This window comes from Miniopterus natalensis, chromosome 3 (genome assembly GCF_054644295.1).
Source record: "Miniopterus natalensis isolate mMinNat1 chromosome 3, mMinNat1.hap1, whole genome shotgun sequence".
NCBI lineage: Eukaryota > Metazoa > Chordata > Mammalia > Chiroptera > Miniopteridae > Miniopterus > Miniopterus natalensis.
In genome coordinates, this window is record NC_142083.1 from 59912038 (window position 1) to 60056216 (window position 144179).

The window sequence follows — 144179 nt, forward strand, 5'->3', positions numbered from 1 at the left end:
CACTGATTACCGTATTGAATAACTTGCTAATATGTTGTCATCATTGTCAGGATGGAGGAAAGGAAAGAAATTAATAACTATGGGTACCATGACAAGTATAGAAGTTTCAATTCCTTTTCCTTCAAACTCAGAATTAATGAAAGTAAAGTAGACACAAGACCATCATAGACCTAGACAACAGTCTGACTCTTGCTCTAGGCTTAGGACTTGAGTGCAACCCCCTTCAGTCTTCTGGTTGCTCAACTCCCCATAGGGAGAGGAGTGCCTTGAGGACCAAGAGAACCTGCCCACTTAAAACCCACTCTCCTCTTGTAGACCATATCCTAGGTACCTACAGCCTGGAAATTTCCTTTCAATTGGCCCCTTATCCACTTGAAGTGATTTTGTGTGCCTTTGCCTCAGACTTCTCTAAGTCTGAGGACAAAGGACAGTTGTGTTGGGTGTGAGGGGGGAGCTTGAATTTCTAGTTTGTATGTCCTAGGTATGCTTGGGAAGTCACTCTCCATGTGATTATGGGTGGGAGCATGATTAGGGAGTGTGTATCCTGTGAACAGGGTGCCTCTATTTGTACTCTTGCCCTGTATCCTGCAAATATTATGTGTCCGTCTGTATAGACACAAGCCAAACAATCTCAGTTTCAGTCATCACCCCCATACTTACCAATATAACCCCATAGTGAATTTTAGGTCTCTGGCTGCAGCAATAAACTTTTATTTTTTTTCTTGAATTACTACAAAGCACTGGCCTTCTTCCTTTCTGTTAAAACCCAACGACCAACCATCAGCTTACATCCTACTTTTTCAATCTTTTCAAATCTTTGTAGGAACAAAGAATGCCAAAGGCAGCACACATACACTCAATCAAGAAAGTAATTTTTGAAACTATGGTCTGCAAAAATGGATAAGGCAATTAGGTAAGATGCCAGTAGGTATGGTTTTAATGCTCAGGGTGAAATTATGTTGAGGGAATTATTATTTTTTTTGTAACTGATTGCCCTCTGGCTTGCTTTATTCCATGCTTCTTGGAAATGATTTTCATATCCCCTATTTTTCATCAATGATTTTTTTTCATTGTATATGGCAAGTGTGAGCCTGGGCCAATATCAGCAGGACTTTGAGATGAATAGACAGGGGAGCTGTTGGAGGATTAGAGTGCTGTGCATAATTTCAGGGAAGCTAGCCACATCTGTTCTCTTCCCAATCAAACACCTCTCCTAGTCTATAGTTTATGCCTTTAGGAAGGAGAGGGGGCAGCAGAGGAAAAAGAAATGAAAGACACTGGGACCTTGAGAGAAGGGAATGGAAGTCAGTGAAGTGGTGAAAGGCACAGAAGGGAGATTATAAACAAATTTGGCCTTTTATAAAATTTTAATTTAGGAGAGGCCTTGGAAAAATGAATACTTGCTTACAAACTGTATCATAAGCATTTAGAATAATTTCTTAGGGTAGATTTCCCAAAGTAAGCTTAGGATATCAATATCAAGGTCAGAGGATATCAATATTTTAACACTCGATATCTCTGTTGAATTATAATCTTCACTCCAACCATAATGTCTGATGGTTCTTGTTTTATTGTATTTTTACCAGTGTTAGCAATTACTTCTGTTTTAATATTTAAGAATTAATTGCTTAATAGCCAACGTATTACATTACTATTTTAATTTTAGTTTCAATTATTATATAGACAAATACAAAGCAGTGTATCTGTTGCCATGTATTTGCTCTTTAAAAATTACTTATATAGGTATTTTGCCCATATATGTATGTTGGAATCTTAGGGAGTTAGTTAGGGAAGCCTTCTATTAATATATTAAATGGCACCTGTAGTATGTATGTAAAAAGCAACCAGTGCAATGGATTTTCAACTCAACGAACTTTTCTTGTATATACTCTCAGGCATGATCTTTCCATTTTATTTCATTTTTTAAAGTCCCCCCCCCCCCAGATTTTATAGCAGTTGAGTGATTTAGGATGAGATTTAAGCTGATTTTGTCCCATTAGAAGACTATTTTTTAAAGTCTGATCATTTAAAATCCAAACAGAAGATACTGTGGGTCATGAATTGAAACATAACTGCAGCTAATTCTAGCTTGTTTTCAAGTCAGCTAACAGCTATTTTTCACATAAGCACTGATATGAGACACATATAAGGTGATTTTCTCAGCAGAGGAGAAAAAAACTAAAATGCTTTTTGCTCCTTTGAGAAATACTATAAAGAGATTTGGTAAGAGAAAAGGAAGCTTGTGCCAAGAATTTCTCCTTGGTCCCCAGAGACAATAAAGTGAAATGGCCACTTTAGTCAGAGTCCCCATCTGCACAGGAGTCCAGACTAAAGCCTTTCTCACTTGATTTTCTGGACTGGATTATTTCTAAGTCATGCTCTCACATTAAAGGAATAGCATATACACTATGAGTGAAGAATGGGGTGACAGTAAAACGTCCTTGCGTCTCCAACTAAATCAAACTTAATCTTTTTTGGATGGTCCAAGAGGTTGCCTTTTCATTCATTTATTCATTTGTTCAATTTGTATTTATTGAGCTCTGTGCTTAAGGCATTAAGCTGGGTGCAAGGAAGGTATAAAAACAAATTACTCCAGATCCTGCCTCATAAGCATGCGTGGTTGAGCAGGAATGATGTGACACATTTTTAAATTGAAATAATCCAAGGTAGAAGTGATAAATGGCACACAGGAGGTTCAGCTGATGTGCCACGGGTGTTTTGGGTGGGGAGAACATCCAAACAGTCCCATCTTGACAGACTTCAGAACCGCTGCTCAGTGTTTTATTTCCATTTGCTTGTGCAGTTGGAGCAGCTGCACTGTACACAGCAGAACTTCCTGGGAGTGCAGCTCAGGACTCTTGTCTACCAGGGAATCCCTCTGGGGTCCAAGCAGATGATTGTTGTTCTGTGGCTGTCCAGCACACTCTTCTCCTGCTTTCCACTTGGGATATTAGTTCTTTCCCAATTAGTATAATCTGATGGTACTGAATCTGAGGTTCTGTTCTTAACTAAACCTGGCATATGAAGCAAGCTATATTAAGCCTCTAGTCCCACTCTAGAATTTGAATCCAGAGCAAAGCAATGGAGTTTATCCTCACTGGATTGTTCCTGTAGTTCCTATTTCTAGCCTTGGTTCCTGATCATTTATGACTCTAGTTCTCTAACTTCCCTGAGGTTATTGTTCAAACTCCTCACCTTATGTAGATTACTTAGAGTCGGGTTTTGTCATTATGTAGAATATCTGTTGTTTCCTGTTCCAGATCTATTTTTCTACCCGTCTGTACCTTGCTCTCCGTACAAGAGACTGATCTGAATGGACTATATCAGCAGACTTCTCTCCCCCTCTAGTTTCTGTTTGGGTTTTGACAAAGGAGAGCTCTTACAGGGATGAAGAATTGCTAATTAAACACACAACATTGCCAAGTTTCTTATGCTAAATACGGGGATTGGTGGAGGGGTAAGAACATAAGAAGTTGAATAGCATCAGACATGAACAAGGCTGAGAACTTTTTAAATTTGAATTCCCCTGTCTTGAATGAAAATGGAGGCTGTTCCTGTTCACTCTTGTCCAAGGGAAATAGCCCTCCTCTGTTTAAAGCTTCTTAAATGATTGGAATTGAGAAGGTGCCTCAGTTGCCTCAGAATTTGATGTCTGTCTCCCTCAGCATCCACCCCCAGCACATTTCCTAGTGGTCCACGAAGAGAGTCAAAGCCTGACATTGCCAATGACTGCTAAAGAAAAAAAGCCTATATACTGCAAGAGTGAATGACCTTATAAAATGAATTTAGAAGTGCTGTCTTTGCTCAGAAATGTTTAGAAAAACTTAAGAAGTGTTGGTATCAATTCATTTTTAAATGTTTTATAGAATTTACTAGTGAAGCCCTCCGGTTCTGGGTTTTTCTTTGTTGGGAGGTTTTCAATTATTGATTCAACCTCATTTGTTATTGGTCTGTTCAGGTTTTCTATTTCTTCATAATTAAGCCTTGGTAGGCTGTATGTTTCTAGGAATTAATCCATTTCTTCTAGTTTATCCAATTTGTTGGTATATAATTGTTCATCCTAGTGTTAGTATTACCTTAATATCAAAGACAGACAAAGATACTACAAGAAAAGAAAACTACAGGCCAAAATATCCCTGATGAACAGACTCAAAAATCATAGCATCTCAAATTCAAGAGTACTTTAAAGGATCATATACCAAGAGCAAGTGAGATTTAATCCTGGAATGCAAGTATAGTTCAAGATATACACATTAATTAATGTAATTCACCATATTAATGGAATGAAGGAAAATATAGAATGAAGGATTAAAATTGAATGATTATCTAAATATATTTAGAAAAAAATTTTATAAAATTCAACACTTTTTTATGTTAAAAACTCACAAATGAGGTGTAGAAGGAATTTTCCTTGACATAATAAAGTTCATATATGAATATCCCACAATTAACATCATATTCAATGGTGAAAAATTGAAAAAGTTTTCCTCTAAAATCAGGAAGGAAGAAAAGATGCTTACTCCAGCCACTTTTATTAAACATAGTACTGGAAGTCCTAGCCAGAAATATCAGGTAAGAAGAAGAAATAAAAGTCATTCATACCAAAAAGAAAGAAGTAAAATTATATCTGTTTGCAGATGAGATGATTTTATATGTAAAAAACCTTAAAGACTCCACAAAAATAAAAACTATTAGAATTCAGTAAATTTGCAAGATACAAAATCAACATGCAAAAATTACTTGTGTTTTAAACTCTAACATGAACTATCCAAAAGGAAAGTTAAGAAGACAATCCCATTTACAATAGCACCAAAATGAATAAAATACTTATGAATAAACTTACCCAAGGAGGTGAAAAACTTGTACATTGAAAACGATAAAATGTTGATGAAAAAATTAAAGAGAACACAAACAAGTGGAAAGATATTCTATGTTCATGGATTTAAAGATTTAATGTTAAAATGTCCATATTATCCAAAGTGATCTACAGATTCAATACACTCAATCAAAACTTCAATGGCATGTTTAGACAAATAGACAAACAATCATAAAATTTAAATGAAAATACAAGAGATCCTGAATATCCAAAGCAATCTTGAGAAAGAAGAACAAAGCTGGATGCATAAAAACAGACATACAGACCAATGAAACAGAACAGAGAGCCTAGAAATAAACCCATGCATATATAATCAACTGATTTAACAAGGTTACCCCCCCCCAAAAAAAAAACCCATAATGGAGAAAGGATTGTCTCTTCCACATGCAAGAGAATGAAATTTACCCTTCTCTTACACCATGCACAAAAATCAGTTAAAAATGGATTAAAGACTTAAACAAGAAAAGTGAAACTGTAAAATTCTTAGAAGAAAACATAGGGGAAAAAGTTTCATGACATTGGTCTAGGAAATTGTTTCTTGGGTATGACACCAAAAGCATAAACACAAAAGTTAAAATGAACAACTGGGATTACATCAAACTAAATTGTTTCTGCACAGGAAAGGAAATAACCAACAGAGTGAAAATTGGAATGGAAGAAAATGTTTGAAACATACCTGACAAAGGGTTAATATAAAAAGCATATAAGGAACTCCTACAACTCAATAGATACCAAAAAAGTAATCTGATTAAAAGATGGGCAAAGCCCTTGACTAGACATTTCTCCAAAGAAGTCATACAATTGGCCAACAGGTATATGAAAAGATGCTCAACATCAATAATCATCAGGAAAATGCAAATCAAAACTTCAATGAGATACCACCTTACACTTAGGATGTTAGCATGTTAAAACAACTATTTTTTTTTTTTTTTTTAAAAAGATAAGTGCTGGCTAGGACATAGAGAAATTGGAACCCTTGTACACTGTTGGCAGGAATGTAAAATCATGTAGCCACTATGAAAAACAGTATGGAGTTTCCTCAAAAAATTAAAAATAGAACTACCATATGACCCAACAATCTCATTTTTAAATATATATTAAAATGAGTATCTCAAAGAGGTATCTACACTCCCATGTTCTTTGCAAACTTATCCTTAATAGCCAAGATATAGAAACAAATGTCCATTGATGGATAAATGAGTAAAGAAAATGTGTTATATACATAGAATGCAATATTACTCAGCCTTGGAAAAGAAGGAATCCTGCCATATGTGACAGCATGGACGAACATGGAAGACATTACGCTAAGTGAAATAAGCTAGTCACAGAAGGACAGATACTGCATGATTCCACTTATATGAAGTATCTAAAATAGTCCAAGTCATAGAAACTGAGAGTAGAATGGTGGTTGCCAGAGGCTGAGAGAAGGAGGAAATGGAGAGTAGCTATGATTCAATAGATATAAAGTTTCAATTATACAAAATGAGTAAGTTCTAGAGATCTGCTGTAGAACATTGTGCCTAACATTATTGTATTGTGCATTTCAAAATGTGTCAAGAGGGTAGTTCATAAGTGTTCTTATCACAATAATAAAGAAGAGTAGTTTATTTACAAACAATTAAATATATTTTATTATCTGGGAAAAATAGCTGTAGATAACATTATTGGGACAAGAGGCAAATTTCAAATACAGATAGTGAATTATATAATAGCATTGTATCCCAATTTGATTTCTCAATTTTGATAATTGCATGATGCCTATATAACAGAATGTCCTTGGAAAATACATATTACTGTGTTTTGGAGTAACAGCACATGATGTTTATAATTTCCTCTCAATGGCTAATGATTCAGAAAAAATGTGTATGAGAATATGTTCATATAGAGAAAGAGAAACATAAAATGATAAATGAGACAAAAAGTTAACACTTGTTGAACCTGGGTAAAGGTTATATTGGAGTTCTTTATACTATTCATGCAACCTTACTATATTTTTAAAGTTATATCAAAATAAAAAGCTAAATAAAAACAAAATATACTCCTAAAAAAAGAGTAAATGGCTTTGCCATTCTCTATCATTAGGAGACTGGAAAGCAAGCATGGTAAGTAAGTAAGGAGTGGATTCTTGGGTGTTTGAGCAAGACTGATTAAATATAATCAGAGAAGGCTGAATTCATTGAACCGAGTGTATTCATTTGGGGTTCAGAATATAATATTTTGGTTTAAACACTTGGTAAAGGCATAAACAGTTTTCTGAGTTGGCTGATCTAAACCCGTACTCAAAGTTGACTTATAGTTAATAAGGTTAATATGCTAGCACTTCCCACTCCTGCATTCTGAACAGGTAGAAGTCTGACACGGGAGGAAATGAGGATGTTGGAATGGATTTATTATGTGCAGCCTGCCCAGCAACTCCCAGTCACACTCTCTTGTAGAACATAAAGGGCACTCTCTTTAGTAAAGCATTCGAAAATCATTGGTAAGGACACACCAACATCCTTGAAGACCTCTTAATTGCCAGCTCTCTGTAGGCCGTATATAATAAAGGGACATTTCCATAGAATTGGATTTTTTATCTCAATGGGAATAATGTCATATGGAGTTGTAGAGAACAGGTGGTAATGCAATTACTACAGTAAAATCATACTGAAAATGATAATTAGAGGATTTTTGACCTATAGGAATTTCTGGCAATGGCTCCTTAGAAATGAAATAGACGGGCAGCCTGGTAAAATGCTTCTTAAAATACATAGGCAAAAAAAGTTTAGATTGGCCTGGAAGAAAACAAATTTGAATTACCCCAGAGGGATTTCTCCATTTCCTAAGTTAGAGCACAGACCCAGTGTTCCTTGAGTTAAGTGGAGGTAAGTTTCCTTTTAGGAACAACTGTGTAACAAACACATAAGCCTTCTCCAAATGTTCATGGAGCCATTTATCAGGGTGACTGTGCATGGAGGGGAATGGAATTTGGTTCTTCTGGGGCTTATTGGGTATGGGGTCTGAACTTAAGATGGTCCTCAGAGACCCAAAATGACACAGTAGTTCACAAATTATAGTAGGAGCTTACGGAGCTCAGGTTATATGGAGTCCTGGACAATGTCTCTCTAAAGGTGTGTCCAATGGGAACATAAACCTATACTCAGGTTATTTTTCTAGTTATAAAACATATGGTATTCTTCGTAATTGAAAAACCATTCATATTGGTTTCCTGACTTGTGGCTTGAGGAGAAAGAATCACAAGCCCAGCTTACAGAAATTATCTGTAAGAAGAGTTTGACTGTTGCACTACAGTCCCACTCATTGGTGAACAGAAAGACACTGGTGAACAGAAATTTTTCAAGTGAGCTAACATTTTTATAGAACATTAGGTTGTATATTTTGTGTGGAAAGGAAGACAGCCTAAGGTATGGACCTATAGTGACTCATGGACAGTAGGTAAAGGACTGGCTGACTGGTCAGGGTCTTGGAAATAACAAAGTTTAAAAATCAGTGATAAGGATGTCTGAGAGAGAAGTGTATGAATGGATTTCTCAGAATGGGTAGAGCATGTGAAGATACTCATATTCCACAAAATGCGCACCAGAGGACATCCACTGCAGAGTTCTTACCCCTGGATATTAGTTCCTTTTCCCCAGCCACCTACTTCTATTCAGATGAGTCCAAATACAAAGTACCTAGGATGGCAGGAATAAAAGCTGTGCATGGGTTCAAACTTGTAGTCTTTCCCTCAATTGACTACTGCCATTCAGACCACCCACTCACATCAGAGACCAACACTGTACTCCTGGTAGGGCACCATTTGCCAGGGAGGACCATATCTGATGTCATGCTAGTTGTATTTGACCACTCTCTATTTAGGGAGGGCATAGCTTTGACCTTACATGGGTAGATTCATATTTCAGGAATGCTCAACTCACCATTCATATATCTGAGAAATGCTTTCTTCATTGCCATGGTATACCACGTGATATCACCTCTGGTCAGGGGGCACATTTTTCATCAGAGTAAGTGCAGAAACAGGCACACAAACCCGCATCTCAGTATGTGTGCCATTGCTGGGAAGCACTGGGTTTACTAAAATGGGGAGATAGCCTGCTGAAAGTGAGTTATGTTTCTAGCAAGGGAATACCTCGTGAGATTGTGGTACTGTATGGTAAGATGTGGTATATACCACCAACAACCATCTCTCTCAGCTAGTTTCTCATACATTAGTTTCTCTGTTAGCCAGAATATGTGGCTTCTGCAACAAAAGAGTGAAGATGAGAATGGGTGGACCATGTTAGATATCTTCTGATTGCACTCCAGATTGTTCCATCATTCTCTGTCCCAGTCTCTGCCTCAGAAGGCTATGGATTCCAGTTTGGTTTGGCCATTGGGAATCTTGTAGGATTGCTTCAGAGTGTTTATGTCCCTTGACTGGGAATGGCCTCTTTTACACAGCTCTGTTCTTTGGGTTCTGGTAACCCTTCCCTTTTCTTGTTATTGCACTATCCCTTGTGGCTCTTCTACACTGACCCACAGCTTTGTAAATAGTATTTTGACCTTCTTTGGCATAATCTAATGTGAAGTGTTATCTGCTTCTTGTTGGAACCCTGACCAATACAGCTGCTTAATACCACAATATAGTGACTAAGAAAATGAACCCAAATCCTGTGTGCATTCCCATTCGTCTATATATTGACATTATATGATAACTAATCTTCTGAATCATCAAAATGAATAAATTATGTATGGTAAAAGTTTGAGATGTAAAACATTTTATGATATCTCATATTTAATACAGATATTATTTTGGTACTATGATAAACTTTAGAAATATTTTATAACATTTTAAGGAATGAAGAAACAGAGCCAGAAATATTCAAAGGCTTGGCCAAATGTTAACGTAGTACCAGAAATATGATTAGAATCTAGTACTTTTCTTGGAATATTCTCTATTTTTTTGACTTGTGTGATATGAGAATACTGATGTATTCATTTATCTTCATTATCAAGGCTTTTGCATTAATCATTTAGCTCAGTATGTCCTATCTGTATGGATGTAGTACAATTTCAGTTATTGGAGATGACTTCACAAAATCTTCGACAAATTTGGTGAATATTAGATTGTAATTTTGTATTTATTCATTTGTCTTTCAAAGTCTACACAGAATTTCTTGAGTTCTGGACTTTGACTGTTATTTTTACATGTCAGTGCTTTGTACAGTGCCTGTCACTTAGTATTCTTTCAGTATAACAGATTTTTAAAAATAAATAGATGTCCAATACTAGTTTCATGAGAAGTTAGAGAAGTCATTTCTGAGTGGCCTGCTTTCTCTGAATATCTCTGAATGGTTTAATACATTTTAAATTTGTTTCTCTGAACATGTACAATATGAAAACAGGAACCCATGGTTTTATAAGGTGCCCTTTTTTAATCTTCAAAGTTTAGATCGCACAGCTGCAGTCAGCATTGTTTTATAACCAGGAGCATATTTTCTTATTTAAGTTTCTCTTGCTCCCCAGGAGTCTTCTCTGACTTTACCATCAGCTCTGTAATTATAGAATCAGAAAGTTCATCTCTGAAATTCAGAACTTGCTCTTCAGGTGATCTGTTGGGACATCCTCAGGTATTATGTGTGAAGAGATTTATTGTAGGAATCCCTTCTATATTCATAGACTGAGATCCTGGCCAGGTTTATACAGCCAGTGTTCTAGGTCAAGGATACTAATGAATAAGAGCTGATGACTATGAGGGAGCCCCCTTGAGGATATATGTTCTAGAGGCTGACTGGAGCCAAGGTTATTGGCAGCCTGTCCCTGCTGGCTGGTGGTGACAGCTAAGCCCAAACTTTCCTTGTTGCAATAGAGATGTGACATCTAATATAGTTCAGATCACTTAATTATTGAACTTTAAGTAAGATTTTCCTTCTGTTTTCAAATGAAAGGGAATAAAATTAACCCTTTAGACCCTCTGAATTGGGCTACCAGATATAATTCCACTTGCGATATCATGTATTAAACTGACGAAAAAATGTGCATGTAAACATAAGAAAAGAAGGGCATATTACCACATTAAAATTATAATAACCCAAGAGGTTGAAGGGACACACATATTTTGTTATCCCCCCCCCCGGCACGGTCTCTGTTCTGCCCCTTACAATAAATAAGCTTGCTGTGTCTCCTCTAGGCAGCTGCCTAGTGTTGTTACATTCTACAGAGTCCTGAAGGAAGGAATTACTATTCTTCTCACTATTCACTCTCAGCTGTTAAATTGCATCTTCAATGAAAGGGAAAATGACAATTGCTAAGAAATGGCATAATCCTTTGACTTCTTTATTTTCTTAGCCTGGTGCCATTTGGAAGTTAGGCAACCGAGAATGATGGTAGAAATTGAAGGGCGTAGAGAGAGGAAAAAAGAAACATTTCCAGTCCTATTGGATTTTAAACACCATCAGCTGGGTAGGTATTAATGCCTAGAAAAAACTAAATTAAAAAATATTTGCAAAGGGGAAAAAAGGGTATAAAGAATCAATAAGAGTGAGAAGTTGTTTCTGCTTTTAAGGTTTGATCACAGAAGTTGTCAGCTTATGGTTTATAGCTACTGGACTTCTGGATACCATGCTCATGGTGCTTTGTGGGGTTTGAAAGGAATATTGCTACTCTTCATATATACATCTCAATAATCAGCACAAATTGCCTTTTTATTTACATCTACTGGTGTTTGCTTGGTTTGTCATAGTAATTTCTAGTAGCCAAAGGAATTGTCAGTTAGAAATAGGATGTGTTTTTGTGTTGGAAGTGAGGGGAATGGTAAAAAATGGAGCAGAAATCTCCATGGTGGCCAGTCTCTGGGGAAACTTTACTTTCTCTTCTACTTTCCAGAGATGTCGTTGTGTTGTATTTTCTCCTCACGTTTACAGCTGTGCACAGTAGAAATCTGTAAACAAGAGCCTGTCTACGTCTTCTCTGGGGATTTGGGGTTTCCTTGGAATACTAATGGTGTCGGGGGAATAGGTAGTGTTGACACAGGTTCCTGGGCTGGTTGCTATTAACAAACAAGTAGGTCGTAATTTCAACAGCCTATGTAGTTAAAATATCCTCTCAGAAAATGTCCCTTCCTAAAAAGAGAGGATGGTGAATTAGCAAGTCACTTTTTCTGCACATGTACCAGGGGTGGTCAGACAGTTCTAGTGGGCAGAAAGAAAGTTCAGTCCTCTGTGGTTTGCAGAAAATGGTTGTCTTGTCATTGCCCAGCAAACAAGAATGTCACCGGCGAATGAGTTAAGAATCGACACATCACTCAGCTCAACCAAGTACAACCTGTGATCTCGGGAGAAATACATCCCAGGCACAATTTCTTTCTTTGCTGTAAATCAGTCACTATGTGAGATTGTGTTAACTCTTCCCGGCCCCCAGAGAAAGGGGGCAGTGCTAAAAGTGTCAGCAGAGCTTTGCAGAATGCCTTTCGTGCAGGGAGAAAGTATTTTTTTTCAGGGAGAATTTGGTTATTCCTTTCTTCATAGAACAGAGAATCTGGGATCCTCTACTGTCCTCAACCTATTTTTTTATACTTAATTTTTTACTCATGCTTGTATTGATCCAACATTTACTGAAGCCTATCTTGTCGGGCCACTGAGCTAGTCCCAAGGTGTACAAAGATGAATGTGGTATAGATAGACTCACCATTTATCCTTCAAGAACCCCAAACACATACCTGCTTCTTCAGGATAAAAATGCTTAACCTCACCTATGTGGATGGCTAATTTCTGAGGCACTCTGAAAGTTGTGCGTGCATGTGAATGTACAAGTACACATAGAAGACCCATTGCTTCCATCACATTTTCAGGTGGGCCTAGGGAGGAAGGTTTTTATAATTATTATTATTGCTCTTGGTAACTTGAGTAGATATAGGGATGTGTTTGATTAAGTTGGCAGATTTTATTTTTTTAGTTTATCTTTATTGTTGAAAGTATTACACATGTCCCTTTTTTAGACATCAAGTTATATGTATGAACCAAAAGTTGACAAATATCGGGACCAAGGGAACAAACTGAATGGTTCCGCAAGGGTCTCTAACTTCTGTAGAGCAGGGAAAATCTTGTTTGCACATTTTATTGGGCATCTGGGCCTTTGTATAAGAAGTGATTACTCAACACATCACACATAAATACTGTAAAACAAAAGAATTTGACTCACCATCAGCCACCGATCTACCTTTTACAAATCTAGCTATTTTTGTTCATTGCATAACTTTACTTTGACTTTTTAGAAACTAGAATGTTCTCTGGAGTATGGAAAAGTGTTTTGCTACATTTTGCCATTTTAGGAATATTTATTGTTGTGATCTATTTTAACTTTTTAAAATATCATGCCTTTAAAATTTTTCAGTATAAATGATCAATGTAATTTAGGACAAGTAGCAAATTTTTGGTATTATAAAGAAAAACCATAGTAAAAGAGCTCACAATTTATAAAATGTCTTAAATTTTATTTAGCATTTTATTAACATTATCTTATTTAAGTTTTGTGACAACTCTATTAGATAAGAACTATTATTCCTATATCATAGAGCTGAAAGTTAATGCTTAATTACAATCTACTTTCTTTGAAATATTTAACTGTGTTTGAATATCAGATACGCAAAGGAGAAGTCTTCTCATTAGTGAAATCTAAATGTAACATTTGCCGAATTTTAATGTACAATATTAAATATAGATGACTTGAGTTCATGCAGCAATTATGAGTTTTCAGTAGCTGTGAGAACACAATCTCTGATTAATAAATTTGTAGTCAATGTTCCTTGTTTCAAACATGTACCTTTTCATGCCTTTGTTCTGTGAGATGAGAACGTTTCTAGATTCAGCAGTTATCTAACACAGGGTCATAGAGCACATGGGAATGCTAATAGCATTTTATAGGAAATAAACTGTTTACAAGTGGCTGCCATTTGCCATAGGTGCTTTATACACATGAACATGAACTTTAAGAACAAGCCTTTGGGGTAGAAAATATTTCCGCTGAGGAATTGGTGTTCAGAAAGTTGTATAAGTTGTCTGAAGTTACTCAGTCCGTGACCTGTCCACCTGGTATTCCAGTTGAAGTCTTTTTGATTTGAAAACTCATGCCATTACCCATGGCACTCTTCTAGGAGCAAATTTGGAGTAAATACTGAAAAAGGAAGTTAACTGCTGTGACTCGCAAATTAGTTATATGCCCGCTGGGTCACATGTTCTCTCAGAGACCAATAATGAAAAGGCAGTGCCAGTGGAAACTGATAGAAACTGACAAAAGAAACTCCTGTTGTTGGTTTGTTTTCCCATTTGTTCTCAGAGTGTCGATTTAATGGCTGTGCAAGCAATATTCAAACGTGAAGAAGGGTTTAGGGTCACTCAAAATGAATAACACTGTTAGTTCTGACTAGAGATAAGCAGAATAAAGTTGGCAAGTACCTCTGCTCCTGTTCTTTGTTTCTTAAAGTCATCACCCAAAGTCATCGAAGCCTCAGTGAATTTCACCACCACCTTCTGAGAGGACTGCTGATTGTAGAAGGCAGTGACATTGCAGCATCTCTGGAATGACCTTGAATAATTTTCTGAGGTTAGGCAGAGTTAGTAATTCCACACTTGAGTCTCTGAGTATGTCCTTTAGGTGATTTAATGTGTGTGTGTGTGTGTGTGTGTGTGTGTGTGTGTGTGTCTAGGTAGTATTAACAAACACAGATACATGTCCTAAAACAAAAGCTAACATTCACTAAATACTGAATGCCTCTGGATGTTACATTTATGATCTCTAATCTTGATTTTCCATATGTAGGACATTATCATCCCAATTTTACAAATGGGCAAACTGAGTCTCATGAAAAGTAAACAACATTTCTTAGACCTAGTACAGAATTTTAGTTACTGTGCTGCCTCAAACACAGTGGTTACCAAACACTAAATGCACTGTCTGATGCAGACATAGACACATACATGTAAATACTCATGGGTAATGCCAGGGGCAGAACATCTGAATTTATGTTTCAGCCTTTCATTAGAGTTGCTTGTAGAATAATTAGCAGTACTGTATAATAAAGTAATTTTTATTTCTTCAATTAATTTTGATTCAGCTAGTTTGTGTGAATTCATAGTAGATTGGCCAAAAATGCCTTTGATAAGTTACAGTGATTCATTTGACAGGAAAAGTTAAAAAAAAGAGATGAATTATTTTAATAAAAATATAACCTCTCTGCAAACAAGTCATTTTTTTTAAAAGGGCTAGAAGAATAAGGGACATTTTTGCCCTGTCATCTCTGTGTCCACCACTGAAATATAAAGGTGCTTATTATACAGTTAGAGTGAGCTAATGTTTTCCTGCATATGCTATGACAGAACCTGCAATTACATTTTCCCCTTTGATTTCTTTAGAAAGACAAATGTAGACAACTTTTGTGTGTGAAATCAAGAGTGAAACTTTGTGCTAAAGAGAGGAAGAGAGGAAATATTTAATATTGAGTGTTGGAAAGGTTTTTACTTTTCACTTACTACTTGGGGCAAGGCTGAGGGACAAATATATTGAACAAGCTAGGAAGGAAAAAGGTACAATTTAGTCGACAGCGGACAAGAGGAACATTTTGTCAATTAATTCATTAAAGTTACCAAAGAGACAGACAGCCTGATTACATGAGCACATATGATTTATTTCCTTTACTCATTTGGTTAGTGGTGGAGAGATGTCTGTATCCAGTGCACGCCATGGGTTCCCTAGGCTCATATGAATGGCAGTTGGAGTGACAAACCCAAGAGCATGAAGAGGTAAGATGAGAAGTAGTGTGAGGATAACTCAGGGGGAGGCCAGGAATTAATTCCTTGAGCAGCCAAGTGGGCCTTCTCCACCTTGGTCTTCAGACTCCTGTGTTCTTTCTGAATAGAGAAGCCAGTACCCAACCAAAGGGTGGTACAGTAGTTAGCTAGTGGCCCTACTAGTTAACCGACCTTTAATGGGTGACTAATATCTATAGAAGAATTAACTTGACTATTATTTCTTGTTGTGAATTTTAAAACCAAACAACACAACAATAAAAACATCCTGCCCAAGTGGCAACTGAGTCTGTTGCACGTATCTCTGTTTTTGCAAAATAATCAATGTTTGATTTCTACAGATTAGTGCCGGGCGTATAAAAAAAGATAAGAGGAAAACATAGACTTGGTTTGGGGAATAAATTATAATTACTACTACCACATATAAAATGCCAGACACAGTACCTACAATATTTTACTCAACCTTCAGAACATTCTTGTAAGATAGGCATTATCATATCATGTCACCTGGTGGTTAAGTATGGGCTTTGGAGTCCACTGTGTAGTGTCCTCTGGCATGTGACATCACTTTTCTAAGCCTCAGTTTCCTCAACTGTAAAACAGAGTAACGGTAGCTACCTTTTAGAGATAGCTTGTGAAATGCTTAGCACAAAACCTGGCACATTAGAAGCTGTTGCTTGTTAACTTTTATTAGAAGTTCAGAAAGGTTAAGCAATTTAGTAAAGGTCCTAAAGTTAGTGTTTGGCTCCACATCTCCTTTTTCTGCTGCACCACAAATCACATTCATTTCTTTGTCTTTAAAACTAAGGCTGTTTATTCTGAAAACCAAATCCCACATGCACAATCATGTTGGAGAAGGACGGGTGCTTTAAATGGTCCAAAAATCTAGAGCTGTATTAGATATCTGATGCCATACTTGGCCCCAGTGCCAATCAGGAGAGGAAGGAAGGAAGGAAGGAAGGAAGGAAGGAAGGAAGGAAGGAAGGAAGGAAGGAAGGAAGGAAGGAAGGAAGGAAGGAAGGAAGGAAGGGAGGAAAGGAGGGAGGGAGGGAGGGAGGGAGGGAGGGAGGGAGGGAGGGAGGGAGGGAGGGAGGGAGGGAGGGGAGGAAGGAGAAAGAAAAGGAGGGAGGAAGCCCCTGGTTTATAGATCAAATCTGACAAATCCTATTCTAGAGCACAAGGACTCATTAGAAATGACTTAAAAAGAACAATCCAGAGCAGAGTTCTTTTAACCAGGCAGAATCCTTAGTTAGGAGTATTAGTCTCAACTCTTATAGTTGCAACTGACAGAAATCCACTTCTAACTACCTTGTGCAAACAAGGGCGTTTGTTGGAAGCTTCTTGGGGGTAAATAATGTGCTCCTGTGGAGAGCTGAAAGGCAGCAGAGATACTTCTGTGCTCCAGGAACAACAGGAACCAGATAATCAAATGGCACCAGAACTCTATTCCATCTCAGCTTCAATCTGTATTTCAGCTTTGCTATTATTTTAAAATACAGACTTGCAGAAAACATGACTGTTGACAGTTTCCAGTATCATGCCTTGCAGCGATCATCACCACAGAGCCTAAATCTCTTCCTCAGTTACCATTTCAAATCCCAGGGGAGAGCTCTGGTTGACCTGACAAGCCCAGGGGGGGAAGGGCTGTGGGAACGTTGCAGAACCCTTAATTCAAGGAGCAACTCTCAAAAGGGAGAATTTATGTATACCTTGGTATCCAGCCACATCAGCTTGAAAACAGGACATTTATTTTCAAAACAGGTTCATGAAAGCGTAAACTTATGATTTGTGAGGCTTAAATATGGACATACATGTTTAAAATATGTGTGTAGGAAACTGCTTTCTAGGAAAACTTAAAACACCATGCTATTCATGAGCAGATTTTCCTAAAATGCAAGACAATCAGATCATCCAAGCTCATCTCATTTTGCCATCTCCTATTCTTCTAAATGAATAGTGGAATTCTACAGGGAACTAGGATGTTTGGGGAGATGGGGCCTTAACTTTTAAGGGTAATGGTAAAAAGCACAGTTAAGTGGGGTTTTTTTAAATATGGCACTGAGATTTCAAATCCCAAACCAGTTTGATTCGGTAACAATTCTTGAAGATTTCCTATTTACTTAAAAGCACATGCAAATGACCCCTGCTTTTCTCTTTTCTTTTTCTGTTTTTGTTTAATTCCCACCCCTAATTACCATTATGGAGGTACAAACTGGTGTATTCCACAGCCTCAATTTACTCCAAATCCATTATATTTTTTAAAATGAGCTTCTTCCTAATGAAAGAAATTCTCAACAATCTCTGATACTTCCTCAGCCTTTCCTTGTCTTTTATGACCTTGACGCTTTTGAAAAGTATATGCCAATCATTTTGTAGAATACCCCTTTATTTGGGTTTGTCTAATTTTTTTTCATGATTAGATTAAAGGTACGCTTTATTTTTTTGGCCTGTACTTTTGCAGTCACCTTTTAAGTGTTTTCTTTGCTTCTAGTTTCCTTTCAGTTTCTCTATACTAAGTTATCTTTTAGACGTACAGATTTATCCATGTTCCTACTCCTGTGTACGTGCGCGTGTGCGCGCGCGCGCGCGCACACACACACACACACACACACACACAACTAGGGACATCCTGTTGCCTATGAGGAAAAGTGCACACTTCCTAGTCCATCATCAAGGCCATGCCCAGTCCTGTGACCACAGCTCTAGGCTATTTTTGACTCATACTGGACTGGTGAACCTGAAGGCAGACTTAATTGACCTTTCCGTTTTCTATGCTGGACTCTGTGGCTCTGAGTCCCTTCCTCATCCTGCCTACCCTATGTGATATATATTATTATTATTACTGTTATTCTCATTTTACAGATAAGGAAGCCAGAGCTCAGAGAGATAAAGTAAACTTGCCCAAGTTTAATAAGAAGACCTAATATTTAAAGCCAGATTGTTTTCCCTCCAGAAGTCAAGGGCGTTGGCTTCTAGGATGCATTGTAAACTTCTTTAGTAAAAAGTTTGTGTCTTATTCATCTAGAATTTTCTCACAGAGTTTAGCACAGTGCCTTGTACATAGTATAGGACCAATCTATATATTAGCTGAATAGATGTATGAGTAAATATTGAATTTCAAGACAGGAACATGCTCAGTTGTGATTGTGAAGGGTAGAAGAGAATCGGAAGTTGTTATATCAGCATTATACTCTGATAACCATTTATTATAATGCGCATTACACAACAGTCATGTTTCTTTATTACCAGGGTGCATTCCAAAGATATCTATGCTTGGTTCCCTCTCTAGTCAGCTTTGGAATTTAAATTATTTATGGAAGGCTGTGTGTTTTCTTAACCTAGCTTTGCACTGAATCACACTCCCAACACAGTCTTTGGTATGACTAACAGCCTGGTAACTAACACAGAGGCCAGGTTCAACAAAGCTGCCATGTTAGAGAGCATGAGAGGGAAGGAAGAGATTTGAGCTTTCTCAGAGCTCTAATGGAAAGATCCCTAAACCTCTCCGCTCAGGCAGGGAGCCAGGGAGCTGCTAAATCAAGAGGGCTTGAATGGTGGGGATTTTGATACCCCTTCATGGAGGTAACCCTCTGCCCTTTCCCTTGTAGGCTGGCTTTGTTGAAATGTAGATTCTGAGTTACTGGTCTCAGGCCTGCAGGGGCTGTGAACACAGCATGTATGTGCAACTCCTCGGCTGCCGGAGGGCACTAATGTTTCCCTCAACAATTTTGATTTGTGTTTTAATTTTCCTTCAGAGAGAACATATTATATTTTCGGAGCTGGTTCATTCTCAAAACCTCTGGGTGCTATTGAAAACGTGGCATTTAAGTACTTTGCCTCTGCTTTTAAAAGTGCAGTGCATTCTCATTTTCAAATTCCTTTAGGTATCAAAGTCTAGTGAGGGCATTGCAAATGTCACTCTCACTATGGCACCTTTGAAGACTAATCTGACCCCCAAATCAACAGTGTGTTCACCTTGGGTAAAATAAAGGAATATAAAATGCACTTTACATATCTATTCAGTAAATCACTTATTTTTTTGTTTTATTGTTTTCCCAAAGAGAAACTCATGTAGGCATCTTTTGGCAGTGACATTTTTAATCAACCAAGATCAAATTTTTGTGAGTTAAACTCCTTTCCAGTGGGGGAAAAAAAGGTCATAAATCCCTATTTAAGTGAGATTTGGTTTTATGCTTGAGGGATAATGGTGCCTTCCTTTTTTACCACATCATCTTGGATTTTATAAACCTGAAATATTTTTATTCACAAAATGGGCAAGGTATATTCATATTCAGTCTAAATATTATCAAGCTGTTTGCTTAGAAAGGTTAACTGCGACTGATGACTCATTGGCTGGGGTGCCTTACGAGAATTACAAAACAGGGATGAATGCTCTTCAAGTTATGTCTTGTGGCAATTTTGCATTAAACTAGATCAAACACCATTTAATAACCCTTCACTTGTTCTTCCTCACAAATACCTGTTAACCTCAGCCTCTGTACCCCAGGGCTGCCTTGGTGACCCATCTTCCTATCCCCTCTCCACTGCTGCTGTCATAGCCACCCAGCTGACCTCCCGCTTCTACCCTTGCTTGTTCTCAAAGTCTTTTCCATAGCCCAGCCTCATGACCCTAACAAATGCAGTTCTGATCCATGTCGCACCACTGACCGAAATGCTCCAAGGGGTTCCATTGTTCTAGGGATAAATACCACAGTTCTTTTATTTTTCTCCAGCTTTATTAAGATAACATTGACAAACATATATTTAAGGTTTACAACGTGAGGTTTTGATATATATACACATTGTGAATATATATCACATCAAGCTGATTAACCTATCCATCACCTATTTGCCTTTTGTGTGTGTGTGTGTGTGTGTGTGTGTGGTGAGAACATCTAAGATCTACTGTTTTAGCAAATTTCAAGTATACATTTTAACTATAATCTCCATGCTATACATTAGATCTCCAGAATTTATTTATCTTATGACTGAAAATTTGTACCCTTTGACCAACACTCTCCTATTCCCTCCATTCCCAGCCCTGGGCAACCATTGTTCTATTCTGTTTCTTATGAGTTTGGTTTTTTTAGTTTCTACATGCAAGTGGGATCATGGAGTGTTTTTCTTTCTTTGCTTGACTTATTTCACTTAAAAATGTCCTCTTGGTTCATTCATGTTGTTGCAAATGGCAGGATTTTCTTTTCATGGCTGAATGATATTCCACTACATATGTATACTGCGTTTTCTTTATGCATTCATCTGCTGACAGACACTTAGGTTGACCCTTCTCTTGGCTATTGTGAGTAATGCTGCAAGTCATGGGAGTGCAGAGATCTCTTTGATATCCTGTTTTCATTTCCTCTTGTTATATACCCAGAAGGGGTATTGCTGGATCATATGGTAGTTCTATTTCTAATTTCTTGAGGACCCTCCATACTGTTTTTCCATAGTGACTGTACTAACTTACAGTCCCATGAACAGTTTTCCACTTTCTTCACATGCTTAATTTTTTTACTTTTTTATAATAGTCATCCTAACAGGTGGAAGGAGATATCTCATTGTGGTTTTAATTTGCATTTCCCTGATGTTTATTGAAGTTGAGCATATTTTCATGTACTTGTTGGCCATTTGTATGTTTTCTTTAGAAAAACGTTTATTCAGGTTCTTTGCCCATTTTATTTTATTTATTTTATTTAATTTATTTTATTTTATTATATCTTTATTGATTTCAGAGAAAGGAAAGGAGAGGGAGAGAGAGAGATAGAAACATCAATGATGAGAGTGTCATTGATCGAGCCCACAACCCGGGCATGTGCCCTGACGGGGAATTGAACCCCGATCACCTGGATCCCAGGTCGACGCTCAACCACTGAGCCACGCCCGGCCGGGCCTTTAGCCATTTTAAAATCAGGTTATTTGATTTTTTTTTCTATTTAGTTTCTTATATATTTTTATATTAACCCTCTATTAGATATATGATTTGAAAATATATTCTCTCATTTCATAAGTTGCCTTTTCATTATGGTGATGGTATCTTTCACCGTACAAAAATTTTTATTTTGATATATAGTCTCACTTGCTTATTGTTACTTTTGTTGCCTCTACTTTTAGTGTCATAGCCAAAAGTAGGAAATGCCAAGAAGTGTTTTCCTCTATGTTTTCTTCTAGGGATTTTATTTTTGTCTTTAACACATTTTGAAATGATTTTTGTGTATGGTGTAAGATAAGGATACAATTTCATTTTTCCCAGCATAATTTACTAAAGAGACTGTCCTTTTCGCATTGACACAACAAAGTGGAAAGATAACCCATGTTCATGGATGGGAAGAATTAATATTATTAAAATATCTGTAATACCCAAAGCCATTTACAAATTCAGTGCAATCCCTATCAAAATTCCAATGACATTTTTTAAATAAATAGAAAAACAATTCTAAAATTTGAGTAGGGATGGCACACTCTAGATAGTGGGGAATGATATGAACAAATGGGTGGGGCACAAAAATTTCATGTAGTTGTGGAGCAGAGGTTCTCAAACTCAGCTGCATTTGGGATAACGTCAATAATTTTTTGAAAATACTGCTTCTAGTGTCCCACCCCTGGAGATTCTGATTAAATTTTCCTCAGGGATGGCCTGGACATCATTATTTTTGAAACTTCCCCAGATAAATCTAATGTACAACCAAAGTTAAAAAACAACAACAGAAAAACCATCACCGTTCTAGAATGTATAAAAACTAAGGGAAAACTTTTAGAATTGTAAGTTGGGGTAATATGCTAGAGGAAATTACATAGAAGACTGAAGATTAGGCTTTGTTTTATAGACAAGAGAATTCATTAAATACTTTTTTTGTCAAGTCAGCAGTAGAGCATCATAGTTTTAAGTGCTAGCTATGGAGTCAGACTGCTTCTTGGATTTCAGTCCTGGCACTGCCACTAGCTAATATGTGCCCTTGGACTTACGATTCTGCCTCAATTTCTTTACATGTAAAGTAATGATACTAATATTTTCTACTGTGGAGGGTTGTTTTGATGGTTACCTTAAAATCCCTTTGAAGATAATCCATTTGAAGATTCTTTACTGAATACTTATTCTGAGCATAGCACTTAAAGTCAACTGTTTTTTGGTTTTTGTAAGAACTGAACTTTAGGAAGATTGACCTGATTTTTTTTTTTTTTTTTGATTTTTTTTTTTTTGAGTGTGTATATTTTTGTTTAAAATATTACAGATGTCCCTTTTTCTCCCCAATGACCCACTCCACCCCTTCTTACCCCTCTCTCCAATCCCTCTCCACACTATTGTCCATGTCCTTGGGTTGTGCATATATGCATATGAATTCTTTGGTTAATCTCTCCCCTTCCACCCACCCACCCTCCTCTGACCTGATTTTGAAGTGTAAGATGAAACATGTTTTCATTTGCTTATTTGTTCATTCAACACATATTTAATGCATACCTACCATATGCCAGGTACTATCATCGGTGCCAGAAGCAATAGCAAAAATAAAAATAATGTTCATACAGTACTTAAACATTTTTGAATTGCTTCCACATAATGAATGAATTTTGATTCTTACCAGAACCCAGTGAAGGGGAAGCAGAAACTTTTGGCACTACAATGAGCTGAGTATTAAAATACGTTAGCTTTCAAGATTAAGCTGAAGAGGGATGCATGATAAAGCCAAAAACAGACTGATGACCTGGTCACTTAAGAGAGACATGGTGAGGGCAATGAGTAAAGAGGTAAAAGAGACACAGAAGTGGATGGTAGTGTTCAGAGAAGAGAATTTATCAATTTCAGTTTTCCCCAAAGACCATAGAGTCTAGAAGCTGTTGATTTCCACGGCTCAGACTGCTCATAAGCAAATGGTATTTCCATGGTGATGGGGTTACTTGCAGTCTTCTGGAAGCCTAAGAGTCACACTGGGACTCTGGTGTCCTGGGGAGATGTGTGGCCTGCTTCATAGTCTACTTCTTAGCCTAGTCTGTTTATAAACATTAGGAATTTAGACACAGTACTAATAAGGTAATGGATTTTTATTGGTGTTTCTCAAAAAACTGGAAATTAAAGGGTTAAAATTGAAAGAAGTAACTAATCTATTAACTCAATTTCATTTTAAGTTCACATAACCTCCTTTTCTTGACTGATAAGAACTTATTTCATTTTAAATCTCTCCAGAGAGGCTCTTGTGAGTTTTGGGGGAAAGTCTTGAAATAGGTAAGTTTGCTCCTATGACTCTGTGTGTAAGAAAACCAAATAATATTCTGATGTCAACATTTAAGTAAATGACAAGACACTGTATTCAATAATATGTTGCCAATTTATTTTCATTATTTAGTGGAACTCCCAGATTGATACTGGTAACAACCTTGAGTTGACTTCAGCTTATCTGTTTGCTCAACCCATGGCTGCATAATTCAGGCCACATTTCCCCAGCTTATTGATGAGTATGCCACAGAGGGTGGCATCAAAGTCTTAGTAACATCAGGATATATTATCCCTATTGGTTTTCAGGATGTGTTATTCTGTCAAAAGAAAATTAGCCTCACCAAACATATTCTAAATATCGCCCTGGATCTTATTTTCCATAGGTTGTCCAAACATGGCTGTTATATGATGATTTTCCCCAGTATCTTTTCAGCTGGGGTCATTGTATGAATGCTTAAAATTAACTTTGTCTTTTAAACACCTGATCCTTCATGTAACCCAGGGACCCACAAGTAAATTACCAACTTAGAAAATACGGGATTTAGCAAAGCCCTTCCTGGGATTTTTCACACTGCCCTCAACAAACTTAATGGGAGAGATTTCCTCAGTGCCTCAATCAAAAGTTAAAAATAAATGTTGCCATTCATGTACAAAGATGACCCGTCTGAATCTTTATCTATGGAGCCTGAACTCTGAGTTTGTTTTCACAGGACTATAGTTTCTAAATTTGCTCTGATCTAGCCTACTTCACCTGTCCAGCATTTCTGTGACTATCATGCGTTAGTATGAGATGGTTTACTGGGCTTCAGGGTATTGTAGGTGATTGTCATGGTACAGGTGTCTAGGCCGCATAGAGGAGCCTGTGACCTAGCCTGTGCAGGCACAGCTAAATTGATGCATTTACCACCTAAGCTAATCACACCTTGCTATATTACCCTGAGTTAAGAAAGGACAGTGGCAGTGTTTGCCCAATAAATCATGAACATATCCATTACTCAATATATATAAAGAACCGAGATTATTATACTACTCTAGGAATAAATGTTTAAACTAAAATGCTTAGAATCAAGTAAAATAGACCAGAATAATATAAGTGAAACAAAGGAGAACTTGGGATGCATATACTAGGATGGCGTGCAGAGAGATTCTAATAATATTGGCCACAGTTGTTAAAGAAATTAGAAAAGACTGGGGTTGGTGCAGTAAAGGAAGCTTCATAAAGTCAGTAGGACCTGAATGTAGAAATTGAGGACAGAACTTATTCCAATGTAAGGGGTACGTTTTTTCTGTGGAAACAACTGCTTTGTTTTTCTTATTATTTGCTTCCTTGGAAGGATCCAACCCATTCTAGGGGAATGCACTTCACTTCGCATATCCCACCAACAGGGACAGAATGCAAATATTTTCCCTCACCTCAGGGGAGTGTTTGAGAACACTAGCTTGGAAAGGAAACTAATTTATTTAGTTGCTAATTATTTGGGCTCTGATTTTAATGAGCCATCACTGTAAAAGATAAAGAAGATAATGCCTTTTCTTTATTTCTTTTTGGTAAAGTGATAAAGGGTTTGGACAAATATCGTGTAGTAATTAAGATCATGGACTCTGGTGCCAGACTTTGTGTGTTTGTATCCCTGATTATTAGGTGTGTGACCTTGGGCAAATTGCTTGTCCTCTGTAGGCCTTAGAGTCCTCATTCATAAAATGAGAATAATAATAGTGCTTATCCCAAAGGGTTGTAATGAAGATTTAAATAGTGGTTATTATTATTATTATTTATTGTTATAATGGCCTGGAAACCTGGAAAGATGTGGGGAGTAAATGGCATGGACACACGGGAGCACAGAGACTTGAAAATGATTCCAGAGAAATTGTCTAGAAGTGTGTGTGTGTGTGCGTGTGTGTGTTGGGGAAGGAGAGATTGGGGATGTGGCAGAGTGCTGCCTGGACAGTGCTTGCTGAATACACTAGAGAAAGACTCCATGAAGGAAGTTGTTTTAGTACCCGAACAATCAGATTTCTCCCCATACCTACTGCTGTGCCTAATGAAAAATTTGGTTTTGCCTGAACCCAGCACCCAGCCAGTTGATTCTGCAATGTCTGGGGGAAGGGATAACATCAAGTCTGCTGTTTTTATCAGTGCTTTCTTTATCAGTTGATGGTCTAACAGAAGCAAGGACCATTAATGCTACAGGAATTTGGTTTGTCTCCATCAAATTAACCTAGTGTGGAGAACTATAAACCCTGCAAAACAAACAGGTGAACAAGCAATGAAACCCATAACACCTGTGTCAAAAGGGGGTCCCTGGGCACAAAAGTGTTGGTGTTGGAGGAGTTCCTCTAACCCTGTATCTAGGGTGCCTGAATCAAATAAGTTTGAGACCCTTATCTGAATAGTGTTTAGTGGCACCTCCTGTTACAAATCTCAGAACCTTGAAATCTCTAAAGGGCCCCCTTTTAAAGAGCTACTTGTTCCATCGATGAAGCTCCTCAGACAAGTACTCTGGGTAGTGCTATACAGTGTGGTCCACGGGCCAGCAGCATCAGTATCACCTGGGAGCTTATAAGGCATGTGGCATCTCATATTCCATTCCAGACTTACTAAATCAGAACCTCCCTTTCCAAGGTTGCAGGAGACTCCTGAGCACATTAAAGTGTGAAAGCTCCGCTCCACGGACTCATGTTGGTCACCTGTCTTCTCAGGGTGCCTAACTCACCACCCTAGAGTCACAAAGCATTTGTGAGAGACTCTGGCTGATCATTTCCCCAAATTCAAGAAGAGCAGAGATAATGATAATAAGCATAGCAGTTACAAATAAAATCTCTTCTTTGAGTTAGCAATTAAAGAACTATTCAGAGAAATGTAAGCAATTCTTCATTTTGAGACCTTTGAATCCTCAGAGGTCTTGAAGTGAAAGATGCCTCTGAAATGCAGCATAACATAGATCCCTTAGAAATTTAGATCAAAGGTGAGAGTCATCAAAGTGTTTGTGGGCTCAAAGGCAAATAGACTTCAGTTCTGAAAGACAAGAGCTGTGTTGAGACGGTTTCTGCCCCTCTGTGTGCCTGGAAGAGGAAGAGCACTGCTTGAGTCCTTGAACCTCAGGAACTTGCCCATTGGAGTGGAAGGGGTGACATTTCCCTTTAAGCTACAGGTTGTATTCTGAGCAGATCCTCAAGCATCAAGGTCAGGCCCTGTTCAGAATAACTGAATGCTAATTGACTTGCTGGGAATTAATGTGCATTATCTTGTTTACACCAATGTTCTGCTGGCAGTTTGTAAATCATTCTCTCCGGCCGGCAGGCTCTGACATGGATATGAAGTTTGTTTCCGTTTTATATGAATTGGGTTAATCTCTAGCTATGCTAGAGGGTGAGAGAAATTAGAGGGAGAGAGGGGGGACCTCTCCTAGGCACACTTCTGTACCATGAACAATCATCACGATTCACAGGGATCGTGGAGCCTGCGTTTACCTCCAGGTAAGGAACAGACTGGCTATATAATTATACTAACACTTTCTAGGGAGATTTTTGTTGTTGTTCTTTAGCTTTGCCAAATGTGTACAGATTCCTTTTTGCCTGAACATTCCCTTTGGCAACTAACCAGCACACACACACACACACACACACACACACACACACACACACGATGCAGACTGGCTGGCACACTTGTAAAGACCAGGCAAGGTGACCTCAGTGATTTGTGTGGCTACCCCTTGCCATGTTCCATTTCTCAATGCAGCGGGCAGTCTTCCAAACACACAGCAACTCTCTGTGCAGTAATCGCTTCGGCTTCCACTGAAACGCCAGGCAGGAGATGTATGGTTTCCCTGCTTCTTGCTCCACTTCTGGTCCATAATAACTAGAATCCTACTGTTATTTTGCTTGCCGCTATCTGGCTGTGTAACCTTGGGCAAGTCACTGTGCTTCAAATTCCTTATCTATAAAATTAAGGGGTTGCATTTTTTAGCTATAGACTGGATTTCATGCTTTTTCCTTTGGTTCTGGAAGCAAAATGGTTGCCAGCACCAAGGCTGCTCGTCTTGGATCTGAAGGCTGGAGGAAGCTGTGGTACTGTAGCGAGGACTGGAGCAGCCTTAGAGGCTTTGTCTGGTGTGCGTCTGACCTTCGGAATCTCTCTTGAATCTTCAGTGTCTTCATCTGTAAAATGGAGATGAATGTTCCTGACTTGCCTACCCTGCGGGTCTGTGATGAAAGTGTGCACTGCACTCGGGAAAGTGCTGTACGGTGCAGAGGGTGAGAAATTACCAGGTTTGTCTGATAAGTCTTTTTAACCAGGGAGATGACATCAAGCTGGTCCCAACCCAGAGTGTCCTCAGGGAGCCACAGCTGCAGTGCTCAGCTCGGGCTACACAGCAGGACCCTAGGAGATGCGATTCTCCTGGCCGCCCTCAACACCACCCAATCAGAATTTGGGGGGAAAGTGTCAGGCTCATGAGATAGATGTGCTGCCAGATTTGAGAACCACTGATCTGAGGACAAGGAAATCTTACCTCTGTTTTGATCTCAAATCCTGGCATTCATTGTGTATGACAGGATGTCCCTTCTCACATCTAATGCCTGAGGAGCAGTGTGGACAAGATAGAGCCTGCGGGGAACTGTCCTCCTATAGCCTTATTAAGCTTGACAAATACACCTTCCAGCCTCGGTGCATGATTTCCTTCACCATCTATTAAATGGGAGAAATCTCTGACACTGCTATTGGAAATGAGCTTCCTGAGCACTGTACATCTTTTGGAAACTAGGGAAGGTTCAACATGAACTATATTTAGCTCTCTAAGCCCTCGTTTAAGCATTAGCCTGGGCACAATCGAACTTGATCTTTTGCCCTTTGGAGCACAGCCGTTGTGGAGGGTGAGAGAAAAAAGGAGGAGCAGTAGAGAGGAGCCTCGCAAAGCAGTTTCTGCTCAGGTGATTTCATTACCAGTTAACGTCTGTTTGGAACCGACACCAGTTAAGTTCTGTGCTTAAGGAACAGCTGTGGGGCGAGTGCCTGGAGTTCATGCAGATTGTTTCACAAGCGACCGCAGTTTAGCCTGAATCTTTCCCTTCACTGTTCATCTGAGCAATTTCCACCATGCGTGGGACTAAACTCAAGCTGGATATTTCAGAGGCACAGTCCAAGGCAGGTGCCATTAAGAGCCTCAGAGGAGGGGGCCAGGGTGGAGGGATGGGGGGAGAAATAACCTCGTTCAAATATACGATTCAAAATTAAAGAAGCAAAGCAAATTCTCAGGGGGAGGACCTTTTATTTATTTCATTTTAGTTTGTGAGTGGAATGAGATAAGAACATCTGTCTCCTGCTAAATAGGAGGCACATTCTTTCAGGTAAGAATGATAATGCTGGGGTAACGCATTTCTGCAAACTTGCCTTAATCTATTTCTGGGGTAATGGACTTTCACAGTGGCCTCCAGTGCCGCTGCTAATAGCTTCTCGCTTCTTCCAGCAGAAATACACTAGCGCTGTTTTCAGATGTATGTTCACTTTGAGAAAAAGAACAACAGAACCTTCTCTGAGAGAAAGAGAAAAAAGATTAAACCCTTTCTTTAATCTAGCAGAAAAGAAGAAATTACCCCAGTGCTTGCTTCTACTGGTATAAACAACAGCATTAGGAGAAAAGCTGGTTTCTTCATGACTGAAAAATATTTAGGACACAGAACTTGGTCTCCAACTCCTCTGTATATTTCCCTGGTTACTTTAACACTGTGAGCTTTGGACTCCAGGGAGAACGTCTAAAAATACTAGAGCCTATTTGTTCCAAAGCAAGTAACAAAGACGGACAGGGCCTGCTTTTGCCTTAGAGGAAAAAAGGAATATAAAATCTTAATGTTTTCATTTTTAAGCTCTAAATCAGAGTCAGACCACGGACTAATGTTCTTTATTTTTATTTTTAATAGGCAATGCGGAGAGATGGTAACACAAATTCAAATGGGACAAAAGAAAATATATCAAAAAGTTAAGCCCCCTTTCAACACTTTCCTCCAGCACTCCAGTTTGCCCCGAGGCCACCTCTGATGTCAGCTTCTTCTGGTTCCTTCCAGAAATATTCTCTGCATACTGAAGTGTGTGTGTGTGTGTGTGTGTGTGTGTGTGTGTGTGTGTGAGACCCCCGTACATTCAGAGGACTCTCTCCCCCTTCGTGTAAAAGACACAGTTCATTGAAAACACAATCTCCTCCCCCTTGCTTTTTTCACTTAAGATACCCTATAGGTAATTTCACATCAGGACTCAGAGACCATTGTTCTTTATTTTAATAGCTGTCCACTGAGGCCCGTATCATAATTTACTTAACCAGCTGTCCACTGATGGGAGTTTAAGGTCTTTTTTATTCATTTACCACTATAATGTTGAAATGAATATTCTTAAATATACATCTAAAAGTGTAAAATATTTTGGAATCTTAAGCTGCCATAATGTAATTTGATTTCACATCTCCTCTGTAGTTGTGAGTTTCTCCCAGGCCCAGCAGAAAACTTCAGCAGACTTAATTCTACTTTATTTTTGCAATATTAACTGTAGGTCAGAGTGCAGTGCTGATTTCCAGTTTTGGGATTTCCCTCTGGTTTAGTTTAGTTGTTATTATCCAAGCCAGGGAAGACAGAAGTTGGAGCTGTGTTTCCACTCACACACTAGATCAGTTACTGAGCAAATTTGACCCTTCTGCTGTCATCAAGGCCACAAAAGTCACCTTAACAGCTTGAGGAAATAAATTTCAACCATGGTCTAGGAACCACCTCAGACTCAGGGCTTTCTGAATGTATAGAATTTCTGCCTCTGCATTGATAAGGCCATACATGTATCCACCAGAACTCAGGGTTCCTTAGGGCTCTGGTTTTCAAAACTCTCAATAAATAGAAACTGCAATACATTTGGAATGAGATTAAAGTCTCTGGGAATATTGGCCCTTTATACTTTTATATTTTCAATAGCAAGTATGTTTGGGGGATGGGTAAATAGGCATCTAGCCATGTAGGGATGGGTAGGTAATCTTTCCATTCATCAGATGCAGGTCCATTCAAACACAACAAGGTTGTCTTTACAAGCTGGAAAACTCAGGGTAGAATAGCTAGAGAAAATTCATCCTTTGATAAAGGAAAAGGAAACAATGTTGGGGAGAGTGGCATGTAGGACCAAGGGAGTGAAAAGAACACAGGTTGAAAGTTAGAAGATGCATACTTTCATTCAAGAACTGCATGAATCTAGTTAGGACCAAGTCAGTAAGCCCAAGTCGAACCTAAATGAAAAAGGAAATGTATTTGTTATGTGGGTTTGTCTTGATTCAGAGGTTTAAGAAGCATCGCTGTACCAAGTCCCTCTTCACCTTTCAAGCTTTCGTCTCCTCGTTGTTGGCTCCAAATGGTGGTAGGCATAGTGCCTGCCAGCAGCTTCTGTCCTGAATCCTCCCAGGCTCAAGACTGGCAGACAGACAAGCTCTTCTTTCTCTAAGAGCTCAAACAAAAGTTCTTAATGGGCAAGGGTCTAAACTCAGAGCACTCTTACCGAATGAATGGGGGAATGGCTACTTGGTGGCCCAAATTCATAAATGTCCAAAGCAGCCTCTCACTAGGTATATGGCTTTGGCTCACTTAATTTCTTATTGTCTTACTTTCCTTGTTTGTGAAGTGTGGTTACTTTAGATCCTCTGTGGCCTCCTGCAGTTCTAAACTAATTTCCTTTCTCCCTCTCATCCTTTGCTTTTCACATTTATTGAACATTTGTCCTAGAAAGGTATTTTGTTCCTGTTTCTGATTGTTTATATTTTAATAGGTATAAGAAACAGATATGTGCTTTAAAATGAAAATACACACAATCAAATAGAGATAAGAGGAAGAACAACAGGAACACAGGAGAGGGAGCAAATAATTCACTACCGTGATCACAACTTTGAATACAGTTTGAAATTTAACCAACCTGACAAGCCTCTGGTGCTAACATTAGTAGGTTGGATACATGGGATAGAAATGTGAGGTTGGAATTACTGACAGGGAGAAAAGTGCAGTGGCAAATACACCCATGTTTACATATTAACGTACTAGAATCATCTACGCTAGTCTGGTCATACCCAAAGAAGGTTAAAGACAATATGGAGACAGATAAAGCATTAGCCAAGTATTTAAAGAGAGGACAAGAATGATTTCTGAGCAAGTGTCAAGGAACTGAGTTAGGAAATAAATGCTAAAGGATAATTAGATAATTATTTTAATAAGATATTGTCAAGGAACCCAAAAAGGCCTAATTTAACTAAACCAAACTAAACCACACCACCACCTTCACCACCAGAAAACACATGGTGGATTTGTAGTATATAACCCAATGAAGTTAGAGATCAGTCGACCAAGATATTGGATTGTTTTTCTAAAATCTTGAAACATAGGAGAGTCTCCCTTGTGATGGGTTGTATGCTTACACTTGAAGTCAGAGGAAAGAACTAGAAGATCTCTTAATACCCTCGGGTCCTCACATTTTAATATTTTGTGTTACCACAATGGCTGTTCTGTGAAGGACTTTACCCCTAATGAAAATTTGCTACCGAGTAATATTTGACGCTGATTAGGAGACAAATGTGTTGGTCAAGGGAACTGTTTTAAAGAATGTGAGGAGAATTCCATGCTCTCTAAATTCCAGGGGGAAATAACAACCAGAATTGTTAGAAAAATATCATTTATATTCTCTTTGATTATATTCTCCTTGGAGACACCAGAAGACATCACAGAGATGATCACTGCAAGGACAGCGACTGCTGGAACAGGAGAGAGTTTACCAGGGAAGAAAGACTGGGGCCCCTATGCACCTTCTCTTTCTAACCCAGTTGTTTTCTAAAGTAAATTTTTAAGAGTATATGCATATGTTCACTTTTCTAGGAAGAGTTAATTACAGTCTTATTTAAAAGTAAGAGAGTGGCTTACTTCACCCTTTAAAGTACCTTCTAGGACTGCTGTGATTCTATAACAATGCCTTTGGCATTAAATAGTCTCAGGAAACTAAATATGTGTTTTTGGTTCTAACACAAAAAGGGAAAACAATGTTTCAAAGAAGAAAAAGAGAGAGGGGCTAGGGAGAGAAACGAAGTGTTTCCCATTCAATGTTTACTGTTCACAGGAATACAAATATTTAGCATTGTTGTGATTTTTATACTGACGATGAATGCCAGTTTACTGCAAGATGCAAATTAATTCTTGAGCTAAAGTCTAAAACTCAAGTAAAACTTCAACACATATTAGGAAGAACAAGCTGTGCTGGGTACTATGGAGAATATGAAGACACAGTCACTGCCTCAGGGGGCTTCCAGACTAATGGGAGCTAAGATTTAGACTGATGATGGCATAACACGCTAAGAGACTTCCAAAGAAAGAAAAATCAGTCAGGGAAATCTCTGAAGATGAGGTGAAATTTGATACACACCCCGAATCAAGGCAAGGATAGGTTTTTCTGGCAAGAAAGGAGGCTAGTAGAGAGAAATAGCATGAGCAAAGGGACAAGGTAGGAGAGCACAAGGGGACAAGAATATCATCAGTTTGGCTGGAAGGGTAATTCACATAGGAAGCGGGTGTGACTCACCAGGGACTTAACTAGCAGGTGCAGTGTAACAAAAACCTATGCAGAGATTTCTGGCTTATGGGGAAGACACGGGGCTGACCCACCAGGAAGCATGGACGGGCCTTTGTGCTGAGCCCTTCCCGCAGGGCCGTTATTCTGCGCAGCAGCAGGAGGGGAGTGGGCTGGAAGGACTGTGAGGAGATAAGGGGGGAAGGCAGAAAGAAGAAAACGTTCTGGCCCCGTCAGCGTTCTTATGTTTGTGGCCCATTCTAATAATTGTTTGAGTTTGGTCTTTTAAATTGTTTTCTCCTCCAGAGAAACCCTAGTCGCGGTCCCAGCATCAGCCCCCATTCCTCTCCTATTTGGTAAGAACAGTGATCTTCTGTTGAGCAGAATCCTTGGCAGGTACTTTGACTTGTTATCACTGATTCTGCAATCAACCCTACAAAGTGAATAGTATTATCTCCATTTTATAGCCAAGCCAGCTGGAGCTCACAGAATTTAAGCAACTGTCCGAAAATAATATGTACACTAAGGGTCAGCGCCACGTTGGTGTGTTTTATTCTAACATTGTGCATTTAAAAAAAAAAAAATTCCAGGGCCTTAATTTAAAAATGTACTTGCAATCTTCATAAGACTGAACTTGTAGTTGTGCAGTAATTTTCTAAAAGGGAAGTTGTTATAGGTGAACTTCACTTAATAAATATCAAATATAAACATTTTTATTTACACCAGAAATATCAGAAATATACTGGTCAGTCATTATAAAACTTACCATGTGATTCTACTAAGTAGCTAACCAATAGAACATATATTAACTTAGGTAGATGGGTGAATAGATAGATAGATGATGAGGATTATAGATAGATGATAGATAGATAGATGATAGATAGATAGATAGATAGATAGATAGATAGATAGATAGATAGATAGATAGATAGATATAGATAGATAGATATAGCTAGCTAGCTTTTGGATGATAGAGGCATGCTCATATTATGAAAAAAATCATTACTAATAAAGATAAATAGTACATGTTCATAACAAAAGTTACCATTTTCAAATATGTATTTTTTAAAAAGGTGATGAGCCACCTTTGAATTGGACCCTATAGACCCACAAGCTGACATATATCTGAAACTACATGAGAAACCCCCAATAAGAAGCCAAGTCCTTACTTGATTTCTGACAAAAAGAAGCAGAGATAATAAGGTGACTTTTTTATTTAGAGCCATGTGATCTTTCCTAAGGCTACCAGTCAGTCCTCTTTCCTCAACCTCCCCCGTCCTTGCTAAATGGGCTCACAAAGTGCCTATAGCGCTAGGGTTAGAGGTCACCCTTAGACTCAGCAACCCAGGTTCCCACTCACCAAGGCTGATCTGGCTACAGCAACTGCTGAGTGTCCAGCCTGCCGACAGCAGCCGGCGCTGAGCCCCAGTGAAGCACTGTTCCCGGGAGGAAGCAGTCTGCTGATTACATAGAAGCATTCCTATCAGAGAAAAGACAGTTTGTTCTCATTGGACTCTCACTAGACACTCACTCTGGGTACTGATTTGTTTTCCCTGCCAGAACCACCATTCATAGCCTTAGGGCATGTCTTATTCTCTGTTGTGGTGTATTAGTTTTGAATGTTGCATAACACATTACTACAAACTTATTGACTTAAAACAATACACATTTATTAATCTCAGTTTCCATGGGTCAAGATTGCAAGCATTGCTTATCTTGGTTCTATGCTGTCTCACCCAGGCTGCAAAGAGCTGGTAGGCTGTGTTCTCATTTGGGTTATTATTGGCTGTCATCTGGAGAATGATCTCAAGTCCCTGAGGTCACATACAGTTCTTTGCCATGTGACCCACTCCACAGACAGCTCAAAGAGTGGCTATTTTCTTTTCAAGGCCAGCAGTAGAACCTTTCTTTCCAGCTGTTAAGATGAAATCTTATATAATATGGAATATGATTCTGAGAGTAACATCCCATGGCCTTTGTCATATCTGCAAAGTATCTTTTGCCATGTCAGGTAACACAGTTATAGGTCCTGGGGTTTAGGATGTAGACATGTTTGGACAGCTATTATTCAATCTACCACAGGACATTCTATTGGGCAGGAGCCCTGGATGAGCTAACAACCTTACCACAAAGAGAACAGACTCCACAACAAAGAATTGACTGGCTCAAATGTCAGTAATGCTGAAGTTAAGAAACCCTGGTTTAGGGTGGTTTGTTTTACAGCATTATTGATGCATTAGCTGAATAACACACTGAAAATAATGATTCCCTAAAATTCTCAAAGTCTTAATTAGGGTTGAAGGAAAAGCAAAGAACTAAGAGTCATTAGATTTGTTTTTAAATCTGAGACTCATATATTAAATATTTGGAGTGTGGAAAAGCTGCCCCTAAATCTCAGTTTAGTCATTTATAAAATGGAAACAATTACACACTAGCTTATAGAGTTGCTCCAAAACTTAAGAGAACTTATATACATAAGAGATATTTGTAAAGAAGTATACAAAACTAAAACATTTGTTACTATTAGAATAACTGGAATTCTATTTTGGTAAAAATTACATTAAAGTAATACATTGTAGGACTTATAAAACAGGTCTAAACATTAGCCACCAGATTCTATGGATTTCTTTAACTGGTTTGTAACAGCTTGACACAGAAATGTATACAATATTGTAAAAAAAAAAAAAAAAAGTCACTGATTTTTTTAATGAGAAGAAAAATACTATATATATATATACACACACACACAGACTACATATATAACATAGTTATATATAGGCAATAATTATCTACACATTATTTAGCATTTCTTTCATTACACATAATTAAAAATCAGTGATGTTTTTACTAAAAAAGGGTGGCTTATCTCAAATTTTTTAACCTGTATTTTCTTTCACTTGGTAATATTAGTTTTGATCAGAATGATGATGTAATGTAATGGGGAAAATATGATTAGGAGAAATTGAACATAATAAGCTGGCAAATTCAAAAGAACACACATAGGTTCCAAGACAGCGTGTAAAAGAGTAGAGCAGTTAAGGAAGGTGAGACTGTAGGCTGCAGAATATGTGCTTCTGTGACCAGAGGTAGAGTTTCATCAAAGGTACACAGGACTCACTGGAATTGAGCACTGGCTTCACTCCAGGTGGCTTTCATTAGGGGCCCTTCCCTGTGTTACCGATGCTAGGATGACCCAAGACTCACGCAAAGTAAATACTAATCATGACCAAACCCACTTGTACGATAGAAGTTTCATCTTGGAGAGTGTGGCTTAAAGAGAAGTTTAGGAAAGGTTGTACAGCTTAAAAGGATGTGATTTTAAAAGGGAAGCAATTTAGATTTTATTCTAACCAAGGCTCTTCTCAGCCTCCATGCTTAGGAACTTCTTGTGTACCTGTAAATTTCATTGTGTCTCCCACTGACTTGATTGTCTCTTTACTGAAGCAACCTACCCTCCCTAACACAAGCACCCCATTTCTGGAACCTGGTGCTTCATGGAGAGTGCCTGTGAGCTGGCATTTTCCATTCTGTGCTACAGCTTGTGCAGACCTTGGGCCACGTTGCAAATTTCTAAAATTTGTAGAAGGCAAGTATATGTCACAGTCACTCCTTTGGAGATGAGGCAATATATACAGATGCCCACCTCTCCCCCAGATAATAGAAAATGCACAGTGACAATATTAACCTCTCGATACAAGATTTTTCTCAAAAAACCATCCTTCTCTACCTACCCTTCTTTATTTGTATAGCTTTGTGTCTTTGTGTGGTCTGGCAGACTATGTGCTGTTTTGAGCACATGATCTTGCCTGGAATATGCAGGGCAATAAGCAATTGTAGTGTGGCGCTGAGAATGGCTCTGATGGAGACTGAGCAGAATGAAAACTAGGAGGAGGCTCTTTGGACTTTAGGCTTTTAACTCTCAAGAGCAAAGAAATTTGATTTTGAAGTTCAATCACTTTGGACTTGAGTGTTTTTGGACTTAAACTTGTAAGGAAATTTAATCTCTGAACTTTTCTCTCTGGGAATTTGATAATAGGAAGGGATTTATATTCAATTTTGGTACATCTCTAGTATGGCATTTTATTACTGGGGTATCTTCATGTTGTCATTTAATCTCATCACAGGATTTATGATGTGCTATTTTGGGTCATGTTGCTGGATGTTCTGGAGAACCAATATGAAGAAGAGAATGAGTTTTATTTTCAGCCTTGAGTACAGAGTGCAATTGATTTAATTAGTGCCCCTCTCTGACCAGTTTCAGAATATACTGGCTTCAGTCCTGAACTGTCCGCCAGTTGTCCCAGCGTAATACACCACAGAGCAGGGTGGTCTTAGAAGAGCGGCCTTGTGAAGGGGGAGCAGGGCTCGGCCTGATGGCTTGCTCTTCTCCCCTGAAAGGGCAAGTCTCGGCCCTGGTGGACCACAGGCTTAATGGTTAACCTCAATGGTTAAGACAAAAAACATACAAACAAGCAAACAAAGTGAATGTTGATAGCAAACTCGCCTTCTCCACTCCTGATGTTTTCTTCCATGAGCAGGGAGTCCAAATAGTGCTCTCCTTGTTCTTTCCCTGTCTTTATCCCTTCTACCCCAAGACAGGGAGGGAGAGAGAATTCTTTACATATTTTAGGCTTAAGTCCTTTGTCTTATACATGATTTGATATGCTTCTTTCAGTCTGTGGCTTGTCTTTTCATTTTCTTAACAGGGCCTACCACAGAGAAAAAAAATTTAATTTTAATGGAGTCTAATTTTAAAATTTTTTTTTCCTCAATGGATTTGTCTTTAGTATAATGTCTATGGCCACTTCACCAAACTCTAGGTCGTGAACATGTTTCCTCCTAAAAGTTTTATAATTTTATGTTTAAATTTAGATCTGTGATCTATTTTGAATTAGTTTTTGTATAAGATGAGAATTTTAGGTCAAAGTTTATATATTTTTCCTGTACATTGATTTACAATTGCTCTAACATCATTTGTTGGAACACTGTATCTTTATGTTTGAGATATCTCTTATAATAGCATAGGTTGTAATTTTCTTTATCTAGTCTGATCATATTTTTTTTATAACCAAGGTACTTAGTCCATTTATATGTGATATATTGCTGATACACTTGAATTGAATTGAAGTGCATTCCATTTGCCTTGCTTGTTCTATATTCCTGTTTCATTTATTCTCCACTTTATTGAGCTTTAATTGACTCATAGCATTGTGTAAAATTAATTTGTATTGCGTAACGACTTGATATATGAATATACATATTGAGAAATGATTACCACCATACGCTGAGTTAACACACTGCTGCAAAACATGTATCTGATAAGGGTTAATATTCAAAATATAAAGCAACTTATACAACTCAATAGAAAAAAAAAAGTGATTAAAATTGGGCAAAGAACTTAAGAGAAGATGTACTCATGGCCAATAGGTACATGAAAAGGCTCTCAACATCACTCATCCTCAGGGAAATACAAATCAAAACCACAGTGAGATGTTAACTTAAACGTGTTGAATCGCTGTTATAAAAAATACCAAATAACAAATGCCAGAGAGGATGTGGGGAAAAGAAACTCTTCTATACTGTTGGTGGGAATGTAAAGTTGTGCAGCCACTATGGGAAAAGGTATGGAGTTCCCTCAAAAAATTAAAAGTAGGATGACCAGTTTAGTAGAATTCCACTCCTGAGTATCTACCTGAAGGAAATGAGAACATTAACTCAGAGACACACCCATCTCCATGCTCATTGCAGCATTACTTACAATAGCCAAGGACTGGAAGCCACCTAAGTGCCCATGTGTGGGTGAATGAATAAAGAAAATGTGGTATGTATGTACAATGAAATGCCACTTAGCCAGAGAAAAGAATGACATCTTTCCATTTGTGACAACATAGATGAACCTGGAGGGTATTACAGTGCGTGAAATAAGTCAGACAGAGAAAGACAGATGCTGTATGATCTCACTTATATGTGAATCTAAAAAACAAACAAACAAAGAAAAATGACACTTGAACTTACAGATACAGAGACTGGATTGCTGGTTGCCACAAGTAGAATGGGGGGTGGGGGGGCTGTACATATTATAAAAAGGTAGTTAAAAGGTACAAACTTCTAGTTATAACATAAACGAGCCCTGCAAATGTAACAAAAAGCATGGTGACTATTGTATTGCATATTTGAAAGTCTCTAAGAGAATACTTCTTAAAAGTTCTTATCACAAGAAAAAAAATGCTGTAACTATATATCGTGACAGAAGTTAACTAGACTTATTATGGTGATCATGTGGCAGTATATACAAATACCTGACACTATACCTCAATTAAAAAAAAAAAGTAGGAGATTAGGACACAGTTACACACAGAGAGAAGAGCATGTAAAGACACGGGGAGAAGATGGCCATCTATAAGCCAAGGAGAGAGGCCATAGAAGGACCATCCCTGTGGACACCTTGATCTTGAACTTCTATCCTGTGTAACTGTGAGAAAATAAATGTCTGTTGTTTAAGCACCCCTCTCACCCCCGCAAAAAATAAAAATAAAAAATAGCATCACTGCTTTTTCCTTAGTTGGTATCAATCTACTGGAAGAATTTAAGGATATACCACAATTCACACATTATTAGTGTTAATTGCCAGCCACCTAACAAGAAAAAAAAAAAAAAATAGCACTTAATGTTAGCACAATTGAAATTCTGATCCTGGAGTCGTGAGCTTGTTGAGAGACTGTGTGAGAGGCAATAAATTTAGTTCAGGGACATTTTCTGCATTTAAATTGACCTTCAGTGTTGACCCTGAAATGAAATCAAGATGAAAATTGATTGGGGAAAATCAGTTAGGATAGTTATAACCTAATTTATTCATGATTTTATAGTTACTAAGAAATTAGAGGCTGTTTTTCTCATCATTATATCTTTAAAATGACAAATCCCCATAAATGTTCTAGGACTAAGTAGAGAGGCACTAAAATAGGACTCAGGTGGTGTGAGAGTCATCCTGTGTCAACTGTAGTTGTCTGTGTCTTGCATCTTGCCCCCAGCCTTCACCCGTGGAAGGCAACGGTCAGAGAATCTTAGCACAAAAATTGCTGTGGGAATTCTGGGAGGAAGCATGGCTTTTTTTCAATAGTAAGGGATCCTTAGTAAAATCACCTTACAAACCTGGCCGTGGAAGTCCATGGGCGCCATGGATGAGAAGAGGGTCAAGGAGACATTGTGGGCGAGAAAGGAGATAAGGGAGGAATGCGCACTCACTTTTTGTTTCGGTTGTAGTCTCTAAGAATAGACAAAGATCTGTTGCAAATCTGGGTTTTTAGAGAAACTTAGATGCTCATCAGGAACTGAAATCAATCAGGTCCCAGGATGCTAACGAAACTCAAGTGGTTCAAAATTGGTAGATTGGTGACAATTTTATAGTGGTACAGGTCACAGGGTGCTGATTTGTCTTTGTATCACTCATATCTGAAATATGAGAAGCACTTCATGTTTGTGGGAACGAGAGAGGGAAGGAAGGGAAAGAAGGGTGCTCTTTGCAAAGTTCCTTAAAAGTTCCTCTAGCTAATTAAAGAAAGGGAATTTAAAATGAAGACCAGATTGAAACAAGGTGTATTTGTTACCTGTGGGATAAATACGAAAATGTATCTTTTCTGAGCAAAGGGGAAAAGTGTGTCAGTGAATATGTGTGTAACTGGAAATGTTAGTGCTTCTTTCTGAACAAATAAGGACAATTTATAGCCTTAATAGTCTGGTTACTCTTTTGTGCTAATGTTATTTATAATATAAGTGGGAGTCTTCACTGAGGCTATCCTGGAAAGTGTTAGGCTCAAAAGTATATTTACAATTCCCTGTGGGTGTTGACATATCAAATGTTATCCAAATCTATATTCCAACAAATCTAAATTTAAAGTGTCTTCAATTGTCAGGTTTGCTGGGAATGGGGTTGAATCTCACAACAGTAATAGTGTATCATTTTTATGAGTTTTATCCCAAAAGTTGATATAAATATAGCTATGTGTGTTATTCCTAAAAGCTGAAATCATTGTTAATGGGCTGTATTATCACCTAAAATTATTAAACTCAGTGAGCAAGTTTTTAATTAATGAAGCTTGTAAATTCACAGAGAAAGGTTACAAGCTCCTTTTTTTAAAAAAAGTCCTAAAAACATGACTCCAAGAGTCTGCATTCCGCTTATGTGAGCTCCCTAATTCATGGGAATGAGATGAAAAAGTATTTTAAAACCACTAGAAGTTTAGGTTGTGATGGTTCCCAAACAAGAAGCAGCAAATTTCAAGCAGACAATATAGAAGCATATATCTGGTTCTGGTTCTAATTCTTTTTTTAAAAAAGGAAAATTTCATTAACATATACCAGAATCATGTAATGAACTCATTTAATTCATGTGGTTGGCTTCTTGCCTTTTTCAAAATAGATTTGACTGAATGATTTGGTCACCAGGACAGCCATGGTCCACTGGCATCTTTGTGGCTACCTGTCATGAGCTGTGGTGGACAGAGGCAACTTGCCACATCATGATGGTTTATTGATATCAGATGGGTTAGTTTGGGTGGGGGGGTCATGATCTCACACTATGAAGCTAAAGGAATGAAGTGAGGCAGAGGGAGGTTTTTATGGGCTATGAATTTATTTGCTAATGTCTTTATAGTTAAGCATCATGTCTAACATTATGAAATAATGAGAGAATAATTTAATAAGAAAATGCATGAGTGAATGAAAAGAGGAAAGATGGAGGTAGACTGAGCTGACAGACATTTAGCTGGGAAAACAAGACATGGTCTCCATAAAATTTGATATTTTTAGTAATAATATAGGCAAGCAGACGATATCTCGATTCTAGCTGCTGATTTGAGTTTGGAGAGGAGCAATACTTACAAGTTCGGGAACGGTAGCAAGCCTCATTCCAGAGGATTTGCCCATTAGTTTTTCCATGACTGCAGAAGCAAAAGGTGGTAAGGCCTGGGATGGCGGAAAAGATGTTGGTAAGAGCAAGGCAGAGTTCCAGTTTTTAAAGACTCAATTATTTTATCATTTCTGAGTGTACTTTTAAAATTCAAATATTGTAACGTTATAAAGCAACATTAAGAAAAATGTACATCACAGAAGCTTATATTGTATAGTTCCATGAATGTTCACAAAGAGCACAAATCCATGTAAAAAAGACCTATCTCCACAAACAGAATATGACCAGCACTCTCGGAAGCCCTCTTGGTGCCCCCCAGTCATTACCTATTTCTCCCCATCAGAGAACTACTGTCACGACTTCCAACACCATACAGCACTTTTGCCTGTATTTATAAAATTGAAATCATATGCTATGCTGCCTTTCGTATGTGCTTATTTTATTTGTGGGGTTCATCCATGTTATTTCTTGCTCTCGTCTGTTCGTCCTGACTGCTGTATAGTAATCCCTTATGTGTATCTAACACCTTTTATATATCCATTGCATTTGACTTGTTTCCACCTTTTGGCTAATACAAATAGTGTTCCTAGGAAGATTATTATGAAGGTCTTTTGGTGAACATAGGTGCACATTTCTTTTGGGTGTGTAGCTGGGAGTGGAATTATTGGATCATAGGTTGTGTTTACACTCCTTTTTAATAGATACGGTCAAACATCTTCTATAAGAAGTCCCTAGCTTTTGAAAGGGAATCTTCTGTAGTTATTATGTAAGCAAATGGGGACCTGAATCGAGGCTGAGCTCTGACACTAGTTGAACACCTTTGTGGCACTGAGGATCAGAAAGTCAGGCATTAAAGCCAGTTATCAGATTGGGAAGTGTTGTGGGGGGATAGGGCTCAACTTGAGAAACACTATGGAAACCCAACAGCAGACAGGAGGAAACTGCATCCTAAAGCTCAAGGCAGTGATACTGACACAGGCTACCAAAAGGGTTTCCAGTGGCCAGCGCCTTGGCCTCCTTCACCGTGCTGTATACTAACTGAAGTCCCCAGTCACACACAACCTAAAACTCAGAAGTAATATTTGCCCATTGGTATCCACGTTACATATATTTTCTTTAAAAATTCTGCAATATAAATGTTATCAGTTATATAGATGAGGATATGGGCTCAGAGAGGTTAAAAATTTACACAAGATTATAAATGGTAGAGATGTAATTTTTTTCTTTTGTTCTTTTTTTTTTTCAAAGTACATATCGTTGAAGTATAATTCATATACAATAAAAACACCCCTTTTGAGTGTTCAGTTTGATAACGATTTTTGACAAATATATAAAGTTGTATAAAGATGACTGCAATCACTATATAAAACATTTCTGTTATTCCAGAAAGTACCCTCTTGCCCCTTTTTAGTAAATCTCTCCCCCCCACCCCCAGTTCTTGTGACCACTAAACTGTTTTTTGTCCCAAAAGTTTTGCCTTTTTTTGAAGGTCATATAAATGGAATCATACAGCCTGTCTTTTGTATCAGGTTTCCTTCACCTAGCATAATGCTTTTGAGATTCATTCATGTATCAATAATTCATTCCTTTTTGTTGTAGAGTAGTATTCTCTTCAATGGATTTTGATTATGCATTTACCAGTTGATGGATATTTAAATTATTTTCAGTTTTTGGCTATTATGGATGAAACAGAAACTGCATGATTTGCATCCATATCTTTCTACAGACATAAATTTGTACTTATCTAGGGTAAGTACCTATGAGCGGGATTACTAGGACATTTGATAAACTTAGCTATACATTTTTAAGGAATTGACAAACTGTTTCCAAATGGCTGTATTATTTTTGCATTCCCACTAGAAATTTATGAGATTTTTTCAAATCCTTGTTAGCCCTTGCTAGTGTCAGTCTTTTTAGTTTCAGCCTTTCCAGTAGGATCTCACTGTGGTTTTGTTTTGCATTTCCCTAATGCTTAATGGTGCTAATCTTCTTTTCATGATTTTGTTTTCAATTTATGGATGAAAGATCTGTTCAAATATTTTCTCTGTATTTTAATTGGGTTGTTTCCTTATTGTAACTTTCAGGCTTCTTTGTGTATTCTAGATACAAGTCTTCAAGTAGTTGTATATTTTGTTTTTGTTTGTTTGTTTTCTTGGCTTTTTGTTTTTTTTTACCTGTGTATTATCAAAGATTTATTTGAATATGTTCCAGGGAGTTAATGCATGAATTAGTTTATGACATAACATGAATTCAATACATTTGTACATGCTAATAGCAAAGACTGTGTAGAAGAGTGTAGTTTAGTGTTTCAGTTTGCCTTGAATTGTTTAAAACTGGAGTGAAGTTTCTGAACACACCTAGAAAGATGTAAACAATACAGAGGTGAAACACTGTTTTCAGCACAATCATGATTACTAAACGAGACACCTACTATGTAAACAATGCAGTAACATGCACCTTCTGTAAATATCATTACATTATAATACTTCATAGAAGATAAGAGCACTCTACACAGGACTTCTCTTGTGTATTTCTTCAAAGATTGAAATATATTCCAAATAATGGGTGTACTTTTTCAAGACATAACATAAAAGCAATATATTTGTAAATGGTAATAGCAAACCAATATTGGAACAGTGTAGTTTTAAAGTTTCAATTAGCAGCTCATTGTGTAAAACTTGATTGCCCATTGTAAATTAATTCATACAAAGCGAGATTTTGGCAAAGTTTTAAGTAAACACCAAAATTTAAAAAATGAGATATTAACTATATATAATGAATGTTCGAAGTCGGGAGAGTTCACTGCTCTCCCAGTAAATGTCATTATATTAAAATACTTTGCAGAAGATATCAGCATTCTACACAGTAATTCACCTGTGTATCACTTCAAAGGTTGAAACATACTCCAAGAGAAGTAATGCATGTACTTACTCTATGGAATAACCTAAAATCAATGCATTTGTACATGCTATATTTTCTCCCACATTATAGCTTATATCTTCATTTTCTTAACAGTATCATCTGAAGAGCAGACTTTTAATTTTGATAATGTTTAATTTCTCAAATTTTTTATGATTCATGCTAAGAAATTTTAACTGATGGTCAAAAGGTTTTTCTTCTGTTTTCTTCTAGAAATTTTATAGTTTTTGTTTTGATATATGGGCCTATAATCCTTTTGGAGTTAATTTTTGTATATTGTAAAGGTAATAAATAGTCAAGGTTTATTCTTTTCATATGAAAGTCCATTTATTCCAACACTATTTGTTGAATAAATAATCTTTTTCTCATTAAATCCCCCTGGCATCTTTATCAAAAAGCAATTGATCATTTATGTCTAGATCAGAGCTAAGTTTGAGTTTAGAACTATTTGATCTTATAACCCATGGTCTTCCACTGTGTAGTATTACATTCTCTTTACTCTGTAGATAGCGAGGGTTCTTTGTAATTTTGTTTTTTTTACCAAAGGATAAAAAGATAAGGAGACTGAAGAGAATAGAGATACTTAATCATCCCTCCAACTAGAACCAATAGTCAGGATAAGGTCTTTTGTGACAGAAAATTTTAAATTAAATCCTTTGTCCATTAAAATATTACAGCTACAATGGTGTGAATCCCTTTATAGCTGTCAATTAACACCTTCTTACATCGCCCAGATATTTCCGAAAGTACCGAGGTTACTTTGCTCAGAGTAGAGCTCTCATCTTCTTCCAGTCCAGCGTTTTTGTCACACTGCCTCTGACATCGCATCCATCTCATAAAATCAGGGCTCCGTCGGGCAAACTGCCCTCTCTCTACTCATGTCTCTGCTCCTGTAAGTTTGGCCTCAGGAGAGGGAACCCTGCTTCTCTCTGTAGCTTTATTCTAAGGATGAAGTTGGCATTTACTAATTTTCTATAATGTAGCAGAGACCAGCCTGTAACTTAAAAGGAAATTGAAACAGAATAATACTTAAACTACTGCACAGACCTAGGCCCAACCTGTGCTAGGGACCTCAGAGAGCTAATTCCTTACCTTAGTCCTGCACGGCTCCATGTGCCTGGGGCTGCTCGCTAACCATTACCACAAGTGTACCCACCGCGTACTTCCACATCCAGGAATCCAAATTAAGTTAATCCCATCCCCTGAGAAAGAAGCAGGTTTCCCCTTACCTCTGTCTGAGGCTTCGTTCCTCATATCCTTCCCAGCACGTTGGCTGTGGGGACATCCATTCCCTTCTGGGTAAGCCACCCACTTGTAAGTGGTCTGTTAGCTTATAGCCTACAAAGCCATTATACAGTCTTTGTAATTACATTTATCAAAACCTGGGTTATTTAATCTCACCCTTGTGGTACTATAAAAATGTTTTAGTGAATTTAATTTTGAAATCAATGGACAAGAAGGGAAGTAGACAATCCTCTGTACACTTTTATCTTGTCTATGTCCCCCACTAAGTCCTGTTGACTTGAAGAGAGAGTAAACTGAGTCTGAGATATTTAGGTGATGAGGGGTCTACATCTTCAAATTAAGGGCAGATGAACTGTTCGTGTAGAGTAGCAGGACTGATGACATGCCCAGTATTCATACAGACTCTCCTGTCTCTGCTCTGTCCTTGGCAGAGGAGGACAGGCCAATGTCCTTCTCGGCACCAGACTTATGGCTCTTTTTTCCCCCCACCATGATTCCTATGGTATAAGGAAAACTTCCCTCATCACAAATAAAGTTGAGGTAAAAGTGTCATTCCTGTTAGCCTGAGTACTCCTATACTGGGAATGAGGCACTCACGAAGGAGGTGATAGTTGGGAGGCTCATTCCTCATTTCAACAGCATAACTAGTGGTTAATATATGGGCTTTGGCATTAAGAAGCTCTTGGTTTTAATTGGTGTTAATTCTGGCTCTGCCAGTTACTAGTTGAAGAAGCTGAGTATCTTTAACTGGTTGGGTAACCTTGTAAGAAAAGTTGCTTCTCCTCTGAGTTTCCTTCCTTAAGTTGAGAGAATTCAATATGATGATATGAGTCAAGTACATTCACCAAGTGATATATCACACTGCAGGTGGTGAAATGGCCTGCTCCGGATGTATTTACAGAGGGTGCATTGTCTGAGGGGAATTAAAAATAATATTACCTACTAAGAGTTGCGTTATAATGTATTTTCATTGTATGCCATCAATTCTAAACAATTTCAGCCATAGAGTTCTCCACGCGCCAGATAACCCACTTCCATAATCTCTACTTTGGTATACCACTGAGTAGTTAGAAAATACAAGTTTCTCCAACAAGAGATATTAGCATGTGCATTTGTTTTGGTGGAAGGCTGACTGAGATTGGATGATAAATCTCAGCCCTAGCCTCTCAGCTGTCTGTGTGGGTGTGTGGAAGTAAGGTTCCAGAAAAAACTCTTTTCTTTCTTTGTGAAGATACAGACCACAGCTGAGGATTAATTCCTGAGCTTTTAGTCTCTTCAGAAACTCCATAAAATAATTCAATGGTCAAAATAAATTCAATTTAAAATTATATTTTGACCAAAACCATCTGATGTCAATAATCACAACAGTCCAAAGCTTTCTTCCAAAGGAATAACATTGTTCGTCTTCACCATTCTACTGAGGACAGAGGGATTTGTGTGCCTCCCAGAAAAATAACCCAATTAGCTCAAAAAGAAGTGTTCGCTATTAAGCAATTAAAATAAGTATTTGCTGAAGGTTACTTTGTGCCTTCCTTTCTGAATGTGATTCAGAGGAGGCGTAATTAACTCTGAGAGGAAGCAATGTGGTTATTACTTAGAGGTGCTCTCACATTAATCTCTTATTAGAGGAAATATTCTCTCTATCCTTGCTTTTCACTCTGCAGATAAAATAGATTCAAATAGACCTTAAATTCTAACTTTCCTCTCCTTTCATTTCCATGGATCTGGATTGGGATTGAATAGGGACTGGTGTTATGATTTGTCTTCTCTTGAGGAGAAAGTTTAATTTTTTGCTCCTTAATTTATTGGCAAGTCTATTGTACAGCCGTGGATTCTGCAACACAGCTAAAAAACCCATTTAGTTGATGTTTTTCTCCCCGTTGGTTCCATGTGCGATCAATTGGGTAGAGTAAAAATCCCAATTCCAAATGAAAAATCAAAAGTAATTTACATTATTTTTTGCTGCAGTGCTCTTTTCCCTCTGAGCGCCGAAGCACTGGTATTACTCACGCACTGTGCTGATGTAACAGGTTTTCTAAACGTAGGTAGCTGTCTAGGGGTTCAGTTGAAGACACAGGTGTTAGACTTTATTCTTCTTGGTAACAGCAAAATGAAAATGATTTAAAATCTCCTATGGACACTTGATTGCGAGAAATGAGACATGCAAGTATGTTGCAAGCATAGCTATTTTGATGATCCCTACTCATGTTATCAGAGATTACTTTTACTTTCCAACACTCTGCCATTGGGCCGTTAAGCCAAAGCTTATCCGTTTCTCCAGCCTAATCCCCTTGAAAAAAAAATCCCCTAATTTGACACTAACTTCAAGTCTTCAATGATAATGTTAGTGGTTTCAATGCATTCTCACAAATGCAGGCATTAGGGGCTACAGGCCCTATTTTCCTGCCCTGTCACTAGCTAAATGCCTATTAGATTTTGTGTTTAAATCTACCACTAGAGGAGTGAGAATCTGAATGGGCTTTCCTGGTGTCAGCTAGTCGAACACATTTATTTCAGAGTGAAGACTTGTTGTTACTTTCCCATTTAATTCATTTTTTAATTTCATTCTCTGTTTCTAGAGCTAAAATTTATTTTCATCTTTGGAGTATTATAGCATGGAAGAAATATAACATTTTGAATCAAGAGTTTTTACTGTAGCTCTCAAATGTTACTTAATGGAACAAAATACGTAGTGAGTATACAATCAGACCAAGCCTTATTATTATATTTGAAACAAATCTAAGGTTTCCTGTGATTTGCTCCCTTCTAAAGCTTTTTTACTAATATAGAAAGGATATAAACGACAAGAATAAATAACTTTGCTTTTCTATTTTTTTCAATATTATTTAAAAAATAAAATGGGCCTGGCTAGAGTGGCTTATTTGGTTGAGTGTCATCCTATGCACCGAAAGATTGCCAGTCCAATTCCAGGTCAGGGCACATACCTGGCTTGTGGGTTCGATTCCCGGTTGGAGTGCATGTGAAGGGCAGCCAATCAATGTTTCTCTCTCACATCGAAGCCTCTCTTTTTCTCTCTCTTTCCCGTCCTCTCTCTAAGCATGTCCTTGGGTGAGGGTTAAAAAAAAAAAATAATAATAATAAAGAAAAAATGGAAGAGGTGGAGCCAGTCATCCAATACATGACAGTTTTTCAGAGGGAGAGCTGAGTGTTTGTGTTCCGAGATATTGTCTGGATGAAGGGAAAATATAGCGCTGTTCTTGTTCTGATGGTACCACATTCAGCATCCACAAAGACTATCCAAAAGAGTAACAACAAGATAGCTTACTCTTATCCTTTCCCTACAAAATCTGAAAGTAAAACTGGAAAACAGTGTTCATAGGGATCAGATTATATTTTAGCATATCAGGCATCCAAGAAAGCAGCACACTTCTTTAGTTTTCTATTCTCCTATTTGGAAAAAACACACACACAGAGTTTCTTTAGTTTCTTTTTGCTCTACCCAGATCAGGGTGTATCAGTTATCTGTTTCTGTGTAACAAATTAGCACAACCTCAGCAGCTTAAAATGCCATACATGTTTTCTGTCACAGGTTTTCTGTGTGAGGAACCCAGGCAAGACTTCACTGAGCTCCCTGCTCAGCCTCTCACAAGGCTGTATTCAAAGTGCTGTCCAGGGCTGAGGTCTCATCTGAAGGCTTGAGTAAGGAAGGATCCACTTTCAAGCTCATGTGTCCGAATTCAGTTTCTCATGGGTTGCTGGACTGAAGGCTACAGTTTTCAGCTAGCTGTTGGCTAGAAGCTGCCCACAGTTACTTGGTATAAGGCATCTTGCCTCATCAAAATGCAAACCAAGAAAGGCAACAGAAAGAGTTTGCTAGCAATAGGGACGTCATAGTCTCATATAACCAAATCATAAATCATAGAAGAGATATTCCTTCAATGTTGTTGCATCTACTGATTAAAAGCAAGGTGCTCGGGGGGGGGAGGGGGGGACCATACAAGGCTATGAATAACAGGAGGCAGGAATTATTGGGGGTCTTTTTGGAGGTAGCATATAGCAAAGAAATTTCCTATTTATCCCTCTGTCCATCGATTCATACTTATTATACAAATTAATATTTATTAATTTCAGGCACTACTGAAGTTAGCCATGATTCAGCAGTAAAAGAAAAAAATGGAGCTGACATTGTAGTAGGAGGTATAGATAGTAAGGTAATAATCAAAAAAATAATTGACATAGTTACAGTAGTTAGAAGAGCTGTGAAGACAAGACAGGAACATGGATAGATATGAAAATGCTGTAATTGATGGGATGGGAGTGAGAATTCTTTCATAAATTGAAATTTGAACAGACATGAATATCTGAGAGCAGGACATTTCAGGCAGAGGGAAAAGCAAACATGAAATTCCTGAGACAGGAATTAGTTTGGTGTGTTTTAGAAATAGCAAGAAGCTAGTGTGGACAGAGGGAAACGAATGAGGAGGAGATGAAATGAATTGTGCAAGGCCCGGGTTGTTAGAGCCTCGAAAGGCGTGGAGAGAAGTTTAAATTTATCCTAACTGTAATGGGAAGCCACTGGAGAATTTTGTAGTAGAGAATGTACTAATTAATTAGGGTAATTCTGGCTACTGTCGCAAACAAATCCAAATTTATACCGCGGCACAAAACTATGTAAGATGATTTCCCATTTATATAAATGATAGAACGTGTACTCCTGATCAGTGGGTAAGTCTGCTTCAGAGGATTGACTCAGAGACCCGGCTTTACTCCACCTGGGGGCAGCTGCACGCTTGCTTCATCCAGCCAGCAGGAGGGGAAGGAACAAGGGAATCACATGGAAGCACTGCGGGGTTGGCCTTGGAAGGAGCAAACATCACTTCCCCATGCTTTGCTGGTTAGGAGAAGTTGTATGATAAAATTTAACTGCAAGGGAAACTAAAATGTATTCTAGTTTTGAAAACAAGAAGACAAAAGGCTAGATTTTTGAGCAGCTATCTATTCTCTGCTCTGGGGCATGAGGTAATTTTGAAAAGCTCATGTAAGCCTCCATGTGGACGACAAACTGTGGTAGGAAAGAGTAGAAGCTGGATGTTAGATGCCTATTAAAGTAGCGCAGCCCGAAAATGATGGCTCCTGGACTAGAGAGAGAAAAGGGGAGGTGGTGAGAAATTGTTGGACTCAGGATATATTTTGAAGATATGGTCAAGAGGAGTTGCTGATGGATTAGATTTTGGATGATAACAAAAAAGAAAAATCCAAGATTACTCTCAAGCCTTAGCAATAGCCAGTGGATAAAGGATAGTGCTGAAATGAGGAAGATGCGGGGAAGGGCAGATTTGTGGTTCAGGTGTGAGAAACCAAGAGCTCTCTTTTTAAACTTCCTACCAGATATTTAAATATCAAGTAGGTAGTTATAGAAATGAGTCTGGAACTTAGAGAGCAGGTAAGTGATCATTATATGTATGTGGGAATCATCAGTATATACTGAATATTTAAAGTCATTGAATTGCATGAGATTATTTAGTTAGGGATTAAGCATTTTAGGATATTCCAGGATTAAGAGTAGGGAGCATTAGTCAGTAAATTGGAAAGCTTCCTAATGAGATTGACATTCTTGAAGCCAAGTGAAGGAAGTGTTTTAGGAAGTAAAATGCATTCACGATGTATTACATTGGGACAACCAGAAAAATAAAGGGGGAAGCGATCATTGGATTCGTAAAGATACGGTAATTGTGAATATGACAAAAGGAATTTCAGTGGAGTGGTGGGGTCAAAATGTGAAAGAGAAAATTGGAGGGAAGGAAGTGAGGAAAGTATCGACAGCTCCTTCAGGAATTCTTGCTATAAAAAGGAGCAGCTAACAAAAGTATGATGGCATCAAGAGAGCTTTTAAAATAGAAAGTAGAAAATATTATGCTATGTTTTATCTTATTAGAAATGGTCTCGTAAAGAGGGAAGGAACGATAATATGGGAGGGAGAGGAGCTACCTTCTATGAGCAGTTGAGAGAGTGGGACCCAATGTAGATTTTGAAGAATTGGCCATAGAAAAGAAGCATGAAACTAGGTCAAAAATTGAATTAGTAGGTAAATCGAGCCCATGGATAAAGATTCCTATTGGTCCATGGATGTGATGCTGGGAAAGAAAGTATTTCTTCTGATTGTGTCATTTTTATTTTATTTTATTTTCAGTTCAATAAGAAGGGAACTCAGCAGCAAAGAGTAAGGAGGTATTGTTACATATTTGAAGAGAGGAAAAGTTCCCTGATAGGAAAGAGACTTATAGACTATGCAAAAATGCTCTAAGCACTGAGTTCTTTATGGCATCAATAGTTATTGCTAAAAATCTGCACACTCCCTTTTAGTATCATGCGTTTATTACTGGAGATTTGGAACAGAGAAATCCACTGTGTGGACTTTTGAAGGCCCTTTCAGACTGAAGATTTTATTACTATTATTATTATTTTTATTATTATTTAAAATTTTTACACCAACTCTTGGGTTCTGCAACAATTTAACAAGGATTTATTAAGTTCAAATTGTCCAAACATACATAGTTGCTGACCTCAAAGAGCTTACAATCCTGATTTATTCCATTCATGGAGGTGAGATTATCTGAATTTTAAAAACTACTGAAAACCAGTTGGTACCTGCAATGATCTGAATGTGTACCCCCATATTTCATTTTAAAATCCAAATGCTCAATGTGATGGTATGAGAGCTGTAGCCTTTGGGGGGGGGGGGGGGCTCTCATAAATAGGATTAGTGCCCTTATAAAGGAGATCCTAGAAAGATCCCTTCCCCATTCTGCTATAGGAGGACACAGTGAGAAGGTGACATCTCTGATCCAGAATGCAACCCCCACTAGGCCCTCACACCACAGCTGCTGGCACCTTGATCTTGGAATTCTAGCCTCCAGCACTGTCAGAAATAAATTCCTGTTGCTTATAAGCCACCCAGTCTGTGGTATTTTTTTCATAGCAGCCCAAATGGACTAAGACAGTATACATTTGAGGAAATGAAAATTTAAAATATTTGCCTTTTTCAGATTTGCCAGTCACCATCCACTCATAGAAACTTGCCTTTCTGGAGTAAATCAGTTGCTGGAGAAAGATTTCTGTAATCAGGGTGAATATTCTCAAATAAAATATTTAGCTTAAATCAGTAAGTAAACTATAATCTACCTAATCGTTCCCTCTCCCTCTCCCTCTCTCTCTCTCTTTCTCTCCCATCACAAATTAGACAGGCAGATTTTTGAAAGAGTTGTCTATACCCACCACCTTCATTTCCCTACTTCCAACTCATTGTGTAAACCCACTTTCATCCAGAAGCATGTTCAGGTTCTCTAGAACCTGGTGGCCCTCAGGTCCCCCTGCCTCTCCTTTTGTGCAGTCTTATAGCAGAAGGTCCTCACTGAGACACCTCCTCGTAAACAGCTTTCTCTAGAGAATAAGTTTTCAGTACGTAGCCAATGGTGGATTTTCAGCAGCTTTCACCAGTGGTGAACCACAGCAACTTTGCCATCCAGTGAGCCATGAGTATATCTTCTCTAATGAGGCCTGGGTCTCAGTCGTGTGGTGGCTGCTTCCTTGGGTGCCCAATTTCAGCCCAAAGGCTGTTTCTTATGACTGTGTTCTTTAGAGTCCTTCTTATTAGCCAATTTTTCTTCAATCCCCCCACTATAGTCAATTCTTTATTTAAAATTTTCCCCATTCAAATTATTATGTAATTTCACTCTCCTGATTGGACACTAACTGATAGGATTGCCTTCCTTTAAAAAAATGAAACTTATGCCAAGAACTAGTTTAAATTTGTGCAAGCTCAGACAGGTAGCAAGCAAAGAACTGGTATTTGAATCCAAGCAGTGTGAATTTAGAGCCTATGTAATAACTATGCAAAACTGCTTCTTACATGTAGATATAATGAATATATTGTGTTCCATGAAGTAGCCGATTATGTGATATGAAGCACGTTTATGATTTGTTCTAAACTTGGAAATGGCATATAAACCAAGACTAGAACTCTATGATTCTATAGCATTTTATCACATATTATATTCTGTACTGCTCACTCACTTTGGTTCTATGATACTTTATCTTTTAATGGAAAGGTACTTAAATCATTTAAAAATTTTTTCTTTAATTATTAGGTCCCCAGCCATGTTAATTTCTTCAAGTCCTCTCTAATTTTATTATGTAGATATGTTTTATGGGGAAGATTTCTATGCATGTATTAATTACATTGATTACCCAGCTACACAGGTTGCATATATCTTTTTTAAGCATTTCCTCAAACCATATTTTGAAATAACCCTATGACCAGGTCACCAATGGTAAAATATTGAAACATACACCATATGTCGAGTTGTGACTTTTTGATACCTTATTACCATTCTGCATCTAGTATAATGTAAAAATAATAAATATTTAAAGAAATCAGAAGTAAAGTGTCGACACTCTGATTAATTAGAGCTGATGGTTATGGAGAGAGAGAGAGAATGATTCCTCCATGTTAAAAATGGATAGTCTTGATTTCCTCCTCAGCATGTCTGGATTTGTTTATTTGAAAAGGTAAAAACTCCAGAATTTGTGCTTCCTCTATTTCCTAATTTATGCTGCACATATTTGGTTTCTCCAAAACACTTATGAAAAATTAAGCAAAAAAAAATAAAATTTTTTGAATCATTTTAGTCCTGTGACTTGGAGCTCTGCATACCTCTTCAAGAAACTTAAAACCACAGCAATTTACTGCTCTAAGAGAAATAATCAAGTTCTAAAGTTTACCACAGACGAGTATAAATGAGTAAGCAGTGTTCCTACCTGATAGCCAAGCAAACAGCACCTTCTAGTATGTAATTTGGCTCCACAGTTCATTATCGTTACCATTATTATATCTCCAATGTGACAGCTTTAGTTTTCTGAAAAGGATTCAATTGGTTAAAAAAAAGTCCCCTGTCCATTTCCAAGGAGCAAGCTGCCTGTTTTGTTCTTTCTCTCAGAGTGGGAGGCTGAAAGTCAAAGTGGCTATGGTCCTGGAGATGTTCTGAGAGCCCTGTAGAGTGGAGATGCCCCTTTTGACCTTTTCATCAGTCTTTTCATTCCCCACAGAAAGTCGAGAAAGACAACCTGGGAAGCTTCCAAGGCGCAGAACTGAGTTCCTGCGGTTAGTGATATGCGATATCCAAACAGAATGCATGGTAAGCAGATCGTCTTTCATTTGTGATACTCTTGAATATAATTTTAAAGATCTCTTGGTGGTTGCATTTATTTTTTACTGTGTGTGTCTTCCAAACATATGTTTATAAAGTGTGCGTGTTATGCGTTAGTTTATGCTCCTGTAAACACAAAATGACTGTCGGAGGTGCTGCTTCAATCATAGGTCCCTATATACTGGTTATTTTGATTTTTTTCTTAAGTATGCCCAAAGGATATTGCTTTTATCTATTTTTCTGTGAATAAACCCATGCTAGTGATGTGAGGGATTTTTCCCCATTTTGTCTTCTTTCAGTTAATTTTAACTTCATTATTAAGATGAATTGTAATGATGTTTAAAATCCCAGAGGCAAACCAGCTTCATTTGATTTTTTTTCTGGTAGATGAAAAAAAACTGTTAACAATTTCAATCTTCTGTGAAATGTGCCCTGTGCTTTGTGCTTACATTTTTAATGTGCCTTTCAAAATAGAATTGATTTGGCTCGTTTTTAAAAAATATATAAAACAATAAATATTTTATAAGGGGAAGGATTGCTTTTTTTTCTTTTTTGGGGTGTGAGCAACTGAATCGGTAAAAATAATCTCACCATATTAACCAATTGAAAGCAAAACCATATTTTAAAAATTACTTTGAGTTTCTAAAAATTATTTACCTCAAGATATAGCATGTTTGGCATGAGCTGTCTAGGAAAAGAACTTTGCCTGGACCCTCTACAAAGTCTGGCCCTTGCTTGGGCCTTCTGGTTTCCCAAACCAAAAGAATGGATGCAAGTAACAAATACTATCTGGAAGTCACTCGGAGGAAAACGGGTTATAGATATATCAGGTGTCAATATCTGGTGGAATTACAGGCATCTTTATAATAAAAAGACACATTTTCATGAATTATGTAGCTTTTTTATAATATAAACTTTATTTCATAAAAGAAGGTGGCCATTTTTTGCCAAGCTCCCTCTTTAGGCCTTGGGACCAGAATCACCTGGATATTAGTCTGTGTCACATAGAATCTGCTCTCTTTCATTTATTTATGTAACAAACTTATTAAACACCTTCTCTGTGCCTTGTGCTTGATGTAGGAGATAAAAACCTAAATTAAACACAGACTCTGCCCTCAAGGAACTTCAAGTCTAATGGGAGGGATGAACAAGTGCATATTATTTATACTCATGAAAGACCCCAAAGAAGGAGGAGGGGGAGGGGGAGGGGGAGGGGGAGAAGTAATGACCATGTGAAAGGACTATAGGAGTAGCTTGGGTTCTCTTGTGGGGGGAACTTGACTTAAAGACTGCTTCTTCTTTGCATCAAGTACAGAATGAGGTGATGTTTTCTCTGGAAGTTGTTTTTCTGTGACAGAGTTTAATCTCACCTAGATTTTAGGGCACAGAGTCATTTCAGTTACTGCTCCTTCATCTTTTCTTTCTCATTAGGGCAGTGGCTTCTGAGAACTAAAGGGGCCCCTCACCCATCCCTTTGGTAACAATCCTAAGCCTGCCTTGGCAGCCTAATTATTCGCAAATTGCTCTTGCTGGATCAATGGACAAGTTTTCAAGTCTAATAAGAATGAAAAAAAGTATTCAAAGCTGAGATATTTTTAGTTCTATGGAGAGATTGATTTTCTATGAGGTTCTGAATTACTTAAAAAACTGGTTTTAAATCTGCTAACATTTTAAGTTTGAGACTCACGGTGATGAAGGAATGGTTTCTTGGATGTCTTTTCTTCTTCAGTTCATTTCTCATCATTTCTCTGGGCTGGGAACTCATTCATGCTTTCTCAGTGACTGTAACATCCTGATGGTATCAGCTATTGCTGTATTAAAGGAAAAGTGCAACTCAGATGCTTAAAACAATAAATATTTATAATTTAACATGATTCTGTAGGCTAGCTAGATGTTCTGGGCTGTGATAGATGAGCTGGGGCTAGGATAGCCTCACTCACATTTTGGGGAACTCAGCTGGGATCTCTCCATGCAGATCCTCATTATTTGGAGGTAGTCGGGGTCCCAGTAGTAAGCAAGGGCACACCCTAGTGCACACTTTTGAAGTTTCTGCTTCTGGCATGTTGGCTCATGTCCCATTAGTGAAAGTAAGACATAAGACCAAGCTCAAGACCACAAGTTGGAGGACAAGACTCCTATTTCTTGATAGGAAAGGTGGCAAAGTCACACTGCGTAAGGCCATACCTACAAGGAGGTGAAAACAAATATGAGGCCGTTACTGGTTCACTTTGCTAAGCCATTTTGCCTGTGAGGTCTGCAGGAGGTAGAGTCAGGAGAGGAAGTAATTTGGGGATAGGTAGATATTCTGTAGCTGACTTTAGAAGGCTCTAAGTGTAAATGGACTTACCTGAATCTCACCTATGTTGCAAGTTTCATCATCCACCAGATTCATTACCTTTCAGAGGTTTTGGAAATTGCACTAGACTAGAGGGAGGCTCCAAAATGAGAGTGGAGCTTGTTAAAGATAAAAATGGCATCAGACAAGATGAGCAGACAGAGTTGATTTTATTTCGATATTATTGCCAGCAGTAGGGCAGAGAGCCCAGAGGAAGTCTGGATTCTTAACTTCACTGAAACAAAGGTGATGGTTTTAAACCCTGGGGGTGAGCTGGTGGAAAAGTACCGGAGGATATTAGAGAGAAGGTTGATTAATGGGATTTGATGAGCACATTTGGTTATTCCTGAGTCTGCAATTTATTTTTTCTGTGATTAAGCGACCTGTGTTTGCTGATTGGCATCCATGGAAGTTAGACTCCTACCCTCCAAAGAGAATGGAAGATAGGGATGCTATCTCCTCTAATGTTTTTCTTTTCTTTTTTTTTAAAATTTATCTTTATTGTTGAAAGTATTACAGAGTTCCCCTTTTTCCCCTCCATTGACCCCCTCCCCCCCACATCCCCCCCCCCCCAAGGCCTTCTGGTATATTTCCTGGGTTGTGAAACTGGCAAGAGGCTGGAAAGAGATTTACATACATTTTAAAGGGCCAGAGAAAGGATTTACAAGGAAAAGCTTTTTAAAATAAGTGCTCTAAGGAAAGGGACATCAGGGGCCTAGAGTTAGAAAGATGCTTGCCTGAAGCTTAGTTCAGCTGAGGAGATTGTGAATTCCATCTTTGTCAAACTGCCCATGAGCAAAACAAAGTACGTTATCCCTCTGCACAGGACCCTGGGCTAAACATACCTTGGCATAATACTATCTAAGAGAATAGAACATTTTAGCTAATTTAACATTTTAATAACTGTTCAAATTGTTTTAAAGGAATTTTAGGGAAAATCTCTCTTTCTATGTATGATTTTTTTGTTTTCAATGTTATTTCTAATGAATAGTCAACATCATCGCTCTCTGTCAATGTCTCTCACCTGAGTATTTCTCTGGGTTCCTACCTTGGGGCTCTGACACAGTTATGTGGGTATCATTTCCTGAAATACCCATTAAAGGCCAGCTAGCTGACATGGATTCTATAGAAGAGGAAAATGAGATTAGAAACATTAGATTATTTGCCCAAAATTTTATAGATCAGGTCAAGAAAGATGGGATCTGGACCAAGGTGTATCTCATTGTAATTCCTAGGCTCTAAGCACTTCTCCAACAAGGCAGCCTCAGAGTGAAAGCTGGACCTGGGCTACTTCCTGGGGTGCCCAAACTCTATCTTAAATATTCTTTCACTGACTGTTTATTTCTCATTTTCCCATACCATCTTTTCAAAACAGTTATCCTTGTGCCAGCTGGCCCTCTGGCTTATTAAAACCAGTTCTCAGGTAAGGTCTTGACACCTATCTTGCAAAGGTATTGGATTAGATATAATTTTTATTGGAAAATGAGATGTTTATGGGCTATGAAGGAAAGTTTAATTAACAGTCAAGTGGGTGAAGAAAGCATTGTTTTTGTTTGTTTCCTTTCTTTTTTATTTTAAACTAGTGAGGCGAGGAAGAGATGGTAGAAGGTGTTCTATCCAAGGTACCTGAAGACAGCTCAGCATGTCCAGTGGTGTGTAAAGGTAGAGCCTTGATACGCTCAGACAGAAGCTCTATTGTAAACATCCGCATCCTCTGACAAGTGGTATTTCTATCCGTAGGAGAACAGCAGTTTTGTAAACTTGCTTGAACTGAAGAGATTTCTTAATTTTTCTCAAGAGTAGGTTTTAAGAGTACTGTTTTCTTCTAGCAGAAGTTGATATTCCATTTAGTTCTAATTTTGTTACTAGAAGGAATATTCTTAAAATCACCCCTGAAAAATAATTAGTCACCTCACCAAGAACTCTGATAGAATGGTCCCTCACCCTCTAAGAAATTCTGCTTCTTCATGTCATACCTGTTTCAGAGCATGCTATGAAATTAACAGTTTCTAGTTTCTGTGAGTGGTGGAAGAATGGACAGTGAACAGTGGATGTATGTATGTATGAACAGTGAGATGACATTTGTATGTTTCAGGAATGGTGAATTTAAGACTTACTTTGGTAGTTGGGACAGGGAAGAAAATAAGGTCCTTTTTCCCCCCTTTTGATGCCCCCATATTTTATTTCTGAAAATGACCCAGAAATAGGATATTATAATGGTTGAGTTTTCTAGACGGTGACATGTAGGAAGCCCTAGAGAACTGGTGACTTCCTTCTAGTTTTTGGTGAAACCATTGGAGGCACTGCTGCCCAGGGGGCAGTGATGTTGTCTCTGCCCTAATTATCTCAATTGAAAAGTCTGTCTGGCTTCCAAGGAGGTGGCCAGATACTGAATGTGGACATCACTCTTCTCAGCTCAGTTTGAGAAATGTGCTTTCCAATGCCTTGTGGAAGGTAGAGGTCAACCTCTCTCTTACCATGGGTGTAATCCCCAGTCAAAGACCCCAGCCTTAAACGCTGTCAATGGGGCATTAAATCTTCCAGGATATAAAAAAAAAAAAAAAAAAAGGTCCCCCCATTTGTGAAGATTCTGGTTGTAATGAGCTACAAATCATTTAATAGCCTTCCTTGGGGAACCTCACAAGACCGAGAAGTAGCTGGGATGATGCTACTTCTAGAGTTCCAGGTTGGGGTTATCTTACTCAGCATGGAGGCTACAGTAACAAAATTGTGATTAGAAATGCTCCCGGAAAGAAAAAAGTGGCATTCGCTCATCTGTGGTCCTTTTAGAACTCAAATTCTGTGCCTTGCAAGCAACTGGATGAATCCATTCTAGATGGCCTTTATGGGAGTTCATCGGGCAAAGGGAAATGAGGCAGGCGCTCGGAGTCATTATTTCTGCAAAGTGTCTGTTCCTGGTCAGGGTGCCTTGTCTCAGATTCACAGCCCCCGGCAGGCAGGGCAGTAGGGCATTCGTTAGCTCCCAGACAGGGGACTTGCTTCATACCTGGTTACTTCAGAATAGTGAGTTATAGGAAGCTGTTGCTGTGTCTGCTATGAATTAATTCCCATTCTAGGGTGTGTGGAGGTTCAGAAAATGGTATGAAATTGTTTTCTAGGAAACCTCAAGCGTATAGGGAGGGACTAAGTGTGTGACTGGAACAGCATGTATTATTCTTATTAAGTTAGGAGAACTTCCCCAAATCCCCAACTAAATTGTCGATTGCTATGGAGTATCATAACAACAGGACAGAGTTTCACTGGAGAACCAAATATTTAACTTGCCAACACATTTGTTTTACGTTAGCCGCTAACACTGTTTCCCTTTATACACAATCCTTCTGGGTGAAGAAAATAACAGTATAATTGATGGGCTCAAAATTGTAATCAGGTCAGTGAACTGCCTGATTTATTGACACTACATGTCAAGCAGTCACTCTAGGTAAAGGGGTTGGGGGTGGGGAAACTTGTATTTTTACAAACTAAAAATGCTACTTGCCAATACAAAGAAATGACCATTGTAACCTGTTTTGCATTGCCCTTTACTGCATATAGTTTAATATACAGGGTGGGACAAAAGTAGGTTTGTAGTTGTGAGTAAATGAAACAGAGTTTATTCTTATATTATTGTTTATTAATTATTGCATTATTTTCCATATGAACAACTGTAAACCTACTTTTGCCCCACCCTGTATATGTCTTCTGCATTAATAGACGGAGATATTTAACTGCAGGCAAATAAGGAAATCTCTCTTTTCTAGAAACTCAAGTGTCTCTCATTTTTAAACTACTCTACCTTGACACCATCTAAATGCCAATTCCAGTGAACATTTCCCAATTTGCAGCTTACGGCTTCTCTTGTGCACCCTCACCTGCTCTATGTACTTGGTGTTGGTAACACCATCTTCTCTCAGCTGCCCTCCTTTGTCTGTGACCATTTATGCTCCTCTGCATTCTTTGAGTGTTGGTGAACCCCAGGCTTCTGACTTTTGCCCGCTGTTCTTTTTGTTTACTTTTTCTGTTAGCACGAGACCTTTCTTCCATGACTCCCAATGCACATGTTTAGTCTACACTTTTCTTCAAGTTTCTCTAGATGAGCTAGCTGGACATTTGGGACATTTAGATGTAGTAAACACTCCTCAAACACAATATGTTCCAAATTAAACTTATTAGTTCCCCCCACTAGAATTTAGACTCATCTACCAGTATGTTCTTTGAAATTCAAAAGAAAAAAACCTCCAAAATTATAAAGAATAATTTAGCAATTGTTATATATATGGGTGGCAGAAAGATACTGTTTAGGTCCAGTTTCAGGGACAGGACAGTGTTATTTCTGTTCCCAGCTTAATATAAGAAAGACCAGATCTGGTTTCCTACTTTAACCAGAGAGGCCCTACAACTCCTGACCCTGGATGGATATTACAACCCCATCCTTTAATTAAGTAATATTCTATCCAGTTCCTCCTCTGTCCTAACCTTTTCTTATTTCCTTCCTCAAACCTCACCCCAAACTTCATGAACAACTTTCTGGCTCCTGGAGTTTTTACAAATTAAAATATAGTTCCCAGAATTTTTATGTATTTTAAGTGCATGTGTATGAACAACTCATGGAGGATGGAGGAAGGTATCCTTGTATCTGCTTGGCCTATAATTGCCAATTTACATGGAAATGCCAGTAAGTACCCAGTGAACCACTGAGTTAGGTAGTAGTCACCCTACATTCTTATGGTGATCAGAGTTAATTTGCAGTTAGTAATGAGAGTAATAACTGGCAAGGGTGGTCTGTAGGCATGAAAAACCAAAAATGACTAGCAGTAGCTATGACTTTGAAATATTGACTAATCCATTGATTTTACTGTTAAAACCAGCTTTATTGAGGAACAATTTATACTCAGCAAAATGACTCCATTTTAACTATAGAGTTCAATGAATTTTGAACTCATTGTATCATCTAATAAAAATAAGGAATATTTTATCACACCCCGAATTTCCCGCATGCTCTGTATTCGTTTGCTAGACTACCATAACAAAGCACTATAAACTGGGTGGCTTAAACAATAGAAATTTATTGTCTCACAGTTCTGGAGGCTGGAAGTCTGAGGCAAGGCATTGGAAGAGTTGGTCTCTTCTTAAGGTTGTAAGGAAGAATTGGTGGTTGCATGTCTCTCTCCTAGATTCTGTTGGTTTGCTGACAATTTCGGTGTTCATTGGTCTGTAGATGCATCACCTGATTTCTGTCTTCATCTTCATATGGTGTTCCCTCTGTTTGCCTGTTTCTGTGTCCTAGTTTCCCTGTTTTATAAGGACATAGGTTGTATTGGATTAGAGTCTACCCCAATGGGCTCATCTTTACTGCATTTGCAAAGACCGTATTAATAATTAAGCATATCTTCCACTGTCATTCTCCTTTTCCTGAGCTCATTCTTCAAAATACCACATGAAAAAAATCTTTGTTCAGTCTCTTTTCCTAGGAACCTGTCTACTGGATTTCATGGCCCAACAAATTCAATGGTGCTAGAGGTAATGTTAGGGGAGTGAATGCTGTGCAAAGTCTCTGAAAAGCCCCCATAGGAGAGTCACAGTGCAGACCTCTAAGATTCTGAGAAAAGTAATGTGTTCTGGGGTAGAAGCTACTTGAAAAGCACCTCATGGTGTGCTACTGTGCCTTGATAGAGATTGAAAGTCTAATGAAAGGACTTTATGTGAATATGCCACCAGAGGTGTCTGTCATGTTCATGGTGTTAACAGATCTTCTGAGGTCACAACGTCAGGCAGGTGCAGCAGGAATCTGTTTATGATAGAAATGTTTGAGCAGATTCAGAAGGCACACGTAAATTGCATGAACATGTGGTTCAAATTCCCAGGTCACCTGTCTCAGAAAACATTTATAGTTTCTGTGTGGTTTCCTTCAACAACCAACAGAGCTCTCAGTATGTCACTGCTAGGCAAGAGTGAATCATCACTGCATTACACCCTTCCCAGAGGTGGTCATGAAGAAAGGTCACGAAGAGAAATATTCCCAGCAGTCAGAGCTGCAAGCATGCACCCGTATACTCAGGCTGTATGAATTTAAATTGATCTTAAGTGTGGCTATATATAAGATTGTAAGCCTTAATTTGGTTATTCAGGGATGCTGGTTATTCAGGGATGTTGAAAGAGCAAGACTAGATGACTAGAAACAAAGACATTTGAAGAAGAGACAGGTGGATAGACTTACGTGAATGGGCACAAAGATTGAGCACTTTTGTGTCTATGTCCTACCACCATCCACCCCAGAGGAATCACTCAATATCAGCTTCATAGGGTGACTCATCTTGTGGATATTGGCCAGTCTCTCTCCTTGGTTATCCTAGTAGTTACACAATGGGCCTGTGAACAGAGCAGTGATCATGGCAGGTGTAGAGGCTACTTATCACTACGACTGATCATCTCTGACTGCCCTCCAGCCAGCCCTTGATGTGATATCATTCCTTAGAGAGAGGTCAGGAAGCCACTTAAGGGCAGGTTGATTATATCAGAATCATTCAACCCTGAAACTGTCAAACCATATCTCATATTTCATTTATGTGTTTGCTCTTTTTATCTGTAATGCCTCTACCAACACTATCTTTTGAGGGCTTTGAATGCCTGATTTATCAACATCATATCTGTGTGACATTGCCTCAGACCACAGGAAATTTTTTTCTTATAAAGAAGGTATGCCTATGGATACATGACCACCCATATGGACCCACTGCTACTGACTTATCCACATGGTGTGGAAAAAACCTTGCCTAATAGGTGATAGCGTGTAAAAGCTTGAGTATCACACTCCACACGTTCTGAAAGATGCAGTTTGTACACTGAACAAATGACCAATATTTTGAGCTCTGTGTGCAGCAGCTAAACTACAGGGATTTGGGAAGTGTGGCAGTAGAATCAGCTCTCTCGCCATTTTTTCCAGTGACCCACTTATAGAATTTGTGTTTCTCATCTATGCAATCTTAGTATCTGCTTGATTAAAAATCCTCATTCTCAAGGCTGGTGAAGTGATGCTTGAACCAGGGGACATAGTAACAAATCCATTAAGCCTGAAATTATGACTCCACTTGGATATTTTGAGCTCTTTGTGTATTGAACCAGTAAAGAAAGGAATTCCTATACTGGTGGGAGGTCTTAATTTCAATGAGCTTTATCATTGTATCTCAGTAAGGATCCTGTGTTATTGCTACACAAACTAAGGCAGAAAAAAAAGTCTAAAATCATGGAACTTAGTGAGACATGTTCTGATACCTTTAAACTAGTGATAATCATACATTAAAAATTAAAACAACAACAACCCAACAAGGGTGGAACATGAGAGGAGTCTAATCCTCAGGGTTGAAGGTCTAAGTTACCCTATCATACAAGCAAATTAGAGCAACTCAAGTGCTGATTAAGGGTAAAACAATCCAGAATGAGTAATAAAATAGTTAAATAAAATAATTGTGCATATGCTCTTGTTTTGTGCTCCAATCTTTGGGTAAGCATAGGCTAAGAATCTTAGAATTGATGAAACCTATAGAGGCTCAGGCTAATGAAATTCACTTTCCCTTCATTCTTATCTTTTTTTTTTTACCCCCATTATTCCTGTTTTGTTCCTTTTGGTGAACTTCTCCTGTGGGTTCTATGCTATTCTGCATCCATTGCCAGCTCCTTATATCAGTGTTGGCATATGATTTGGAAAGTACTCTGAATCTTTATAAATTTTTTAATGTATGAAATATATAAAGCATATGGAAAAGTATAGAGGAGACTATTGCAAACATCCATTATGCCCACAAATGAAATGACACAGATTCAGTTGAAGCCATTTCTTAATATTTTGCAGTATCACTCTGCTCTTCCTTCAGAGATAACCACCATGCTGAAGCTGGTAATATGTATTTCCATGTGCATGTATTCATAAATATTATATGGATAGCTTTATGTGTTTTTAAAAATCAGTAATTATATCACATGGTACATCTTTTTCTCTGTCATTTATTTTTTATTCAACATGTTTTTGAGATATATTTTTGTTGATTAGCTTAAATTTTTTTTTAAGTCCAGAGGTGGGTTTGTGTTTGTTTGTTTTAATTTTTACCACCATTTTAATTGTCCCTGTTCCAAGATCATCAGCTCTTTCTATAACTCTAGGATGTTCCATTCTCATTAGCAGAGCTCCTTGTAATTCTGGAACAAAAGACTCTCACTCTCTTTCAATCTAAGATGTGCATCGAAGAATGAATGACTGCACAGAAAAATGATCTGTTTTCTCTTTTCTGCAGTATTGTGGTGCTGAGTTTCAGGAAAATTCTTCTGGATTTCAGCTTTGCAAGAGAATACATGGTAAATTGTCCCCCAAACCCACTGTTGGGATCCAGAAAATTTAACAGAAATTATTGACTCTGTTACACAATTGCTTACCAGTAATTATTGAAGATACATTAGTTCCACTTGTTCTTGTCATCTTTTCTCCAACAGAACCTCATTCTCATTGCTAGAGAATATATTGTGTTTGAAATAATTTTTAAAAAACAAAGGATGAACAAGCATTCACTGAGTAACTAGGAAATAATTCTAAAATTCTTATAGAGAGCTACCATAGTAACTGAAAAGAACTGATACAGCCACACTTAGCATCAAACAATGGCATCTCCATTAAACATAACTAAACCATGGAACTATTGTGCTATATCCTTTCTTTCCTCTTAAATACATAATATTTGTGTTAAAACAGGGTTTTGGAAGTTTAACAAAATTCTTATAAATACAACTACTCTCTAAAAATTTAGATCCATGTCAATTTTTGAAGTTTTTACTTTTCCTCCCTAGCTTAGTGCCAAGAGCATCCTCTATACTGGCCTTCATGGTCTTTAGCAATCCTCCAGGCAAGTGCTTGTTTCGGAGGCCTCAGAGCAAGTGGTAGCTGGGGAATCAGCTACCTCTCTAGTTTATAGCCCATTGCCATTCTAATAGAAATGGCCAGGCATTATTAAATACTCTTAGTTCTATTAATCACATCGCAGTGAACAATATAGCCAGGAGTAATTTGGATATAAACAAAAGTAGTATGGAGCTCTGTTTGCTTATTTCATTTTGCTACTATTACATAAATGATGATAAGAAGAACACTCTGGACTTTGAATGAATTGGACTCTGGGTGTTGGAACATTGTTAATACCATATAAAGGCTGTGTTTACTTTGTACTTTGCGTGTGTAGAGGTCAGATATCCCATATTTTTTTAGTTAATAGATCTCCCGATTAAGAGTAGTTACATTCAAATACCTGCATTTGGACTTGATGTAAATCATGAGATATTTTCCATATTGGCTTCTTTCACTTAGTAAGATGAATTTAAGCTTCTTTCATGTCTTTTCATGGCTGGATAGCTCATTTCTTTATAGTGCTGAACAAAATCCCATTGTCTGGGTACAAACAGTTTATCCCTCCATCTACTGAAAAACATCTTGATTGCTTCCAACTTCTGGAAATGATGAATAAAATTTCTATAAATATCTGTGTTCATAGCAGGTGTTTGTGTGGATATACATTTTCATTCCTTTGGAAACACCCTACCCCCATCCCTACCTTAGCAAATAGGAGAATTGCAGTTCTCAGTTCTCTTCAGACTGGATGTGGCCATGTGACTTACACTGACTGATGCAATATGAGTGGGAGTGATATGTGTAACTTTAAGACCCACTTTCCCTTCCCTCTGGAGTGGTTTTGGTGAAAGCATATGTTGAGGTGAAAGCTCCATCAGCTTGAGTCCCTGAGTGAGTACAAGGAGCAGAGTTTCTCTAGCAACCTGCATTGGACACAGCATGATTAAGAAGCTGACTTCTGTCGTGTCAAGCAACTGAGATTTGGGAGACTGTATGTGTGTGCGCGTGTGTACGAGTATGTGTTTAGTCTCAGCAGGCCTTAGCAATAGAGTCCTAATGTTGCTGCCAAAAGTCTAGCTCAGATTCTAAGGTCAGATTTTCTGATTTTGAATCCTGTCTCTGCCACTGACTAGCTATGTCTTCTTGGGCAAGTTATTTACCTTTCTGTGACTCAGTTTCCTCATATGTAAAATGGAAATAACAGTAATACTTTGTGCGGTGTTGTAAATAAGTAAATAAGTTAATATTTATAATATTTGGGGCAAATATAAATGCTAGGTTTTCTCTCTCTTTTAACTCTCCCTCCTTCTCATGTCAAGCTTTCCTTAAGAGATAATCCATGACAAAGAAATGAGCAAAAATATTATCTTTGAAGGATTTAATAATAGCTTAATTCATTTGTAGTTTTAATAAAATATCAAATGGAAGTCTTAATGAGAATAATAGAATGTTTCCTTTCATCATCAACTGCTTAACTGCATTTATTGCAGTTATGTCTGTGCTCCTGTGAGGCAACTAGACATTTAACATTACCCGGCTTCCAAATAACTAGTTTTATGCAAGCATTTCCCTCCCCCTCTTATGCTCTTTCTTTCCCCTGTTCCCCAGGGAAGGGGCCACCAAACATCTTGGAAGAGAGCTAACTAACTTTTAAACTGGGTTTCATCTTCTTAACCCCAGCGAATCTAGAAACCTCCCTAAGGTATCTGGGAGGGTGCTGCATGTTTGAAAGCAACCTTTGAATATATTCACTTGATTTTAAAGACAAAAACCTCCCTGGAACATTTAGCCGAGGGCACCAGTTTTGCTCTCCTTAGTAGCTGCTCCCTGGACTTCTCTGAAGCTGCTGTTAGAGATGGTTGGAATAAATTTCCAAAGATTCAAGTTCTGTATTGGACCATTAAGCCTTTGAGGCACAAGAAAAACCACAAAGGATTGCCGGTGTCAGGACTGCAGGGGAAACAAGCTTTGAAATATAGGAGAAGATAAAAGCAAAGCCTCCGTAGGTCTGTTGTTCCCAGTCGGATGAAAATACAAACCGAGTGAGTGGACCATAAAGGCGAGCTTTGCAAAGCTGCCGCTGTGGCGTGGAGAAGCTGGGATGGGGAGAGGAGAGGAGGGTCAGAAAAAGGGGAATAAAAACCCTTCCTGGTACATTCAAACCTAAAACCTGCTGTTTAGTGACAGTATTACCACCAAAATTCTTTCGAGCCTGTGGAGGTGACCAAAAAGGAACAGAGAGACAAGAGCATATAGGTAGGCATTTTGTAGGATCCTGGACACCAGAAGGCCTGTTCCCAGTTCAGAATGTCTCTCAAAACTCTTGGTTTAGAATCACAGGTTTCATCTGCATGGCTCGTCAAAAGATCACAGATTTCAATTTTTCCTCCAGGATGCTGACGAGAACGTTTGAGCAGAAATGAGGTCATTGGTAAAGTGATTCAGGGTTTATTGGATTCCAAAGGTTGTTTTCCAGGGATATTTATAAGAGAAATGTAATTTTGGAAGGAGAATATGTTGGCAATTCTTTCTGACCCCAGATCTTTATTAAGGCAAAAACGTTGCAGCTCCACAAAAGAATCTGAGTCTCAGCTTTAACTTCTCTTCACATAAAAATGCACCAACTGGAGAATGCTCTAGAAAGACCTGGAGATTTTAATGCCTTTAGTTTTGTGGTTCCTGAATTACATGGGGGCACTGTGCATAAAAATGCAGTGCCTCGCTTCCTAAATGAAAATATGTTTTCTTATTTTATGAGCTTGCAGACATTATACTGAATTTCTCTATAAGGGGACAAAATTTATGTTGAAAGTTGGTCCAAGGAAAATTTTCTTGAAAGGATTTCTCCAAAAAGTAGCAGAAGTGCCCACTTTAATCATAGTTTCTGGTAGTTGAGCTGAGTAGATAATAATATAATAATATGATAATTATTAATGATAATAATAGGAAAGTTTTAATAAAAATCAATCAGTTTAGGAAATTATAGGTCACAGAGAATGCTATCAATTTATCATGACTTTTTATAGAGAATCTTCTATTTACCTCCATTCAATGGTGCACAATGTCTTCAAAATCATACTTTAGGTGCCTATCTACCATATTTTTACAGTCTCAGTCTTGTTTTCTAAGTATGGGTGTGTTAAACCAGATCTTTATTAGTAAAGTCTAGTTGAGATCACATATGACTCCGTTTTGCCCTAATGCTTGGTTTGTCTCAGCTCTTACTGTAGTTCCTCTGTTTAAGATGTTGTTTAAGCCCTCAGCAGAAGTTTCATATCATACTCCCCGTTTTCACCCCCCTTCCTTCCTTGCCCTTTTCCTGCTCCTGTTTCTCACCCACTTCCTTCTACTTTAATGCTGTTATTGAATAGCCTCTAACAGTACAATTCTAGGGTAAGAAATTCCCATCATTTCAAGTCTCATTGCAGACCTGTGATATAGCAGCAGTAATATGGAGGTTATTAGAATAGATTTATTCATCAAACAAGAGCTGGAGGCAAGTGTCTGAGGTCAGCAGCACTGGGAAACATAAAGCACACCATCTGCATCCAAAGGATTTACAGACCAGTGGGTTGTTAAGACAAGACAGAGAGAAGGAGAGTAAGGTAAATTGTTGAAAATCCTTTATGACTTTCTCCCTTTTAAAGAGGTTCCTTGCTCCACCTACACTCAAAAGGGAGGTGAGTTTAATGATTTCATTTTTTGGGGGTCCATTTGAAATGTCTTTGTTTCTAAAAAGAAATTATCTTTCAACAAGTGGGAATTTATATAAAAATCGTTCTGTTCATAATGCATTAGAGATATAAAATATAATTTCCCTAAATCACTTAGGAAGAAATGTTGGAAATCAGATATATGATGATATGAAAGTAGAATTTGAGTGAAAATATCATGGGGAAGGACTAGTGTATGAATGTGACATTTCTCATTTGACCAGACTTGACTGTCGAAGCTGTAAGTTGGGTCTATGTGGTGTAACCAGAACAACAGTTTAAAAACCAGTTGGATTTCATGCTTCTTTTATTGAACTGATTGAGTACATTGACTTGTTAGAAGGGTCCAGGTGGCTATGTGGTTCAAGTAAAGCAGCTCCAGACCCCTAGTGAGATGTGTACACAGGGCCCTTAACTCTGATCCCAACCAATTTTGACTGCATTTCTGATTTCCCTTTGGCTCATTGAGGCTGTTGGTGTTTTGCATGGTACCCTGTTCTGGCGAAGCAGCTCAGAGTACACTTGCCACAGTAGGTAAGTTTTCTTAACCAACTCACTTTTCCATCATAGTATTTTTTTCATTTGGTTAAGGAACCCTATTCTTTTTTAAGGTTAAATTCTTCACCCAGGCTTTCAAAGCTTTATTGTAACTGCCTGTGGTGACTATCTGGGGAGGGAGGGAGGTGCTCAGCATTCATGCTTATGTTCTTCTCTGCTTTATCCTGCATGGCAGAGGCTCCAAGCCTGGGAACCACAGTTTCTGGACAACTTTGTCTCTAATGTGTTGAATAGATGCACCTTGAGCCTAGTAGACACATAAGATTTGGAAAGAAGAAAAGAGGCAAAAGCCATTTTATTCTTTTTCTGACAGTAGACTACAGGCTTCACAGAGCTGAGTTTGGTAGTGGCCTCCGTTTCCATTTGCTCGTCACCTGCCTTAGGTACTTGGAGGAGCTATGAAGGGCTATGGGCTTTCTGCAGTTTCTTCACCTCTGGATAGGAGTTTCTGACTCGGTCCAGACCTTTCTATATAAGCTCCTAGTTTCCTATATTATATCTTCTTCTGTCTAAGTAAATAAATAGAAACATCTCTGTTTTTCTAACTGAACACCTACTATGTAATATGAATCCTCCTCTACCCCAAACAAACAGCAAAACATGCCGGTCCCCGCGCTTGTCTATTCTGTCGTCCCTCCCTTTGTCCCCCTCTTCAGATCCATCCATGTCCGCCTCAGGCGGTATCTCCGGCTTCCGAGTCCTCACGACACTTCCTTCCCTTAGCTCTTAATAGCGACGGCCTGTGACAGACACACAGTCTCATTTCTCATCCTCTCCTGTATTGCTGCTTTTAAGTCTGACTTGTCTCTTCAGTCTCCCTGTTATACTCTGCGTCCCCCTGTTACACTCTGCGTCCCCTGTTACACTCTGCGTCCCCTATTACACTGTGCATCCCCTGGTGTAATACTATGAGCTCCATGAGTGTCAGGAACCAGCCTGAAAAACAAACAAACCTGAGTTGGAGCGGTGGGAATGAAAGAGACAAAGTTATGGGATCAGGAGGGCTGCTCTCCAATGAGGAACAGCCCCAAATGGCTTCAATGCCTTTATTATACAGTAAGTGACAAACAGTTGGTACTGAGATGAGGGCGAAACAAACTAGTTCCTTCAAGGCTGCATGAACACTCTTTCAGAGTAAATATCCTGCCTCCTGCTGAGCCCAGACCTTGGTAATTTCTTTATCTCTGTTCCTCATGGGAAGTTGTGGGGAGGGTCGAGTCCTTGACTCCAGACCCTCAGGCTACGTGGACCATGTCCAGAGACATCACCTGCTCCCAACACATGAGGACCAGTCTATGATTTTATTTTTCTTCTGATTCTTTTACAGTGCAACACTGTATGATGTTCATGATGGGCTTGCTAGAATGGAAGGAAGGAAGGAAGGAAGGAAGGAAGGAAGGAAGGAAGGAAGGAAGGAAGGAAGGAAGGAAGGAAGGAAGGAAGGAAGGAAGGAAGGAGGGAGGGAGGGAGGGAGGGAGGGAGGGAGGGAGGGAGGGAGGGAGGGAGGGAGGGAGGGAGAGAAAGAAGAAAGAAAGAAAGAAAGAAAGAAAGAAAGAAAGAAAGAAAGAAAGAAAGAAAGAAAGAAAGAAAGAAAGAAAGAAAGAAAGAAAGAGAAAGATTCCAAATACCTCTGTGGTTTTGTTTTATGATTACAAAAGTTATGTGTGTTTATTATACAGACATATAAAAAGAAAGCAAAAGATAATATTCTTCATTTTCTATTTCAGAAATGATCACTATTAACATATCAACACATTTTAATCATGAATATTTAAATATAATTGGAATTTTATTAGGAATAGGAATAAAGTTTTGTATATCATTTTTTCTATTAACATTATAAAACAAATATTTTGCCATCATTAGCAATTCCCCACAAGCACTGAGATGGCTTTACAGTAACTGATTGTGCACATGTGCCATCATTTACTTAACCATTTCTCCATTGTTGAATAATTAGGTTGTTTTACACTTTTTACTATAAATAATGTTGCAGTACAAATAATTGCACATAAATCTTCTTAGCTTCATAAAACGATTGTGAGCATACTATTTTCTTAAGATCAATGATATTTAGGGTTTACCTAGTCAACATAAATAGTATTATAAGTGACTTGCAAAGAACTATGAGAATACAGAGAAGCAAAGAATTCATTGATGAGTGGTTTTCCTCAGATATTGACTTGGTAAATAAATAAATGAACAAATCATTGAATGAATGAGCAAAATAGTCCTACTGCAATTCCGTTTCACCTATGTCACATAAGAAAAATAACTAGACTCTATTTAGAAATATACTTTATATCAACATGGGCGATTTATACATATACAATTATATGTAATTTATTGGTTGCATTTCTTGGAATATGCATTTTTTTATAATTTATCCTGCATCTATTGATTGTGAAACTTTTTTTTTGCATAAAAACTTGATCAAAGCCTAGTCCATATTAACATTATCAAGTAAAGAATCCACTCAAGGAAATTATTTCATTTCTAATTTTAATTTAAGAACAAATTACTTAAATTCAGTGAAATCCAGACTAGGGGGCCTACTAAGGGTCTTGGAAGCTAAGTAGGTAGCACTTGGGTGTTATGGTCTGCTCGTGTAGAGCAGATTGCCTGGAAGAAGAGTAGGAAGAGGAGACTCATGGAGTGCTTCCGTGGGCCAATGCAAATGTCCTGAGCCAAGATAGAATTATTTTGAGGTTTAATCATTTTAGGAAACTGCTCTCAGGACTATGACCTAGATGAGCAAAAGGATGAGATCATTTCTCAATTGAGGGAGTTGCAGTGGGTAAACAAAGACAGCTCTTTCCAAGTTAGGCTCTGGGCAATCAATTTCCTGAAATGGCATTTAGCATATCAGACACTGAGTTTCATTTTATTGTGTTGGTGTTTTTAAAAATGGAAAACCACATCAAATACTAATATAATTTAAGGGGAAAATAAAGGTCAAATTTTGTATAATAAAGGAAATCAATTTGCTCTGTTGACAATCCCTAGAAGTTCAGGGTTTGGGATGTTTATAGTTGCATATGAAAAACAACAGAGGAGAAAGCTTTCTAAAAATTATAACAAATCTGATGAGTAAGATTTCTTTCAAAAAGTGCTCCAGAAGGAAATTCTGAAGGAAGTAAAATGCAGCACAAAATAATATTGGTTTAGGTCAGCCATTTTCAACAGGTGTGCAGTGGCAGGCACACTGGTGTGATGATGTATTATAGAATTGTACACCTGAAACCTATATAATTTTATTAACCAATGTCACCCCAATAAATTCAATAATTTTTTTTAAAATTCATGCAATACATTGCTATTTAGTCAGGGGCACTGACTTCCCTTAGATTGTCAAATAAAAAGATGACAACAGCCAACATAACAAGAGCTGTCTGGTGTGAATGAATCAAAGTTATACCAATTTTCTTTTGTCAGATTGGTAAAAATATATATTTTTGGTGCACCACAGAATTTTAGTAATTAGTTTATGTGTGCCATGAGAGGAAAAAGGTTGAAAATTGCTGGTTTAGGTAATGGAGTAAGGGTTCACCTTGCAGAAACTTGTAGACGGCCTTCTCTTTTGTTTGGCATGAGTGATTAATAGCTGGTTCTGCCCATAATTTGTCATCACACACACTGGGCTCTCAGCACCCTGTTGTATGTGCAGCCAACACAGTTCTTACTTTGGCACTGATTACTGACAGGAACAGTACTCAAGACAGATCACAGATTCTGTTGTGCACTGTGCTGGGTGACTCAGGAGTAGGGGAATGGTGGATCTTCCAAGGATCCTTAACAATGAGTCATAAATAAGAAGTTCACTCTTAGAGACAATAAGAGATATTAAAAAAACAAAACAAAAAACTACCTAATATGAGTCTGGCACTTTTTAAGTACTTTGCATACATTAACTTACTTAGCCCTCACAACAGCCACAAAGAGAGGTACTATTAGGATCCTCTATGGATATACACTCACAGAAACAGAACCCCTAAAATTCCTCAAGTCACAGAGCTGAATTTTCTGGGATTCAGTACACTCTTTTCCTAAGATCTCTCTGATGACTTCTGAAGCATGTGCCAACAAAATCTTTACTATCTGGCCCCAACCAGCTTTCCTCTCATCTCTTGTTACTGTGCAATATGCTATCTGTATTCTAGACACCCAGATTATTTGCCATTTCCAAAATGTGCTTTGCCTCACCCTATCCATATCTGTCTGGCATGTACTTCACTCCTTCACTGCTTGGCAAATTCGATCTCAAAGTTCAACTGAAATAATATCCTATTCCTAAAGTCACTATGAATGTCTCCTTTGCAGGACAATATAATTATTCCCTCCTCTGTTCTCCAATAGCTTCTCTTTCTTGCCCTATTCATCACTTACCTTGTTGTATTATTTGTGATTCTGACTATCTCTATCTTTTAAATGGAATTCATTTAGAACAGGAACAGGAACAATGTGCTATTCATTTAAAAAAAACTCCTATTTGTAGCAGAATATGTGGTATCAAATATGTACGTGGTAGAATTATGTTGAATTAATATTTGCAAATAAATGTTAGCAACATAAATGACTTATAGAAGCCTAACCACTCAGTGTTCTTCCAAGTATTGCTGCAGGGCAAATTTTAAAAATTGATACTATATGGGAAAAGCAATTTTCTATAGAAATTTTATAATATTTATTAATAGAATCCTAGCTGGTCACTAAGGTGGACTATGGAGAGAGAAGGGGAGTTGGTGAAGCTGAAGACTGTCCTCACATAGGAAACAGGCATTAAGGTTGGAAAACATTAGGGGTGGTAGGGAACTGGGTAAAGTTCCAAAGGCTCTATGCATATGGGGGTTTACTACAGAATAAATGTGATTACCAGAGAAAAATAAGTCTTGATAATGGTTTAGAAAAGGAATCAACAAACTTCCTCTGTAAAGAACCATAGGGTAAATATTTTAGGGTTCTGGAACACATGATCTCAACTCTCACATGGGACAACTACTCAACTCTGCCACTGTAGCACACATGCAGCTAGAGAAAATACCTGAATGAATGAGTGTGGCTGTGCTCCAATAAAACTTTACTAAAATACATAATGAGCCAGGTTTGGCCTCTGGGCCATTGTTTGAGGAACCCTGGTCTAGAACTACGGGTGAACAAAACAGCTGTCACTGAAGAGTTTACCTTGCCTCTTCACCATTTACTATGCTTCTCTCAAACAGTGAAGAATAAAAAGATATTGGTCAGGGTTCAAAGAAGAACTTTTCTGGTTGGAAATCCAAGAAGTTCTACTTTGAAGAAAGGTATCAAGATAGAAGCTGGAAGTAAATATAAAGATGAAAAAGAATGGTTTAAAGTCTAAGAAAAATTGTTGGGAGGCAGATAAGAAAGCAGTTTTCTCATTTGAAGGCTCAGGGCCTAGGGCCCTGACCATCAGTTGTAGGAGACAGAAGATGTATAGCAATGGCCTCATAATCTAAGGCCTGAAGACCAGACTCCATGGTGCTTATAAGGAGAAAAGTGGAGGCTGCCAAGGAAGCCTCCAGTACCAGCTGCAGCGCTACCCCAAGTCTGTCCCAGATTAGAAAGGAGATGGGACAGAGGCCAGGAAAATTTCTAGGGCTTGGGTATCTGGTAAAAGGTCAGCATAGCTTAATTACCTTATGATACATATTATATGGACTCATGACTCACTGATTTCTTACTTTTTTTTTACTTTATCTTTTTCTAATTTTTAAATATTTCCTCAGGTTTTTGTTTTTTGTTTTTTTAAAACCAGTTATTTTGGGAAAGTTGCAGATTTCATCTTCCCTGAACATATCTTGGCCTACTCTCTAGTCTGTCAACTTCCACTGCCGGCATTCAGGCCCTCGGGTTTCTAGACTGGATTATTGCAACAGCTTCGTAACTGGCCTCGTTGCCTATAGCCATAGCCTTGATGCCTCCTCCACTAGGTAATCTATCTAACTTGTGAAATCTGATCACTTGTCTGTTCAAGACCAATCAGTGGTTCCTCACTCTGCACAGAAAAAGACCTGAAGCCCTTAAAATGGAAGAAAGGCACTTCACTATGTTGATCTTGTCTACTTCTCCAACATTCCTTTGCCACTTACTCCTTGAACTTCATATCTGAGCAACATCAAATGGTTTTTAGTTTCTTGCCATGCTGAGCTATGTCTGGCCTCTGTAACTTTAGTCATGCCTAAAGCCTCACGCCTTGACCAGTCTGTGTGACTCTCATCGATCATTTAAGACTCAGATTTCGTACTTTCTCACAATCTGTGTGTCTGTCTTATTGTGTGAACATATTCTCTTTTCTTACATTCTCCACTGGAGTGAGAACAGGACCTGTATTCTTATCTGTAGCATAGGGCCTGACACATATTATATGTTTTTCAAATCAATCACAAATGAATTAATATCCACAATAACTAGGTGAGCAGAATGTTCTCAGGGGTGAGGTTCAAAACAGGGGGAGAGAGAAATCAAAACCTGGGACAGAAAAAATGGATAGAGCTTGCATACTAATTGCTTTCAATCTAGGAAGAGTTAAGCATTAAGAAAACCCCACAGATGCAGGATAAATAAATAAAATATAAATCATTCCACATAGTTTCTTCCTAATTATTTTTGGGAAAAATTACATTTAATATAAGAGCTTGTATGCTTCAGTCTAAGAAGGCTTTGGACTTTAAGTCCTAAGCAACATGGGTACCCAGAAGAATAAATGTACACCTATTTTTTTCTCCTGTCATAATTAATGATGTTAACTTTTAATGATGGTCTCTGCCCTTTGGTCTGCAGACATTCAAAACAATTTGGTTGGGCATTTTAATGTGCAGGAGAAATATATATGGACACTTTTAGAACAGCCTAATACTTAAGCTTTTTCTGCGCTTATCTGTGTCTGTTGCCACACTAACTCATTACCATGGTGATAAATAGTTGGTGGTGCTATCTCTAATGTTTCCTGCACAATTTAATAAAAAATCAGTAATAACTATTTATTATTGGTTATGTCTGGCACCATGATAAGTACTTCACATGTATTATCCAATTAATCACAGTGGCTCAATGATACAAATTAGGCATCTGAGCCCTGATCAGGTTGGGGCACGTACGAGAGGCAACCAATTGATGTTTCTCTCTCACATCGATGCCTCTCTCTCTCTTTCTCTGTCTCTCTCTTTCCCTTCTCCTCTCTCTCTCCCATTTTTTTCTCTAAAAATCAATAAAAAACATATCTTTGGGTGAGGATTTAAAAAAAAAAAATTAGGAATCTGAGGCCCAAGACCACCAAGCGGCAGTTAGAATTCTGACTCCAGTGACTGCTCTTTATCATCACATCTTGCATTTGCGCTAACTTATTAGTTCCTTTAGGTCTTTCTATTTCAAATGCCTTTAGTCAACACAGCCATGGTGCGATCTGCACACATACTGAAAATAGCATGGTCTGCTAATTCCAACCCTCTACTGACTGTGTAAGTCAGTTTCTAGTTTCAAGCTCAGGCTCAAAGTATAGACTTTTTTATGAAATTTCTGGCAGCAAGCAGGTGAAAGAAAAAAATCAAAGCCATTTCTTTTGTTGGGAGAGACACATCAAGTAGTTGGGAGGAAATGGGGCTGCCTTTCTGACATAGCTCCATTCAGCCCACAGTCTAGTCTCTTGGAGAGCAGCACTGAAGTCTCCCCATAATTGCCTGTCTGGAAGGTGGAAATGGGATATGCGATGTCATGGCAAATGAGGGCATGCTGAACCAATATTGCACATCAGTGAAATGGCTCAGGGATTTACTAGGCACCCGCACCCACTTTCTCATTTAGTTTTTCACCAAAGAATACTGTATAAATTATACAACAATAACTCACGGCTGATTTCAAAGTGTTTTCTTCTGACAGCACGTATTAGCACAGAATTAGAGTTAAAAACAGAAACTAATCACTCTGCAGTTGCTGAACTGCAGTGTGCAAGCAGTCAGGTAACCAACCACAGGACCAACCCAGCCGTGGGTATTTGTTAAGTATCTATCTATTAGCAGCCCAGTGTGAATTTTTGTACTTCGGATACGAAAAGAGTATCAAGAACAAAGTTTCCGCTTACCCTGAGCAATACGCAAGGCAAAACAATACATTTCAGTGCTTCAGTGGCTGGTAGAAACTATGACAATTGAGACGATAAAGAGATGGACGATGTCTGTACTGGTCAGGCATAGTGGGGCACTTGCTCTTACTGCCCACTATCTGTTCATTTTCCCTCTAATAATATGATGCAGATTTTTCTCTGAGGAATCATGCATCTCCCACTCAGGCCATTTAATTTGGGTGATGACTAAATCAGGAAAGAGCCCATAACTGACTACAGCCAATGATACCTATTTTTAAAATTCCTAGATTGCCCGTATCTGAAGCCAGCCTTACACATGGACTTTTCAATGAGGTGAAAACAAATTCCTTTTTTCTTAAAACAGTTTGCATTGGGTTGCTTGCTACTTGCAGCCAAAAGATTCCTAACTTGTGTTTTCCTGCTTCTTGATAGGGTATAACAGACTTCTGCTTCTGAGTAGGATACAGTAGATGCTGGCAAAATAGTGCTCCCACTGCAACAACTAGAAAGGGACAGATAAATTACAAAATTCTTGTTTTGAGTGCATGAGAGATAGGTGGAAGTAACAGAGATGAGATAAACCATATTCCACCCCATTGTGGTGCATAGCTTGTGGCCCAATCAGACCAGAGAGCCGACCGAGACCTCTCACAATGGCATAGTATAGTCTTCATCCCCATTCAAGTGTGGGGTACAGCTGCTGCCCAAACAGAGAGGCTACCAGTATCCTTGGCCAACAGTGGAGCACAGCCAACAGCCTACCTGGCAGTGAATTCCAGACTGTGGCCCCACCTGAATGCAGAGCATAGTTGGCAGCGCCATCTAGTCAGGGAGCACAGTCTAAGGTTCTACCAGACCAGGAGTAATTATGGAGTGCAGCCTTAATATTGCATTGTATACAATAGTCCCTTTTTATCTGTGGTTTCACTTTCCACAGTTTCGGTCATCTGCAATCAACTGTGGTCCGAAAATATTAAATGGTAAATTCCAGAAATAAACAATTCATAAGTTTTAAATTCACGCCGTCTGAGTACCTCAATTTATCTCATCATGTAGGCATTGTGTCATCTCACATTATCACAAGAAGAGGGATGAGTATGGTACAATAAGATATTTTGGGAGAGAGAGATAGAAAGAGATCACATTCACATAACTTTTATACAGTATATCGCTATAATTATTCAACTCTAATATTAATTTTTATTAATCTAATCACCCCAAAATGTACATTTATCAAATCATATACACCTAAACTTATACAATATTATATGTCAATTATATCTCAATAAAGCTTTAAAGAAAATAAGAGAGAGAAAAAAATTAAATGACCATCTCTATATAAAACTATACTGATTAAAAATATTAAAAGAAATTCTAACGCATACATCAGGGAAATCCTCACACAGGAATTACCTTTTGATGTGGATCTTGAAGCATTAATAAGAAGAGGAGTGCCTCTTGCCTGAGCTACTAGGATTTTCCACTAGGGATGCTGCAGATGGAATTCCTGCATTGGGTCCAGGTTCCTACAAGATGACTAAAGTGGCTTTTAGCTCCTTGAGACCATGATTCACATTTTTCATTAACAGCAAATCAAGTTAGTTTATTGACTCCCTCATATGCCTCAACTTTACAAAAATTTCCATTTCAAAGAAATACATAAATCATCAATTTATTTAATGATAGTTACCCCAAATATATATGGTAAGAGACTTTTAAAAATGATCCACATATGCTTTTAACATGGATTATAATGTCCCTCACTGTTGATTTATACAAATCACGAAACAATATAACAGACGATATGATCCTTAAAAATGTGAATTTTGGCATCAACATACCACTGTTTTGAGTCCTTGCTCTGCTTTTCTGAGCTGTTACCTAAGCTATTGGATTCTCAAAAATATATATATATTTTTTGCCTCAGTTACTTTATGTGGAAGACCCTAGCCCTGGTGAACTCTATTAACTTCTTTTTACAAATCAATGGAACAATCTGCTCCAAAAAAAAAAAAATCCACCAATTATTTTCTCATCTGTAAAATGAGAATACTAAAAATAACTTACTCATTGAATATTTATGAAAATTAAAAGAGATAATTCATGTAAACTTTTAACACAGTGCTTGTCGCATATTATGTGCTCAATAAATATTAACTATTATATAATGATCATTATTTGCATTTCCTTTCTTGTAAACAGCAAAAAGACCCATAATTTTTATCACTTCAGAAGTATCGAGGACATTTTTACTTGGCTGTGGTAACCACTATTGACTTTCTCAACAAATATCTCCCTATTTACACTTAGATAAGGTTGTAAAGTAAAGGTCATTTTATCTCGCTGGCCTCCTTACCTAGTCCAATTGCCAAGCTGTTCTAAGGCACAGTGAGACTGACCACAATAGCAAGGCTCCCCTTCCACTTGGGTCTAATTAGATTTTAAACAAATGAAGACCAAATGGAAAAGGTGTTAATTACTTCCATTGCTTTTCCTTGGTGGCTGCAGAGATAAAAGTATACTTTTATTTGGAAAAAAGCAGATTTCACATGTGGCCTGGAACTGGGTGGGTGGCAAATCACTGTGCTGGCATTTTATGGAAGCCAGTTTCTCCGTGGGCCAAGGCAATCCCCAGCCTAATATAGAGACAAAGATACAAGTGCTTCCATACAGTGGGATCTGATCTACTTTAATGGATCTCTTAGTGTGTGCTTGTTTCTCCTAATCAGTCTTGCTTTATGCGTCAACATTAATTGTGATTTACATGTCCAGCAGTGATTAGGGTGAATTTCGCTGTTTAATTACAGAAGGGAGAGGGAATCTTGCTCCTGCCCCATGGATGGATAAGCCTCCCATTTCTAGAGGCAATGAGGAAACTTCTCCATCAGATTCTAGTTAGGCTCTAACGCAGCTCAAGTGACGTGGTTGAGGATATTAAGAAAAACCAGGTTGGACTACCCGACTAAAGCTCATTCTGCCTTCCTGGACATTTGCTTTAACTGGTGGTGATAGAAGTCTGACTTTGGAGGTGTCGTAGGCTGAATGTTTGTATCTCCCTCAAAATTCATATGTTGAAACATAATCCCCACTGTGATGATATTAGGAGATGGGACCTCTGGGAGGTGATTTGTCATGAGGGTGGAACTCTCATGAACAGAATTAGTGCCCCCCTTTTTTTGTATTTAAAAATACATCTTTATTGATTTCAGAGAGAGGAAGGGAGAGGGAGAGAGAGAAATCTCAATGATGAGAGAGTCATTGATTGGCTGCCTCCTGCACACCCCTTACTGGAGATCGAGCCCTCAACCCAGGCATGTGCCCTGACTGGGAATCAAACTGTGATCTCCTGGATCCTAGGTCAATGCTCAACCACTGAGCCACAGTTGGCCGGGCAGGATTAGTGCCCTTTTAAACAATAGACCCAAGAAAACTCTCTTGTCCCTTTTGCCATGTGAAAATGGCTGTCTATGAACCAGAAAGCAGTCTGTCACCAGACACTGAATCTGTTGGCACTATGATCTGTAAGCACTATGATCTGTCAGAACTATGAAAGATAAATGCTTGTTGTTGAGATCACCCAGTCTGTGGTATTTTTGTTACAGCCACTTGAATGCACTAAGACAGGAGGATATCGTAAATTCCATTGGTAGAATAATTCCAATAAGACAACACACACACCTAGAGCCTGACTTAGCTTATAGGCTCTGCCAAGTACTCTGATTTATGGGGACAACAGGAAGCAGTCATCTCTCAGTTGCTGTGAGAATTCCCTTTACCCAACAGCACAACCTCCCATCCTAAAGTAAGCAACATGTTTGAAAGGGCAAATACGCCTAAGATAGGGAACATGTTAAATTTAATCTAAGATGTAAATGCCCATCAACAGTGATTTTCCAGGACCACTTTTTCTCTATGGATGGTCCATGGGAGTTGGCAGTAAGTAGAGTATCTTCAAAAGGAAAAAAATATAGTACGGTCTCTGAAGAAAACATTTATCATTTAATTTCATCCAGAGTCAGCCTATGCATTGGCTGGAACAGTGTTTCTCAGACTTCTGAGGAGCTTTAAAAATTCACATTTCTGAGTCCCATTGCATATGTACTGAGTCAGATCTGTGGTGGGAGAGAGTGAGGTGGGCAGGGCTCAGAATCTGCATTTGACTAAGTTCCCATATAGTCCTTTGCTCACTCAAATTTGAGTTTCTGTCTTAAGAGAATCCGCTTTATGAAAGTGTGCATACTGATTTGCACAGCCATGGATAAAGGAAAGGGGGTAGTGTGCAGGACTGCTGGGAGTAGGCACAAATCGGCTCTGCCTTCCTCCTTGGAAAGGATGCCATTTAGGAGGCTGCACTTGAGCAACCACTCTTGACTTATTGCCTCTACTCTGTATTTATAGCTCCTGGTGTGGCTCAATGCAGCCACCAGCTCCTTCATCATTTAAATATTTTTTTAGGCTCTCTGACCACGGATAGTATTTTTCTGTTTAAAACTATTTATTAATGCTGTACCTAGGAAAGCACACACACGTACATGCACACACACGCACACACCAATGCCAATATTATACACTACCACATTAGAGATCATCGCTATTTCCATCCTATCAGAAAGGCTAGTGTTCGTGTGTATTAATAAACATAAGATGCTCCCAGCATCTCCACCCTTTCCATTCTGCCTGCAGGTATGGCCGGCATTTGCCTCTGAATCTTTTCAGTAACAGCCATGAATGCTGCTCCCAGGTCCAGCTTTACTCTTTGCTTTTTACCAGCTGCTCCACACACATTCAGCCCTCATTTATCCAAAGCACAGTTCTCTGAATCTCACTATTAGTTTTAAAGCTTTCTTGGAAGGCCCTGGGAGAGCAATCCTCAGCTGCGACATTGGTTTGCTCCCAAGCTCCTTTCCTTTGTGCACTCCCCCTCACCTTCTGCCTCAGGCTAGCTCTTTCTCTTTGTCTCCCTTTCTCAGCAGTTCTCAGTTGACAGGGGGTCAACCCATAGCAAACTCAAGCAGGCTCTTGGGGAGGTCATTTTGGCTGAGGTGGGTCTGGCCTTGGAAGTAAGCACAGGCTTTACATACTGGTTGAAGGGGATGCCAAGCCTTTGTCATGATCACTTCATGTCAGTGACTGACTGACAGGTCACTCTCGTAGCCAGAGGAGCTTGGCAGGCTCGCTGGACAAGCTCAGAGCTGCTGGAATCTGCAAAGTGCCTCAGATGTGGAGAAGCGCATTCCATATGGGGAACCTACATTCTCCTGCCTCATTAGGCTGTAGAATAGGTACACCAGCTGCCCCTCCCTGCCCCAAGGCCTAGTAGTATAAGAGCAAACTGGGCTCATGCAGGCTTTACAAGACTCAAAGAAGAAAGAGCAATGTTATAAGCCAGAAGGATGCAAGCAGGTTTCGCTTTGTGCACCGACAGCATTTTCAAATGGATAAATCTTCCTTCATTATGTAGCTTTTCAAAAGGGGAATAAAAGGCACATGCACAGTAACGGGTCTTTTGAGTCTGTGTGTGTGTGAAAGAGACAAAGAACTATAAAAATTGCATTTTTCTCTTTGGCCAGACCAAGGATATCAGCCTTTCCCCAAAGCTATGTGGTGAGGGCAGCAGTGTCCTGTGCAGTGTCCCCACTTCCCTTTGGCCTTCCCGGACAAACTGGGGTCTCCCACCAATTATGTGACAGTGACAAATTTTGGAGATAATTAATATTCTAAACAATGCTTGGGTATGGTCAACAACATAGCTTACTCAGTTCTAACCAATAACATTATATAGTAATCTGAAAGCTTTTAACTTTTCAGATAACCTCAGAATATTTAATAGCATTTTTCTACTGATATCACAGGTCTCTTGATCTGTCCCTTGACATGAAATGTCTTCTTTCCTATATATAACATTTTTTAAGAGATCTCATGGTACAGATGAAGTTTTTTAACAAGCCTAGACCAGATATACTTTTTATATTTATGTTCACTTATTTCCGATACTAATTTATAGAATTTTCAGTGTAATTGTTGTTGCTCATTCGGTTTATAATTCTCTGCGTGCACGCGTACAGGCGGGACTGATATGCTGGCTGTTTCCATTATAGCCCAAAGCGCAAATGTAATGGAACATCTTTGTTCTCTATGTTTAATTGTTCCTTGCTCCTCAGCTTATTCCAGACTCTGGAGGACAGAGACATCATTGAGAGTGTTTCCAGGGAGAGCAGATTTAGGATGGTCACTAGGAAAGATGAATCGAAAACATAAACTGAAACAACAAAGAGTTCATTTGCCAGGTGAGAGATATGGAGGCAAGGGGTAGCCTGCTCTCAAGAGAACCACAGAGGGGAAAAATACAAAGGTTAAGAACAGGAAATGATCAGAGGTAGGAACTCCAATAAATCCACTAAACTATTGATCTGCTTTAAAGAAGCAGATGGCTTTACAGGGTGCTAAAAGACAGAGATAAAAAGATATGAGTAACCTCCTTTCTGAGTGTATTTGCTGGCCACAGCTGGATAAAGATGTATGTATACAGAAAAATTAATAAGACAAAGATTTCCCTTGTTTGATCAAATCTACACCCCATAGCCTCAGAGCAAATAGCTGGGAATTGTCAAGAGTTGGCAAATGATCACCATTTGGAAACAGGTACCTCTCACAGGGAAACACATCTGACAAAGTGACAACTTTCTTATTTAATGTTCTGCATCCATCACCTTCAAGTGTGACAACTACTGCTGTATCCCCAAGACTCTTTTAAAAGCATCAGCAACCTTCCTTAAAGCCCCAGAAACTCTCACTCATGTTGCCAAGTGCTATGGACTAAATGTATGTGCCCTCCTCAATTCATGTGTTGAAATCTTACCCCCCAATATGATAGTATTAGGAGTTGGGGCCTTTGGGAGATAACTAGTTCAGAGGGATGGAGTCTTCATGAATGGGGTTTGTGCTTTTATAAGAAGAGAGAGTTGGCTTTCTTCCTGCTTTCTGACATGTGAGGATCTAATAATAAAACAGCCATCTGCAAACCAGGGAGAGGGTACTCACCAGATACCAGATCTGTTGGCACCTTGATCTTGGACCTCCCAGCTTCCAGAACTGTGAGAAATAAATGTCTTTTATTTAAGACCCCCACTTTATGTAATTTGTTATAGCAGCCCAAACTGATTATGTCACCAAACTATACAAGTAATCTGTAGTTGTCTTTAGGCCTATAGTAGAATCTTCTCAAAATGGAACAAGATCAATGGCCTTGGATTGACAAGCATGCTGAGGGCATTGCCCTTCTGTACTAATTGAAAGTCTGGAAATCCCTGAGCTAGAGCTCTCCATTGTGAATGCTCCATTCAGGGGTGGTACTGACCAAAATGTGGTAGAGAAACAATAATCCTGTGGATTCATACACCTTTTATGTATACATTAGCAATCTGTATAGAAGCTTCCATAAATATATTGGATCCAGGGTTAATGCTTCAGGTTCTCAATAGATTTTCCCTTATTATTGGAAAATAAAAAGATATTCATTTTTCCAACTGGGATACAAACTTTCTTCTTTTTAGTACTTAACTGTGGCCCAACTTCATATCTACCTACACTTCTTTTAATCCTTGCAGTCTGATTTTCATCCTCATGACTACATTGAGACATTTCTCTTGCAAGTCACCAGTATCCTTCTCTGCCTTATAGTATACAATTCTCCTTGTCTGCACCATTTGACTCCTGAAAATCTGTTTCATTTTTAAACTTCTTGTCTTGATTTCTATGACATGATACTTTCTGGACTCTTCTCTTTCTCTTGCTGCTCTTTTTCTGTACTTTACTCTCCCTCATTGTTTTTGCTTTCTCACTTCTCCTTTCCTGATCCTCGATGATGGTGGTTCTGGTTCTTCAAGATTCCTTGTCTTGCCCTCTGCTTTTCTCTCTAGAAGTTCATCTTTTACTGAGGTCATTTGCTTTTGTATCTGTAGTATCACTGTGAAGATGAGCACTTCCAAGTTGGAAATCAACACCACCAATTTTATATCTATAACATGGACCCAAAACTTCCAAAGTTATAAATATGTTAGTTTACCTTAAAGTCAAAGTATATAATCCTTAATTCACATCTTTTCCCTTAAACTTTTCTCCTTCTCCGAACTATTTCAGTTCCCATCTTTCTAGGATTAGCATCATGTTGGCAGGTCCCTGTTAGCCTTTCTGTTTACAGCTCCTATTCCTCTTTTGATGTGTCCCTGAAATTTTTCCCATCCATCTTATTCCCATCCCCATTGATTTCATCCAAGGCTTCATCTGTTTTCTTAGATGACTTAGACACCAGCCCCATGCTGAAACATGGTTGGAAAATGTATATATGTGTGAAATGAGGTGAGACAATGGTGGGTGACCCCTCTAACTCTTAACTCTACTTTGCCCACCTATTTTCTCCAAAATATCTTTAAGTTGAGCCTTCTAAGGTGCTATCAGCAAGGCATCCTTTGAATGTAATGCAGCTGAGCTGGTTCCAGACCACAGTAAGAAATAATTTATATACACAGGCAATTGGGAGCTGTGGGAGAGATGTGAATTTAGGGGATGCTTTGGACTTGTGAAGCTTTGTAAATCAGGGCAAGTCCCAACCTCTCTGTACCTCATTTTCCTAATCTGTAAAATGGGTGTATTAATACACAGCTCCATGGTGCTATGCCAAGGATTGGCCAGGACAACCTTAATGTTTCCCCTCAGCTTGACTAATGTTTATATAAGCTTCTTTCTGCCTTTGGGCCCCTGATATTCCTTTCGCCTAGGCCCTTATTGAGTCCAGGTGGCCTATGATCTCCTTTCCCCATCTCAAAAACTCTCCCACACTTTGATTCAATGAAGATGAGTTCAGATTGAGTTCTGAAAAAAATGTGAAAATCCTACTGTGCAAACCAAATCCCTAATATGACTGTTATAATCCTTTCACCAATACATAGACAGACTAGAAAGTGTTCAGAGAATTCTTGACTTTTGTCCCAACAATAGGAAAATTTGAGGGTGAGAACGGGCATGGAGCTGATCCGAAACTCTGTTATTCAAACAGTTCACAATGTGTTACAAGCTGTAAGGCAGGCAGCAAACTAAAAGTGCTAAAATGAGTTGCATCCTGAGCTAAAGCACCCGCTGGGAGGCACAGGCCTCAGAAACCTGCTTAAGGGCAGGCTAGGTTTTTTTCTAATTGCTGAGAGTAGATCAATTTTATAGAATTCCTTTAAGGCTTTTGGTCCACATCCTTTTGCCTTGGACAATTCCCTGTTTTTAGAGTAGAAAGGGAGAGATTAGAAAAAAAATTTATAGTCATAGTTAATGACTCCCTCCCTTCCTCTCTTCCATCATACAGAACAAAACAAAAGCAAGAAAACAAACAAAAACACAAAAGTCATTTCCATTTGTCATCTATTCTTAATTTGGGGCCTGGAGCTGGGGCCAGCAGGAGTTCGGTGAATGGCTTTCCTCACAATAGCACTGCTGCTCTCTGCCTCAGGGCTGTTTTCTCAGAGCTTTCCAGGACCAGGCACTTCAGTCTGGTGCTGTCTTCCTTAATTGTCTTGGATTCCACCTCTCCTTGCCAGGAACAAAGGAGGACCTTGGTTGTGCCTTTTTCCCAATTACCAAAGGAATGGGCATTCACTGGGGAAAGAGAAACCTTGTTACTAGGCTGTTGAGTCTTCCTTCAAAATATTTGAGCAATTAATCCTCAGAAACCTGCTTGTTCTGAGATAAGGAGTGTGTGTGTGGAGAGGTGGTGGTTGTATTTATAGTGATGGCTGTTCCTCAAGTAATTCAGCAGTGAGTATTTGTTGAAAATTATCATTTCAAAAATAACAGCATTACAATACTCAGGGTGACAGGAAGTCTGGGAGATAATTGATCCTAGAACAAGGGACCCAAGACACTCATAATAGGCCCCAAATATTGGCAGGAGAGATAGGCAGTAATGGGCTCCCCCCTGCCACCTTCAGAGTGTTGCACTAAAATAAGCACCTACTTTTAAAAATATATTTTTATTTGTTTTTAGAGAGGGAAAGAGGGAAATATCAATATATCAATGGACTGCCTCCTGCACACCCCATACTGGGGGTTGTGCCCACAGCCTGGGCATGTGCCCTGACTGGGAATGGAACTGGTGACCTCTTGGTGCATGGGATGACGCTCAACCACTGAGCATCACTGGCCAGGGCATGTCCTCCACATTTTTATCCTTTCTGTCATGTTCAGGTTCTAAGAGATTCAGCACATGGGGACACCAGGCTAACAGTTGAATCTTCACTTAAACCTGAGTTTTTCCCCTGGATCTCTTCTGCTTCTCTACTATGCTAAACTGGACTGGACAACATGAACAGTGATCATTTTAAAACAATCTATTTGCCTTTAAAGTGCTGTACCTTGTTATGTCCCTAAGTATATTTTTGTCAGATTCGGCCCCAGATGAGCTAGGTGCTACTCTAACCACTTTAAGGCTGAAGATTCCTAAGATCCAGTCCTCTCCTCTGCCTACCTTACTCCCTCCACAAAATATCTTGTCCCCAACTGTTATGAAATCTACAACTGGGCAATAGCCTTCTTTGCATTTAACAAAAGTTAGGTGATTATGTTCTTGCTAATGAAAAGTAAGAAAATGTGTTGTGTAGAAATCCTGGAAAATCCCTTTTGGTCCTTCCTCTTTTCTTATAAGGAAGGTTAGAGTGTGGCCATAATGTCTCAAGCTCCAGCAGTGTTTTTGGACTGTGATGTTGAGGGCCACACCTGAGTAATCACAGAAAGAGCCTGAGTCTCTGGGGACCATGGAACTATCATTCCAGCCCAAGTCAGGCCCATATATCTTCTTTCTTATATATATGAAAAATAAAGTTTTATTAGCCCTTTCACCTCCAGTTGGAATACTATTTTAAATCATATTTTAACTACATCATCAGCATGTGCTAACATACTGGGTTTACTTTTCTCCTATTGTTATCCTGTGTTGTTTTTCTATGATAGCCCCTATCACCTTTCCACACATTACCTGTTTTAACATTTCCCGCAAACTTCAGTGGAAACCAGCCTTCTAGGAACTATGCCAGGCTATTGGCAAGCAAAGATTACCAATATCATACCCCATGACTATGAGACATTCACCAGACCCCCACTCTAAAGAAGCACAGGTGAATGACATCAGATTAATATTAATACTATACAAATCAGCTTTGTTGTTGGAATATTAAAAGAATAGTACTGGTCTCTGGCCTTGAAAGAATTTTAGCCTAATAATAAAGGAGAACAGAAGGGCGTACAATAATGAATGTTTACAAGCATTCAGGGAGAGAGCTAGATTAGTGTTTCTTTTCCTTGCAGGCTCACTGTTGAAAATTACTAATCATCTGGAGGTCTACAATTCAAATAGAATCAGCAGTGACCTCATAGGGAGCCCTAAACTCTCAAATTGCACTCCCTCTCCCCTTCACTGGCTGGAGCAATCCCAAAGTGTGATGACTATGAATGGCCAGACATCTGCAAAACAGCTTTTCTTTTCTCTAATTCTAGCAATTGTTTTAATATTTATTTGAAACAAATGCACTTTCAGTTCTTAAGCTCTATTAGAGTGTTCTAAAAACATGGTTGAAAGTATGAAAGGGAAAAAATTACACTTTTTCCTCCAACTTCCTCTAATCTAGGGCTTTTGAGTTTGATTATAGGGGCCAAGATGCCCTGTGAAGCCAAGTTTTCTTGATGCTTATGAATGGATGCTGAGTGTCGAGCCTGTAAGTATTACTGTAGCACTGACTTGTTTCTCCTCTTATTACTGTGCCTACCAGCTTTGATCCAGGGCACACTGTGCGCTAGGTAGTATGCATTCTGGCTTTATAGGGATGCTCTCTTTTAATCCTCATAGCCTCTCATTGAGATAATATAACCACTGTTTTTACAGATAAGGAAACTGAAGCTAGGAGAGACAAAGCAGCCTATTCTAAGTCCTAGTCAGTAAGTGGTATTGCTGGATTTGGATCCAGGCAGCCTGGCTCCAGAACTCCTTGTTTTTAACCCTGACACTGTAGTTTATAAAATTCAAAGAGCTCACAAATAATGTAAGAAAAGATCAGAAACTTGTCAGGAAAGAGAGCTAATGCCCCAGGAGCAAGCTGCCTCTCAGCCTTCTTCCTTCTATCTTATAGGTACGGGAGGTTATGATGTTGTAGAGGCAGAAAACTGGGAGATAAGTTAATTTTAACTTGGAGGATGAAAGCCTGTCTCTTTGAGTCAGCCTTGGCCCAGGACAAGTTGTGAATCCTGTGGTGGGCTCTGCTTTAAGACGGATAAACGCACTTCTCACTTTGCAACCAACTTGCCTCTACCTCCCGGATGCTCGAAGGTAATTATCATTACCCCAGGAGCACAGAGACCATTACTGCAAGGAGGGCTTGGAGGCATGCCCTGGTCAGTTGTGATTCTTCCTCTTCTGATGTTTTCTCCCTTCCTTTGGAGCTGAGAAATAGTCTCTGCTGGATCTCGGTCCTCAGCTCTCTTACATTTGGGCCAGCTGAAAGGATAACCTCTTGGAGTGGAGGCCATACCAAGACATGGAGTTTATTGCTATGGAAGACTGGGTCAGGGGTTAGGCTGATAGTGCACATAAATAGATAAAGAGAAGCGATGGCCTTTGTGCTTTCTCTTCTCTTTGCCATGAATGTTTTCCCTTTCTTGTACTCCACATAGATGTCACCTCTACCAGGCTTTCTCTGGACAGCTAATCTTAAATATTCTCCTCCAGTATCATCCCACCTTGTTTAATTTCCTTCAGAGAAAGAACTTTAGCTCTCTGAAATTAATAGTTATATATCACATCTTGGCCTTTTAGCTAAGATCAAGTAAAATTAATAGTTATAATCACTAGCTATAATAATATATCATAAATTATAACAATATATACTAGTTATGTCACAGTTTGAATGATATAACCAATGGTATATAATGATATAACTAGTGATAACTATATTGTCATCACTAGTTATAATCTATTTGAAGACAGATGTATTTTCTCTTGTTCAATACTAAAGCCTCAGCTTCTAGAATTAGTGCCTAGCATACACAGGTGGTTATTAAATATTGTTTAGATGGATGAATGATTAAGTCCTTTATTTTCTTTGAATAGGACTAGCAAACAGCCTGTAAAAAACAGCTAGAGTTGACAAAGTTTGGACAAAGTTTTAGTATGTATTTTTCTTTATAGTAAAGTCCAGAAAATGGGAAGATTCTTTCCCCCACTGACCAGTATGTGTACTATATTGTGTGGCCAACCAATTTTCTTCTAGTAGTGCTGAGAGAGACTGTTACTCCCTCTGCCCTTGCCACCCCCATTCTGCCAGAGGAAAAATAACAAACTCTGAATAAGTTGCTCTGTTTTCTGCAGTTGCTTTTTACTTTCTTTGTGGTGTTGTGTGTGTGTGTGAGTGCACACACGTGTGGTGCCATCTAAAACATTCTATGCTAGAAAGTGCTTCAGTGTCTGTCCTGCTGCCAGATGAACCCAGTAGGAGAGCACTTGTAACACAGGCTCGATACTGGTCAAGGTGGGCCAGGAACATTGCTAAGGAACCCAGTACTGGAACACTTGCTTACCAGATACCACCCAGTCACAAGGGAAGCAATCCTGCAGACTTCAAAACAGGAGGGCAAAAACAAAATAAATTCCTTTTGCAATCCAGAATGAAGTTCTTTGTATATGCTAGTGACATTTTCTACCCGTCTTCACCTCTAATGCTAACAGGGGACCTAAACCATGAAGAAACACCAGCATTTCAGGTTCCCAATTGATTAATCCTATAAACAAACCATCTATTATTCGTTGCAGAGCTGCTATGCTCAGTTTCAATGCCTAACGCTTTAGAGAGCACAGATGACATGAAATTACACTCTTGGATTTTATATTCTGAGAGGGGATATGAGACTAATCAATCACAGAATATAATTAAGGCTAAGTTGGCTTTCAAGACAATACTGGATTGTCATAGCATCATTTTTGGTTTGTAAATCTCATGTTCAGAAAAAGATTGTAACTTACAGGGATAATGTGATGTACTTCTCTCTTTTTAACGAGAGCAACTTGTGTAGTCCTGGATACATAATAGACCTTCATGGGAAAAAAAAAGAGATGGTTTGTATATTATGGAGCTCTATAGAAGTTGATCTAGGCTGCTATTTTGCTAATTGAAAGGAATTGGAGGTAGGGCAGAAAAATCCTGTTCTATTCCCAGGGCACCTTTCAAGGGCAAGAATTATATGAGCCATGCCAGAAGTACTACTGAAGGAGGTTGGCTTTAGGTTGATTCAGAAAGTTTCAAGGTGTCCTTAGAGAAGGTAGCAGCCGTGAAACTGTCCATGTCATGTCTGGGAGACCAAACAGTGCTTTGACACTTGTATCCTGGGCTCCCTAATTAAACTATTGCCAAAGTCTCCGGAGCCCTCGCTCCGTCAGAGGCCTGGGAAGCTCTGCATGGCCTCAGTGCCATTGTCTGACTGCTTTTGTTGTTGGAATGCCTGCTCTTTTACTGAGTTTAGGTTTGCCCTTCTTTTGTTCAATTTCTTTTTCTGACCAGCTGCCCTGAACCTCATTCAAATGCCATGTGTGTGTTTTTGAAACTTGGCCATTTAATTCACAGAAGAGCCTTGGGAAACTTTTAGGTTTCAGGTTGTGCAGGGGTCACATTGCTTTGAATTTCAGCTTCCAATTGATGTTAAAAAAAAAAAAGTAAAGAGGGACTCCAGCTGCACGTTCTGAGTTTCACCTGGTGTGTTAGCAGAAGCCAGCAAGAAAAGGAGGCAGACAGATTGGAATCACATTGCAGTATTTCAAATGGATTTACTGTACTTGTTATACTGTAATTCATAGATGGTTATTACTGTGCATCACAATAAACTGAAAATGTAAGAAGAGAGGAATAAGAAAGCACTAATGAAAATGATCAGCCTTGTGTTACGGAGACCACAACCTGAGAACCAGAGTTCAATATTCAACAGTCTCTAGTTCAGGCTATCTGTCCTTTCAGCTGAGGGAGGCTTTTGTCAGATCCTCTACTCTCTGTAGACATCTACACTCATATCTGTTTGAGAAGGAAACTGACCCTATTTGTGCTCCCAGAGCCTTAGTACTATGAGTGAATGACCAGGTGGAGAGGTGTTCTGGAAATTCAAAGTGTTTTGAATCTGAGTAACAGAAGTAAGGAAAGATCTCAAGAGGTTCACCCCTTTTCTCCAGAGCAATGTTGCAGCCACCTACCCAGAAAAACAGTTATTGATTGTTTTATTATGAAAAGGTCCCTTGGAAATTAGCTTTTCTGGTCAAACGTTATTTCCTACTACCTCTTGTTGGGCACTGGGGTATATACAGGATAATGGAGGCCAAGAGGTGAGAGAAGTAGATGAGCTATTGTTCCAGCTGGGTTGGTGTGCACCCTGAGGGTCCCTCTTCATTGCACAGTCCTCAGAATCAGCTTCTCCCATGTACTCACCCATAATTTGGTCTTTGAGTAGATATTTGTCACTGAAGAATTATTTAAGTGATACAAAAGATGTCATGTATATGAGGGAGGGTAAAAAGTTTGAGAGGAGCCTGGTTGGCATGGCTCGGTGGTTAGAGTACTGGGGTTGCAGGTTTGATTCTGGCCCCTGGTTGGGGTGGGTGTGGGAGACAACCAGTCGATGTGTCTCTCTCACATTAATGTTTCTCTCTCTCCTCTCTCTCTCCAAAAATCAGTGGGAAAAATATCCTCATCCTTGGGTGAATATTCAAATAATAATAATAATAAAAGTTTGAGAGGAGAAGGGTTTCCCCTTTAAAACAGAGGAAGCTAGTTAGCACGAATCCATGTTTGCAATCAAACCCTTTTCCTTACCATTTTAGGTCTCTGTTGGTTCATAGAAAGTCACACTTTTAGTTACATCATCTGTACATCAAAATGAGAGCATTAGACCTTGAAGCCAAGTCCTGTCAAGTTGAAAGTATTTTAAGCTTTCCATTCATCTAAAACCTCATCTCAACACAAAACTTTTATTTTCCCTGAAGCTTTTCAAATTGACCTCTTTCACAAGGAAAAGAAATCATTGCATGCATTAAGTTCTTTGGACGTCCCAATTTTTATTTCCTAGCTGGCACATTGTCATTTCCTCTGTCACACACAATCTGGCCTTATTGAATTCTTTGCCATTTGATCTCCTTAAGTGTCCTGGCTTCATCAGCCAATTCCTTGCATTGAGAGGCTTTGCCTTATGCTGAATATAAATTGTCACATTCCAGTTCTATGAAAATCAGAAAGTTTCAGATTTTATCTGGGTTTCTCATAGTGACTCTATGAAAATATTACCAGTAGCAGAAGTCCAAAAATGATTAGATCTAAATTTGGGTAAGCACCAAATTTGCTGACTCTTAAATTTTTCAGTCTGCTTTACTTTTTAGTTTATGCAACATATCTTGCTTATACTTTCTTGAGTCTTTGACATTCTATCCATCAAAAGAATGCCTTCTCTGCTTATGTTACTTTTTTTAAAAAATGGAGAAGTTAATAGTATTTACTTCATTGGATTGTGAATGGATTAAAAGAGCTGCTACATGTTCAGTATTTAGAAGAGTACCTGACATATAAAGACTGTCCCAAAATGTCATTGTTATTATTGCTGTTGTAATAATTATTAGATAGGTTATTGAAATGTGTATGGTGTATATTCTTTCAATGACATTACTTTCAGGTATCAGGTGTTAGAAATGTTGAAAGATCATTTTGGACAGGATAGGACTCTCTGAACATATCTAACTGATACCAGGACCTTCCATTCCCATCCTGCAGGTACCTTGGACTAATCGCCATCGCATGGTATTAGTTTGCCCCCCTTATAAAGAGGACACAATTCTTACTCTATGTTATTTTTTTTAAGTTCATGCTCCAAGCGTGTGTTCTTGCTTAGTCTAATGTCCCTTGTTCATTACCTTTGTTAATCCCTAAAAAATGCCCACTTTTTTATAGGTGACTATGGCAACTAGAATAAGCATTTTCCATGTTTTATTTGTATCACAGGGTCCATAGAAGCCTGAGGTCATTTAGGTGTTCCCACTGCCATCAGATGGATGCCAATTCATTCACCTCTAACAAATGAGACACTCTTTAAAGATATCTCCAGAGAAGGGCACTGCACATTGCCCTTTGTAATTTATGTCAAAATGCTGAATAAAAATTTTTCTTTGACTTAAATATTTTCAAGTTTTATGAGCTTTTCTATTTTTGTTTCATTATGTTCCTGAGACACTTAAAATAATTTCTCTAAGGGGCATCTTGTGCTTTTGTGTGTGTGTGTGTGTGTGTGTGTGTATTTAAATGATGTCCACACTAATTTTTTTCAGTAGATATAGTTCATACTGTTACACTCAAGTGACAGAAAACTCAATTGGAACCAGCTGAAAAGAGGTTTAATATAAATTAATAGAGAAGAACAGGGCTAGGGTGGCTTCGGATGCTGTTTAAACCATGGGTCAAACAAATCACCAGGATGTCAGTTCTCCACTCTCCGCCTGTTGGTTCCATTCTCCTCTATGTTATCCCTTCACTTCTATAAGATACTACAATAGCTCTACACTTTATTCTCAGCTTGTAGTCCACGGGGAAAGAGAGAACTTTAGTATAACAAATTTAGATATTTAAAAACATCATTAAGTGTAGATTTATGATAGAAAATTGGTGATAAGATAAGTGACTTAGGGTGCTGGCATGAGAACTTTTTAGAAGGTGTTTTGTTTAAGTAAGAACTAAATGAGGAAACAGCCATGGAAGTGTCCTAAGATAGATTGTTCAAAGCAGAATAAATAGCAGGTGCAAATATCCTGAGATGAAAACATGCTTGCCATATTCTAGGGCCAAAACAAGGCTGGTGTTTAGACATGTAAATGAGGGGGTTTGGAAGAAGATAAGATCAGAAGTTGGCAGAGTCACACTTTATGGATTCCTACAGACCATCACAAAAAGGAGTTCTGACTTTTTAGTAAAATAAAACCACTGGAATGTTTTTAGTCAGGGACAAATTAATTTGAATTAGCTTTAAAAGCTAATTTTGGCTGCTCTGAGAAAGATGGACTATGGTGAGTGTGCTAGCCTGGTGCCCCCCTCTCCCTCATGGTTCCAAAAGTAGAGGTTAAGACAAGAATGTGCAAATAGTGCATGTGGGAGATGATCTTAGGGAGCCTGAGTGAGAGACAAAGAAAAGGAAATAGCTATATAGAAGCTACTGTAAGTTCTAGAAATTGTCACCTTATTTCTCACCATCTCTGATTAGGTTACTTGCCCTTCTGTGCACCAATCACTTGCTTAGGGAAATACTCTGATTGGATGTGACCTAGGTCACATACTGCATTCTTGAGTCAGCATCTAAGCCTTTCCCAAATTATGGGAGCTAACAATGGGGAGAGGCGATGACTCAGAAAGGAACTACTTTACAATTACCAGAGAGGTGATGAACAGGTAATGAGTTACCATAGAGGTGAATGAATGGAAAATGAATGGCATAAACAATCAATCATCTTCATAGTTTCTCTTCCTTGAAATCCATAGAGTGTTGAATCCAAAAATGATAGCAGCTGGGTCTTATATATTAGAATTTCTTTATTATTCTATGATATCGAATGATGGGCTTCAATTTTTATTGTACTTAAATAATACAGATGAAAAAGCACAGATGCACAACACTGGTGGTGGAAAAATGTTAACAATTGGAAACCAAGTTTTGAGAAGATAGAGTGCTGGAGTTGCTTAGGTAGCATTACTATAATAATTTTTGCTGAACAATCTAAGACAGGGCATTTATTTAGAATTTGATGCATCTGTAAAAGAAGACTTATCTTGTGAAGGAATCACTTTAAATATTTCATATCACTTGGTTAATTTGGATTTGAATATAGCACAGAATCATCTTTGAGCTAATTTCAATTTCAGACTACTTTCAGAGTACCTACCTCTTATTCTCTCTAAAAATAAATGGGAGCTTGGAACACACATGAAAAGTTTTGAGAGGGGAGGACCTGGTACTGTAGTTGAAGATAAAAGAGTGACACATCTGTGTGTTTGTGTTTGGGGATCTCTAACAAGGTGATGTTCAGGAGAGATGTGCCTATCTTTGCTTGTGGCAGAGGGTCAGCAAACAGAGAAAGAACTCAAGCCAGGATGCATTTAAAAGGATCCCACTAAAGATTTAAAAAAGGGAGAGACCTCAAACTGTAAAAGATAATATTGTTGAAGGTATGTGAAAATATTACCAATAAAAGGAAAAAACACACCAAGAAATAAGGACACCCCAAGCAGAAAGGAATAATGTTGCACACATAACTCAGAGGTCAGATGGCTGAGCTACTTGGAGTGGTGAAGGAGGAAGGAGGGGGAAGTATTTTGAACTTGGACCAATGACCACAGGCTGTCCTGCAGGGATGGCTCTCTCCTGGGAGACTGGTCCATGTTGTCTTGTGGAGGCTTGATATTCTAAAAATTAATTTTTTTATTCTAGTCTTATTTGCTACTTTCTCTTAGTGTCACCGCTCAAGGATAAAAGTTTGATATGTTATTGTTGGAGGACATGCTTTCCTTCCTGGGTAGCTAAGATTTCCCATTTACCACTCCCTGATGGCTCTAAGGAATTTGATACCCCTAGGCTTGGAAGTTGTTTCTTTTGAAAAAGGTTGTCAAGTCACAGGTGGGTTTTGTTTTTCAAAGTAATTCCTACTCTGCAAGGGGCGTTCTCTGAGATTCATTCCTCTGACCCCAATCTTCAGTACAGTCTCCACATTGGAGCATAAGCTTGAAGAGAAGATAGAGCGGCAATGAAGACAGACACAAAACACAGCTGGGACTTTCAGTGCAAAACAAAAGAAAACCATACAGTGATTTTATATTTATTGAGATATAAAACACTAGCTGCTATGACAGGTAAGTACTGAGATCTCTGTACTTTAACAAAGTTCAGTATTTTCTCGCTCGTGGCAGACCTGTTCTGCTCAGCATGTGGATGGGTGGTTGGTGAGGAGTGAGTACAAAGGGATCCTGCTCTACATGACTCTTAGGGAGCCAGGTTCCAGGCTTTTTGTGCCCCTGTATTCTGAGACTGCACATGAGAAACAAGAGCTGGACTAGTTGGACTAGTCTTGAGCATCCAAAACAGCCTCAGTCACATGAATGGCACCTTACCTGGGGCATCTGGAAGGCTGAGCTGTACTTAGCCCCTCTACACCTCATGTAGTTTCTCCTACAGGATATTTAAATTTCTTTTTTTAAAAAAATTAAATGATTAGGGTAACCTTGGTTAATGATGTTATATAACTTTCAGGTGTACAGTTTTATAGTACATCATTTTATGTTCCATTGTGTGTTCACCACCCAAAGTCTAGTCTCCTGTCCCCATATATTTGACCCCCTCTACCCTCTTCATCCTTCCTCCAACCCGTTTCCCCTCCAGTAACCACCATAGTTTTTTCCACGTCTAAGAGTTGGTTTGTTTGCTGACTCATTGCTTTTTGTTTTATATCCCACATTTGAGTGAAATCATATTTCTTGTCCTTTTTTGTCTGACATATTTCACTTAGCATGATACTCTCAAGATGAATCCAAGTTGTTGCAAATGGCAATATTTTATTTTTTTTATGTCTGAGTAGTATACAATTGAATATATACAATGTTTGAACCTCTTACAAGGAGGTTCATGGATTCAAGAGAGCAGGAAGCTGGTTAACTACTAGATGAAAAACACTTAGTGACCCTGGTCAACACTTAAGGACAAAAGAATCGTTCAACTGAACTCTGCCCAAGATCCTGGCTCACAAAATAAATTGTGAGATGGCATTGAGGAATTAAAGACCTGAAATAAATTATTTATTACAGAAATTAGATATTATAATACTGTGAGAGAAGATGGTGAAGTAACAGTCTAGAAGGAATGGTTGGAGAATCAGAGAAGTCACTAACCAGAGACCATGAAGGGAAAGAAGTCTAAATGTCTTAGATTTTTCAGGCTACTATAACAAAATACCACAGACAGGGTAGCTTACAAAAACACTAATTTATTTCTCACATTTCTGGAGGCTGGAAAGTCCAAGATCAAGGCAGCAGCATGATTGTGTTCTGGTGAGAGCCTTCTTCCTGGTTCATAGATGGTAGAAGGGGTGAGGGATCTTTCTGGGGTCCCTTTCATAAGGGCACAATCTTATTTATGAGGGCTCCACATAAATAAGTGACCTAAGTACTTCCCAAAGGCCCCACCTCCTAATACCATCAACTTTGGAGTTTAGGACTTCAACATATTATTTTTGGGGCAACTCAGACATTCAGAACATAACATTAAGTAAGGCTCTTGCTTCTGCAACTGGAATAGGTTGTGATTACTGTATGTCCCCATGACAGGCAGTGGGAAGGAAAAACTGGATGGAAATCAGGGATATACAGGAACCTGCAGGGACAAATGGAATCCATGAGGGCAAACTGGAACTCACATTAGTCTCTCCCTACAGCCAGCCTTGATGTTAGGGAAAATCTGTGCAAGGATCTGATGCCCTTGGCTCCAGATCTGCACAAGCAAAATGAGTTGAATGAGGTTTGAATAAGCCAGAAATATAAATGCAAATAAAAACTAGGATCCTCGGCTCTGAGTACACTTCCCTCTCCTATACCGAGTTAAGAAAATAGTGAATTCATTTATCTCACTGTGTGCCTTATTTCATAAATCCTTCAGAAGCCCAGAATTATTTAAATGGCTTCTTTTTCTCCTTAAAGAAAGGTTTATTATATTAGCTACTTCTTTCTGGGCAGGATTGAAAGTCACATCATTAGCAGATATCACCATTTTCATTTCTCCTCAGGGGACTTGATGAATTGGAACTTAAGCATGAGTGTTCAGTGGAGACCAGAGCCTGTGATTTGGGTTAAATGTGACATAATTCCAGAAGTACCCAGTTTCTTCACACCAAAGCAGCATTATCACATTACAGAAGGTTTTTTTCTTGGCTTTCTAGGATTTAGTGTCACCTTTGAATCTTGACACTTCACTTTTTTTTGAGGGCAAACTTGAGCTTTCCTCTCTTGTTGTTTTCATGTCTAATGAATGTGTTTTTCCTGAGAGGCTTTGATGTCAGGTTTTTTCTCACCCAGAGCTACACTTTAATGTGTTATCTGTGGAGTGCAACTACCAGAGCTTTACAGTGTCATTAAATTAGGTAGGCATGGGAGCTCTACAGCAAAGGAAGGCTGAAATCTTTTCATTTGCCTATGAAAAGGTCCCTATTGGAAAGGAAAATGGGTTGTTTTTAATCTTTATTTGGTCTATGGTCTTATGAAGGAAGGAGAGGAGGTTTCCATTGGCATTGTGCCATTATGGGAAATAATATACTGTACAAAGGTGATTACATTTAATTTTAGTCTTTCTGAGAACTCAGCTACCAGGGCTCAGTCTCTCTAAAGAGGGTGAGTTGCACAGGGAACAAAAGAAACTGCTTGTTTTAGAATGGTGGGAAAATAACATCATCAAGAAAGACAACTCCCCTTTTCATTCTTAATGCTTTGGGAGAAGACTCCAACCCTGTTCTTAAGTTATTCCTAGCGCCAGTGGGATGACTAACACAGACTTCATTTCTAGGATTTCTGAGCTCCTACGGGTTAATGAGCTCCTAGACTAATAGCTCTATTGGGAATTCAATTTAGAGTTTTATGTAAGGTAATATCCACTTCCATGGGAATAAATTATTTTTTTATCTATACATAGGGTTTGGCTCTTAGGATTAAAACAAACTCATCTATTGGGCAATTTCTTCTGAAATCTTTTATTCAAGCTAAAGTAGCAATAAAGTCAAACCCAGCCTTATGATGGTGATCATCATCATTAGCATCTTCATTTTTTAGTTCAAAATAGCTTATTCTTTAAAGCAAATATAAACTGATCTGAGCCTATGCACCCAAGCATAATAAATGCTAAGAGAAAGCTTACTTTGCATTAACAAATGCATTGCATTAGATTTGGCTAGTAGTCTCTTGGCAATTGAGATGTTACCAGATGTCACTATATTTGGATTTAGCTTTTGTGACCTTCAGAGGCTAGATAACATAGAAGAAGGAAGGAAGACATATCTTACTGTGCAAACAATGCACACTATAAGACAGGTTGCAAAAGTTATTGGTTTCACAACATAAATCTCTTTCCCACAGAGAGGTTGGAAAAATCTTAGTGATTCATGGGCACAAACTTTTATTTACTGTTTTCCTGGGTGTCACTGAAGGATGGTAGGAAGGAGAAACCTTATTACTAGGAGCACAGTTCTTCTATTGGAAAGCAAAAAGGATGTAAAGAGAGGATTCAAAGGCTAATTATTACCATGCATTTGCTTGTTAGCAACGTGACTAAATAAAAGCCTTTGTGCATAATTGAAAAGAGGTCTTGTGGCATTAATAACTTTCTTTTGGACTGTTCATATACACTGAAGCACTAGGCTGGTACTTTAAATAGAAGTTTTCTGATATGTCAAGATAAACTGAAGAAAATAATTTTCATGGGCACCTCTTTATGGGAACCCATTTTTTTGGAGTCTCTTGAACTAATGTGTGTGTTGGATGAAATGGGTTTAAGAATCTAGTGTGGGGCAAAATAGGCAGAAGTGTGGCATGTACTTTCCTTTTCCTTATAGGAATTTGTTATGGTTTTCTGGAGACAAGTTTCAAAATATGAAAGTAGATAGAAAAGAACAATCTCTTTGGATGATTATATTGCCCTTGTTTGCGATGCGGCCTGCAGGGTCTGGACTGAGGTTTGTTTCTGAGAATGCTGTATGGTCCCATTTCCTAGCACCATGATTGAGCCTTATTATTATTATTATATCCAGTTTTCCTTGGGGAGCATTAGTAAGTAATCTCTGGCAGAAACCAAACCCAAAGCACGAACACTTGAACATCTCTTTCAGCGCTTGAGGCAGCATTGTCAGAAATTCAAAGCCACAGGAACTTCCTTGGAAAGTGATTTCTGGGTGTTCACAAAACTGCTAGACGTCCTTACACCTGCCACTAATAGGTGTCCCTGGCACTGTTTGGCAGATCATAAGCCTCCTTTCCCAAGGCTCTTCCAAAAGAGAGGCTCTTGAGGCAACACTCAAACACCGGCACAAACTCTGGAATGCACCCAGGATCTCAAGGGCACAAATCATGCTGGCAAATAACATTTGACAAATAAATCAAACGGTATGTTCATTACCAACATGGACCTTGAACTAGCACTGAAATTAAATTGAGTTTCAGGCCGCCTCTGTTCTGTTTTGAGGAAAACAGCAAGGAATTAGAAATATTTTCATGGACATCAATAGTACTGTGGTTTAGGAATTTAACCCCTATTGAAACTAGTGATTTATACATCTTGGAAATAGTAATGAAGGTTAAAACAAGAGAACTCTTTTCCAGTAATATTCAGAGTTGAACAGGTAAATTACATTAGCAGAACTAAGATCATGAGGAAATTTTCCCATGTATCCTTTTTTATGGCCCAGCAGGAGGAATATTCTAGGTTTGGTGCCTGTCCCTCAGGGCCTGACATACTCAGGACAGCTCATAGAAGGTACAAAGTGGCACATGCTATAAAACAGGCACACTTGCCATTTTCTACTTCCACTTCTTTGAATAGTATTAAATTTTTCTAAACCCATAGGCATTGTATTATTGTGACAAAAAAGTATATGAAAATATTAATTTACGTTTGCTTTTCCAAAATTTTTCCTGGCAAGTAGACAGTGTGGCTTAGTTTTTTCGTTCTTCAGGTGTTTTTGTAGAGCCAAAAGCAGAAGCCACCTAAAGTCAGTGATTGTTTATGGTTTTTTTGTAGTGTCCTAAGTTCTTTTAAGGAATGATGCTGGTGTCTCAGAGGGCAGAGGGAGAAAATGGGCCTCTCAGGAGAAGCCAGTATAAACCTCCTGGATGCTGCAGTCAGCAAATGATGTTTGCAAAACCTCTGGGGAAGGAGGAGCTACAATAATGATGGCAGTGGAACTCAGAATTGGATTTGAATGTATTTAAAGAGAATATATTTGAGCCCAGCCGGGCGTGGCTTAGAGGTTGAGCATCGACCTAGGATCCAGATCGAGGTTTGATTCCCGGTCAGGGCACATGCTCGGGCTGCGGGCTCCATCCCCAATGACTCTCTCATCATTGATGTTTCTGTCTGTCTCTCTCCCTCTCTTTTCCTCTCTCTGAAATCAATAAAGATATATTTAAAAATAAATAAATAAATAAATAAATAAATAAATAAATAAATAAATAGAATATATTTGATATTCTCACATACTAGAGTTTATGGGGTGACATTCATGCCTTCTCATTTTTTATTCTCCTGGTAATTATGATACCTAGCATCATAGTTTGCATTAAACAGTCTACTAGATTGTAAGCCACAAGGGTGGACTAATTAATAATCCATTGTCTCTTAGCTTCAAGGGCACTTGATGTTCTACTTTGCGATGCTGGCACTGAGGCACAATAGTCACATATCTGCTTTGCCTACCATCTCTCTGTTAGGTGCCTCCAATAGGAAAACTAGAGGAAGATGGAAAGGAGAAAAGGAGGAAGGAACATTTACCTTCCTGTTTGCTTCCTATTCTTGTCAGTGTCACCCTAGGAACCCTTCTGCATCACAGCTGTGGCAGGTCATTGTAGTAGGAGCACTTGATTTGGTTTAAGTTTGCTGGTTTCCAAATCAGAACCAATGACTTTGTGCCTCTCAGAAACCAACACTGGTCAGTCAGGCTTCCCTCCTCAGAGGTCTGGTTACCAGCCCCACACAACCTTCCCAAGACGAGAGACTAGCACCTGCTGGCTGATACCTCCTCAGAGGTCTGAATGCCAAATCTGTGGGTCCCACCGCCAAAATTTTAAATTTTAAAAAGTCTGAACTTTGCCTCTGATCCTTTATTGTTGGGGCAGAATCTATGTCCTAATACATCTGTGATAGTCCAGTGCTTCTTTATTATGCTTTTTCAGTTATTCATTAGCTAGTTAACTATTCTATGCATTCTGTATACGATATTTCCTCTGTGACAGTAACTGGTATGGTTTCTGTCTCCTGATAGGACCCCGGCAGACACAAGGGAACTTTTTTGTGCATACACCACTTTGACCTCTGATGCCTAGAACAGTGTTTTGCATTCAGTATATGTTCTGTAAATGTGCCTTGGTTTGATTTAATTTGCTGCTGTACTATAGAGCAGAGGATCATCTTTAAAGCAGAGTGCTAAAGATCAGGAGCTTTGGAATTTGACAGAGATGGGTTCAAATCTCAGGTCTGCCACTTAGTAGCTATATTATTTTAATCAAATTATTTAATCCTTCTAAACCTTAATTTCTTCATCTGTGAAATGGATATAATAAAATGTCCACCTCATGGTGTTGTTATGAACATCAAATGGCCCATTGTATATAAAACTCTAAGCAACTAGTAAATGTTCCATAAACAGTAGTTATTATTTTTTATACAAAAGAGATAAAATTCAGAAGTAGAAGAGAAGTGAGTTTGCAAATTATATAGCCACGAAGGAAGGCGAAAGAAGGGAAAACACTGGAAAAAGTTAGGAAATAAAAGAGAGGTGAGAGTGTATTGGGGGAAAGACAGAGAATAGATGGGAGTATAGGGAAGAAAGTGAGTGAATGGGAAAAGGTGCCTGAACTGTTTTGTAATAAAATATGTAATCATATAGTGAAGGGTCCTTAGTATGTTTCTTTTTGTCCTTTGTCCACTTAAAAAATCATGAAAAGTCACAACGATGTTTATTTATTTAAAGATAACTGAATTTCTGAATATCAGAAAGTTCTTCATATTTAACTACTTATGTTAGAAACCTTCTAAAGAGGATTACATATTTCATTACCTTCTTTCACTCTTTCCACTGACATATACTTTAGTAGAGAAATGTTGCTTCGCACCTTGATAACATGTCAAATGGTTTTTCCTTGTCTCTTCCTGAAACTGCTCCTTTCCTTTATATACTGAATTTAAAAGTTGTGCCCTTAAACATGGATCTTGTAACAATTCTGTCAAATCCTTAAATTGTACTGTAAAAGCATAAAATTCTCATTTGCTGAAGCTGAGATTTCCATCTCAATTGTATGAAATGACAGGCTGCAATCTGCATACAGGCTCATGAACCAATAATTGGGCTCATGTATTATGATCTTCCTCCTGGTAGGATTTCTAGTATTTGTATGTTACGCTGGATGCCAGGAATAAGTTAGTCAACGCCCATGCAGAGCATGCTGGTGAGTTTGAAAACAGTATTTCATGTCTTCATAGGAGGTCTCATAGGGACCAGACCACCCAGTCAGTACATGTTGTCTTTGACAAATAATTCAGTAGGATGACATTAAGTTGAACTGACCTATAACAACTGCTCTGGTTAAAAAAAAAAAAGCCAATGTGTTTGCCACACACACACACACACACACACCATTAATGCTGGTCACTATGAATGTTGTATAGATTCGTTTGCCCCTGTAGAGGATGTTTCCAAGTCACTGATTTATGAGGACAAGGTCAATGATGAAAGCAGACACCAAACAATGTAAAATAAAACCCAGCTCATTTATTTGTTGCTGCATGTGTGGATCTGCTATATATATACTATACACATATATATGACAGATATTAAAACATATATGCATGTGTGATACACATGTATGTTTCCTTTACTTTCTTCTGTTTTTGTTTTCAAGTGTTCATGGTCTCCTTTCTCCCAATCCGCCCATCTCTCGTTTCTCTCTATTGTACTTTGTTGTCCCCAACTAGAGAGGAAAGGAAAATGTACTGTGACTGCTGTGGGTGTGGGTCTTGTGAACCTAAAATAGATTATAGGACTTTGTCTTATCTGCAGTTCTAGTGCCTGTACAAGGAAGGGAAGCACCGAAATGGTGTGTGTGTGTGTGTGTGTGTGTGTGTGTGTGTGTGTGTGTGTGTGTGTGAAAGAGAGGAGAGGAGAGGAGAGGAGAGGAGAGGAGAGGAGAGGAGAGGAGAGGAGAGGAGAGGAGAGGAGAGGAGAGGAGAGGAGAGGAGAGGAGAGGAGAGGAGAGGAGAGGAGAGGAGAGGAGAGGGGAGGGGAGGAGAGGAGGGGGGGAGGGGAGAGGGGAGAGGGGAGGAGGGGAGGGGGGAGGGGAGGGGAGGGGAGGGGAGGGGAGGGGAGGGGAGGGGAGGGGAGGGGAGGGGAGCGGAGGGGAGCGGAGGGGCAGTATTCCAAGAATATAAGGCCCAATTCTCAAGTGCTTAATGAGCCTCTGTTTGCATCATGTTGCTGATGTTCCAAAGACTGAAGCAGATCACATGGTCAAACATAAGGTCAAGGTGGAAGGGGAATGTCCAGGGGTTAGGATACTAGGAGGCATAATTTATTGGGTTGATTAAGTGTGACAGTATACCACAGAAGGTATATTTCTTTATTCTTTTTCTTTATTCTTCATTCTTTATGCCTAAGACTGCTTTATGGTTTTCCCAAGAGTTTAGATGAAGTCCTTGTCATCCTTGAGTAATTAAAAATGCTCCCAACCCTTTTCATATAATGCTACACACATAAAAAAATGACAGTATTTTAATGGACTACTGGAGTAATTAGATAAAATGCTTGCTGTTAGAGGTTACCACCTCTGATCTCTGGGGGAGCAATAAAAGCCTATAGCTCACGTGTGGCACACTAATTTACTTTTACATGCTACTTGGGAAGTTCTGACTTAAAGGATTTTAACCCCAAAGTCTCCTTCTAATACTTTACTTAAGTCCCACCATTTTTAGATAGTAATAATAGCTATTTGTATGACACTTGATTCCTACCCAATATTCATTATCTTCTCTCCTGCTTATTAGAACACAGATTTTGTTTGGGGCAGCAATGTGCTGTTATCAAGCAATGAAAATCCTGATAGCTCTAAGCCTTTCAGGGAGATTGTTATTTTCTCAGGGTTTGTTTAAACTAGGAGTATTTTGTGTTACTGATCTAGCTAAGGAAGAAATAAGGGAAGCCTGCTAGATGAATATCTGTTAGCAGAAAACTTTAACTTTCCTAATTAAAGACACAAATAGTGTTTGTGACATTTTTCTCTATTATTGTTATTATTATTTTCTGAGGTATGAACATTATGCCTGGAGATGTGACAGTCATTTTGATAGAAAGAGGGAAAGACAGAGATTGCCAGAGACGGTGGCCTTCAAATCTATATTAGTTTCTTAGGCCTTTGCAACCAATTACCACAAACTGGGGGGCTTACAACATTAGAAATTTATTCTCTCACCATTCTGAAGGGCATGGGCTATGTTTCTACTGAAGGATTTAAGGGGTATTCTCTCTTGCCCCTTCTAGCTTCTGGTGGCTACAGGCAATCTTTGGCATTCCTTTGCTTTAGAGGCAGCACCCCAACCTCTGTCTCCATCTTCACATCACCACTGATGCTCGAATCTCTAGCCTTCTGCTCTGCTAGGTGTTGTGGAAGCATGTGTTGATTCGGAAGTGCCATTAAATCAAAGGAACTGAAATGCTGAGCTAACACCTGAGGGATAGCTCCTCACAAACTTGTCTGCAGAGAACTGTCCACAGAGAATTTAGCATGAAAGGGCTGAGAGAGAACTGGGGATTGTTTGTTATCATAGGAAACCTAACCTGTCTTGGCTCATACACTATCTGTGAGGGGTAAATAGTTAGTTACATGTTAATATTCTTCACACATCCATCTTCTCATATAATCGTCAAAGCAATGCTATAGGTAAGTACTACTTTTATATCTGTTTTATAGACAAGGATATAATGGCTCAGAGAAGTGAATTTGCATAAGGACACATAGCTACTGGGGTGGCAGAGCTGGGGCTTAACCTCGGGTCAGAGTCCATGCTCTTAAGGGCCTGTACTCCATTGCCCCCAACAGTGTTCATTCATTCACCAGGTGAAGCACTAAACGTTTTCTTCATCAACATCAGAATCCTCTTGTATCTGGTTAGTACCAGTGGTGTTCATGCCTCATCCCAGATGGTTGTATATCAAATTTAACCACAGGAGAGGTGTTTTTTCTGGTTTTATTAAACTTTTATTTTCTGTTGGTTACGGTGATGTAAGAAAACTGGCTAAGAGAGCAATTGGCCTGTAGTTCACAATACTGTATTATACACTTTAAAAATGGATAAAAGAGTAGACAGCATGTTAAATGATCTTATGCAATAAAATAAAAAACAAACTCAAAAAACTGGCTTTCTCACAAAATATATACAGGTACATAAATGCACACATGCATATTGTCATATTATAACTGCTCTGTCAAATACTGAATAGACACAATGTTTATTATACTTATTTATAATGTACATTATTTTTATTTCCAAACTGGACATTGAATTGCCTGATTCATGGATTAAATACATTGTGGTGATGTACACATAACTAATCTATGGAAGGCATATGTAAGCAAATCTATATAAAATGAGATTAGTTCATGCAGAGTCAGGTACATTGAAACGGCCTGTTTCACTTCAGTCTCCTTTCTTAATTGATTGGTTCAGCAGAAATTTTCATTTGTCCAAACTACTCCAGTGATCCATTCTGCTGACCTCTTTCTCACTTGCCTTTGGAAGTCGTAAGTTTCCTTTCAAACTACTCCAACTCTTGTAGTAACCACGCTTCACAAAGCTTTATGAAACATCAAGCTCTTGTCCCTGAAATAAAAGTCTAGTTACTTTCATTGTGAATTACTTCCTTCAGCTGGGTAGAATTGAAACTTTTCCATTTTCATCTGTTCAAATAACTACCAGGTCACATGGAGGCCACAGAGAAATCAACAGAAATACTTGCTGCTCAACACTCTGGTGGCTCTAGACGCTGCAGTTAGAAAGTGAATAGGATGTATTTTTCTGATATAAGCTACCTATTTTTAAATTTTGCCTATGCCTTCCATATTCAAGAAGCTTTGATTAAACAAATAAATGCAATTTGCATGTATATATTAAAAGTCTACTCCAAATATTTTCATTGAATATTTTATCTTTACTAAAGTGTACAAGTTTCAGACATAGATCAAAAGGTCTGCAGTCTGTGCCCTCTGGCCTCTAGATGTGTTATTATATTTGATAAAAATTACAGCAGTTGAAACTATAGCCGTCAGATTTGATTATAGCTCCTGATAAAGTAAGCCTTTGTCAGTTTGAATTATACTTTAAAGGTTATCAGGACAAGCAACTAGAATTTATAAAAATTATTAATGTCCTGAGTGTTCTTACAAAGCAAGAGAGTGAAACACTTTCCAGATTTCTTGGTGCTTTTACTTTAACATGGGGTCCTTAAGTTCTGCTTAAACTATAAAGCGTTAACATATGTTTGAGGATATCTGATTACATCTTACTGGCTTAGAGATGGTGAGCATGAAATAAAAAGTCAGCCAAATGTAGCAATGGTGACTACCAACTACAAAGAGGATTTCAAGTGGCTTCTTAGTATAGCCCTCCACCATTTTTCTAGCTGTGCCTGTCCACAGAATATGGATTCAGCTTCATTCCTTTGTTGAGTGAAGGGAGTCAGGGTTTTGGTAACAATTGCCTCTGAATAAGTAAAGGATTCTAAATTCATGTCATGTTATGTCTTTGTTTTGCCTGTGCCAGCACTGAAGAGATCTAAGTCTAGGTGTGAAATGTTTTAGTCCCAGAATCCTGGTGAAACTACATATACTTTATAGCAACAGCCATGTACTTATCAGTAGATTATAAAATAACCATTGTTTATATTTGAACATCTCAAAGCTCCCAAAGAGCCTAGTTTATAAGAAAGATAATATATTATAGGATACAGGTATGACACAGGATGATACTTTGTATAATATAAACAAAGGCTGTTAATAGGAATCATTTTTTAAAAATTCAGACTTTGATGTATGCTTTGGTACTCTATTGCACCATAAATCCTATCCCAAAACTTCGTGTTTTGAAACAAAAACAAAATAGGAGAAAATATTTTCAAATTATATTTCCAATAAGGGCATAATAGACAAGCTATATAAGGGACTCAAACAACTCAATAGAAGGAAAACCAACTAATTTAAAATGGGTAAAGAACCTGAATAGACATCTCTCAAAAGAAGACACACAAATAGCCAAAGATATACAAACAGGTGCTCCCTAATCATCAGAGAAATGATAATCGAAACCATAATGATATAGCACTGACCATATGTAGAGCGGCTGTTTCCAAACAGACAAAACATAAGAAGCGTTGGTGAGGATACGGAGAAGAAGGAACCCTTGTACACTGATAGTGCGAATGTAAATTGGTACTGCCATTATAGAAAACCATGCAGATTCCTCAAATTATTAAAAATAGAACTACCATGTTACTGAGCAGTCCCACTTCTGGATCTTTATCCAAAGAAAATGAAATTAGTATCTGGAAGAGTTATCTGTATTCCCATTTTCACTGCAACATTATTCACAGTAGCCAAGATATGGAAACAACTTAAGTGTCCATTGATGGATAAAGTAAGTGATATATAATTACACCATGGGAAAAATGGAAATACTGTATTTGAGACAACATGGATGAACCTGGAGGCCATTATGCTGAATGAAATAAGCCCGACATAGAGAGACTTATATTGTATAATCTTGCTTACATGAGGAATCTAAAAAAAAAAAAGTTAAATTCATAGGAGTAGAGAGTCAATTACGCCTCAATAAGCTGGAAAAAATAAAACAAAACAATTATTTTTTCATGAATTTGTGCTTTGGGCAGGATTAGGTGTGGGCAGTTTGCTCCTATTCTGTGTGGTATCAGCTGGAATGGCCCAAACGGGGCTGATAGGATGTACTTATAAGGTGGCTTACTCATATGGTAAACAAATTGTTGGCGGCTGGCAGCTGATAGCTCGGCTGGGGTTGTTGGCTAGTGGCTTTGATTTTTCTTCCTGGGGACATGTCTTTGTACCTGCTTGGACTTCCTCACAGTATGGGAGCTGGCTTCCAAGAGGGAGAAAGCAGAGACCACTAGTCCTAATATCTGCTGCGTTTCAATGGCCAAAGCAGTCTCAGGCCAGCTGAGATTTAAGAGGGTGAAGGAATAGACTCCACTTGATGGGAGGGTGGCAGGCATGTACAGAAAAGGAATGAATTGGTAGTGGCCATTCTTGCCTACAAGCTCCCACATTGTAATAATAGAGGACAATAGGTTTGAAAGTAGGAAAGAGCAACATTAGACATTTGATTTTTGGTCAATATAGACACCTGTATTTATCTCAGGAGCTTGTAGAAACCCTTTTCAATTGCTGAATAATCAATTTCTCCTTTGTAAATGTCAGCTACCAGTGTTTAATTGAAAGATAGAAAAGGCTGATGAGATCCATCACAAAAGTCTATCAGACACAGAGAGAGCTCAAATAGTTTGAAGATGGGGTGCTTGAAACCACAGTAACACTCTCCACCACTACCTTATGATTTGCTCAGGAATATCTGAAAATCTGACTAACTTTCTGGGTTTTCATATTTCTCAAAATGACCATAACTAAATAGTAGGTACTTTTTGTTATAGGTGAAAAAAAGAATATTTAAAAATCAAGACATGAATAGAATATATGAAATATAGAACAGCCAAGTTTGCTGGATTTTAACTTAGAATACAAAAATAAATGCCTACATCCACAAAAGTAATAATTTTTAGCCTAACTCATTTAGAGACTTTTATCTGAGAGAATGGTTTCTTTCTAGGCAAAGTTAAAATGAACATTTTGTGTTGTACCTGCTGGTCTTGATGTTATCTTGGGTATTTAAAACTTGATATAATATGGTTAGTGAACTTGAGAGGGTTATATCAGGGTTTCTCAACCTCAAAACTATTGACAATTTGGGCTGGATAATTCTAAGTTGTAGGGTGCTGTTCTGTGCATTGTAGGATGATTAGCAGCATCCTTGGCCTTTACTCACTACCTTGACCCCTACTCATTAAATGCCAATGATTCCCACCAGCTGTGACAACCAAAAATGTCTCCATAGATTGCCATGAACTCCCTGGAATAAAATTACCTCTAGTTGAGAACCATTGAGTTTTAATGAATTCATAAATTGAAAAAAATATTTTTTGCCTGGCCGGGCGTGGCTCAGCAGTGGAGCATTGACCTAGGATCCAGGCAATCAGGGTTCGATTCCCTGTCAGAGCACATGCCCGGGTTGCGGGCTGCAGCCAATCAATGACTATCTCATCATTGATGTTTCTATTTCTCTCTCTTCCTCTCCTTTCCTCTCTCTGAAATCAATAAAGATATGTTTAAAAAAAAAATTTCTCTGAGGCAGCTTTTCTTGTCTCAGTAATGTTCCTCTGTTTGTCCTTTCATAAGCTGAGGTATCTTTATGAGCTAGATTTGTCTCCCATTTAAATTAAAAATAGGCTTCTTTGATTTAAAATTTAAATTGATATTTCAAGAAATAGAAATTGATATGTTTGATTATTTTTAATGCATTTTCCACCAGTACTATTTGTGGGTGCCCCCCAAAAGTGACTTTTTAACTAAGAATTTTAGGAAAGACATTCATAAAAAGAAAATATAAGGAAGACTTCACATATCATAGTGCTGGAAAGAGCCTTCACTGTCGTCTATCATGCACACATATGACAGTAGAGCTAGAAGGGCTTTAGATAGCATGCTGCTCAAACTTCTTTTTTTTTAATTCCTCACCCGAGGATATTTTTTTCATTGCTTTTCAGACAGAGTGGAAGGGAGAGAAAGAGAGAAACAGCAATGTGAGAGAGACACATCGACTGATTGCCCCCCGCACAAGCCCCAACTGGGGCCAGGGATCAAGCCTGCAACCAAGGTACGTGCCCTTGGCCAGAATCAAACTGGGGACCCTTCAGTCCTTGGGGTGATGCTCTAACCACTGAACCAAACTTCTTATTTATAAATGAAATCAAGCCCTAAAGAGACCATTTACTTGGTCACCTTCAGAATTTATCACAGGCTGACTCTAAGCTAAAAGCCAAAATCTCCTAATTTTCAGCCCATTTCTCTTTTCACTGCCCCATGATGTTTTCTCAAGTGAGCTTTCTCTTATTATCCTCCTGGTGCAGTATTTTCACATAAACATATGCTACAGTATTTTTAGACAAGACCCTATAGCACTGTGGGTGTAAGATTGAAAAGCTGCAGGAAGGGAGAAAGTAGCAAAGAATGCTTATTTGAAGAAAATTTCATGGCTATGGAGTCTTTTATGATGAGGCTTAACTGTACCAATAAACACTTGTCTATATAGATATATATTTTCTATTTCCAGTGCTTGGCTATGACTAAATCTACTGCTGAAACTATCTCTTCCTCTGCTCTCTCACTCCCAATAGCCCTGAGAGATTATTTGGCATTGACACCACCCTCTTGGGAATATGATTTACCTATTTAAGAAACAGACAAATCTAGTTCCAAAGTTATTCTCTAGGGTGACATTCACATTATGGCTTGAATATATTTTGACTGTTGTCCCAGAAAAACTAGGCCCGAGGAGCAAGATCAAAGGAGAGATTGGCAGCAGCAAAGGAGACATTGCAATGATGGGGAAAAGAGTCCAGAGAAAAGTCTGCCATGGAGAAGTCACACCAGAGCCAGCAGTTTCTTCTCCAGGGTTCTACCCTCTCTACTTCCTAGGTTTCTCACAAACCTCTCTGTCTCTGTGCTGCCCTTGTGCTAGTTCTGATGCCAGAAATTTTTCTCCTATGAGTTTAGCCAATCCATTTTGTATTTAGCCTTTAAAAATTAGGATAACTCTTCTAAACACTGATGTGTTGAGAAACAATTTACTGACCCTAGCAAGTGACATAGGATGGGTACTTCTGAAGGATGGTTAAGACATATTCATGTTATTCTACAGATGGGGAAATATAGGTACAAGAATTTAAGGATGTGTATAAAGACTCAAACCACTTAAGAGATAATACTGACAATTCAGTGCTTTTTCCTAGGCCCTGCCCTTCCAATACTTCTTAATGCACAAGGTTTAAAACTAACTATAGAGGAGTTAAATATTCAGCATCCTGTCTGCTGAAAAAGAGAAAGTCTGAGATGTGGGAGTTAAAAATAAATGTTTATAATGTCGGAGAAAAGAGTAGGTCTTCCCTACTACTTTCTCCAAATAGTATTTGAAAAATAATTTATTAAAAAATATAAGGATTAAATAAAACTATCTTTGTTATTCTGGAATTTTATCCAGACATGTTGGTCAGGGTCAATGTTCTAAGTAGAGAACAATAATGAATTCTCAACAAAGCAGCTTCTGAAACATCTGTCAGTGAACCACTTTAAATTCTTTTGGATATAGGCAGAGAATATATGCATGGGTGGGTGGATGAATGGGTATATGGATGGATAAACAGATGAGCCATAGATAGACATTAAAACTTAGGGTTTCTACTACATCATTAAGTATATAAATCCAGCTTTTGGTTGGCTGGAACATTGTTGTGAGGCTAAACATTCTCTTTCTTACTCCTGTCTCATCATTGGTACATCCCCTCTTGCACCTCCCCTCAAATGCAATCAGTCTCTATTTCCCCTTAGGAAGGAATGGAGACTTTGAGTTTCTGAACTCCTTCCAACTGACACCTGAAGAATCATGCTGACCTCTGATTGGGAGCAAAGGACCATAACAGAAAAGGAGGAAGGTACAGGTTTCTCTGTTTTAAACATTGGTACTTTTTAGGAATTCAAAGCAACTAGGTACTTACAAGTATTTAATGATTGTAAAAAGACTGAATAATAAAATCTATATTACTGCCCCAATCTTATTTTTATTGATTTGAATATAAATATATCCCATACTATATAAGCTTCTTTTTAAAGCAACTTTAAATAGTCAATAATTACTATCCTGTATGTAAAAGACTTGTATATGATTGATACCAAGAGGTTCCCAAACATTAGTTTTCTATGTGTTTCTATTTTTCATTTTCTCTACTGTTAAGACCAGAATAATTCTTCTTAGGTTATTTTGAATGATAAGCTCTATTTTCAACAGTTTATATAAGAAGAAAAAAGTAATTGTGGGTTGTCAGAAAGCAACAAAATTGTTAGTCTTTTGAACTATTTTATTTTATTTTATTTTTAAATATATCTTTATTGATTTCAGAGAGAGGAAAGGAGACGGAGAGAGAGAGATAGAAACATCAATGATGAGAGAGTCATTGATTGGCTGCAGCCCACAACCCAGGCATGTGCCCTGACCGGGAATCAAACCCTGATCTCCTGGATCCTAGGTCGATGCTCAACCACTGAGCCATGCCCGGCCGGGCTTTTGAACAATTTTAAAGACTAGTGTATATATACATGTACCATAGCCTTTTACCTAAAGAAAAAAAGTGAGAACAATTAATACTCCTAAGCAGTAGATTAAATTGTGGTATGTCCAAACAATGGGACATTGTATCCATGAAAAGGCAAGCCTTTAAAGATTTTATTAATTGAGAAAATGCTCACCCCAAAATGGCATGTGCTAATCTCTTGAGGGAGGCATGTACAAAGAGGAAAGATGTTTTCATAAGAGATAGGGATACTACTGGGCCATTGGCCTTTCTGCTAGAGGGTGGAGTTTATGGTATTGGCAAAGAAAAAGTCAATGATTCTGGTGTCTACAGAGAAGGTTTCCTTGAATTTCCTTACGTGGCTCTTGGAACCCTTTTCTCCCTTAAAAGTGTATTACGAGTATAGGGTTCTAGGATAAAGGGAACAACAAGCCTGTTAGTCTAACCCTAAACCAGAAGGACTGACACAGTCCCTTGTTGTCTGTCATATATGGTTAAATTTCCTAGAGATTGGGTCTACAAAAAAGCTTAAAGTTAAAGCCTAATAGCATTAACAAGAGTAGCTGCTTTGAAGTTTTGTGTGTTTGTAGTCTCTGCTGTCTCTCAATCTCATGCATGATCTATTTTTACATAAAACATTTCACTCTACCAAACTGAATGTATGAAGGGTACATATGAATTATATCAAAGATGTGATGGATAACATTCAAAAGATTAGTAGTGGCTATCTGTGAATGGAGAAAACATGGGTAGCTTTATTATTTTTCTTGAAGCTTTTCTATGATTCACTTACTTATTAGAACAATCACAGGTATGCAGACTTTTACCCACAAATATACACGCCCAAAGGAATAAAAAAGTGAGAGTGTATTTGAAATTCTCTGGGTGTAAGTTTAAAGGCAAGATCAAAAAGCATAGCTCAAATATCTAAGAAATAACACACTGTGATTATATCTGAATATTAGCTTAAATCAGGGTTCATTTTATAGAGAAGTTCCTTATCCTTAGAATTTCTATACAAAAAAGGACTCATTATTTAAAGTCTGTCCAACATTAAACTATTATTGAAAAAGGTTGATTGGTTCTTGCTCAACGAAATGAGCAGCTCACTGAGCAAAGATAAAGATCTATTTGCTTGGCTCAGCTCTCCCAGGGCCAATGACACAGGAACTAGAAGCCAAAATGATAGGACAGCCAATATTTCTCCCTGTTTCACACCTTGATGAAGCCAAATGAGTTCTGAGAAGTCTGATTTGGAGGAGCATGGCCACAGGAGGTAGCAGCCACACACAATGAGAGCAGATTAGGCTGGTCCATTGTGGGCAACAGATAATTGTCCCTGCTACACCTCCTTCAGGGCCTGGAGGTGTTTTTGAGTGAGATTCTTAGCTTGTATGACTTTCCATCTCCAAACTCCTGCCCAATCATTCTGACCTTCCTCTTTTCAGAGGAGTCTCAGTTGAGCTACGGATATAAATCTGCACAAAATCCTAACCCTTTTAGTCTCCAGACGAAAAGCTGAGAACTGAGAGAAAGAATAAAATGAGGAGAATTGAAACTTTTCATGTCTCACCTCTGAAAATTTCTGGTTTGTTCCCAGAATATACATCTACTAGTGCCAGACACTGTTCTGGGTGCTCAACAATTGTTCATTTTGGTGTTCAGAAATACTGGGAATTCTGAATCATTTCCTGATCAGTGATGTTTCCTAGGCATCTGCAGGATGCTGGAGGTCTATGGGTGTTGCTTTACACAGTTAGACCCCACTTCAGCCTCCCCAGGAACCTCTGGAGCATCACTGCTCTGGAGAGGGTCTTATTATCTCAGTCAGTACAGAGGTCAATGCCAAACTATAGACTCAGCCCCAGGAGGCACACTTTGTTTACCCAGGAGACCTTTAATTTTGTGAGAATCTGTGGATGGTCGTGAAGATATGAGTTCTGGAATTTATGGTTGGAAAGCGCATTGTAGTAGACAGAATTCTGAGGTGGCCCCTAAGATATCTTGTATGTGCCTAATTTTCTCCCCTTGAGTGTGCACAGAATCTGTGAATATAATAGGCATGAATCAGTAGACTTTGAGCTGGGTTGGACTGATCTACTCAAGTTAGCCATAAAATATCTTAGGCCCTTCCTGAGAGAGAGATCTTAATCATGAGGATGTGAGAGGGTCTAAAGGGGGCCATAGGTCAAGGACTCAAGGGTAGCCTCTAAAAACTTAGAGGGACTCCTGGCCAACAACCAGCAGGAAAACAGTTGCAAGGGTTGCAACAGACAAAATTCTGCCAACAGCCTGAACGAGCATGGAAGAGGACCCCAAGCAATTTGTTAAGACCCCAGAATTAGTTGACTCCTTTATTTTAACCTGGTGAGACTGGGCTAACTCATAACCAGACCCCTGACCCATGGCAGTTGTAAGATAATAAATTTATATTGTTTTATGCTGATAATATTTTTAGTACCTTGTTACAGAATAGTAGAAAACTAATAAACACTTCAAAGTTCATTTAGTCTATGATGTAAAAACCATATTAACAATGTCCACAAAAAATGCTGCTGCTGCTTCTCCTTATTTACCTTCAGTTCAGGGAACTCAGTCTCTTTCAAAGCAGCTCAATCAGTTGTTGGGAAGCTTTAATTATCAGGCATTATTGTCTTTTTCATATTGAGTTGAAATATGCCCTGTAATTTTTACTCATTGATCTTAGATCTATATTCTGGAATGACATAAAAAAACCCCACTCTTTCTTTTATATGCTAGTGTTCCAATTATCTGAAGACAGCTATCATGATCCAACTAGGGCTAATATACTCTGTGTAAAAATTCAAACTCCTGGACTGCACTCATTTGATACTTTTTCTAGATGTTTCAGCAACCTATGCACTTGAATTTGTCAAACACTCTTAAAACATGAAACCTAGAACATTGTCCAAGCTGTAGACTTGTAAGTATAGATCCTGTGCTTTCGTCACCTCTCCTACTTGGGTATGGAACAACTAATGATCTGATAAAAAATTTGTTTTGTTACTTTTTAAATTTCTCAATTACAATTGACATACAATATTATACTAGTTTCAGGTGTACAACATAGTGATCGGACATTTATGTAACTTACAAAGTGATCACCCCTGTAAGTCTAGTACCCATCTGACACTATACACAGTTATTGCAATATTACTAACTATATTCCTTATGCTGTAATTTACACCCCCTTGGCTGTCTTTATAACTAGCAATTCGTACGTCTTTGATTTTAAAGGTGAACAGCTCTGGTGGTGTTGCGGAGAGAGGATTGAGCAAAAAAATATATATATATAATTTATATACGTGGACAACCGTGTGGTGATTGAGGCAGGAGGAGGGGGTTGGGTGGAGGTGGGAGAGGGCATAGAAGGGATAAATGGTGATGGAAAAATAAAATAAAATTTTTAAAAAGATGAGGGGATTAAGATCAAAATTTATTTTAAGTTAGGTGCCTTAGGAAACATCTTAACACAGAGTTTCATTTGCAAAGGGTTAGATGGGAGTGCTCTGGGGAACAATAGGAGTGAAGTGCCAAGGAAAGCCGAGTTAGGCAGAGGAAATGTAGAAGCAGGTGTAAGGCAGGGGCAGCAGAGACCCCAGCCTTCTCCGCAGTGAGCTTAGGAACCCTGACGGCCTTGCAGAATTGTCCCAAATTGAGGCAAGAAGACTAGATCTTTATATCCTCACATCAACCAGTCCTGTATGATGTGGCTTGCTTCTGGGAAGGAGGTAAAGGCCATTACCTTCAACTCAGGCCAATTTCCAGGGAGAACCTAATCGAGGAGCTCTTAGCTGACAACAACCCTGCAGCTGGGGAAGACGTGTCTCAGGGGACCTGGGTGGCACCCAACAGTAGTCATTACAGTCCACTTAGTGTGCGGCTCAGACCCACTTGTCTTATACAAAACTGCCATCCCAGCAGGGAACAGATTTCCAGGATTCTGGTTGGTTCCACTCCCTGGGGAACTAAAAAGAGGAATTTGAATACCATGAACTATAGCCTCATGCCACTGAAGTTCATCTTGGTATGCAATTCACACTAATTTTTTCTCCTATATTACCCAATTTAGATGCTCCTCACCAGCTCAGTTAACATGTCTGCTGGTCTGGGTGGATAATTTGATAAAATGACTCAAACCTTCATCACTGAAAGTTGGAGCCTCTAGTTATCATGCCTTTTTTAATCCATGTGTGCTGCAGTTGTCCATTTACTCATCAGTTTGGGCAGGGTATAAAAAGAGAGGCTCCAGAGAATCATGTGGGTGTCCAACTGTTCTTCCATTCCCCCACTGTGAAACAACTGACCCACCTCCTTCTCATGGTCAGGGTCAATTCTTCCTGATAGAATGTTAACTCTTCCTTGCTTATCTGTATCTTGGCATAAGGAACCTGATATAATCGAGTGACTGTCAAAGTTTAACATGACTATTTCTGAGTCTCCTGGTAAAAGTATTTTCTCTTGGGAACTGGAGCTTGAGATAAGAGTCTAGAATCTGGGGGAGAAAATACCAAAATTATCCAAGTGGGTCACTTGGAGTAATGCTTAGTGGGACTGTAACTTCTATCTCTTAGTTCCTGGACTTGTGAATTTCACATACTGGGAACATAGTACTTTATAATGATAGTTGGTTCAGGGCATACATTCTGTTCTGGGGGATGGATATCATAACCAAGGTGGCACTTCAGCTGTGTCTTCAAAAGGCCATTTGATATCTCTATTATCCTGGGAGCCTCTGAGGGCTGATATATGTGATAGGATTAGTGGCTACCACAGTCATATGCCCAATGTCATAATTCTTTTGCTCTGAAGCAGGATGCTTAGGCAGATGTCATGTTGTACCAGATCCTACTTCAGTAAATCAAAAATCTGTAAATCCTCAGATAAGCTAGCTACTAAAACCATATGGGCAGAGAAGGATAACATATACCCAAAATAGATGTCAATTTTAGCCAAGTTGCAGTGCTGACTCTTCCAGTGATTCCACCTGAGTGAAAGAGGCTCAATGTAATGAACTTGCCACATTGACTGATTGAACTTTTCCAGGAGTGGTGCCATACTGGGACACAGAATTCATCTTTGTCTCCGCAGGCTGCACATTTGGCAGTGGCATAAACTAGACTGGCCTTTGTAAGAGTTCATGCATAGCCTACATTCCTGCCACCAGAGTGACTGCATTAATGTACCTGTGGTACAGGCACTGAAGTGGCTGGTAATGGAGGCAGGTTAAAATCAAGTAGCTAAATCATTCTGTCTAATTCACTGGTCAGTCTCTCCCATAGTGAATAAATTCTGGTGGTCAGGAGCATGCAATATGAGGGTCTTTACCCTTTGTGCCTGTCTCCATGTCAAATGTATCACTCGTTGGGTCAGAGAGAAATCAGGTCATGATGGTTAGTTAGTCTGGCTGCATGGTCACTTGCATCTCATGATGTTGCTCTGCCTCTCCCAAACCAGGGCTACTTACACCACAGGTATATTCTCCATAGGTATATTCTCATGCTTCTTTTCAGATTTCCTTGTTACAATCTTCTAATCTTTCTCCATCTAGCCCCCAGATTAATAAGCCAAACCATTCACCATGGTCAATGACTTAATATATATTATTTTATCAGCCTACTTTTCTATTTACATCAAGTTCGCTACTTGAAGCCTTGCCCATTGGGAGGATTTCCTTTCACTATTTCTCAGCAACCTACCACAGTAAGGCAATAGTGCAATTCATTTTTGGTTTGTAACAACATACACTGCCAACCTATCCATGAACCAGTCTTATACGGATTTCCTCCCCTCTGTAAGCTGGTCATAAGAACTCCTATGCAGTCATGGATGTGAAGAGAAGGAGAGGGAAAATGTGTCAGTGGAAGATGTCATAGGGGTTTGTAACCTCCATATTGCACTAGCTTCTGACCTCTGGCCTTGTTCATGTCAGTTTTCAAATATGTCTCTTACATCTGAAGAGGAATTGCTGTTGGGCCCACACAAATGTATCGCTTGTTGGGTCTGAGAGAAATCAGGTCATGATGGTTAGTCTGGCTGCGTGGAAACTTGCATCTCATGATGTTGCTCTGCCTCTCCCAAACCAGCAGCATGCCAGAAGGTATTTTTCAAGTGATGAAGCCCTGGCATATCCTTTCTCCAATACCCAGGGTTTTGTGTTGTGATTGCTACTGGGTCTTGTTATAAGTGCCAAAGATCATCTTCTACCATGGATACTTCTAATGCCACTGGATCTACTGAGTTGCACACGTCAAACAGCAGGCCTACTTATACCACAGCCAGGGCCTAAATCAGAAGCCTTTCCTGGCCTGGACCCTGAAGCTGGCAGCCACCTGTGGCCAGAGCAGCATTCCTGTGTGAAATACTCTGGCTCCAGAACCTAAAGAGGCCAACCAGGCATTGCTCTTTTTTCTTAGTAATGAGAGTCTTTAAATTCAATAATTTGTTTTTTCCTTTGGATGGTGAAGTTCTAGCATGTCCCTTCTTACTGAACTCCTAAAAAGTTCCCTAATGTGACAGGACTGAATCTTTGTCAGTTGTATCTCCTCCTATGTCAAGCACATGTGTTTTACTGAGGCTTCCACATTTTTGTCACTTCTTGCTCATCCAATCTGATTAGGTTGATGTCATAAACGCATGGGCCAATGTAATTTCTGTCGAATGTCCAAATAGTGTAGGTCCCTTAGAATTATATTATGCAGAGGGCAGGAGAATTAACATAGGCTAGGGCAATTAACATAGATTGTGGTAAATCTCACATAAATGCAAACTTCTTTAGGTCCTCCCTCCTGTTTGGGATGAAACAGAACTCAGTTGCCAAATCACTGGTCATGTATCAGGTACCTGAATCTATGTTAATTGGCTCTGCTAAAGATGCCACAACAGGCACAGCAGCTGCAATCAAGGTTACGACTTGGGTGAATTTAACATGGTCCACTGTTATCCTCCAGGGTGTTTTTTATATAGGTCATACTGGTTATATGGTGCAGACCACCACCCAGGCAGTCCTTTAGGTCATTAAAAGTGGCATTAATTTCTGCAACTCACCTTAGTATGCACTGTTGTTTTTAACTTAACTCACTTGGTTGGGGATGGGGTGGGAGGCATAGTTTCAGAGGCATCCAATTGGCCTTCCTCCTTGCTAGCTTTTACCCTATAAGCTAGGGGAAAACTACAGCAAGCTATCAACCACCAAGTATGTCGTTATACATTCAGGGACTTGGAAAATGACCACTGAGAGGGTTTATGGATCCACTGTACCCACTGTGAGCTGTACCAACCCAAGACACCATTTATTCCTTTACCCCATAAAACCCACTATAACAGGCGGGCTATGATGACACCTTATTTCCAGGTATAAATGTCAACTTACACCTGTCAAACCTATATTTAACCATTTCCTTTCACTAATCTATTGTCTTAGTTCAGGCTGCAATAACAAAATACCACAAACTGGGTGGTTTATAAACAAAATAAATTAGCTTTTCACAGTTCTGGAGACTAGAAGTCTGAGGTCAGGATGCCACTATGGTCTGATTCAGCTGAGAGCCCTCTGCCAGTTTATAGATGGCCATGTTCTCATTGTCTCCTCAGTAGCAGAGAGCAGAGAGAGAAAGTAAGCTCCCTCATGACCCTTATAAAGGCATTAATATGATTCATGAGGGCTTTACCTTTATAACATCTAGTTCTAGTTATCTTTCAAAGACCTCACCACTTAATACCATCACGTTGCAGGGATAGAGTTTCAACATGTTATTTTTTTATTTTTATTTTTTTGGTCTGGGAGGGGGAGGGACAGACACTAACATTCAGTCCATTCAGGTATGGTTAGCAAAATAAATAGCCATAGATTATTTGGAGGAAGGATCTGATGGAGCATAGTCATTACTGTGGTATTGCCTGGTTCTTCTTCCTGGGACTGATCTTATTCTTTACCCAGTGGGTTCTGGGTCTAAAAATCGGCTCACATCCTAAGTTTGGGCAAAGGATCATGAGTTTTGATTGAGGTAACTGCCTTCAACTTCCTAATCTTCCTTTTTTTTCTCTCTCTCTTTTGAATGTATAAATTAAATAATGAACTTGTTGGCTACCATCTGTTTTCCTCCTCTATACATTTCCGTGTGTCAGGTTATCCTCATTGCCACTCTGAGCATGCCACTCATTTAGACAATTGTGTCTACCTTGCTTCTGACAGGTATGTGTCATCTTCTGGCTTCGATTCCTTCGAGATTTCATCCCCATTGCTCTAAGGGAGTAACAGCTTTCTGTATCATCAGCCCTGAACCACAGAAGGCACAGCCAAATTTCTTAATGATTTCTAATTTTTTATTTTTAGTAAACAGGATGGATTTGGAATATATTTCTAGGCATAACCAAAAGGATTTTGCTCAAGAATTGGATGTGGGAAATGAGGAAAAAAACACACAGAAAAAACAAGATATAATGGATGGCTCCTAGATTTTTGGCTCAGTGAGATAAAAACGTACCCATTTAGTAACATATTAAAAACTGAAAGAGTAGAAGGCTTGGTGGAAGGGGAAACTGCAGGAGTATGGAAACATATATGTGAAATTTATTTTTTGACTAGAAGATAAGACTTTACACATAACCCTGGTATATTGGGAAGCTAATCGTTCACATTTAATTGGAGCTTACCAGGTAGGGCCTGAGCCAGAATTAAACCAGTGCCTGGGGTGGTAAACTGTGAAGTAAAGGCACAAGTCAAATTGGTTGGCACTCTTCCAGTTCTCCCCATTTCTCTCTGTTCCATATGGCCCTGTTTCTTGGGTCACTGGAAGCAGCTGCCTTTTAGGATTTAACATCTACATGGGAAGTCCTTTTGAGAAGAAGATGGAGAAAGAAGGTGACAGTATTGCCACTATAAGTCATGGGTTTTCAAGGAAATTAGATAAGACACATAACTGAAGAGTACCCTCAACTAGAAATGGCTCCCATATCATTCAGCATCTAGAAAAATCTGACCTTCTCTGCTTGACTCATTAATGGGGTAGATGATTCTTCTTACTGCATTGCCCCAGTTTCCCTAAAAGAATTCAACAACAGATTCAAGTGCTGGCTTGTCAGCAAGCTTTCCTCACACTCTGATTATGGGGGAGACTGAGCCAGCAGCCTCAGTAAGAGCCTGGCTTTTAGACAGAGCAGGTTATGTCAAAAAGCAGGAAGTGGTTACACCATTTTACAAATGGGAAAATGAGGGAGTGAGTGGAAGTTTTTGATTTTTCTAAATTCATATTGAAAAATGCCAAAACTATAAAAGAGGGGTACTGGCTGATTGTGGGACCAATTACAGGAAATATGCCTTATGACACAGAAAAATATAGCAGAGAAATGGATTCTGGCAGCACCGGTGTTCATTGGCATGCTGATAAAATGATTGCAATCAGATTGAAAATAAAGTCCTGTAGGCAGAAGTGATTTTTAATGGTCCAGTTCTGTACCTCTGAAAGGTTTATTCTAGCCCATTTATAAAGGATTACACAGGAAAGACCTTTTGCTGGAAGCCCTTCCAGTCTCCTTTAGACTTTCCTCAGGCAAATGTTGAGGCAACTTCCAACTTCTGTTTAGGACACACTGATTATTTATTTATTTATTTATTTATTTATTTATTTATTTATTTATTTAAGCTCTCTTTTCTGGGCATGAGATATTTGGGTCTCAGATCTCTGACACATTTAATTCTTTTGCATTTGGCACTTTATTGCATCATATGATAATACTTTCTAATTTAGAAATACTCAGAATGGAATAGAATTTCTTTAAAGCAGTCAGTCTCAGACCCTTAAGTTACATTAGATGATTAGTTAAAAAATGCCATTCGCAGAGGATAAATAAAAACCTCAATCAATTAATACATTGGGAGGAAGAAATATAGATGGCAGCTAAACATGGGGAGTTGGACAATTAGGATTAGAAAAAAATCTTTCCTCATTGTATACAGTGATATTTACTTTATATCTATTTACAAGTACTGTATCAAATAATTACAGAGAAATTGAGAAGCAGCTAGGTCAATATTTTATGTTATTAGAAATGGTTTATACCTTTGAAAGTGTGGTAGGGAGAATAAGGGTTGTCCAAAGACGTCCACATTCCAATCTCCAGAATCTGTGAATATATTACTTTACATGGTAAAGGGGATATTGACTATATAATTACGGTTGAGGACTTTGAGATGGGGAGATTGTCCTGGATTACCTGGGTGTGTCCAGTCTAGTCACAAGAATACTTAAAGTAGAAGCCTTTCTGGTTCAGTCATAGAGCTGTGACAATAGAGGAAGGATCAGAGAGATGTGGTATAGTTAGATTTGAAGGTGAAAGAAGAAGGCCAGGAGTGAGACTTGTGCTGAATCGCTGAAAGATTTACACCTTTGATACATTTTACTATAACTAAAAATCTTTGACATGTACAAATATCCTATAATCACCAAGAGGTAAAGTACAAGCATGTGGACTGATGGCTATGAAGAAGTCATTTTCTTTTAAAAAATTAATTTATATATTTTTGTTATATTTCTAATTCAAAATATAACTTCTATTCAATATAGAAATTCTGGAAAAATGAACAAAAATATAAGGGAAAAAATATAGCAATGAAAAATTTCAACATTCTTTGTCAACTATTATCAATATATTGTTGTAATTCTATTTAAACGTTTTCCTAAGTTTGTGTGTGTATATATCTACATAAATACACAGATATACAGGTGCTGATTTAGAATCCCTTCTCTGCTCGAAGAACAGTGGATCCAACTAATTGTAAGGCCTTTGTTTCCCTGAGCCCCTTCGTGGATTTGTGAATGCACTTGCACTCAGTCTACATAGTTACCAAGCTAGAAACCTGGTTCTTATCTTTGACATCTTCTCCCTTATTTCTTCTTCTCAGTCCATCATCAGTTTCTTCCAATGTTGTTGTCATAAGATGTTAAGTCTGTCTGTTTCTTTCCTTCTCTATTACCACCATGTTTTCTCACCCACCATCATAGTCTACTGGGACTGCATCATTACCCACCTATGTTGTCTCATTCCGGCTCTCAGAAGAATATCCTCACATGCATCCAGAGTGATCTTTCCAAAAAACATTTCAAATATCATCCTGAGTGAAATATTTCAATGATTTTTCATTGTTCTTAGGGTCAGACCCAAATATCCTGAATTTGACAAAAAACTGCATAATATACTTATTTTCTACTCCTCTTATACTTTCTTGTGTAAATGAGAGCTTTGGAGGACATTTAAAGAAGTTTTGAAATTTCAGTCTGGATCTCTATATATAGTGAGGAGATAATGCAAGAAAATTTCCTCATGAATTAATTTTGAGGAGATTTTTGCCAGATATGCCTCTGCTGAAAATTGGGTTTCATATAGTTTGTATTTCTCCTTTTTAACTAAATATTATGTATTATGTAGTACACAGTTTTCAGTGTAATTAGAAGTTTTTCAGATGCAGCAGAGAAGGAGAGACTGTGGAGGTGGTATAGTCCAAGGGATCCCTCGTATGACAGAGTAAATAATGATGGGATCTGTAGATCTTGTCAGAACAAACCCCAGGATTCTGTAGTTGCTGCAGTTACTAGGGTCTGTGCTAACCATTTCACTGTTGACCTGGTGGAAGTATCTCCTCTGCCTGCCTCAACAAAGGCAAGGAAAACAAGCTGACATTTATTAAGAGCTTGTGCTGTGCCAAGCATGTGATATTTAGACTATCTGAAGTATACAAGAAAAGATAAGCAACTCTAATGTCATTCTGCAAAATTGCTGAGAGGTCCATATTTAGCCATTCCTCTGAACAGGAAAATCCATGGAGAAATCAAAGGGCTAGTAAAGGTTACTAGGGCAAACTTCCATGCCTCAGACAGAGAACTGGGTGCACTTCTGCTTTAGAAACCCTTGGAACTACAGCAATGGGTGAAGAATAAAGAACTACTTGCTGAGAGTCTTACACTGATGGCCTTGTAACCCATTTGTTTATAACACATTGATCTGATGAGTATGCCCTTATTATTTTCAAATCTTAATTGGTTTATCCCATCTTGTTTCAAAAAGGTTTTTAGGCTGTGTAAAATACAATGAAATAACATTTATTGGAAGCAGGTAAAAAATTAAAGAGGAAAGGATTGGGAGTTATAAAGTGGAATGAAGAACAAAGTAGAAGAAAGCGATGCCCTGGCATAGTTGTAGACACTAAAGTAGCAGTCTCTGTCCATGTAACACCTGCAGGCAGTGGTGAGTTAAGCCCTGGTAAGAATAAGGTGGTAGGGGCTCCCAAATAGACAGATTCCCATCCTGCTTTCTCCTCAAGCATCTTCACTACCTCTTTCAAAATATTCCTGCCTGGCCGGGCATGGCTCAGCGGTTGAGCGTCGACCTAGGATCCAGGCGATCAGGGTTCGATTCCCGGTCAGGGCACATGCCAGGGTTGTGGGCTCAATCAATGACTCTCTCATCATTGATGTTTCTGTCTCTCTCTCTCCCTCTCCTTTCCTCTCTCTGAAATCAATAAAGATATATTTTAAAAAATATATATTCCTAATACATATGGTCACCTTTGAGCATCTACTTTAGTGTTTTACTATAAGCTCCATAAAACTTGGTCTGGTATATTCAGTACTGTATTCCATCACCTAACACAGAGACCAGCATTTAGTACTCAGTATGTTATTGTTTTTTTAAGTTAATAAATACTGGATCAAGACAGGAGAAATCAGAGAGAAACATGGGCAGAGTTAAAATTGATTCAATCAGTGCTGGCAATAAAATTTATTTTTCAAAAATGACACTTTATGATTACGTAATGTGCAATTATATGGATGGTTCCATGGTACGATTAAACAATGCCTAATGTTGGACATCTTGTTTATTTTGAGGAGCACTCTGCTGAATATCTTTCATTCACAAATCTTTACCCTCAATACAGTTAGACTGGATTTTTAGAGTGAAATCGTTATATTGAGTATGTGAACTGTTAGAAATGAAGTATTGCCTTCTCTCAAAGGAGTAACTGTCTTTCAATACTAGCTGGATGTTTCTATTCCTCTATCTTCTGTTATTCAGTCTCCACTTCAGGGATCATTTTAAATGTGTGATTTCCCAGGAACTACTGCATATTTAAAAAGGCACTTTGGGCTGACCCTCCCTGGTTTTGTACGTACTTTTGGCACCTTTGGCAGGCAGAATAATCCCCCACCCCAAAATGTCCATGCCCTAACTCTCATTATCTGTGACTATGTTATATTGCATGGCATGGGGGAACTAAGGTTGCAGAATATTCTCTTTATTTAAAGTCAGCTGATTAGCTGACTTTAAATAAAGAGAATATTCTGGATTATTTAGCTGGGCCTGATGTAATTACAAAGGTTGTTTAGATGTGGAAGAGGAAGGCAGAAGAGTCAGTGTCAGAATGATAAGACATGAGAAAGACTCAAGCGGCCATTGCTGGCTTTCAAGATGGAAGGGACCAAGAACCAAGGAATGGGGCAGCCTCTAGGAGCTGGAAAAAGCAAGAAAGTAGATTTTCCCTTAGAGCCTCTAGAAGGAACCAGCCCTGCCAACACCTTGATTTTATACCAGTGAGACTTGTGTGGGAATCCTAACTTCTAGAACTATAAGGCAATATATCTGTGTTTTTTCAAGCCACTGCATTTGTGATATTTTATTATAGCAGCCACAGGAAGCTAATACAACACTCTTCAGCTTCCAAAGACCAGCTCTGCCTAGCCTCGCCTATGCCCTCTTTAGGAAAATAACACTTTTCCCATTCCAGCTGCAAGTGCTCGGCCAGCTCTTCATGTAGTGCCCCTTAAGACGTGAAATAACAATAACTACAGAGGAATGGGATTGTCATGGCTGAACTCAAAATTCCAGTTTGGAATTTACATTCATTGATGTCTGACCAGCAGATCAACTGATATTGACAAAAACCAACCCTTGGCCTTACTCCTTTGGCTCTTGTCCAGAACTCTGCCTCCTTTGATAGGTGCTAATCAGCATGTATTCTCTGTGGGAAAGAACAAGCTATCAGCAGTTTTTTAACTTCTTTCAGGACCTTGGCCCTTCTCCCTTACAGATTCACAGCTGAGAATCCTTACACATTTTTAAATACTACGAGCAGACTCAGGTTTGCCTGATGACTTTAAACAAGGTGATCGCTTAGCCAATGTTAATTGCACCCTCTCTGTCAACAAATTCCAAATAGGAGATCAGTCTCTGTGTGAGTCTCATTGGGAAATAGATTATTGTTTTATGGGACTCTTGTTGCAAATCACTGTAAACTCTAACATCAGTCATGGGCGGCAGCTGTAGTGTAGGAATTTAACAAATGCACCCAGTCCTTGCCTAAGAGCAATGCTCGTGGTTCAGGTGCTCAATCAAGGGTGCCAATGTCAGATCCAGATTCAACTGATGTTGGACGAGCCCCCACAGTGCAACAGACACTTGTGCCAGGACCTTACATGTTATTTCATCAATTCTCAGAATAGCCTTCATTTTACAAAGAAGAAAATTGTGACACACAAGGGTTAAACACATTTCTTCAGCTCACACATCTAGTAAGTGACAGCGACAATATTTGACCCTCCAGTCTTTTGATGTGGATTCAGTGATTTTTCACTACACAGTCACCACCTCACAGCACTTGCACTAGGAGGGTGGGAAGCACAGGCATGAAGCCAGCTCCTAAGCAGCCTAGCCCAGTAGCTAGTCCCCACCTTTGTATAACTGCTCCCTTCCTGTCAGCTACTCCGCTCATGGGCCCCCATTGTAGCCAATCCAGAGCAAGAGATGGTTGGTGCAAGCCATGGGGACAAAAACACAAAGTTTAGCAACCTTGGAACAGAAAGTGTGCCAAGAGATGAAAAGAATATGAAATTTTGCAAAGGAAAGCCTGAATCTCCAAATGTAATCTCATAGGGGGAATTGTACAAATATTTTTAACAATGGAAATATTATTTAAATAAGCACAAGTGAATCACAATATTATAGATCTTGAGAAGACCTTAGACATGGTCCAGTTCTATTCCTCACATCAAAGATGAGGAAACTAGGGGTAGGAAATATCAAGGTTCATGGCCAAAATCTTACATGAAGCAATCATGGAGGTTAAATTAAAGCCTCTTACAATTTAGGACAATATTTTTTTCTTTATACATGATGTTATCTCTTCTAAAGGACTATCATTTTAGGTAATAGTACTATTTAATTTGATTGTATAATTTCCATGTACTTTTATGAAAAAGGCCATTTCTTGAAAGTAAAATATGGTGTTAAAATGACTTTAAAAAATACTATAGAGCTCTAGTGAATTTTGCAGCCACTTATTGCAAGACCCAGAGTAAAACTGTAGAAAGCAGATGGACATGATTTGTCTGCATAAGTGGAATCCTCTGACTGTGGCTTTTCTTCAAGCTAAACAATTAAGGTAAAATAATGGGTCATATACTAAAAGACAGATTTCTCTTATCTTTCATTAAAACATAAACACCCATATTAGAGATGATGAAATGGCAACTAAATAAAGCATAAAGATTTTGTTTCCAAAGCAGCAAAATGACCAATAACTTTCTCCCCAATGCCTACATTTGCTATATATGTGTACAACAAAAAAATAATAAGCCAGAATAAAAACAGAACAGGCAATCCTGGAACAGTTTCTAAAATGACTCGCTTCATCCATACATCTTCTTAAGCTGACTGTGAAAATCTCTCACTGTGGATTCCTTCATTGATCCTCATTAAGAACTCATGCTTTCTGATTGGAAGCAGTAAAAATAAAACTAAAAAGAATGAAGAAAAGAACTTTGCATGGTACACTATATTCTACTAAATTAAATTTTATATAATTGGCTACTGAGTGTCCCTGTGAGTTTGATTTATATGCACGTTAGGAAAACTTCATCTTCTTTTGGTATATTATATAGAGTTCAGAAAATAGAATGGTAATTTCCAAAAAGCTGGGTGGCAAAAATTTGTTCAGGAATACTAACTATTATTATGCCACTTTATTTTAATGAAAAAATAAATTTTCAACTCTGCAAATTCTAACTTATAATACTTTATTCTAAATCAGCGATTTTCAACCAGTGTGCCGCAAGAATTTTTAAAACATGTAATACTGACCTTTTTTCTCTTAGATTGTCAAATTAAAAAATATGACAACATTCAACACAATAATAGCCATCTTATTATGAATAAATGAATGAAGGGTGAATGAAGGGTGAATGAATAAAACTTAAACCTATTTTCTGTCAGATTGGCAAAAAATATAACATTTTTTGGTGTACCACAGAATTTTAGTAATTAGTTAATGTGTGCCATGAGATAAAAAACGTTGAAAATCGCTGTTCTAAATATATGACTCACTTTAAGTTTCATGAACATTTGTACTAAGAAGAGTGCCAGGATCCGATTCGTTACTAAGTAGCCCATTCAGAAAGTCTTGTCAATGTCATTGTAGGAGTCCAAAGAAATTTTGTTCAGAGTTCACTTTAATCCAGATAATTTTTATAATCAGAAGTTCCCCATGATGGCAATGTCCTTTCTCCTTTCTCTCTGTGTAAAACAAGGTTTTCAGTCCCTACCCACTGGGATAATTATTTGCAATTAGAGTGTACAGAGCCCATTCATTAAGGGACTGCATGCTGAATTCCTCGGCTTGGAAATAAACCACCTTAAAACTTGATGTATTGAAGAATTATTCCCTTGTAGGTGGTCAGCCTAAAATTTGTGTGTTTTTTCCCCTTCCTGATCCATGGGGGAATAATAGGCAGTTACTTTCTTCCTAAATCACTTTAATTCTGTCTAAATAAAATAGGCAACTATATTTGCATTAATTAATTAATATGGTTACATACAGATTTCTATTGCCTAGTAAAAAGTAGATCGGGTACAAAGAAAATTAGTTCTACTCAGAGAGTAATACATTTCTGTCCAGAGTACAATGCCAGTTCTCTTCTTTTTCTTAATGATTCAATGGTCACACATTGTTATATCACCTACCACAATGCGCGCCGTTGTTGGTGGGATGTACATGGATGTGGGCGTATGTATATGCATGCGTGCACTTGAATGATTGTATGTTCTGTATATCTGTACATACTGCAAACCTAGTAAGAATTAATTTAATTTAAAGCAGGAACTAGAAAGGATGCTTGGTGTTTTCAAAACGAGTCCTAAGGATTTGGAGTCTCAGGGGTATCAGGAGTGATACTGAGAGCTCAATTGGGTTTCAAGTCGTTCTGTGAGCCCGTATTTGTTCGCTGCTATTTTCAGACACTATGTAAATTATTTTTACATTCCCTCAACATCCTGGTGAAGCTGCTGTTGTTTTTCATCTCATATCAGAAACAAACCAAGTACGGAATGCCAGAAGATGTAATTATGTTAAAGAAAAGGGAAGTGGGAACTGATGGCTAAAGACCTCCATGCTGGAAAGTCTTGGCAGCGCCAGTCTGAACCCTAATTCTGGGTGGAATGGACACCTCCCTGGCAAGGGCCTGTCTTCACAGTGCCAGCGGAGGAAGGCAAAGAAGGAAAGTGGCAAGGAGACAAACTCTTCTCTGGAGAGTTCAATTCACTTCTTTGATTCTTTTTTTTTTTTTTTGGCTGGATTTCTTTGCTTGGCTCAAAATTTTGTATTTATTTTGACATCAATGACTTACTTCTTAGGGATCTTCAGGAGAGTCTTCTAAATTTAAGAGTGTTAAGATGTTTCTTCTAGTAGAGAGAAAACACAAGTAATGCCCATAAATAAAATATGAACTAGTAATGTTCAACTGTCATTAGAGAGAGAAAAGCGATTGTACTGATGTATGTGTATTTATAGGACTGTATACATTTCTTGCCACACTAACCTCAGAGTCATACGTTACAGATAACAATCATCCAAACTAGAAAACACTCTAGGACATCTTTATTGTGATAGCATTAATATAAAAAGGTTGAAAAGAAAATATCAGAAAAACCACTTAGACAAAGTAGTCTAAATAACCACATTATAACATAAATAAATAAATAAATAAATAAGTAAATAAATAAATAAATTCACAGCATTCTGAATTTGCAATATAGTGATCTAAATAATGAAAATAAATTTCCCAGTAAACACATCTAAAATAGCTGAGTATAATATAAAAACACTAATAAAAGACAGTTTAGATAGTCATATTAATTTTGGACAAAGCACCTGTAATGAAAATTTATTAATAGAGATTAAGAGTGTCACTTCATAATGATAATAGTGTTAATTCACCAAGACTATATAACAATTTAAAATTTGTATGCACTTATTAATACAGTTCATATTTTTTAAACTTCTAAGTGACAGAACTGTAAGAGAAATATACAAGTCCACACTGTAATTGGAGAGATTTTTTTTAAAAATACGGTAACCCACAGATCAAGCACACAGAATAAATCTGTAAGAATATAGACATTTTTAACAGCATAACAAGTAAGCTTGAAATAGTAGACATATAAGGACATTTTCACCCAACAAATGGGGACCTCACTATTTTTTTTTATTTGTTCAAAATATTACAGATGTCCCTTTTTCTCTCCATTGACCCCTTCCACCCCGCCCCACCCTCCTTCCCAGTCCCTCACCACACCATTGTTTGTGTCCCTGGGTTGTGCATATATGCATATAAATTCTTTGGTTAATCTCTCCCCCTCCACCCACCCACCCCACTCCTTCCCTCTGAGATTCGTCAGCCTGAGCCATGCTTCCATGTCATTGAATCTGTTCTGTTCATCAGTGTATTAAGTCCTTTAGATTCCACATATAAGTGAGATCATGTGATGTTTTTCTTTCTCTGCCTGGCTTATTTCACTTAGCATAATATTCTCCAGGTCCATCCATACTGTCCCAAACAGCACGAGATCTTTCTTCTTTACAGCTGCATAGTACTCCATGGTGTAAATGTGCCACAGCTTTTTTATCTACTCGTTTACTGATGGGCACTTGGACTGTTTCCAGGTCTATTGTAAATTGCACTGCTATGAACATAGGGGTGCATATATTCTTTCTGATTAGTGTTTCGGGATTCTGATATATCTCCTAGGGCAAGAGAAACAAAAGAAAAAACAAACAAATTGGACTACATCAAACTAAAAAGCTTCTGCACAGCAAAAAAATCAGCCTCAAAATACAAAGGAAACCCATGGTCTGGGAGAACATATTTGCCAAGTATGTATCTAATAAGGGGCTAATTTCCAAGGTGTACAAAGAACTCATACAACTCAACAAGAGGAAGACAAACAATCCAATTAAAAAATGGGCAAAGGACCTGAATAAACACTTCTCCAAAGAGGACATACAGATGGCCAAGAGACATATGAAAAAATGGGCCTCACTATTTTTAAAAATGGTGAAAATTTTAACTCTTAACCACATACTGGGGTCTGTTACTTACTGGCTTTTTTTTTCCCCTTTGGAGGTATTTTTAAAACTCTGAGTCCCTGTTTCCTCAAATTTAAAATTATATTAATAGCAGTTACCTTGTAAGACTATTGTGAGGATTGCATTAAGCAAGCATGTCAAACACCTGGAGTGTGCAAGCTGCTCAGGAAAAAATATTTCTGCCTTATTCTAATGTTTACCTCACCCAGGTCTCAAAGCAGAGAGCCTTCATAAAACTGTCCTAATACTTCAAGGGTTTGGAAACAAGCTTATATTAAATGTGTTCCTAATTTTCATGGTTTTATATAATTGCACCTTTTTCTGCTTCTGCCCTATACTTTTACAGTCTAAATGTTCCAAATATGCAATACAAAGGATCCTCCTCCCGGCTGAATCGCCGTGATTTTCCCGTCCAAGACTTTCTGTAGCTGTGTTCTACTTTTAGAGCGCGATAATGCCAGTTGCTGCGGGAAGGTGAGTGCACGAAGGTTTCTGGCGTAGCTCCAGAGTTCAGAGGTCACAAAAGCTTCCTCGTATACATGTATTCTAATTCAGTTTCTACAAATTTCCATGGTAGCCAAATGGCATCCCACAGAAACTAAAAGATCTGAAGTTTGTTCAAATGTTGTCACTTTCAAAAATATTTATAGCAATTAGAGTGTTCTCATGTTTGTTTGTTTTCATTTGCAGAGTATATATGTAACTTAGCCAGAATCCAGACTCCTAGGAAAACACACAGTTAGTATTCATTCACAGTTCTTAGCAAGCGTTAAATGTGGTCAGTGTTCAACAAATACAGGTTGATTGGTAAAAAGCTAACCAGACACTAGACTAAAGCTTGGTGGAGGAAGAGGGAAGTAGTTGTGAGGGCTGGAAGGTAGCACAGGAGGGGGAGAGACTGAAAGAGACTTCAGAGACTGAACGTTTTGGAAAATCTTGCAAGTGCCTTCATTTACAGAGTGCGTGACGCTGTGCAATTGCTCTCAGGTCATTGATGATGAGGGTATGCACAGTACAAACAAGAGCTGTGAGCAGGCTGATTTAATTTTTTTGTTAGCAGTGGCACAGACTATAAAATATTTATGTTCGTATTCTAAATATGTATGCCTGGAGTAAATAAATAATTTACTATTCAGGTTGTAAATTATTTACTAAGTTATTCTAAACATATAATGCTATTTGCATTTTACTGAAAGTAAAAACAGGTAGACTGATGGTCTTGTAGGGTTCTGAAATAAAAAATAAAAGAAACAAACATTAAGACTTAAGCTAGAGTAACAGGTTTTCTATAAAATAGCAGAAGACAGCTCCAAATATATTGGAAAACCAATACAAAAAACAAAACAACAAAAACAAACAACTTAGCCTTCCTTGCAGAAAATGCCAGTTTTACCCGTTATTCCTAAATGCACCAGTACGAATTATCTAGATTTTCTTTGGAATTTCTGAGATGGATTTCTTGATTAGAAAACTTGGTACCACAAAAACTTTTATAAAACTCCATTTTAAAGCTTGCTGTAACTTCAAAGCAGTAAGCAAGATAATGTCCTGTTTGGGTTGGGTGCTCAATAAAACACGGCTATTTGGCTGGTTCATTCTTTGGAATCAGTCTGCCAAAGATTTCAAATCCCTAGCAGTGACTCGGAAGAAAGCTTCTTCTTGAATAAATTTGCTTTCTTCTTAAGCATAATATGTGTTGGTTGGCCAAAAAGTTCAGACTCATTCCCTTGGCAAGCGGAATTCTGAGTCAGAGTTGGTTTTGGACACATCTGTTTCCAATATCAAGCATGGAGTCGTGTCTTCTTGTCTCCCACACACAGGCCTGGATGCACCCTCAGCGTGGTTTGTGGGAGCTAAATCTATGGTAATGTAGGGGTTGGTCTGCTGTCCAGAAGCAGTGGAGCCTACTGCCCAGCGTTTTCATCTCATGGGCATTCATTTGTGAATTACTGATTCCTCCTTTGTGCACAAAGAACACATTTCATACTGCACACTAATGAGAACATAGGTTGTAGAGGCAGACGTCCCAGGTTACCTCCTTATTTTATCTGGGTGATCTTGGGCAAATCAACTTCTAGGTGCCTCAGTTTCCTTATCTCTAAAATAGTGATCATAGTATTAAACACCTCAAAGGTGGTTATGAGGATTAAATTAGTTAAAACACACACAACACTTGAATTTGCCTTACACATAGTGCTCAACGAGTGTTAGTTCTTGTTATTATTGCTAGTTATTATTAATACATATTTTAAATTAAATTTTGTGTTTATTTAAGAAAGAGATTTTCTTTATTAATTTTGATAACTAGCATGGTACTGGCTATGTCAGATGATCAGTGAATACTTATTGAATGAATGAATAGGTATATACATATGAATAAATGAATTAACTAACAAATGAGCAAATGAAGTGAGATGCATACTTCAGCACACTGGGTTATTAAGTTCTTGAGAATGTTCAGCCTAACTAACTCCCAACATGTACATACATGTAAAACTCTATGATGTAAGTGTTATATAATTAATAACTTATTGACAGTTGTGTGCCATTTAACCAGAAATCACTTTGTCGATCTTAAATAATTTTTTTCCCCCACTTTGGCTGGAAATTGAAAAGATATTGGTCTGATTTTCCTGTGCCATAGGCTGATGCATTTACCTAAAAATTTGTAAAAATGGTGCCCTCAGAAAGGAGAATCTCTTGAACTTTTTGGTGATCTTTTCATTTTACACTGTTGAGTCTCTTTATAAGTTTCTTACCAGTGAACCTATATGGCAAAAAACAATCTTCAAGTGGTAAGTGGTGAACAGCAGGGCTCTTTCCTATGAACAATTGTACTTACCTTCCTCTAGGAACTCTAGAATCACTGTGGCCTCCTGTCCTTCACTGGATTACTGTAACACTACTACTCATGAAGTCCTCTGAGAACGTGGAGTCTGATGGAGATAGAGCTGGTGAAAAATTTGTGGAAGCCAATGAGGGGAAGCAGTGGCTTTCCATGAGCAACACAAGGCCCTCATCTGGCCTTGGCTTGATCCAGTTGCCAAACTGAGCAGGCAGGATGAAGTGTTGCCTTGACCATGGCCAAATGAAAAATCTGTGTTGCCAGGTGAGGACCATTGATGGTCAACAGGCTATAGCATCCTCAACTTGAATGTCAGAGGGGCAGGTGGAAGCCAACAACAAAGACTGTTCTATTAAGGCTCAAAAGGGAGGCTTCCTTATTCTGCTCATTTCTACAAGTCCAAGGGGGTGCAGAGAAGAATATTTATGTAACTCTTTGATGTGGCCTAGAAATCATTCTTGGTGCTTGCCCTCATTATTTCCTTGATATTCATTCTATCACTGGCCCTAGCCAAGTCAGTGTTATTTATACCGACATTGCATTATCAAAATAGAAAGAATAATAAATGGAATAAAGAAGAGAGTGAGACTTGGGGATGGGATATGGGATATGGCAGAGACCTGTTATATATAGAACTTTATTATAAAGCTATGTTGATATTTTCATGTAAATATATCAAAATATCCTGGTCTCTATTTTTACTTTTAGTGATGACATTTCTGGTAGTAATTTATTTTTCAATACGTATTCATTAAAAGAGATAATGCTTTATGTCACTAAATTATTTGCTATCTAATTTAGAGTTCAAAGTTCTCATAGCTTTTTGCCACCTCTTTCTTTCTTTTGTTTTTCTCTTAAAAACATTCTTTGATCTGTTAGAGTTAAAAAATTAATAACACTTTTCTTTAAAATAGTGAATGATTTTTATTTCCTCTTGTGTGCTTGTGTGTACTTTCTAGATATACAAAGGCGCTCCATCACTTTCATAATCAGAAAAAACTATTAAAGTAATAATGGAATTGCAAAAGAAAAGCTCACAATACTTCCCATGAGGCCCTCCTCTGGCTTTCTTCCACGAAAACATTTTTTCTCTGCATGGGAGACACAAGAAATTACTCAATGCTTTGTTGTTTTATTTCCATGGAGTCTGTCCCTTTTACACGACCCCCACCTCATTTCATCACCCCTGCTTCTACTCTTGTAATAAGATAGTTCATGGAGGGGAAAATAAAGATGCTATTTGTTAGTGGCACTATAAAATATTTCTGCCAACTTAATGGCTTTGATTGCTAATCTATACACTGTAGTGCACCTTCCTCCCCTCCCTGCATCTGCTCCATTAACATTTTGTGGCTGAGCATGAACTTAAAAGAAGAAAGCTATGAATCTTCTCCCATCTTCCCCACCTCGGGTACCATCTCTAGTCTGGCATGGGATGGGTAAGGGTGATGTTACCCCCATTAAAATATATGGAAAACACTCCATATTCTTGGTTTTACTTTGGTCTAGCCATTAGCTCAGGGCAATCTTTTTTTTTTTTTTGTCTTTTATATTTGCTTCTTAATTATTCAAAAGAGAGCAAAGATCCCTTTTGTCTACTCTTTAGATTCTCTGTTTCCACTGCTGATTCAACATCTGAGCTAAGAGTTGCTCAGGGATTGTTGTTGCCTTGGAAAACTCCTCTGCTTTCTCCACCCTGAGTCTTTCTTTTCGGAGTTGGTCCTTGGCTTTGTCGAGCCTAAGACTTCTTCCATGGAGCTTCTGGGTGTGGCTGAGGCTTTGCTGGATCTCAGTTTCTTCTGTCTCTCCCATCCTTTCTTCCTCTCTGCCTTTTAGAAATACAATATCTCTGGATCCTCTCATTGAAGAGCTTTCACAGTGAGATTGCTAGAGATTTCACAGTAAACATTCTAGACAAGAAAGGGAGAAGAGCTGCATTTAGAAAGCGGAAAGCTGCATATATTGAAGACCTAAACATTCCACACTGCAATTCCTAAAAAGTTCTCTGAGGAAAGAATGTCCTGACTCTGTTTACATGCTTTCTTCTACTAGGTATGGCATGACCATTGAGGAGTCATCTACTGTTCTCTCTGTTAGAACACTTTCCCTTCACTCATCTGCCAGGCTAATTTCCACTCACCCTTCGGTATTCAGCTCAAACACAAACTCTTTCTGGAATTAATTTTTTTCTGCCTTAACTTCAAGAATGCCTTTCCCCATGGCTCACTCCTGATTAAGGAGGTGACCATCCTTCAAACACCCACATCATCTTGCATTGTCATTGATTATTTTTGTCACTAGACCATGAGCACTTTCAGGGAAGGCTCTGTGTCTTCCTTTTCTTTTTATCCTTAATACCTAGCATGGAGCTTAGAACACAGTAGGATCTTGGTAAGTGTTTGTTGAAGAGCTAAAGGTTTGTGGCTCTGGTACTTCTGTTGCAGCATCAAAGACATAGAACCCATGATAGGAGACAAAGGCACACTGTGTCCTAGAAGATCCTCCCTGTGACTCAAATGGCCAATAACATCTTTTTCTGGTTCGAAATGTAAGATGCCAATAGAATCAGGTTTTCTTGAAAATAAAGCCCCTGTCTAGCTCCTGGGACTCCGTGATATAGCTCCCATTGCACAGAGGGCTGAACTGTACCATTGTGTCCCATCGTCAGCCCTTAGCCATCTCATGCAACTTTCATTTTGGTTGCTTTTGTGATTCTTCATCTCTAAGGCAAGAGGCGGGCGAATAAGAAAAAGTCTTTGATGTTCCACGGCATCTTGGCAGTCACACCACTTTGGAAATCCGGAGACCATCCTACGTTGTCTGTGCAGTGGCATAGCTCCAAGTATTTTAGCTCTGAAAAATGAGCTTGGTTTCTGTCTGTGAGCTAACACATGCATTTTGCACACACTCTGTTAGCTCTGTGGGGACAGTGTCCCAGAATAACAATGCCAAACCGAACAGGCTCCCTGAGATCATAATCTTAGTTTTAAAAAGAATATGGAGGCCAGAGAGGTGAAGTGATTCGCTCAAGGTCATACATTTCAACGGGAGTAGAACTAGCAGCCAGGTTTCTTGTGCCCAGTCTAGTGCTGTTCTAAGTACAATGGACAGGCTTTTCTAGCCTGGAGGAGGGCTCATGGCTTAAAATGGGATGGAGGAAAGGGAGTGACTTTCTTTTTTTCCATTTTATCTTATTTTATTTATTATTTTTAAAAATTTTTCCCCATCACCATTTATCTCTCATATACCCTCTTCTACCCCTCCCCCCCCACACACAGTGACCCAGATTGAGCAAAAGAGAGAAAAAAGGAGAGAGAGAGAAAGAACTCATGGACATGGACAATAGTGTGCTGAAAGTGACTTTCTCTTTACAAAATGGGGTGGGGAGGGATTCCACAAAGACTGGTGTGCCACCTTAGACAGCTATAGAACCTAGCTGGGCCTTGTTTTCCTTGCCTTGAAAGTGGGAATGACAATAGTTCCCTATCAGCTGTGTTGAAGATTAGGTGACATCATGTCAGCACAGTGCCTGGCACTGAGCCTGGTCTTAGGGGAAGCTCAGGAACAAGGGCCGTTATTACCAACGATCATGTTGTCCGGCTCCGTTCCCATTCCAGCTCCAGAAAGCTTCCCTGAGGGCAATCAATGCAGCAACCCGCTGGCTGCCAAGCAGTCACGCAGGACACATTTGTGAAGGGTTTGAGAGCAAATCTAGTGTGCAAGAAAACAACCAAATTCCAATAAAGCCTAATTATTTGCACTGTTTATTAATAGCTTTGCTCCTCTGCCTCTCCCCCAGCAACAAATTAGGATCTGACTTGAGGTATGGCTCTGGGAAGGGAGGGCCTGGTGTGCGTTTCTGCAGGGGGTATCTCCTGCATAATGCATCCTGGCATCCAGAGGGGGCCTGGATGGCTGCCCGCTCTCAGCTTCCCTTTGTATCTCCCATCATTACCCATAAAAGCCTTCATTATGATTCGGGTTCCCTTTATTGCACAAATAAATAAAATCTGACAAAATTGTAAGTAAATCCTTTAGTGGTAAATGCTAATAGAAGAGGGCAAAAATTAATTTTATGCATGAAGAATCTCATTAAGTAGCTTCACGGAAATAAAAGGAACTGGTACAAGAGACTGGCAGGGTGCTGGCTCCTCTGCAGCCTTGCCCTGGAGGAGGCAGTGCACTCCTCCTGCTGCTGGTGGCACTGAGGATCACACGTGGCTCCAGAGCTGCACCTTTTAGGAAAGGCTTTAATTCAAGGCCGGCAAAGCCTAGTTCCAAGGCTTTTCCAATCCAGAGGCCCCAGGGAAGCAGAGGGAGGGCACTTGGTGAAAGATCTTCCAGAAACCTTGAACAAAGCTCTAGAGCAAGGCAGGAAGCATGCTCCTGAGAAGACCTCATTGCCTAGACTAAGCAGGCACAGCTTTCAAGATGCTACCTGCAACCAACTCTAGCCCCTCCTCATAGGGCTCTCTAGTGCTAACTTAACCCCATAAGAGCTCTCAAAGGAGGTTGAAGGATGTGGTGGAGGGACAAAGGGAAGGGAATAGGGAAAGTGGGGTGCAGCAGCCCTGGCTCCAGCAGAGCCAGTATTCGTCTGCTGGGGATAGGAAACGTACAGTAAGCTCAGATGCTCTGCCAGTGAGGCCCAAGCACCAATGACTGATTCTGTATTAGTTCTTGACCGATTGATACAATGCATTTCTTCACTGCATTCTTCTGGTTTTGATTCATAGTGTGTGGGATAAATGATCCATTTAACATGGTTTATTTCCCCTCCTGGAAAGGAAGCTGTTGACATCAAGACAAAAGTAATTTGTTCAGTCCATCTCCTCTCACCAGCTTTCTGCTTTCAGCCATTGTACGTTCCAGCCAGCACCATTCATCAGTACATGACAAGCTTTCTCCAGATGTAAAATAACTCATTATTGGTTCTTTGTGGTTTCAGTGTACAAGGACCATACACAAGTGGCTTATCATAGATAATTTTAATTGGTCAACTATGTGTATAAGTACAATAGATTTTCAACACACTGAGAAAGTCTGCTGAGAGGATAAATTTTTAAAAAAAAGATTACATTTTTCACTTATTTTCCAGTGTCGCTGCATGTCTCACGAGGAAGACACTCAGATATAATCGGAGCTGTACTGGATATCAGAGAAAACAAGCAATAACAGCACTAATAAAAACAGTAAGGAAAGAACAATCCTTCAATAGCAGTCGTTTATTGATGTTAAATTGTTCCAGGGAAATTCTACTGTAAATCCATGAAAATGTCCTGAGAAGACACCAAACACGCTAACATTTGCCTGTGCGCCT